The sequence below is a fragment of the Natator depressus genome, chromosome 6 (assembly GCF_965152275.1).
Source record: "Natator depressus isolate rNatDep1 chromosome 6, rNatDep2.hap1, whole genome shotgun sequence".
In the NCBI taxonomy this organism is placed as follows: domain Eukaryota; kingdom Metazoa; phylum Chordata; order Testudines; family Cheloniidae; genus Natator; species Natator depressus.
Genome location: NC_134239.1, coordinates 13,901,519 through 14,042,225, shown reverse-complemented (window position 1 = coordinate 14,042,225; position 140,707 = coordinate 13,901,519). Strand labels below are relative to the sequence as shown.

The 140,707-nt window shown below is 54.6% G+C and overlaps 3 protein-coding genes across 10 annotated transcripts; 1 reads left to right on the top strand and 2 right to left on the bottom strand.

The window, feature by feature from the left end:
- Window positions 1–34,016: 34,016 nt before the first annotated feature.
- Window positions 34,017–59,513, bottom strand: TNKS1BP1 (tankyrase 1 binding protein 1). 7 transcript variants are annotated; one of them, XM_074954536.1, is made up of 13 exons: window positions 58,908–58,997; window positions 55,425–55,585; window positions 51,923–52,073; window positions 50,602–51,379; window positions 49,358–49,430; window positions 46,089–47,645; window positions 42,899–44,928; window positions 38,339–38,642; window positions 37,513–37,660; window positions 36,961–37,097; window positions 35,794–35,960; window positions 35,484–35,593; window positions 34,017–34,491 (listed from the first exon to the last, which is right to left on the bottom strand). In XM_074954536.1, the coding sequence occupies exons 3-12, from the start codon at window positions 52,023–52,025 to the stop codon at window positions 35,497–35,499; spliced, it is 5,394 nt and encodes a 1,797-aa protein (XP_074810637.1). In that variant the 5' UTR covers window positions 52,026–52,073; window positions 55,425–55,585; window positions 58,908–58,997; the 3' UTR covers window positions 34,017–34,491; window positions 35,484–35,496. The 7 variants fall into 7 exon arrangements, with proteins under 7 accessions (XP_074810637.1, XP_074810636.1, XP_074810640.1 ...); XM_074954535.1 differs by lacking the exon at window positions 58,908–58,997 and adding an exon at window positions 55,960–56,275; XM_074954539.1 differs by lacking the exon at window positions 55,425–55,585 and having other exon boundaries at window positions 58,908–59,513.
- A 2,608-nt stretch (window positions 59,514–62,121) lies between these two features.
- SSRP1 (structure specific recognition protein 1) lies at window positions 62,122–76,397 on the bottom strand. Of its 2 annotated transcripts, none has more exons than XM_074954542.1 (17): window positions 76,308–76,397; window positions 75,205–75,434; window positions 73,443–73,628; window positions 71,190–71,295; window positions 70,134–70,324; window positions 69,750–69,980; window positions 69,361–69,464; window positions 68,743–68,871; window positions 67,998–68,219; window positions 67,629–67,701; window positions 66,956–67,094; window positions 66,672–66,717; window positions 64,326–64,443; window positions 63,603–63,773; window positions 63,149–63,240; window positions 62,767–62,929; window positions 62,122–62,673 (listed from the first exon to the last, which is right to left on the bottom strand). In XM_074954542.1, the coding sequence occupies exons 2-17, from the start codon at window positions 75,256–75,258 to the stop codon at window positions 62,605–62,607; spliced, it is 2,094 nt and encodes a 697-aa protein (XP_074810643.1). In that variant the 5' UTR covers window positions 75,259–75,434; window positions 76,308–76,397; the 3' UTR covers window positions 62,122–62,604. The 2 variants fall into 2 exon arrangements, with proteins under 2 accessions (XP_074810643.1, XP_074810644.1); XM_074954543.1 differs by lacking the exon at window positions 76,308–76,397 and adding an exon at window positions 76,234–76,251.
- Window positions 76,398–76,414: 17 nt separating this feature from the next.
- P2RX3 (purinergic receptor P2X 3) lies at window positions 76,415–101,599 on the top strand. Its single transcript, XM_074954545.1, has 14 exons — window positions 76,415–76,484; window positions 77,191–77,249; window positions 78,082–78,201; window positions 81,203–81,338; window positions 93,730–93,801; window positions 94,048–94,114; window positions 94,539–94,632; window positions 95,623–95,700; window positions 96,699–96,840; window positions 97,104–97,240; window positions 97,787–97,880; window positions 98,500–98,565; window positions 100,483–100,560; window positions 100,844–101,599. The coding sequence occupies exons 1-14, from the start codon at window positions 76,449–76,451 to the stop codon at window positions 100,955–100,957; spliced, it is 1,293 nt and encodes a 430-aa protein (XP_074810646.1). The 5' UTR covers window positions 76,415–76,448; the 3' UTR covers window positions 100,958–101,599.
- The last annotated feature ends 39,108 nt before the right edge of the window (window positions 101,600–140,707 follow it).

Sequence of the window (140,707 nt, the reverse complement as noted above, 5' to 3'; positions counted from 1 at the left end):
AAGAACGCCGTGCTTCCTGGTCAAGGTGGGGAAGGGGCCCCGGCGGCTATAGCTGGTATCGGAGGCGGTGGGCGGGAGAGACAACGTAGCGGCAGGTGGCGGGGGCTGCCGCCACCTGGCTGTATGCCCTGGGGGCTGGGGGAGGGGCACCCGCAGAGCTGGTGGAGGGAACAGCGGGGAGGGATGTGGGGGCAGCCCCTGCCCTGGAGGGCTTGGTCTTTTTAGTGGGGCCCTTACCCTTCTTTTTACCCTGGCCCTTCCCACTGGCTGGTGGGGCTTCCCCCAGAGTCAGAAGGGGCGAGGGACGTGGCAGCAGAGGAGGTCACCCCGTTGCCTGCCACTGCTGGCTCCCCAACGGTGGTGGTGGCAGGTGGTTTGGCTGCAGTGGCAGAGGTAGAGGCTCGGGGGGGCAACGGGGCTGTACGGGGAGTCTTTGGCAAACCGGTAAAGTGCCTGAAACCACTATGGCTTATTGCTAAAAGCAGCCAAGTCAGCAGGCTGTAAATTAGCCAAGTCAGCAGGCTTAGCTTAACCAAGGCAGGAGGGGAAGGGGGTTTTTGGGTGCCACAGAGAGGGCAGCTTGACCCCCGCATCCTTACTGATAAGAATTGTATTGAAGTTGCTGATACATGCATCTTAGAAGAGCAGGATGTGCCCTAGGAATGTCTATTGGGGCCTCAAGGCTGCAAACTCTGGAAAAACCCACACCTGGTTAATCGATAATCAGAAGGAGCCTCTTGCTTGCCCATTGGAACTGCTTGCTTAACAAGTTTTCTTTAAGGGACATGTCATTCTATTACTCATGTATAAAAAAGGGGGGAAAGTGTGAGGTAGGGGGACTCTTCAGGACTGGACTCTCTCTCTCTCTCTGGATGCATCTTGTATTTCCCAGCGGCAGATGGGCTGCCGCTGTGCCACTTGAGAGCCACACTCAGCTTTGGTAATTATCAAGGGTTGGGGGTGTTTTACTAACCTCTTGCGGACGTGTGTGTAAGTGCTTGAGACTAAGTAAAGTTTAGCTTTAAGTGAAAGCACTCTTGTGTTGTCCTGTTTGAGCCAGCCATCGATCGGTCGGATGGCCATGTCTCCCCTGATTTATTTCCTGACACCACCTCGCACAGAGTAAAAGTTACCAAGAGCTTTGGGTTGAAAGAACCCTGGGTAACAGGGCGACAGGGGGAGGAGGGGGGCTGGGTCTGCTGGAGGGGCCCTACCCGCCTTGTCCCCCAAAATAATGAGCAGGGAGGGAGGGGAAAAACACCAAAGAGAGGAGTGGAAAAGTGGAAGCAGGTCGACCACTCCTCCCCACTAGGCTGCAGGCAGGGGAGGAGGGCGCCAAAAGGGGTGGGCTGGATTCAGGGGCAAACAAGGGCTAGGGGTCAGTCACCGACACAGGATGGGATTCCAGCTCCTCTAGCTGCACTAGAGGAGGGGGAAATACAATAGCATTGGGGGGTGCAGTGAAAGGGGTTCAAATTAAAATGGGGAGGGGCACAAGCGCATGGGAGGGGGCATGGGCGCACAGAGCAAGGGGCTAAGCGGGCTGGAGGTAGGACAGGGAAACCAAGGAGCTAGCTTCAGAGCTGCAGAAGGAAGAGGGTGGGGCAGGCAAACAAACTGAAGCTAGTAAGGGGGGGGCTGGGGCAAAGGGGAGGGCAAAAGGCTGTAAGGGGCAAATGGGGCAGGTAGCAAGAGGCAAAGCTGTGAGGGGGGGAACGTGCGCCCACGTACGCTTGCAAAAGTCAGTTTGGCCTGGCTTCTGCTTCTGGCCCAAAAGGTGGAAACAGGGTATGGCAAGCCAGGGGAGCAGCTGAGTCCCAGAGGTGGGAACTGAAGCAGATGGTAAATGGCCAGTGGGGGTGGTGGGAGGACACAGACAGACTGGGGGGCAGGCTCCACGCCACACCCCCTGTGTCCCCTCAAACACAGTTAAACCCCCCACCACAAGAGCACAGTTTAAAAGTTACTCAGTCTGAAAGGCCCCCTCTGCGGTGGTCTGCAGCGTTTCTAGGTGCTCCCCCAATGGCAGATGGTCCTCTTTTTCTCCCTCCTCCTTGGGGCTTCAGCAGTTCCTCAGCAGCACACACAGTAGCAGCTCCAGGCGGCAGTCCGGAGGTCAGCAGGAAGGGCCCCTCTCAGGTCGTGGTGGTGGTGTCCACAGCAGCAACGGCTGGGGCTGGGGTCCCTCACTCCCCTTCTCTGGGGAGCGGGCCAGCAGGCCCCCCCCGCAAGGGGCTGTAGTTGGAGCAGTAGCTGCAACCAAGGGTGGCGGGTTCCAGAAGCCGGCCAGCAACCAGGTAGCAGGGAAGGAGCAGGTGGTGTCTGGCCCAGCCAGGGGAGCAGCAACAGCAGCAGCAGGGAGAGCCCAGGGCCTAGCAGGAGCAGCAGCCCTCTCCCTCCAGGCCAGGGGGCTATAGAAGAGGAGTCTTATTGGGATCCAGGAAGTGGGCGGGCAAAGCCTGCCCACTGCTAAAGGATTCCCCCCCCCCCAGCCTAAGAGCGGGGTCCACAGGACCTGGAAAACCAAATAATTACGGGGGACAACTAATGAACAACAGGGACAGGAGTGCGGTCAAAGGGTCAAATGAAGGGAACCGGACAGGGACACCGAGCAGAGAACCCCGGACAGCACCCACTGCTCCTCGAAGGCTGTCAAGGTTCCTTCCCCACTCTGAACTTTAGGTTACAGATGTGGGGACCTGCATGAAAACCCCCTAAGCTTATTTTTACCAGCTTAGGTTAAAACTTCCCCAAGGTACAAACTATTTTACCTTTTGCCCTTGGACTTATTTGCTGCCACCACCAAGCGTCTAACAGATATATAACCGGGAAAGAGCCCGCTTGGAAACATCTTTCCCCCCAAAATCCTCTCCAAACCCTACACCTCCTTTCCTGGGGAAGGCTTGATAAAAATCCTTACCAATTTGCATAGGTGAACACAGACCCAAACCCTTGGATCTTAAGAACAATGAAAAAGCAATCAGGTTCTTAAAAGAAGAATTTTAATTAAGAAAAGAAGTAAAAGAATCACCTCTGTAAAATCAGGATGGTAAATACCTTACAGGGTAATCAGATTCAAAACATAGAGAATCCCTCTAGGCAAAACCTTAAGTTACTAAAAGACACAAAAACAGGAATATACATTCCATTCAACACAGCTATTTTATCAGCCATTTAAAGAAAACAGAATCTAACGCATATCTAGCTAGATTACTTACTAAGTTCTAAGACTCCATTCCTGTTCTGTCCCCGGCAAAAGCATCACACAGAGAGAACCTTTGTTTCTCCCCCGCTCCAGCTTTGAAAATATCTTGTCTCCTCATTGGTCATTTTGGTCAGGTGCCAGCGAGGTTATCCTAGCTTCTTAACCCTTTACAGGTGAAAGGGTTTTTCCTGTGGCCAGGAAGGATTTTAAAGGTGTTTACCCTTCCCTTTATATTTATGACAGGAGGTGTACAGCACCTGGAGAAAACCCACAAACAGGGGTCCGAAGCCAAACACTCGCAGAGTGCTCAGGAGATACCCGTGGTCCACCCTGTCGAACGCCTTCTCCTGATCCAGGGACAGGAGGGCGAACAACAGACTGTCCCTACACCTGAGTTCCAAGAGGTCCTGGACCAGATACAGGTTGTTGAAAATGGTGCAGCCTGGGACGGTGTAGGTCTGGTCTGGGTGGATCACGTCCACAGCACGGACCCCAGCCGCAGCAAGATGGCTTTACCGCGATGACCTTGTAGTCCGTGCTGAGGAGCGAGACGGGACACCAATTTCCTAAATCGCAGATGTCCCCCTTCTTCAGCAATAAGGGGGACACGGCTTGCCTGCATGAAAGATGGAGGACCCCACTCTGCAAAGACTCGGCCCAGTCGGTGACTAGGTCTAAACACGCGGTAGAACTCCACGGTCAGTCCGTCCATGCCCAGAAATTTATTGGTGGGCATGTGGCGGAGGGCTTCCGGGTATTCGGCCAGAGTGAGAGGCAGCTCTAGCTGGTCTCGGTCGCCCGCGCTGACTGTTGGGAGTTCGTCCCAGAGCACTCTGCAAGCGTTCGGATCAGTCGGATCCGGGGAGAAGAGGCCTGTGTAGAAGGCCCTGGCCCTCCCGCACATCTCCGCTGGATCCGTGACGGGGGTGCCGTCCTCTGCTAGGAGGCATGTGACGTGCTTCTTGGCCCCTCTCTTTTTCTCCAGGGCATAGAAGAAGCGGGAGCCACCATCCATCTCCCAAAGGAGGAGGATGCGGGATCGAACAAAGGCACCCCAAGCCCGATGGTCCTCGAGGGCCTGGAGCTCCTCCCGCTTCTCCTGGCATGCCCCACAGAGGGATGGATCCTCAGGGCTGGTGGCCAGACGCCTCTCCAGCTCTAAGACCTCCCGTTCCAACTGCCCTATCGCCACATCCCTCCGTCGGCTGGCGCCCCGGGTGTGGTCACGGCAGAAGAGCCGGGCGTGCACCTTCCCCAGGTCCACCACTGCCGTGCCGAGGGAAAGGCACTCTGCTGCCCGCGCCAGGCCAGCCAGAACTCCCGGGAGGATGTGGGCTTCGTGGCATCCTTAACAAGCTGTTGTTAAAATGCCAATAGGCCAGCTCCGGCCTCTCTGCGCAGAGAGAGACCGTCAAGGTGGCTAAATGATGATCCGAGAAAGGGGCCAGCTGGATGCTGGAGGAGTGGGCCCGTGAAAGGTGGAAACGTGATAAGTAGATGCGGTCCAACCGGGAGCAGAGCGACCGATGGGCCTCCACCCGGACAAAGGAGAACGTCGAGACGTCGTCCGGGTGGTGGTCACGCCAGACGTCCACAACGGAGTGATGGTCGACTATCTCCCGGAGGACGTCCGCGGCGGCCGGGCACTGCTTGATCCCCAAGCAGTCCCTCTCCTCGAGGGTAGTATTAAACTCCCCACGCAGGACCAGGCACTCACGAGGATCTAAGGTGCCAAGGAAGGCGGACACCTGCTGAAAGAAATTCAGCAGCTCCGGGCCCAATGTCGGGGCATAGATGTTGACAAGATTGACCACGAGCCCCTCCATACAGACCCGGAGGTGCAGCAGGGGGCCCAGCACAGCCTCGGCGACCCCCAGCACCTCGGGCCATAGGTCGGGGGAGAACAGGGTCGCCACTCCAGCCATATGAACTGTGAGATGGCTAAAGTAGACCCTGTCCCCCCATTCCAGCCGCCAGCTATCTTCGGCGGCCGGATCCGTATGGGTCTCCTGCAGAAAAACCACAGAGTACCCCCCCCTCCTGAAGGAAGGAGAGCACCTGGCACCTGCAGAGACCCATTCCACAGCCCTGGGTGTTCAACGTTGCGATGGTGAGAGGTGCCATGAGGAGGGCTGGGGGGGATCCTTGCCGGCAGGGATGCTCGCGGTTCCCAATGGGCCGCGCAACAATCCGTGACCTACCCCATAGGTGAGCAAGGAGTCACAGAAGAGGCGGACCCGCTGGTAGGCCGCGGCGGCCTGCTTCCCGGTCCTTTTACCCTCCCCCATGAGGGCCCTCGTGGCCCGGAGGATTTAATGGAAGTCCCCCCATCGCTGGAGAGCAAGCTGCACCTTGTTACGGGAGCCCCGGACATCCTCAAGGAACTCCCGCAGCTCCTCTCGCAGCGTATGGGGGGCCGGGGTCACTAGCCCCCATCTTTCCTCCAGAGGGACCACTGACACAGCCCCGTGGCCCACCGAAACGGGCAGGCAAGGGGCGGACCCCTGACGTGGCGCCCAATGGGCTGGTGCCACGCAGCCCCCCTCAAACCCTGGCTCGACTGGGGGCAGTGGAGGGAAGATAGCAGCCCCTGGTGAGTCGGGACTGGGAAATACAGAGGCCGATCCCTGGGGGCTATCCTCTAGGAGCGAGGAGATGACGGCCCCAGGGGCGGCAATGATATCACGGGAGGTGGAGGAGACAGGGACGGGGTTGACATCAGGGGCAGGGCAGGGATCCAGAATAAGCAGGGCAGGGGTCGGGTGCAGAGCCAGGGAGAGGGGCAAAGGCAGGATCCTGGGCCCCAGTAGCCAGGCCACTGGGAAATGGCCCCTCTCAATAGAGCTCAGGGAGCTGGGGGCAGGGCAGGGGGCCCTCCATGACTCTGGGCTCCGGCACCACAGCCAGTATAGTAGCCACGGCATCTTCAGTGGGGTCCCTGCCCGGGAAGGAGGTCGGTCGCCCCACGCCCATGAGGGACAGCCTGTGGGGCTCGGGTGCCAGCCGCATGGCACCGGCGGTCGCCTCAGTGGCCGACAGCAGGGTGCCACCCACGGCTGGGCAGATGGAGGAGCCCAGGGAACCCTTAGAGGCGGGAGCAGAAGCAGCGATTAGGGGGAGGGAGCATGGAGAAGGCGGGGCCGGGGTGAGGTCGCTCAGATCGAGGCCCGCTGGCAGAGGGTCGTCCTCCCCCTGGGTGACCGGGGTCAGACCCAGGGCTTTGATCTCCTCGTAGATGGAGGGGAGCTCTCCTTCCGCCACCCCGGAGTTCTCCCCGCCAGTGCCCGAAGCGACGCTCGCCCCAGTGATCACAGGGGCTCCGGATGGTAATGGGGCAGGAGGGGCTCCATCGGGGGCGTTGGAGGGAAGGGACTCCAATGGAGGGACGGTACTGCCCTCCCGTGCTGCCACGTTTTCCCCAGCTGGTACCGGGGGATGGCACACGCCCGCGGGCAAGGCAGAGGGCTCGGCATCGGTGCCCCCCTTTCTGGTCTTCCGGGGGGCTTCTGCATCGGTGGAAAGCTGCAAAGGCAGGGCTCTCCCGCTCATCTGGGCGTGCTGGGGGGAGCACCCCTTGGGTCGAGTGGGAGCAGTGGTGGACTGAGTAGGAGGAGGGGCGGCTTTGGGCGCTGGGAAGCCGGGGCACCGGCGATGACGGGGCTGGCGCCCCACCGGGGCTCGGGGGTCCCGGATGCCTCTCCTTGCCGGGCCAAGGGGCAGTCCCTCTGGACGTGCCCCATCTCCCGGCAGAGGAAGCACCGGGTCTCCCCCGTGGAATAGTGCACCCGGTAAGGGCCCCCTGGTAGGGGATCAAAAATGACCCCTCAAGCCCCTCTCCGTCACACGCCGCCGGCGGCAGTTGAAGCTGCACTTGCCAGCGGAACGAGAGGACGTGACGGAGGGCGGGGTCCTTGCAGCCCAGGGAGAGAGGGCTCAGGACAGAAATAGGCTTCCCCAGGGTCGAAAGGGCGGGTAATAGGGCGTCATTGGGAAGTAAGGGAGGAACGGAGGTCAGGACCAGGCGGACACCCAGGTCGTCCAGCGGCTCCAGGGGGACGAACATGCCCCCCACTTCCAGGCCCTTCTCCACCACCTCCTGGGCGGTGGCCTCCGATGCCAGGAAGAAGACCACCTTCCCGTACATTTTGGAGGCCGCCACAATGGCCGTGGGCCCCATCACCCTCGCCAATGCCCGCACGTAGGTCTCCATGTGGGGTGAGGCGGGCACCAGGAGGCAACGGACGCCGTGCTTCCTGGTCGTGGTGGGAAAGGGGCCCCGGCCGCTATAGCTAGTAGTGGAGGTGGTGGGCAGGAGAGATGACGCAGCAGCAGGCGGGGGAGCTGCCGCCACCTGGGCGTACGCCCTGGGGGCCGGGGGAGGGACACCCGCAGAGCTGGTGGAGGGAACAGCGGGGAGGGATGCCGCGGCCGGTGGCAGGGCTGCGGCAGTGGGGGCAGTCCCTGCCATAGAGGGCCTGGTCTTTTTGGCGGGGCCCTTCCCCTTCTTCTTACCCTGGCCCTTCCCGCCAGCTGGGGGGGCTCCCCCAGAATCTGAGGGGGGGAGGGACGTGGCAGCAGCGGAGGTCACCCCGGTGCCCGCCACTGCTGGCGCCCCGGCAGGGGCAGTGGCAGGTGGTTTGGTAGCGGCAGTTGAGGTAGAGACTTGGGGGGCTGACGGAGGGGCAGGCAGGGGAGGGGTATCTGGGGCTGCTGGAGGGGCCCCACCCGTCATGTCCCTCGCCATAATGAGCAGGGAGGGAGGGGAAAACACCAGAGAGAGGAGGGGAAAGGGGAGGCAGGTCAACCGCTCCTCCCCGCTAGGCTGCAGGCAGGGGAGGAGGGCTCCAAAAGGGGTGGGCTGGACAGGAGGGCTATCAAGGGCTTGTGGGGGGACAGTCACTGACTCAGGATAGGAATCCGGCTCCTCTAGCTGCACTAGGGGAGGGGGGTCATAACAACGTTAAGGGAGTGCAGTGAGATAGGGGCAAACTCAAACAGGGGAAGGGCGCAAGCGCATGGGAGGGGGCATGGGTACACTGAGTAAGAGGCCAATTGGGGCAGGGGTACCACATGGGAAGGGGGGAGAACGAGGCTGGAGGTGGGACAGGGAACTAAGGAGCTAGCTTCAGAGGCCAGGCCGGGGCAAACAAACAAATGCTGCAGAGGGAAAAGGACGGGGCAGGCAAACCAACTGAAGATAGTGAGGTGCTGGGGTAAAAGGGAGGGCAAAAAGGCTGCAACGGGCAAATGGGGCAGGTAACAAGGGACAAAGCTGGGGGCTTGCCGAAGGGGGCCAGTCCGGGGAGGGAGGGAGACATGCGCCCACGTGCACTTGCAAAGAGAGTCAGTGCGGGCTGGCTGCTGCTTCAGGCCCAAAAGGTGGTGAAAGGGGGCGGCAGGCCAAGCAAGCAGCGGAGTCCCAGGGGCAGGAGCTTGAGGCAAATGGTAAGTGTCCACTGGGGGTGGTGGAGGGGGCAGCGACAACGGTGGTGGTGGGGGTTGGAGGGGGACACACAGATGGATTGGGGGGCAGGCTCCACACCACACCCCATGTCCCACAAACACAGTCAAAACCCCCACCACAAGAGCACAGTTCAAAAGTTACTCAGCCTCCAGGCCTCCTCCACAGTGGTCTGCAGAGTCCCTGTGCGCTCCCCCAGCAGCAGATGGCCTCATCCCCTCCTCCTTCGGGGTCCAGCAGCTCCCAGGCAGGAAAGGCAGCAGCAGCTCCAGGCAGCAGCCCGGTGGCCAGGCAGGCAGAAAGGACCCCTCACAGGTGGTGGTGGTGGTGTTCACAGCAGCAGTAGCAAAAGCTGGGTAGGGGTCCCTCGCTCCCCCGCTCTGGGGAGCAGGCCAGCAGGCCACCCCCCCCCCCGCAAGGGGCTGTAGTTGGAGCAGTAGCAGCACCCAAGGGTTGGGGGAGTCCAGCAGCCGGCCAGCAACCAGGTAGCAGAGAAGGGGGGTGGTTGGTGTCCGGCCCAGCCAGAGGAGTAGCTGGGGCGACGATAGCAGTGGCAGCAAGAGCCCAAGGCCCAGCAGCAGCAATCTCCCTCCTCCCTCCAGGCCAGCTGGGTTCCAGTTGGGTTCAGCAGAGCAGTCAAAAGCAGATCTACTGGCCATATTGGGATCCAGGAAGTGGGGGGGCAAAGCCCACCCACTGCTAAAGGATCCTCCCCCAGCCTAAGGGGGTGTCCACAGGACCTGGAAAGCCAAATAATAACGGGGGACAACTAATGAACAACAGGGACAGGAGTGCGGTCAAAGGGTCAAATGAAGGGAACCAGACGGGGACACCGAGCAGAGGACCCCGGACAGCGCCCACTGCTCCTCAAAGGTGTCAAGGGAGTCAGTGGACGCCGCCCAGAGGAACTCTGCCCGGAGGCGTGAATGGACGGAGGATCGGAAATAGGCCCCACAGTGACAGGAGACTCCATTGGCCAACCTCCTCACCCTGGTTTTATAGATGGCCACTTTAGCCAGGGCCAGGAGGAGGTTGAGCAGGAGGTCCCACGACTTAGTGGGGCCACAGTCAGGGAGTGCATAGATAAGGAGGTGAGGGGAAAAGTGCAACTAAAATCTTAACAAAATATTCGTGAGGAGCTGGAATAGGGGCTGCAGCCTGGCGCACTCCAGGTAGACATGCGCCAGGGTTTCCCTCACGCCGCAAAAGGCGCAGGTGTCCGGGATTGGGGTGAACCGTGCCAAGTACACGCCCGTGCTCATGGCCCCGTGAAGGAGCCGCCAACTGATAACCCCGGCGGGCCTCAGGACCAAGGTGGAATATAGGCCGGCCCACCAGGGCTCCTCACCATCTACAGGTGGCAGGAGGTCCCACCACTTTGTGTCAGGATGGGACGTGAGGGTGAGGACGTGAAGGGTGTGGAGCACGAGCGTGTATAGATGTTTCCTTGGCGTGGTCTGAAATCAGACCGGCTGCAGCTCATGTAGCCGGCTCACAGTGATGGGGCGGAGGGGTCGATTGGGTCCACGGGGCAGGGGCCCAATGAAAAGGTCCGGAGGGCCTGGGGTGGAGGGTGGGTGGGGCATGCCCTCCCTTAGGACCCAGTTGAGGTAGACCCGAGCAGCGGGTGGCAAAGCGGTCCTCACCTCCTGAAGTACGTGCAGGGGAGTACGAGGTCTGGAGAGCCCCATGCACTGAGTGAGCGTCAGGGGATCCAGCCAGTTTCCCCGGTCGTAGTCCAGGAGGTCTCCGACTCTGGTGACTTCTGCCAGGCCAACCTCTGGTGCACCGAGGGGGACTCCGCCACCTGCACATGGAGCTGGGGGTTGTGTAGCAGGGGCTCTGCCAGGAGATCTTCCCCACGGAGGCCGCCACGGACCTGGTTGCTGTGAACAGTTTCCAGGTCCGGAGGAGGTCCTGGTAGAAGACCGGCAGCCTAGAGAGGTCTCGCGGAAGACCTCTCGGATGGAGATAAAGGAGCTGCCGGTCATATCGGAGCCCTCGGAAGTGGCGCAGGAAGGCGTGCACCAGTGTGCTCCACATCAGACTACCTGCACCATAAAGGAGCCTCTGCAGGGCCTGGAGGCGGAAGACATGGACCTGAGTGCAGAGACACTTCAGGCCCTGCCCTGCCTCCTCCAGGGGTAGATGGAGAACCCCTGCAGAGACCAGTGCAGTCCTGACCAGAAGAACTCCAGAATCAACGTCCAGAGGTTGGCCAGGAAATCCGGGGCCGGGACCAGGGTGTTGAGCCAGTACCAGAGCATGGACAGGACTAGTTGATTAAGCACCAGTGCCCTCCCTCAAAGGGAGAGACACCGGAGTAGTCCTGTCCATCTCCAGAGCCGCTCTACCACCCTGCCCTCTAAACCATGCCAGTTCTCCGGCAGAGACGGATGCATGGCAGAAAGGTAAATACCAAGATAGAGCAGCGGACCTGCGCTCCACCGGATGGCCTGAAGCGCGGGTGGGAGGGAGCTCGCCTGCCGCCAGTCCCCTACCACCAAGCCAGAGCTCTTGACCCAGTTGACCCAGGCGGAGGAGGCTGCCGACTAAACGGCTTGGCAAGCCTCCACCCGCGCCAAGTCGCCCGGGTCCTGGACCACGAGGAGCACATCATCGGCGTATGCCAACAGGACCAGCCGCAGCTCCAGCTCCCACAGCGCCAACCCTGTCAACCTCCTGCGGAGGAGACAGAGGAAGGGCTCGATCGCCAGAGCATACAGCTGGCCCGAGAGGGGGCACCCCTGCCGTACTCCTCTCCCGAAGCTGACCGGTTTGGTCAGGGTCCCGTTGAGCCTGACCAGACACTCTGCGGAGGCACCTGGAGAAAACCCACAAACTGGGGTCCGAAGCCAAATGCTCGCAGAGTGCTCAGGAGATACCCATAGTCCATCCTGTCAAAGGCCTTCTCCTGATCCAGGGACAGGAGGGCGAATGACAGACCGTCTCTACACCCGAGTTCCAAGAGGTCCCGGACCAGATGTAGGTTATCAAAAATACTGCGGCCGGGACGGTGTAGGTCTGGTCTGGGTGGATCACGTCCGCCAGCACGGACCCAAGCCGCAGCGAGATGGCTTTCGCTACGACCTTATAGTCCGTGCTGAGGAAGGAGACGGGACGCCAATTTCGTAAATTGCAGAGGTTCCCCTTCTTTGGCAATAAGGCGAGCACGGCTCACCTGCACGAAAGAGGGAGGACCCCGCTCTGCAAAGACTCGGCCCAGACGGTGACTAGGTCTGGGCCGAGGACGTCCCAGAACACGTGGTAGTACTCCTCGGTCAGCCCGTCCATGTCCGGAGATTTATTGGTGGGCATGAGGCAGAGGGCTTCCGAAAACTCGGCCAGAGAGAGAGGCAGCTCTAGCCGGTCTCGGTCGCCCGCACTGACCGTCGGGAGTTCGTCCCAGAGCACTCTGCAAGCGCTAGGATCGGTCGGATCCGGGGAGAAGAGGCCTGCATGGAAGGCCCTGGCCCTCCCGCACATCTCCTCTGGATCCATGACGGGGGTGCCGTCCTCTGCGAGGAGGCAGGTGACGTGCTTCTTGGCCCCTCTCTTTTTCTCCAGGGCGTAGAAGAAGCGGGAGCCACGATCCATCTCCTGAAGGAGGCGGATGCGGGATCAAACAAAGGCACCCCGAGCCCGATGGCCCTCGAGGGCCCGGGGCTCCTCCCGCTTCTCCTGGCACGCCCCGCAGAGGGATGGATCCTCAGGGCTGGCGGCCAGACGCCTCTCCAGCTCTAAGACCTCCCGTTCCAACTGCCCTATCGCCACATCCTCCGTCGGCTGGCGCCCCGGGTGTGATCACGGCAGAAGAGCCGGGCGTGCACTTTCCCCAGGTCCCACCACTGCCGCGCCGAGGGAAAGGCACACCGCTGCCCACGCCAGGCCAGCCAGAACTCCCGGAAGGACGCCACGAAGCCCACTTCCTCCAACAAGCTGTTGTTAAAATGCCAATAGGCCGGCCCCAGCCTCTCTGCGCAGAGAGAGACCATCACGGTGGCTAAATGATGATCAGAGAACGGGGCCAGCCGGATGCTGGAGGAGTGGGCCTGTGAAAGGTGGAAACGTGATAAATAGATGCGGTCCAACCGGGAGTGGCGCGACCGATGGGCCTCCACCCGGACAAAGGTGAACGTCGAGACGTCGTCCGGGTGGTGGTCGCACCAGACGTCCACCAGGGAGTGATGGTCGACTATCTCCTGGAGGACGTCTGCGGTGGCCAGGCACTGCTCAGTCCCCGAGCGGTCCCGCTCCTCGAGGGTCATATTCAAGTCCCCACCCAGGACCAGGCACTCGTGAGGATCCAAGGTGTCAAGGAAGGCGGACGCCTGCTGAAAGAAACGCAGCCGCTCCGGGCCCGATGCCGGGGCATAGACGTTAACAAGATTGACCACAAGCCCCTCCATACGGACCCAGAGGTGCAGCAGGCTGCCCGGCACAGCCTCGGCGACCCCCGGCACCTCGGGCCGTAGGTCGGGGGAGAACAGGGTCGCCACTCCAGCCGTACGAACTGTGAGATGGCTAAAGTAGACCCTATCCCCCCATTCCAGCCACCAGCTATCTTCGGCGGCTGGATCCGTATGGGTGTCCTGCAGGAAAACCACAGAGTATCCGCCCTCCCGAAGGAAGGAGAGCACCTGGCACCTGCGGAGACCCATCCTACAGCCCCGGGTGTTCAATGTTGTGATGGTAAGAGGTGCCATGAGGAGGGCTGGGGGGGGATCCTCGCTGGCAGGGACGCTCGTGGTTCCCAACGGGCCGCGCAACAATCCATGACCTACCCTGTAGTTGAGTAGGGAGTCACGGAAGAGGCGGACCCGCTGGTAAGCCACGGCAGCCTGCTTCCCGGTCATTTTACCCTCCCCCATGAGGGCCCTCACGGCCCGGAGGATTTGATGGAAGTCCCCCCATCGCTGGAGAGCGAGCTGCACCCTGTTACAGGAGCCCTGGACGTCCTCAAGGAACTCCCGCAGCTCCTCTCACAGCGTATGGGGGGCTGGGGTCACTAGCCCCTGTCTTTCCTCCAGAGGGACCACTGACACAGCCCCGTGGCCCACCGAAAAGGGCAGGCAAGGCGCGGACCCCCGACTTGGTGCCCGATTGGCTGGCACCACGCAACCCCCTTCAAACCCCAGCTCGATTGGGGGCAGTGGAGGGAAGATAGCAGCCCCTGGTGAGTCGGGACTGGGAAATACAGAGGCCGCTCCCTGGGAGCTATCTTCAAGGAGTGAGGAGATGACGGCCCCAGGGGCAGCAATGATATCACGGGAGATGGAGGGGGCAGGGATGAGATTGACATCAGGGGCAGGGCAGGGATCCAGAGTAGGGACAAGGCAGGGGTCGGGTGCAGAGTCAGGGAGGGGGCAAAGCAGGATCCTGGGCCCCAGTAGTCAGGCCGTTGGGAAATGGCCCCTCTTGATCGGGCTCAGGGAGCTGGGGGCAGGGCAGGGGACCCTCCGTGACGCTGGGCTCCGGCACCACAGCCAGCGTAGTAGCCACGGCATCTTCAGTGGGGTCCCCGCCTGGGAAGGAGGTCGGTCGCCCCACGCCCATGAGGGACAGCCTGTGGGGCTCGGGTCCCAGCCGCACGGCACCGGCGGTTGCCTCGGTGGGCTCAGCGGCCAACAGCAGGGTGCCACCCGCGGCTGGGCAGACGGAGGAGCCCAGGGAACCCTCGGAGGCGGGAGCAGAAGCAGCGGTTAGGGGGAGGGAGCATGGAGAAGGCGGGGCCGGGGTGAGGTCGCTCAGATCGAGGCCTGCTGGCAGAGGGTCGTCCTCCCCCTGGGTGACCGGGGTCAGACCGAGGGCCTCGATCTCCTCGTAGATGGAGGGGAGCTCTCCTTCCACCACCCCAGAGATCACCGCAGCTCCTCTCGCAGCGTATGGTGTAGCAACTCTGACCAGTGAAAGGTTGGCTACCAACAGCTGCTACCACAAGGGTTCCTGGGCCGGAACCCAGAGTAGAAGGCGGACCCGGGTTTCCCCCAACCCGCCACTACAGAAACACCTCCTGGTAGGGGAAAACAGGCCCTTGTCAGACAGGAGGCTAAAATGTTTTAGTATGAGGTTGTAGGAGCAACAGAGACTGTGGGAATTCTCTCACCAATCTCCTTGCTGGCTTATGATGAAAAGGGCTCAGGAGACTGTATCCCTGGCTCTAGAGAGAGAAGGGCTACGTGAGGGTCACAGTGAGCCTCTGAAGCTAGCATAAACCCCCTGGAAGAGCGGGACCCATGGGGACAAGGTCGGAGCTCTGCCACAGTAGCTCACAGGGATGTGTGTACTAGGCAAAGCACCACATTTACTGGTAATACATGTATCAATCAACACTGTATCATATGCATATGATATATATTACACTCATGCACTCACATACACACACACACACAAGCTGCCATAAATATAAAGGGAAGGGTAACCACCTTTCTGTATACAGTGCTATAAAATCCCTCCTGGCCAGAGGCAACATCCTGTTACCTGTAAAGGGTTAAGAAGCTCAGCTAACCTGGCTGGCACCTGACCCAAAGGACCAATAAGGGAACAAGATACTTTCAAATCTTGGGGGTAAAGGCTTTTGTGTGTGCTCTTTTTTTACGTGTTTGTTCTCTCTTGGGATTGAGAAAGGCCAGACAGAAATCCATCTTCTCCAACCCATCCTAATCCAAGTCTCCAATATTGCAACCACTATGGGTAAGCCAGGAAAGGCGGATTAGTTTATCTTTTGTTTTATGTGAATTTTCCCTGTGTTAAGAGGGAGGTTTATTCCTGTTTTCTGTAACTTTAAGGTTTTGCCCAGAGGGGGATCCTCTGTGTTTTGAATCTGAATACCCTGTAAAGTATTTTCCATCCTGATTTTACAGAGATGATTCTTTTACCTTTTCTTTAATTAAAAATCTTCTTTTAAGAACCTGATTGATGTGTTCATTGTTCTTAAGATCCAAGGGTTTAGAGCTGTGCTCACCTGTACAAATTGGTGAGGATTATTATCAAGCCTTCCCCAGTAAAGGGGGTGTAGGCCCTGGGGGGATGTTTTGGGGGAAGATGTCTCTAAGTGGTCTCTTCCCCTGTTCTTTGTTTAAAACGCTTGGTGGTGGCAGCATACTGTTCAAGGCCAAGGCAAAGTTTGTACCTTGGGGAAGTTTTTTAACCTAAGCTTAGGATAAGCTTAGGGGGGTCTTTCATGCGGATCCCCACATCTGTACCCTAGAGTTCAGAGAGGGGAAGGAACCCTGACACAAGCACACACCATCTTCTTGTTTTTACCAACTATTTGCTCCCCTTAACTTCACTGGCCAGGTGAATTAGATGGGGGAGGGGTGGAGCCTGGCTTCTGCTGATCTACATCGATGCTCCGATGTTGACAAGATGAGACCCGGGGTCCTCTGCAAGACACCTCACATTTACAGCAGCTTTCCTCTCATGAAAATCTATCCCAGATACAAAATCTGTGTCTGTGTCTGTTGGTCTGTGTCCATTAGGCCTGCTGCTTCCCTCTGGGTGTTGTCCCAGTGCTGCAAAGAGGGTGTTCCTAAAAGAACGTGCTTGCTTCTAATCCCCAAGGCCATCAATATGTCTGCTCTTCTTTAGTGAGCCCACTTGGCAAGTTTTATTGTTCTTGGGTCTGGCTTCCATCCCCTCTCCAACTGTTGCAGCTGTCTGGAGGGGTATGCCTTACTCATTCACACCTTGTTCATTCAACAGGACAATTGCTTAAAAGAGTGGGGGGGGAGATCTTATTCTACTCCTAGCAAAAAGACATTTTTCTTCTACTTTAACTATCCTTAGGGGCTATAACGCTAGCTTAATAGCCCCAAGGCGTAATACAAAGTTTTCTATAAGTTTTCTATATAGGGATCTGATACAAAGCTCCTATATCAAAGGACTTGATACAAAGTTGTATTAAAATAGCTTAATACAAGGTTATATGGAGACACATAATACAAAGTCATACGAGAGTTATGTGAAGATACTTAATAGAGAGATTATCTACATAGAAGGTTGCCTCCTCTCATCCCATAATTTTCAGAATTGCACAAGTTCCTTGTTCATCCACTGGAATAATGGAAATGGGGTTGCAGAAATGGACTCCAAAACAAATAGAAACTTCCCAAAGAAAGGACCCTGATGTCAGAATAATGTGTGACTGAAAAATCAATTTGCAAATAGAGCCACCCTGGAATGTAGTGGACCCTCACTATACCATTGTAAAAGCTTTCTGATTTGGAGTTGACAGATGGAATATTGTATAGATGGGAGAAAGCAGCAGGTGATGTGTACAGGTATCATATTGTTGTACCAGATGCATGGAGAAAGGAGGAATTTACATTGGACAAGTAGAATTTCTATTGGGCAATGTAGTGGTCCATGGCTGTCCTTCCCCGTCAGGCTCGGAGGGAGGCCACTCTGCATCACTATATCAAACAGCCAAAACGTAGGGACTTGTGAGTCTTTGGCCTAGACTCCTGGCTAGGCAGACAACAATTAACTGTCTATAGCTCAGGCCCTTTGGGTGGGGCAGAGTCAGACACAGTCTTCAGTCTAGTTTCCTGGCTAGGGCAGACAGTCACCACAGTCTGGGGTTCTGCCCCTCAGGGTAGGGCCAAGTAATAAGTAGTCTTTAGCCCAGGCCTTCTGGCTGGGCTGATGACCTGAACAGTCTGGGGCTTGGATCTTCTGGGTGGGGCACAGCAGGGAACAGTCTTGTTACCAGATGTGCCCGTTACTTTGGGTACACTTATTTATTAGGGTTACTCTTCTGGGGGGAGGGGGTTCTGTAATTCTATCAGTGTACTGCTTTTGTCACTTGTGTGTTCATATGGAGTTCTACTTCTCCCTTCTGCAAGTCCCCTCCCAACGGAGCTAACCTGCAGGACCTACGTTCCCCAGGACTAAGTTCCTTCAGCCCCAGAAGCAGATAAACACACACACACACACACACACACACACACACAGAGCAAGTCTGAGTGGACCGGGTCAATCAGCACTCTCAGGCTGACCCCTTATATGTCCCTGGATTCCGTGGGCTGGGTCAAGCAGTATTTCCAAGCTGCCACCCTTATAGGCCCCTGGACTCAATAGGCTGGGTCAAGCAGCACTTCCAGGCTGCCACCCTGGTATGCCCCAGGTACTGCACCGGAATAGAGTGCACGTGAGCAGGCTAGGCCAAGCAGCACTTCCAGGCTGCTACCCTGGTATGCCCCTGGACTCAGCGGGCTGGGTCGAGCAGCACTTCCAAGCTGCCACCCTCGTATGTCCCAGGTTCAGCATGTCCCTATCCCCACTTTCACGTTACAATTGTTCTGGTAGCAACCCACTTGATGAGCAAACCCCACAGGATTTTTGAGAGCTACAGGGATCTTTAGCTTAGGTGAGAAGAGCATTGCTGCAGAGTAAATGGGGAAGCCAACAACAAAAAAGAGTAAGGGGGGAGGGGGAGAGAAAAGAGAGAGAGAGAACCAGCTTAACCATAAAAGTTATTTATTGAATAATAGTGATAACCACACAAGCAGAGCCTAAACAGACATAACAGTTACATTATTAAAGATTTCAAAAACTGATCAAACAAATCAGGGTTAAAAAGTTATACCTGAGGTAGAAAAGAAAACAGAGCAAGAGAGAGCGGGGGTCTCACCAATCCATGAAGCTTGAACTGGTCGGGGTTCCCAGGTGATGGTGGTAGCTCAGGGTTCTAAGTGCTGGAGACAGGCAGAGCCCCCAGCACGATCAGTCAGGAGAAGATGAAGTTCCAATGGAACTGATGCAGAGTTTGAATCCAGGCATCAGAACACTTACTTGAGCATGGGTAGGGGTCTTTGTAAGGAAACAACAATGCTTCAAGGGAGAACACTAGATTTGTTTATGGGTAAACTGATGATTCGGGGGTTTTCTTTAGGCTAGACAATAGGAACTAATCATTCCTGGCTATGGGTGGTGTTCCTTCAGGGGAGCTCACAATGAAATTAGGCAGCTTCAGTATTTTGGATACCAGTTAAGGAATCAATAGTAGAATTGGTCTGATAACTACTGAGCTGGTGTGTGGAGGTAAGCAGTCAGTAGCAGTGGAATTTCCTTAAAAGTGGGGGGACCACTGGTACCCAAACCATGGCTCCAACCCCTACAATGCCCCTTCCCCCTGCGGCCTGGCCCTCACGCCACCTCTTCCCCCCAAGGCCCCACCTCAGTGCCACTTCTTTTCCCCAAGACCCTGTCCCCCTCTCACTCATCTCCCTTCTCCCCCACACCCCTTGCTCACTCTTACAGCAACTAAAAAGTGATGGGGCCATAGCTCCCTGGTCCCCCCTGTTCTGGCCTCCCCTGTTAGCAGCCACTATCACCAGGACCTCTGAGAACACCCTTGAAGCTGAAGAGAGACCGAAGGGAAATATTCAGTATTGAAAATTATTCTGGTTTATAATAAAACATAGCTATTTCCTGTGTGATGGGTGTATCGCTACATGAAATTAGGTGTCTTGTAAGTCGAGAGCCAAAAACCAATCTCTTCCCTCTAGTGAAGGGATTATAGCTGCCAGAGTCACCACCTTGAACTTTTGAGATTTTACAAATTTATTTAGTAGTCTTAGATCCAAGATTGGTCTCCACCTTTCATCCATCTTTGGCACAAGGAAAAACTTTGAATATAATCCTTTTCCCTTGTGAGGAGGTCGGACCGGCTCTATGGCTCCTAACCGAAGGAGAGGGTTCACTTTTCTAATAAAAGCTCATGAGAGGAGTCCCTGAAAAGGGACAGGATAGGAAGTGGAAGGAAGGGAGGGACTTAAAGTGGCTGTTGTAGCCCTATGTTACCCACTGGTTCCACCACCCTTATTGTCATGCATGAGACTCTTTCCTGCAAGTGTCAAAGAACAGATTCCTATACAGCTGGATAGGAGAAGACTGACTAGAGGTCTCCTTCATTCTCCTCGATATCCTCCACCAGAGGGCACCAGAAGAAAAGGGTGGAGAGTTCTGCAGCATCAGAGAGTGATGGTAATCCAGAGATAGGAGTCCCAGTACTGAGAGACACTCAGTACTCATAAAAAGAAAAGGAGGACTTGTGGCACCTTAGAGAAGTGGGCTGTAGCTCATGAAAACTTATGCTCAAATAAATTTGTTAGTCTCTAAGGTGCCACAAGTCCTCCTTTTCTTTTTGAGGATACAGACTAACACGACTGCTACTCTTAAACCTGTCAGTACTCATTAGGCAGTGAAGACTCCGGTTCCTCCATCACTGACAAGTCCTTAGAATACCTGAATTCCTGTGGTACTGAGTAGGAGATACCCGGTACCTATGTGGTCATCAAAGTACTGTTGATTGGGAGCGTACCAATGCAGGGGCCGATAATGTTTGGCCTCTTGGTTTGCTCGGTACCAAGGGTGCCGACTGGGGAGGTATCGATGACAGAGCTGTGCCAGATAAGACCAGTCTGGAGTAGTGCTTATCCTTACCCTCCTTGTCCTTCATAAACAGTACTGGGGGTCTGTCAGAGCCACTTTTTTCTTTAGAGCTCCAGGACTTTCCAGCACTGTCGGTGCCAGGGGAGCCTTTGCCTGTACAATACCAAGCCAAGAAGTCGAGGCTTCTGACACTGTGGATTTCATGGGGCACCTGGGCCTTACTCCTAATGGTGAGAGTCTGAGCTCCTCTTCTTTGAAGCTTTCCCTCCACAGCGTTCTCTTTCATGGGGGAAACCTGCGCTAAGGTTGAAGAGGGCATTAACAACACGGGCATTGAGCAATGGAGGAGTGCAAGAGAGAGACGTGGGGGGGGGAAGGAGAGGGGAAGATTGGATGGAGAAAGGACATGAAGGAAAAACTGGAATTATACATAAAAATATTTGTCTTCCTGTGTATTATCAGCTCTGGGAGGGGAGTGGGATTTAGTGCAGCAGTTCCAAAACATTTAAAAAAATTATTTTAAAGAATTCCTCCCAGTATCCCAGACAGCATGGAGGGCACCATTTTGCAGAGCAATATGGTGTCCTCCGCACAGTGTGACCTCGTACATATGGTGCACTCATGGTCACGCTACGCAGAGGATGCTATTTTGAAGAGCAATATGGCATCCTTCATGCATCGTGACCTCGCACGTCACATACATGAGAGGTCACAATATGAGGAGCAAAGGCATCCTCCGCACACTAGGGATTGCCGCAATCCACCTGCTGATGGTGTGAGCCACAGTTTGGGACCTGCTGATTTAGTGGGGCTGGAGCTGGGCACTAGGGTGTCTCAATTTTAGCCCAGCTCTGGGCGGAGAGTGGCAGCTGCTACCTGTCCCTGTAAAACCTGAGCCTGTTCTTTTAATTCCTCATCCTCCTTTCTACATTCTGAGTGATCTGCCAAATGCCCCTTTTTGCTGCAATTCCCTGTTCCTGGGCTACCCAATAAATTATTTTAAGATTCACAACCTGTCCCACCTGCCTAACCTCAGTTCCCCGTACTGGCTGAACCTTGTCTGATAATCTCCCAGCCCTCCCTTCATTTCAAGCAGACTGTAAGCGAGAGGGGTATTCAAGTTACTTATGCCTTCTCCTTGCTGTTTTAATTCCTCCTTTGGATCTTGTTCTCCTTTTGACCCTACTTTGAGTTCCTTAATTTCTTTCCTTATTTGTGAAGCTTGTACTTCATAGAACGTGTCCCGCGGGCCACTTTTGTGTCATGTGGGCCTCCTGAGTGAACAAGCCCCCATTTAGTTAGTGTCTTACAAAAGATTCACAAGCTCCCTTATTATTGTTGGCCCGTTGTTACTGTTAAATCTTGTGCTTGGGCATTTTGCTATGTAAGCAGAGTCTGAATGAGCTCTCCCCTGACATCTAGTGATGAGCTGGGGAACATAATTTCAGGAGCTGACCTTGTTTACATGGGCACACCCACCCTGCCTAGGTGCAAAGCATAATGGGGCTGCTTTGCCCAAATGATCACTATTGGCTGGTCATGGATCACAAGTCTCAGTTATTGGGGCAGGGGCACCAAGGGTTGTTATCCTTGTGTGAATCAAGGGCAGCAGAACTGTGCTTGGCATACCCTGATTGAGGCTGCCCCACTAACAGCTCAAATCACTGAAAGCTGTGTTAAGTGGTGGGACCTGAAAACATCCCAGCAAAGAGAAGTAGCTGACCAGAGGTACAGTGGAGCAGCAGGTGGCTGGTGGAGAGGAGCCTCCTTGTCCCCCTTACCAGCACAGTAAGAGGTGAACTCTGTAGATGCACCTCTGAACTCTGGGTCTGCACTGACCAAGGACAGCAGCTGTGATTGGGGTGTGGAAAAGGAAGGGACACATTAAAGGAACTTTTGGTTCCTGGACTTAAGAACCTGAGGGGAAAGGACACTGCCTAACATACTGTGGGGTGGGGCTTTTGCTCATGGTTTATGTTTATGAATCCTGCTTCTGGCATTTTCCCAAATTGATGCCTGGTTACTTCCCTCCTTTTATTAAAAGTTTATTTTCTACACTCAGACTCTGTGCTTGCGATAGGGGAAGTATTGCCCACTAAAGGTGCCCAGGGTGTGGTGAGTAATTGTCCCAGGTCACTGGGTGGGAGCTCGAGCTGGTTATTTGTTGCATTGTTGACAAGGAACTCCTAGATATTGAACCCAGCCCTTGTTGCTGCCAACTCCAACTGGCAGAAGGGTTACAGCTGTTTTAGCCATTTGCTCTAAATAATCTCTGTGTCCTTACAATCTGGCATTTTCCCCAGAAAAGCATTTCCTTTTATTAGCTTCTGTTAACTGCTTATTTAAGGCATTTTGCCAAAGTCTGGACACAGAGAAAAGTTGCCATGACACGGATTCAAACTGAGATGGCTGCAGTTTGTGTGGCAGAGTATGAAACGCTACACAATCATCAGAACCTTCACCAGCAGCCCTTTCCACAGGCCCATGTCTTGCCATGCACAGAGCTCCTGAGTGTAGGTCCTTGCAGGAAATGGAGAAATTGGGCTCTTGTTTGTATTGTCTTTGGTGAGCAACAAGCATTGTCAGAAACAAGCCCCCAGAATTTGGCACCGCAGCTAAGCTGCCTTGTAAACAGGAGCTCCTGCATTTGACTCCCAGTGGTGCCGTGGGGAGCTAACCTTGTCTCTTTTTCATCTATCTTTCAAGGAAGCGGAAAAGGCCTCCCTTTCCAAGCCTGGCAAGTGCTTGTGAAAGAGAGTGCACCATTTTCCACAGAAGGGCTGGAAAGGGGAAAGCATGCTGTCCATATTTGGTAAAATGTTGCAGTGACTCAGAGCCTAACTGAGGTTGCTGTCACTCCCCTTCCCCCCACCCCACCCGAGCACTAAATACAATCTGCCTCTCTGCCTCATTTAACATCTGGGACATCCGCCTTCAACAGCCCGCTGCCCTCTCCTGCATCTCAATTCCAATGGTTAAATTAACACTGGGCCTTTTAATATCTGGTAGGCCCATGCCACAGCCTTCTCTGAAATTGCTGATCAGGCACTTGTGGCAGAGCGTCTATCTCCACTCACAGACCGCAGGCCCAGCAGTGGCTTTGACTTCAGCGTCCGTAACGCTGCCTGGAGGGTACCAAGACATTGCCGAGTGTTTGCCTGGCCCGGAGGGTTGGCCTGCTGAATCCCCCACTGAGCTTCCCCACTCAGGGAGTGTGGGGTTACACCTTGATTTTGTCAACCCCAGCCTTGGGAGAGCTTAAGCACAGCCACTACCTTCGCGCAGAGCTGCAGGGAGGGGAGAACCAAGCGCTGGGCTTGCGAACCCAGCCTGCATTTCATGAGCAGTAGGAAGACCGGTTCCCTGGGGGTGGCTTCTCATGTCGCTGCCTTCTGCTGGGTGTCTGGCTCCTGCTGCTGGAGCACTGCCAGGGGCGCAGGGCAAGATGGGAGCCAGTGTCTCATGCAGCACAGCAAACCGCCACAGGATGACGCCAAAAGCCGAGAGATGGGACCAGGCACAAGGGCTGTGATTTAGTGACACTAGGTGGCTTGGAGAATTGTCCCTTGCAGCCCGTAACGCTTTGCTCAATCTAGGGGGCCTGTTTCCATCACTCTGAGCTGCTCGTTTAGGAAAGCTGAATTCAAACTGGAACAGGTGCAAAGAAGGGCAACTTGGAAGGACATCAGAGGAAGACACCCTGCCTTAGGAGAGGAAACACAAGGAGCTTGGCTTGATCTGCCTAACTAAACAAAGGCTGAGGGGAGATGTGATTGCTCTCTCTAAATACATCAGAGGGATACAGGGAGGGAGAGGATTTATTTAAGTTAAGCGCCAATGTTGACACAATAACAAATGGCTATAAACTGGCCATCAGCTAGTTTAAGCTTGAAATTAGAGGAAGGTTTTTTTAGCCATCAGAAGAGTGAAGTTCTGGAACAGCCTTCCAAGGGGAGCAGTGGGGGCAAAAAAACCTAACTGGCTTCATGACTGAGCTTGATATGTCTATGGAGGGGGTGGTAGGATGAGACTGCCTACAATGGCATATAGCTGATCTGCAACTCCTAGCAGCAAATATCCCCAATGGCCAATGATGGGACACTAGGTGGAGAGGGCTCTGAGTTACTACAGAGAATTCTGTTCCAGATGTCTGGCTGGTGGGTCTTGCCCACATGCTCAGGGTCTAACTGATTGCTATATTTGGGGTCAGGAACAAATTTTCCTCTGGGTCAGTGTGGCAGAGACCCTGAGGGTTTTTGCCTTCCTCTGCAGCATGGGGCACGGGTCACTTGCTGATTTGAACTAGAGCAGTGGTCCCCAAACTGTGGGGTGTGTCCCCCTAAGGGGGTACAGAGGCACATTCGGGAGAGAAGCTCAGCAGAGCTCAGGCCAGCCCCCACGGGGGGTAGGGAGGGAGTGCCACATAGCCTTACTCTGCCCCCAGAGCACCTCCACCCTGTGACACTCAGTATCTCAGAGGAACACTCTGCACCCCCATGTTCAGCCTTATAATATGATTGTGTGGTATCCAATGCAAAATTTGTCATGTTGGGTGTCTTCAGAAGATTCATGATGCACTGAGCATTGTTGTTATAGTGATGTTATAGGTTGTAATTTCATGTATATAGTTATGAGGCTGAAAATGTGTCCTCATGGCTTAAAACAAGCTCAAGCAAAAACTCTCCAAGAGCACAGGCCCAGGCAAAACTCTCCACGAGCAGAGGGGCAGTTCACACCTCCTCAGGGCATGGATGGGACAAACCCAGCCCAGCCTCACAGGAACAAAGGACATTGGCCTAGGCAGCAACAAAGGATCTGTTGGATTCTCGAGTGAGTCACCCCCCTTCCTTTGGTTGGTTTGGGACTACAATGAGGTAATGCTCACCTGACTCTGAAGGGGGGGGGGCAAAGCCAAGAGGGAAGAAAACCATTCCTGCCCATCCCAATAGCCATTGATGGACCTATTTTCCATGAATCTATCTAGCTCCCTTTTGAACCCCGTTATAGTATTGGCCTTCACAACACCCTCTGGCAAGGAGTTCCAGAGGTTGACAGTGCATTGCGTGAAAAAATACTTTCTTGTGTTTGTTTTTAACCAGGCTACCTATTAATTTCATTTGGTGGCCCCTTGTTCTTGTATTATGAGAAGGAGTAAATAACACTTCCTTATTTACTTTCTCTATACCACTCATGATTTTATAGATCTCTTTCATATCCCTGCTTCGTCGCCTCTTTTCCAAGCTGAAAAGTCCCAGTCTTATTAATCTCTCCTCATACGGAAGCAGTTCCATACCCCTAATCATTTTTGTTGCCCTTTTCTGAACCTTTTCCAATTCCAATATATCTTTTTTGAGATGGGACGACCACATCTGCACACAGTATTCAAGGTGTGGGCGAACCATGGATTTATACAGCGGCAACATGATATTTTCTGTCTTATTCTCTATCCCTTTCTTGATTCCCAACATTCTGTTCGCTTTTTTGACTGCCGCTGCACATTGAGTGGATGTTTTCAGAGAACTAACTCCAAGATCTCTTTCTTGAGTGGTAACAGCTAATTTAGACCTCATCATTGTATATGTATAGTTGGGATTATGCTTTCCAATGTGCATTACTTTGCATTTATCAACATTAAATGTCATCTGCCATTTTGTTACCCAGTCACCCAGTTTTGTGAGATCCTTTTGTAGCTCTTCCCAGTCTGCCTGTGACTTAACTATCTTGAGTAGTTTTGTATTATCTGCAAATTTTGCCAGCTCACTGTTTACCCCTTTTTACAGATCGTTTATGAATGTTAAATAGGACTGGGCCCAGTACAGATCCCTGGGGGACAGCACTATTTACCTCTCTCCATTCTGAAAACTGACTATTTATTCCTACCCTTTGTTTCCTAACTTTTAACCAGTTACCAATCCATGAGAGAACCTTTCCTCTTATCCCATGACTGCTTCTTTTGCTTAAGAGCCTTTGGTGAGGGACCTTGTCAAAGGCTGAAAATCTAAATACACCATATCCACTGGATCTCCTTTGTCCGCATTCTTGTTGACCCCCTAAAAGTATTCTAGTAGATTGGTGAGGCATGATTCCCCTTTACAAAAACCATGTTGACTATTTCCCAACAAATTATGTTCATCTATGTGTCTGACAATTTTGTTCTTTATGATAGTTTCAACCAGTTTGCCTGGTACTGAAGTCAGGCTTACTGGCCTATAGTTGCCAGGGTCACCTCTGGAGCCCTTTTTAAAAATTGGTGTCACATTAACTGTCCTCCAGTCATTTGGTAGAGAAGCTGATTTAAATGATAGGTTACAGATGACAGTTAGTAGTCCTGCAATTTCACATTTGATTTCCTTCAAAACTCTTCGGTGAATGCCATCACCTGGCGTCCTGGAGATTTATTACTGTTTAGGTTACCAATTTGTTCCAAAACCTCCTCTAATGACACCTCAATTTGGGACAGTTCTTCAGATCTGTCACCCAAAAAGAATGGCTCAGGTTTGGGAATCTCCCTCACATCCTCAACAGTGAAGACTGATGCAAAGAATTCATTTAGTTTCTCCACAATGGCCTATCATATTTGAGTGCTCCTTTAGCATCTTGATCATCCAGTGGCCCCCACTGGTTCTTTAGCAGGCTTTCTGCTTCTGATGTATTTTAAAAAATTTTTGCTATTTCTTTTAGCGTCTTTGGCTAGCTGTTCTTCAGATTCTTTTTTGGTCTTTCTAATTATATTTTTACACTTCATTTGCCAGAGTTTATGCTGTTCTCTATTTTCCTCATTAGGATTTAACTTCCACTTTTTAAAGGATGACTTTTTGCCTCTCACTGCTTCTTTTACTTTGTTGTTTAACCACAGTGGCTCTTTTTTGGTTCTCTATGTTTTTTAAATTGGGGGTATACATTTAAGTTGAGCCTCTATTATGGTGTCTTTTAAAAGTTTCCACGCAGCTTGCAGGGATTTTACTTTTGGTACTGTACCTTTTAAAACCACACATCTCCCATAAGACTGGCCAGACTAGGTCAGACCAATGGTGCATCTAGTCCCATGTCCTGTTGTTTGACAGTGTCAGCTGCTTCAGAGGGAATGAACAGAACAGGGCAATTAGATGACAAGGTGGATCACTCACTGGTCCCAGCTTCCAGCAGTCAGAGGTTTAGGGACACCCAGAACATGGGGTTGTATCTCTGCCCATCTTGGCTAATAGCCATTGATGGACCAATGCTCTATGAACTTAACTAGTTCTTTTTTTAACCCAGTCACACTTCTGGCCTTTACACCATCCCCTGGCAAGGAGTTCCCCAGGTTGATTGTCCAATGAGTGAAGAAGTGCTTCCTTTTTGTTTGTTTTAAACCTGCTGCCTATTAATTTCATTGAGTGACCCTGGTTCTTGTGTTATGCGAAGGGGTCTAGCTCACCCTGTCCAGATGTCAGAGCACACACCTGCCTCTTGGGGAGCCATCTCCCCGCATCCCCTGTGCTGGGGATTTCAAAAGGGCCAGGGGGCTCAGGCTCAAATGGGTTCAGGAGGGCTGGCTGGAGCTGGCATTGATAGCAGAGGGAAGGCCAGTTTAGAGGCCCAGCCCAGAGGCTGGGTGCATTGCTTGGCCTCCAGTCTGGCCCCTACCATTGAGGTATGGCACCATACAGAGCAGGAGCCTGGAGCTGAGCCTTCTTTAACAGCCTACTGCTGAGGCGGCAGCTGCAGGAGGCCCAGCCGTTGGGTTTAGTCGGGGGTGCTGGGTGGCGTTGGGGGCCTGTGATATACAGGTGATCAGGTTAGATGAGCCAGAGGCCCCTTCTGGCCTTAAACTGTATGACGCTGTGTGACGAAGTGGGGATGTTCCTTTGTTATGCTGTACATGAGCCTATGTGAGTCTTACTACTTTGCATGAATACTGTGTGTGCCTCAGTTTCCCTGTGTGCTGCACCAATATCTCGGTGGTGTGTGACTTTGGCTGAGACCCTCTGGGGCAGGTGAGGCTGCTGCACATATGCTATGACTGGTGCCCTTTGTAACCTGAGACCCAGGAGGAGGATGCAACCAGGTGACAACCAGGTGACTCTGCCAGGGAAGTAAGACAAAGACAAGGAGGAGCAACAGCACTGGTGTGGGAGGTGAGATCGCTGATAGCAGTCTGCATGGGGAACTGGAAGAGGGGGAGTCCAGGGTGTCCGGCTCGGGACTCCCCAAGATGGACTTGGCTGCAAGACACTGATTTCTGTGCTAACAAGCCCTGTTCTACGCTGTGTTCCTTTTAATATGGAGATATAACTATCTCATAGAGCTGGAAGGGACCTTGAAAGGTCATCGAGCCCAGTCCCCTTCCTTCACAACAGGACCATCCCTTATTTTTGCCCCAGATCCCTAAATGGCCCCCTCAAGGACTGAACTCACAACCCTGGGTTTAGCAGGCCAATGCTCAAACCACTGAGCTATCGCTCCCTCCGCGCCCCCGCCCCGGCTGCTTCTTGTCAACTAATAAACCCTTCTGTTCTATACGCTGGCAAAGAGTCATGGGCGGACTTGCTGCGGGAAGTGCATGGTGGGGAAGGGGATGCTGAATGCTCTGAGGTCAGACCCAGGAAGGTTGAAGCTGTGTAAGCTTCTTGCCCTGGGAACAGTACGCTCAGGGAGAGGAGGCATGCTCTCCCAGAGTCCTGGCTGGCTTCATACAGAATAGTTCCAGAGCATCACCCTAGTGACTCTGTGACACCCTGACCCAGAGCCGGAAACTCCAGGGGCAGGAGAACTTCCCTGTGGTTCTGTCCTGGCTCAACAGATCTGGAATGGCAGCACAGGAGCAAAGAGGCTGGAGTCTCCCTGGATCCTTCCACAAGCAGAACTTAAGCCCCGCACTCTAGCTCCTCTGCAGGGGCAGAGTTCTAACTTCCCCACAGAGGTGTCATGGTCTCGGGCAGCATTCAGTCCCATCAGCCTCCGCCATTCCCATCCAGCCTCCACAGAAAACCCCGGGTTCTTCTTTGAGCCCTTGTCATTTGCTTTGTTCCCTTGCTGGGGTCACCTGCTCCAACTTCTCTCTGCAGCCACTAGGGCTAGAAACTTCTAGTTTAAAGAAAAAAAAGAAAAAAAAAAAAAAGGAAGTTGAGATTTTCTCCAAATGGCCCGATCCCAGGACTCAGGCTTTAAGAAGCGAGGCCTCAGAGGGTTTCTGGCACTTTCTGATCTGAAGGGCTTTGGAACCTGCCTGACTCTCCCTAGGGAAGGCAAGTGACCACTTTCTAAGTTCAGACCGACACATGCACAGTTGATTGTTTTGAGGACATGCTTCTTCATAATGCTTTTGTTCTGAGTAAATAGTACTTTGCTGGGGGAAGGCTGGATGGTCACAGATTAACCCTCTCTTTGCCACCTGAGAGCAGGACTGTGGGTGCTGGACTAATGCTCAGCAGGCCTAATATGGTGATCACAATGAATGGCAGAGGAATTGCAGTTTGAGCCCCCCAGATGGAGGAAGTTGATCGCAGGACTCTGCCCTGAGAAAGGTGAGTGCTGGAGGACTGAGACCTGAGCAGGGGGCCCCTCAAAGAGGCAGGGAAGGGATCAGAGGTGCCATTACCTCAGGACTTGTGGCCTATATGAAAGCAGATTTGCAAAGGTTAAGGCCAGAGAGGACCAGCATGCCCATCTGACCTGTCACACACAAGCCATAAGATCTCGCCCAGGGATTCCTGGCTCCAGCCCAGAAGTCTGAGCTGAGCAGGAACGGTGTGACTGGACAGAAAGAAAATGGAAGTGAAGGCCATTGCACCCACCTCCCCAGCCCATGTTGTTAAAGACCTACACATCTTCATTTATACATCTCCTGCAGTCCTCTAGGCATCTGCTCCCTCCTGCACAATTTATTCAACGCTGTTAACTCATTGTAATCGGATCCTTCCCCCTCCTACCTTACACATAATGAGGAGCATTAGCAAAGTTAACCACACTTTAGAAAATCTAGATAGTGGCATCCTCAGAGCAATCTGCTCCGGCTCTCTGCAGACTCCAGCAGCATTGTCGCTGCAGTCACACTTCAGCCATCTCACCTTCTCTGAGCCATTGGCTCAGGCTATCTGCAAACTCTGGCAGAGGTTGCTGCAGCAGTCACACTCAGATCATCAGAACAGTAAGAAGGAGTTTTTGTTCTATAGGAAGTGGAGGTTCCAGAGAACAATTGAGAGGCTCCTGGTGGCCCCACCAACTCTTTCCTGACTTCGCCCCGGGGGCATTTTTCAGACTTCAGAAGACACAGGTCTAAGAACTTGACCTCAGGGCTGGAAGCTATGGGTTGCCGTGCTCCAATCCCAGTCCTGCCGCTGAGTCACTTGTGTGACCTTGCGCACAGCCAACACATCCCCACTTCCCCATTTGTAAAATGGGGTTACCTACCCTTCTCGCAGGAGTCCAAGCTCAATAAATATTCAGAGCTAGTGAAAGGAGAAGTAACTGGGGATGGTTGAAACTTTTCCACCAACTTTTCTGTTTTTTGACAGAAAATTAAGCTGTTGACTAACCAAAAATTTTCCACAAATAGTGCCCATTTCCCATGGAAAAAACTGAGTTTTTGTTTGAAAAAAAAAAAGAAAAAAAAACAACACCCCAAAATGGAAACATTTTGATTCCAAAGCAGTGCCTTTTTCTCTCCTTCTCCTCTTTGGGCTGGGCTCCCTAGCTGAACTATATTTCCCATGAAGCCTCAAGCCCAAATCCCTCGATGTACCGCCTCCTTCACCATGAAGGGACATCATGGTCCATCATAGGAGATATAGTCCCCTGACAGCACTCCACCCTGAGAGAATGGCAGAATGAGCCATTTGAACTGCAACTCCGATAAGGCAGCGTGGCAGCATTTCAGAATCAAAACATTTCAGCATTTGATGGTTTTTGCTGTAAACTCAACATTTTAGTGGAAAATTTCAAATCCCCCCACCCATCAAACAGAAAAAATAAAAATTCTGAGCCGCTCTCCCAGTAATATAAGTAGGTAAACAGGCTGAAGAGACCTGAATGGCACTGGATTCGACACACAAAACAGTGAAAATCAAATACTCAACATGGCTGGAATCTCCCATATTCAGACACCTCTCTGAGAGACGCCCTTCAAAGCCGCTCCTCCTGCTTAATGCACATGTGCGGATCCTAGATTCCAAGCTGTGATCAGCTACGCTGACCTCATGTGTAACACAGGTCAGAGAACTGCCCCCAAATCATTCCTAGAGCAGAGCTTGTAGGAAAACATCCAATTTTGATTTTAAAATGGCCAGTGATGAAGAATCCACCATGCCCCTTGTTAAGTTGTTCCAGTGGTTAATTGCCCTCAAGGTTAAAAAGTTATGCTTTGCGTGTGGTTATCTCCTCAGTTCATCATACAGCAACTGCTTTGGCATTCCAGTGTCATCCATCCTCAACGCATGACCAGCCCAGAGCAACTGACATGACACACGTGGCTTCTGTCCCTGCAGGGCGGCTGCATTCAAGAACCTCGTTATCGAGAACTTTATCCTTCCAGTTGATGCAAAGCATGCTACACAGATGTTGTAAAGGTACTTACACACTGTGATCAAGACACCCCTTAACCTTCTCTGTTAAGCTAAACATTCTGAGCCCCTTGCATCCTGTTTGAAGCAGCAAAGCCAACAGGGCATCTCCAGAGAAGTAATTTTGGTGCCTGTTTCTGCTAGTCAAAGATATAGCACAGATTTCCTTTCTGCTGTAGATTGCAACTTCCTTAACACCCACAACAGCCATAGCTCCTGCACTAGTTGATCTCTCCAAGTCCCTTTCACTGTACATTTCTATGATTCTGTGATGATTATTAAATTCCAATAAAGCAGGGATTGCAGAGACTGAAATCAGGGCCCCACTGTCTAGCCACTCCCTGCCCCCAGGAGTTTAGAGTCAAGTAGAGATAGTGGGAAATTTTTCAAGGATTTTTTAAAAATTATTTTTGGCCAAAAACTGTCAGTTCATTGACACCAAAACTGTTTGCAAAACAGTGTCAGTACTGACTCGTTTCCCAACTCAAAAAACCGTCAAGAAAAAAGTTTTGAAGTTGTCTAATCATCCCCCGGTCATTTTCAAAATTAAAAGTTTCAGGTTCACCTTTGGAAACATCCTTCATGTTTTAAAATTTAATGTAATTTGTGCTAAAAAAGAAAAAAAAGCTTAAAGAAAAAGAATCAAAATTGAACAAAACATTTCAAAATGGAGAAAAAAATATTTCAATTGACCCAAACAGATTCTCCCCCCCCCCCCCCCCATTTTCCTTTGCAAAAAGTTGACAGACATTTTGGCTCCATTTGGGATGAAAAACCAAATTAAAATGTTGGAAAGTCTCCCAGGCTGGGAAGACCATTTCCTGGCTGGCCCTACAGCTACAAAACCAAGACAAAGGCAGGGACGGGCAGAACACATGGTTACGCTCCAGTTCTAACTCTAGCTAAGGAATGGTTTGAGGACAGGTCTCTGCCCTGTGTTACACAGATCAGAAAAGATGGTCACAATTCCCTACTGGCCTTGGAATCTGAGTCACCTCAGTGTCATTGATGGGGAACAGCAACCCAGCCCCCCAAAGGATTCCTGAAATCAATGGAATTTAGGCACCTAAGTACCTTTAGGGATCTGGGCCTAAATAATTTGGGGAGAGAAAGTGTGCGGCACAATTGAAGCCAGAGCTGCTGAATCTCAGTCCAATGTCTTTGCCATGAGGCCTCCCCTTGTTCCATGCATGGCTTTATCTCCATGGGCAAAATGCAGGACCATCATTCTCCACAGATGGTGAGATCAGTTAAGGAGAGGACAGACCATCCCACTCATCATTTGGGCCAGGGCTTCTGGAGATAAGGGCCTATCAATAGGCTATGCCCGTAAAAACCAGAGTAGGAAAGCACCCGTCCCTCAAATGACAGCACTGATCTGCACCAAACCGAGTGCACCCACTGGGACTTGACTTGTGCTAGCGCCCGGTGCCAGTTCCAGGTGAGACAACTACGTTTAAGAAGTTGTTAGACGTTCCATCTGGCTCTGTGAACTGGCCCACATCACACAACACGTACCAGGGGAGGTCCATGGGTGTGGGCTGTGAACCCATGGTAGTTGTCATGCCTGGGGCAATGCTCAATGGAGAGGTGTTACAGACATGCCAGTAAGAGCACCTGAGCCACACCTGCACTAAGGCTTCAACTCACAACCTATCCAAAAGCTGCTCTGGGGGTGAATTACATGGCCGAGTTTTCCCTTAGCGTAGGCCACACCTGTCCCTGAGTGCAGAGCAGCAACAGGGTGGATATTCCTGACCACAGTCAGCTCACCTAGCCTTAGAGAGAAACTGTATTTCCAGGGCCAGGGCCCAGCTGGGGTCAATGGGCCATGGCTACACCGGGGTCAATGAAGCTGATTTACTGCAGCTGAGTCTCTAGCCTGTGATGGATTCAGACCCTTTCCCAAGGAAGAAGGGGAGTGGGGACCGGGGGAGAAGGCAGAAGAGGAAAGGAAAAGTTCTGGGCCCTGAGGCAGGGGACAGGATCTGGGGCAGGCAAGGGGTCACTGCCAGATTGCCTCAGCCACTCAGCATTACAGAGCCAGAGCTCCCGAGCTAAGCAGCCACCCGACAGGGCTCAGATTCTGCAGCCCAGCTCCACCGCCAGGGCTGGACTCCACCAGCAGCTTGGCCCAGAGCCAGAGCCCACAAGAATGGCCTGCACCCCCCAACCCAACAGCCCCCAGCAGCCCAGCGGAGATGAATTCCGTGAGGCTTGGGGGAACAAGCAATCCAAGGAGCTCAGGGTGTCAGGGCTGGGTTCCCCTTGTGCCAGTCCTCCAGAAGGCACTCTGCAGGGCGCTATCCTCTGCCCCCTGCTGGCCGAGCATGGCCTAGTGAGCAAGGTCCAGGAGGTCAAAGGGATACGACGTAACAGGGACACGCCCAAGACCGCAGCTGCCCCCACCGTTACCCAAAATCATTTATTGTTTCGTCAAGTGGCATAGAAAAAGTAATCTGTTGCTCTTGGCTGGGAAAGTGTAGGATAGCAGCAGAGAGTGAGCCAACTCCTTAGCCCCAGGACTCCCCCTGCCCCCGACATAGTGGGGAAGGGTCAGGGCTGGGCCCTGTCACCAATTACAAAATAATAGAAGCTTTAGACCAGGTACATGGTATAAAGGGCAGAGCGGAGGAAGCAGCCAGCTTGCAGAGACGGGGACAGAGGGACCCGGCAGCTCGGGGAGAGAGCGAGTGTGATACAAAGTGCATAGATGTGCCTCCTCTGCCCCCACTTCCACCCCCAAACTGTGCTCCCAGGGGGCCAGCTGTGCACGGTGGGCGGGCGGGCGGGGGGGAGTCTCCCATCACTGCGCCGTCCCCTCTTCCACCCCGACGAGCCTCTTTGGAGAGTCAGCTGTCCCAGCCCCAGCAGCAGGAGAGAAAGGCCTGGAAGAGAGAGGAGAGACTGGCTCCCTGCAGCGTCACTGCCCCTCTGGAGGGAGCCTGGATAGCTGCAGCTTGTGTCATGTGCTCCACACTGTCAAGGGAGATTCTCCCTAGCCCAAGCAGTCCACGCCTGTTTCTGCAGCAGGATCTAAGTTTGAGTGGCATAAAGGCAACTGTATAGTGCCAAACAGGGCTCCCAGCCCTTCGTCACCAGGACGATGTTTTCCTGGGTAGACCCATTCGTGGATATTTGCGGAGGGGGAGGAATTCCCTGGCCAGATCCATCCCCCTGTCGGGAAACGATAGGGCTCCTGGCCCTTCTGGCAGGGGGGACAATTCCCAGTTGGATCTGCCCCGTCAGGAAGTGTTCCCCTGCTGTTCAGTGTGAATTTCCCCTTTCAACCGGCTTGGTTCCTGCCCTCCCCAGACAGGCTCAGAGCCATGCCCCAGAGGAAGGACTAGGTGCCAAGCACCACATTGTCCACCAGGTGGTGCAAGGAACCCTAAGAGCCGCTGGCCACACCAGTTTGCTGCACTCCAGCCTGAGTCACACATGGCTTATGGCTGGAATTCAGGAAGCAAGGGGTGAAGGATACCACCAGCCCGACCTGCCTGGAGTCAGCACAGCCCCCACCTGCTCTGCCCAGGGACGGGAAAGGGAAATCTCCCATAGGAGCACCCAGGGGGCCAGGGGCCAAGACCTTCCCCAAAAACCACGCCCTGCACCCATGTGTCTGAGATCTGAGGTACCAGAGCCCAGTCTGGGCTCCGGCTGCCCGATTTCCTGACAGCCCACTTGTACACGCGTTACACCCCTGGGTTTGGACCAAGTGTCCCTTGGCGGCATCACACCCATTTGCAAGAGGGATCGTGCATCACACCAGCCGGACGTGACTTTGCACAGAGCTCTGCTGGGTGTGCAGCATGTCGTGTGCAAACTGCCACAGTGGAAGTGCGACGCAGCTTTCGGTGCAGGCACACGGGGCCCTCACCTCAATGGGGCCGTCAGGATTTCTTCTTTTTCAGCTTCAGCGCTTGCAGCCAGTGGGGCGAGGTGGCATCTGACCTGGGGGGCGAGGAGGAGGCAGCGGCCATGGCAGAGCTGACAGGAAAAGGATAGAACTTCCTCACCCACCAGGGTCTACGCCCCCCGACAGCATCACATCTACACAGCCCCAACCCCCCAGGGTCTATGCACCCCCCCAATACCTGCAGACTCCCATTAACACCCCTAGGTGCATAGACACTTGCTGAAACCCACAAACCCAACCTCCCACCAGAGACACCCCCCCACACACTCACCCTGAGAATTTCTCTGGCTTGGGGGGCAGCACCAGGGGTTTCCCCCCCAAGCCGGGAATCTTGCAGGACTTGGAGCGCTGGACGTGGGGCTCCTTGGGAGGGGTTGGCTTGGCCTCCCCCAGCTGGGCCCCCTCTTCTGCAGAGCGGTTCCGGCCCCGCAGCTTGGCCTGTGGGGAGAGGAGGCGGGGAAGGTGTCTCAGACAGACACACAGATGCCCTGTCTCTGTCTGTACATCACCCCTCCACCCCCACCCCACAAACAGCACATCCCCCTGACTGTCCCCAATAGGGTTGCCAACTGTTTAATTACACAAACCCAAACACTCTTGCCCTGCCCTCTGCCCTGCCCCTTCTCTGAGGCCTTGCCCCCACCCCGAGACCCAGCCCTGCTCACTCCATCCCCCTTCCCTCCGTCGCTCGCTCTCCCCCACACTCACTCACTTTCACTGGGCTGAGGCGGAGGGGTTCAGAGTATGGGAGGGGGCTCTGGTCTGAGCCTGGGGCAGGGGGTTAGGGTGCAAGAGGGGGGACGGGCTGCAAGCTCTGGGAGGGAGCTTAGGTGCTGGAGGGGGCTCAGGGCTGGGGCAGGGAGTTGGGGTGCAGGAGGCGGGGAGAGGTACGGGCTCCGGCCAGATTGTACTTACCTCGGGCGGCTCCTGGTAAGCAGAGCAGCAGGGCTAAGGCTGGCTCCCTGCCTGCCCTGCCCCTGCGCCACTCCCAGAAGTGGCCAGTACGTCCCTGCAGCCCCTGGGAGGGGGACCAGGGGTCTCCGTGCACTGCCCCTGCCTGCCGGTGCTGCCTGCGCAGCTCCCATTGGCCGCAGTTTCTGGCTAATTGGACCTGTGGAGTAGGCGCTTGGGGCAGGGGCAGTGCGCAGAGTCCCCTGCCTCCTCCCCAGGAGCCGAGGGGACATGCTGGCCCAACCTATTCCCCCCACACTTCCCATCCTGCACCTCACCACCCAAAACCTCCTCCAGCACCCACCTCACCCCCCAGCCCCACTTCTCCTCTCAAGACCCCTCCTCCTCCCCCATGACCATTTCCAACACCCCCTTCCCACTCCCTCTCCTACTCAGCCAACATCCCACGGGCACTGGCTGCATCCCTGGTGGGCACCCCGGGTCATTCCCACCCCTCCTCCGGCCCGGGAGCCCTGGCAGGCACTACCTTGAGAGCTGAGGGGTTCAGGCCTGGGAAGAGTGGCACCTTCAACCCCTTGGCTGCCAGCGAGGGCCGTGTCCGCCGGCTCTGGGGCTCCTCTGCCGCCTCCTCATCTGAGGACACCCAGCGCGTCGCTCTGGGCTCTGAGGGGAGACACAGGTTCAGTGTCAGGCCACTCGGGGCCACACGTCAGCACCGCCACTGCATGGGGACACACGCCAATGCCACTGCAGCACATGTGCATTGGCGCCAGTGCCATGTGGGCTCACATGCCAACACACACGCTCCACCCGGGAGTGGGGCACCAACACCATGCCCCATAATACACCCCCCACCCACAATGATGTGCCACCCAGAAACACACGTAACCATCATGCCACATGGCAACATCCACCACGGCCACGCCAACACCCCTCCGACACAGGAACACACGCTAACAGCACGCCAAGAGCATGCAAGACAAACACCATGCCAACATCACGGCACACCACTGAACAGAAAGCCAGATCAACGCCAGGCTGGCCAGCGAGCCACAGCATGCCCCACGCCAGGTCCCACCTGTAGAGTCCCGGAACATCCAGTCGGCCACCTCCACCTCAGACAGTGCCAGGGTGCCTGCAGTGCGCGTGGCCGGCGCCCGGTGACCTCGCTTACGGCCCAGGTTGGCTCTGCTCCGGTAGATGGTGCTGTCAAGAACTTCCATGTCCTGTACATGTCCCATACATGCCCCGGGGGGGAGATTCTGATCAGTGCCCAGATGCGAGGGGAGAGCCCACAGGAGCACCATGCTGCCCACCAACCCCACAGCTGCTACGGCTACCGATCCAGGAGAGCCGCGGACCCATGCCGAGCCATAAGGGGAAAGCCCACGGGGGTGCCAGGCTGCCCCATCTGCCTTGGGACTCCAGCAGGGGCAATCCCAGTCAACCCCTCAGAGGGACCCAATCCCAGAGGCAACCCACAGGGAAGTGGGTATGGATGGATGTGCTCCCTCGGGGGCCCTGGTACATGATCAAGAGCCTATGTGACTCACTAAAGCCAATGAAGGGTTAGTCATCCAGCCCTGGACATTTCCAGTCAGGATCCCCCGCAGCATGGCGGTGGGGGATTCTCAACCCAGACATGGGGTCCCCCAGCTGGAGGGTCACCAGGGAGGGCATGGGGAGAGTTCCCTTCTGAAGGCAGCCCACCCTGCCCCCATGCCAGTCACCACCTGGTGTCCCCATCGGGCAGGGAAAAGTGGGGGATTGAGGTCACCTGCCCCCTACAGCCCCGGCTCCCAATGTGGACATGAGTGGTGGGGGAGGGAGGCCCATGTACCCAACCACAACCAGCACCAGGCCCAGGAGGGAGCAGAGGCTGCTGGGAAATCCCCCAGGGTCACCTCCAGGAAGGCGAAGTCCTCGCCTGGCGGGGAGGGCTGGCTCCCACAGCGCCCTGGCTGGCTCAGCCTCCTCGCGTCTATCGGCAGCCAGCCCCTGTCCGTGGTGTCCGATGGGCTGGGTGCGCCATCCCCTTCGGGCCGGGGCCCGCCATCCTCCTCTTGTGGCAAGGGAGGGGGGTGGGCGTCAGGACCAGGAGGCAGCCCCCTCTCCTCTCTGGGGCTCTTGCGCTGGGCGACTGCCTTGGCCAACATCTCTTCCAGAAGGGGGCTCGGGCCGGAGAGCTGGGGGCTGCTGGGGCCACTGCTGGGGGAGAGAACAGTGAGACCCTGCTCTCCCTGGTCCATGGAGCCTCCCACGCCCGAGTCCTCTGCTCCAGACCCCTCCCCCACACCCCTCCAAGCTTCCTCTGCTCCCCCCTCGCTGCGTGCGAAGTCCACATCTACAGTCCCCTCACCTGGCCTTATGGGGCATACAACAGATGGGGCTCCTCGCAGCTTGGCCTGGGCACCTGCCCAGGAGCTAGCCCAGGAAATGAGCGCAGCTCACCCCAATGTAGCACTAACTCTAGGGCCCAAACACTCCCTCCAAGAAGATCAAAATCATTATCCCCATGAGGAAACTGAGGCAAGGGACAGGGAGGCGACTTGCCCGGGGGTTCAATGGCAGAGCTGGGGATAGAACCCAGACACATTCTGATTCCTTTAACCTAGGTAGGGTAGGGCGGGAAGGTGTCCTGCCTGGGAGCAGCTGGCGGAGGCCTTCAGAGAGCCACAGGAGGGGTGCACAGCCTAGAGCAACAGGTGGGACAACAGAGCCAGGCCCCAGCACACGGCAGATCCTTGGCATCAGGGAAGGAACATGCCAGCCAGAGAGGAGGAGCCCAGTGCTGCCACTCTCACTCAGCAGGGTCTGGGGCTTGGGAAGAAGAGAATGGGAACCTGACAGGCTATCAGAGGCCAGTCAGCGGATGCAGAGTCTGGGGCTGATCAGCCCACTCCAGAGGTTGGGCAGAGGCAGTTTTTAAACACTGGATACTCCCAGCATCTGGCCCCGAATGCTGGGGAGCTCAACTGGGGCTTTGAGGGCAGTGGCTCTCTTTGTGTTTTGGAAGATCTTCCTCCAGGTCCTCTCCCTGTTCCAAGGAGGACAAATGGAGCATGTTAGTAGGGCGCTTGGACAGCACACTGATGGGCAGCCTGAGAGGAGGGCCGGCAGAGTGACGGATGCACAGACACAGGATAAAGGACACACGTGGTGCATCTCCAGCCTCAGCTACCCCAAAGGTGGGGGGCAGAAACACACTGCTCTTGGCGGTGCCTAGATGCCATGGCTCGGCTGTTAGTTCTGCAGGGCCCTGATCCTGGGCAGCGCCCCGCCACAACCCTGGAAGCGGTGCAAAGCCAGCTTAGCCAGCAGCCAGGACATTGAGTTCCAAGCCCCATGCAACAACTGACTGCTGGCTGGTTCCCATGATCTCCGACAACTGGACAGCTACTCCAGAACCAATTACATCATCCACCACCAACTGCAGCCTGAGTTCTTACGTGTCAGAGCCTTCCTGCAGAGCATGCAGACCAGAACACTGCTGAGAGTTCGGGGGGGAGGGTACCCTTCTGTGGATGCATCCCCTGTATCAGAAGCTAATGGGGAACCAGGACTGCTCCAGGGACTCCGGAGGGGGAAAGCCATGTGCCAGAAGCCCATAGGCTCCCAGGCCATGAAGGGGGTACTTAGCTGTTGTGGGACGCCAGCACATTTCCATCCAGCATGGACAGCCACCTGGAAACCCCAACCAGTGTTCCCTCTAATTTTTCCCATCCGTGTGCAGAATGTATTTTGTTATCTGCACTGATATGGAGGTGATGTGTGACACATCACCTTCATATTGGTGCACATAACAAAATTCATGTGGTGGGGGTGGGGCTGAGGGGTTCAGAGTTTGGGAGGAGGCTCAGGGCTGGGGCAGAGGGTCGGGGTTCAGGGGTGTGAGGACTCCGGCTGGGGATGCGGGCTCTGGGGTGGGGAAGGAGGCTCCGGGTGGGGATGAGGGATTTGGGGTGCAGGAGGGTGCTCCAGGGCTATGGCGGGGAGACAGGACTCGCCCCAGCTCTCTCTCTCCCCCCCCACCATGGCAGCTCCAGGGCTGGGGGAGAGAGGCGTCTCTCCCCACCATGGCAGCTCCAGGGCTGGGACGCAGGATAGGTACCCCTCCACAGGTCTGGGCCGGGGTTGGGTTCAGGGAGGGGCACCCCAGCTATGACAGGTCCAGGTCGGGTTGGGGGCTGGACTAGGTTGGGGCCAGGGGAGGGCTGCCTCTCCCCCAGACTGCAGAAGGTCCCTGGGCAGGTCCCTTGAGCGCCTGCGTGGTGCTAAATTGGCTGTTGTGCAGCTGTGCAGCATACAGGGAATGTGGATCCCAACCCCGGGATACTCCATACGGGCCAAGTGAAGCTGTCGGACCCCGTGGAGAAACATGATAGGGACACATTGCCTGAGAGCTGGGAAGGAATCTGAAGAACTAAGCCAGTGAACTAAAGGAGGCCGGTTGGGAACAGCTACTACACGGGAGGGGAGGGGGTGCTGATGAGGCTTTAAGGGGAGCGCCACGGCACATGAGATGTCTCCAAAGCAGCACAGCTCCCATACAGCGAGAGCTCCCCACTCTGCTCCAACGCCTTGGCTAAGCTCTCCTCCCTCTACCTGCTGGTGTTCTCCTCTGGGACTAGAGGCTGCTGCTGGCGATCAGCCCTCAGACAGCACCCAGTGGGGAAAAGCACAAAGTACACACAACAGCTGTCGGGGGAAGGGTTCTTGGCAAGGGACCCTCCCCCACAATTCTGGAACTTTCCCGTTCCATAGGCGTTAAGGCCAGAAGAGACCAATCAATCATCTAGCCCGACCTTCTGCATAACACAGCCAGTTACCCTTATCCTGAGCTCAGTAATTTGTGTTTGGCTCAATGTGTCTTCCAGGAGGGCAGCCAGGCTTCATCTGAAGACACCAAGGGATGGAAAAATCCACTACCTCCCTTGGCCATCTGTTCAAAATGTGGCCCTCCCTCCTAATCTGAATGTGTCATTTGATGAGGCTCAGGTGACTAGGATCCGGGAGATGACACAGGCCAGAGAACTGCCCCAACCACAGTGGCTTCCAATTTCCACAGTGGTTAATTATTTTGGGGGGGGCTCCTTTTTTTGGGGGGGGGAGCAATCAGACAGCTGAAAAGGGGCTCAAGTTCTCAGAAAGCACTGAGCACCTGGGAAGAAGGTCCCTTGAAGGCACTTCCAGTTGGGCTAGTGAGTTTGCTCAGTGGCTCTAATGGCTTAGACAAAAGACCCTGCACTGGAGGCTACTAAGAGTATGGGAGCAGAGGCAGGAGGGGAAGCGCTATCTCGGATTCGAAAACAGGAAGCGCTGCAAGAATGGACGGCCTGTTCTCCTAGCACAACGAAGCTAGTGGCAGAAAGTCCCGTGGGCCTGATGCACCATAGACTACACGCTGGACAAGGGAGGAGAAAATAGATGGGTAGCAACATTCACCAATGAGACGAAGCTACTGGATGGCCAAGGCCACCCACCGAGGCCAGGAAACCCAGCGACAGATGGAATTCAACAGACACAATCTAAGGTGTGTTGTAAGGAACAGCCTGCCCGCCTGGGCCAGGGGGCCTGCGTCTGGCCACCCCTGGTCGACTCTCAGGGCGAGCTAGAAAGGGGTTTTCTAGACCGGGCTGGGGGAGCTCAGCGGGAAGGGAGCTGGGCTTTGATTTAGGGGGCTGAACAGAGGTGGGCATACTCCTTTCAGCACAGAGATGGGAGGGAAATGTCTGGGCGCTGGAGCCCAGAGCAGGCAGAGGAGTGGTTCTCTGGGCAGACATCCTGCCTACGCTGAAGCATAAAACTGCCCTGAGACATAAGGATGGGCTAGCGCCTCCTGCCTGGGCAGCTGCCTCCAGGCCTGAATTAAACAGGCTGTGGGTGAACAGAGCTCCTGGCAGGGCCACGGGCAGCTCAAAGCCAAAGCCAGCTGAGCCAGCGAGAAAGGGGACGAAGATGCAAACGGGAATGTTCAAGTGGTCACAGCTGCTCTTTGACTCAAAGCCAAGGCGCCGAAGCAAGGAGGGTTACAGGAGAGGAAGGAGGAGGTCCACAGGTGGTGGGCGGAAAGCAACCCAGCTGCCCTGATCAAGCCAGCACGAGGAGGCGCATGACCACGCTGGGTGGCAGTCCACGGGAGGCGTCCCCAAGGAGAGGAGGTGTTAAGCAGTGGAACTCACTGCTGCAGAATGTTTGAGAGCAATGAGCTCAGCAGCAGGCATTGGCCATTTAGGCAAGCGCAGCAGTGCTGATCTCCACAATGGGAGTACTCTGTCTAAACAGCCCCACACTGGGATTGGGACGAGATCTCCCCCCTTCCCCTCTGCCCCACTGAAAACAGTGGCTTTTTGAGACCGGAACCCAGCCTAGGTGGGGCACCACCTGCTCTGATGAGCAGTGAAGGCCGGGATGGATCACCCTACACTTCAGCCCAACCTTCATGCACTCAGTGCAGCCCTCACCTGTCTCCATGCAGCTCCAAGCCAGTCATGGCTGTGGCATTGGTTTGTTTCCCACGTCCAATCCTGACCTCGCTGGCCCAGTCCATCTGCCCTGCTCCAGCCTCCCCGGTCTCAGCGGACCCCTCGTCCCCAGAGCCGAACTCATGGCTCCAATCAGTCTGTCTCGCACTGGCCTCTGCTGGGCCCACGCTCTCGAAGCCACGGGCTGTGGCTGGGCCTCCCGTGCCGAGGTCGCTGGCCCCATCTGGCTGCCCCACGCCAGGCTCTCTGGGTGTAACGAAGCCCTCCACCCCCAGACTGCTGGACGGATCCATGCTGCTCACGCTCAGTTCATTTGTCCAGTCCATCCATCCCCTGCTGGGCTCCTCAGGACTGATTGCCCCCAGGCCAACTGAGGGACCTGTGCCATGGAGTCCTAGATCTTGGGCCCAGTCAGAGTGTCCCACACCAGCCTCTCTGGGCTCATCCAGGTCCACAGTCCTGGTATGGCTAGCCCAGTCAGTCCGGCTCTCTCCAAGCTCTGCTGGGCCCAGGGTCCCGATGGCGCCAGATGGATCCAAAGCACTCAAGCCAAAGCCACCTGCCCGCTCAGTCCCAATGACACCGTACTGGCTTTCATGCTCAGCTGCTCCGATCCTGAAATCACTGACACAATCCCTCCTAGCAAAGAGAAACTTGCTCTCCTGCCAGTCGGTGCCGCTCCACCCTGGCTTCCTGGCACCAGGCTCTTGGGCTGAGCTGTCGGGGTCTCCAACACTAGAACCAAAGGCACTCTCCAGATCTGTATGGTGAATGCCATATTCACCAAGCCAAGCTGGCTTGTCAGGGCTGAACGCTCTGTCCTGCTGGGCATCATCACCAAACTTGCTTGTCCAATCTGGCTTGTCCTCCGGGGCAGTACTGCCAACATCGTATTCACAGGTCCACTCTCTACCCTGCCCACTGGTCTTGACACTGCACTCATGGGTCCAGTCTGGCTTCCCAGCACCAAACTCCTTATCCTGATGGTCCGTATCACTGAGACTGTATTCACGGGTCCAGTCTAGCTTGCTGGTACCAAACTCTCTATCCTGTTGGTCTGTATCTCCGACATCGTGCTCGTGGGTCCAGTCTGGCTTGCTGGTACCCAACTCTCTATCCGGCTGGTCAGTATCCGGGCCGTATATGTTGATCCAGTCTGGCTTGCTGGTACCAAACTCTCTATCCGGCTGGTTTGTATCACCACCACGATTGTAGGTCCAGTCTGGCTTGCTGGTGCCAAACCCTCTATCCTGCTGAGCTGTATCACCGACACCGTGCTCACGGGTCCAGTCTGACTTGCTGGTACCGTACTCTCTAGCCTGCTGGTCTGTATCACCGACACCGTGCTCATGGGTCCAGTCTGGCTTGCTGGTACCGTACTCTCTAGCCTGCTGGGCTGCATCACCGACACCGTGCTCACGGGTCCAATCTGGCTTGAGAATACCAAACTCTCTATCCTGTTGGTCAATATCACCGACACCAGGCTCATGGGTAGAGTCTGGCCTGCTGGTACCAAACTCTCTATCCTGCCGGGCTGTATCACCCACACTGTACTCAGGAGTCCAGTCTGGTTTGCTGGTACTGAACCTCTTGTCCTGCTGGGTGTTGTCCCCAATGCCGTAGGTGCTGGTCCAGTCCAGTTTCCTGGTACTGAACTCCCCATCCGAGCTGTCAGCACCACCAATGTTGTATTGGCTGCTCCAGTCTGGCTTGCCGGGGCTGAACTCCCCTTCCTGCCGGCAGCTGTCCCCGATGCCGTAGGCGTCAGGCCAGTTTCGGTGTCCCACGTTGGAATCACACAGCAGCTCTGTCTCTTTGTACACGCCACTCCAGTCCCGTGTGCCGGTGCCAAACTCCCGATCCTGCTCTGTCTCACCAGCTCTGTAACTGCCGGGCCATTCTGTCTTCCCTGTGCCAGTCTCGCTAGCCCAGCCAAACTCACCGGCCCGGTGGGCCCCTCTGATGCCAAACTCGCTGCACAGATCCTTCCGCGACCAACCAAGGAGATCCTGGGGGGGGGGGGGGAGGAGAATAGGGTTAAAAGAGGAAAGAGTCTGGGGGGAGGGGGATATGAGAGGATCAGCCTCTCCCTCCCAAACTGGCCAGGCTGTATGCGAGGCAGGCAGGATTCCAGGGGATCTGTCTCTTGGGGGCACATCCCCCACAGCTGCAGCACTGGGGTCCTGGGTTACCCTCCACTCCTGAGCATCACCCCTCCGCCCAGCAAGACAGGCAGGAGATTCATTCACCCTTCCTGAGGTCTCCGGTTCACTAGCCCCTCTGATCCTGCCCCAATGCCCTTTGCTGTCAGGGACCGCCCTTCTGCCACAGCACTTGGGAGGAGCGAGATCTCAATGGGCAGCCCCAGCCAATCTGAACTCCCCACCCAACCCAGCCCAGCGGAGCGGAGCGGCCACAGGAACAAGGTCTCCTGGGTCCCCCCACCCAGATGCTGCCAGAAGCACCATCTGTACTCACAGCCGGACAGGGGGTGCTCCATTCACTCACGTGCCGAGCACGCCCAGCCTCATCCCGCAGCTCCAAGTTAGCCAAGAGTCGCTCCAGGACAGACATCCAGCCAGCCTCCCTAGCCATGGCTGTGGCAGGCCACCCCATGCACCCCAAGAGGGATAGCCCAGGAGAGGCCAGCTCTATGGCTGCCTTCAACGGCTCTCCCTGTCCCAGCTCGCCCCAGCATGCTTCGCTCTGCCTCTGCCCAACCTGTCCGACTGCTCTGCACACTCCGCCAGCGGCCAATGCCCAGCCCTGCAGAACTGAGCCCAGTTTGCTCAGCGTAGAACACCCACCCCTCACCCCAGCAGGGATGGGCTGAGAAGGGGGCTTTCACCTCCCCCACATTTACCTGGGGAGAGCGCCCCCTGCTGGGCCTGGGGAGATGGCCCCCCCACCCACATACCCTCGGGAGATGCCCCCCCATATTCCCCAGATCCAGCAGGAGGTGCTCTACCCACAGTGAGACACCCCCCCACACTCACCCTGGGGAGATACCCCTCCCCCACACTCACCCTGGGGAGAGCACCTCCAGCTGGGCCTGGGGAGAGAGAGACACACACTGAGGAGACGAAGTCCTCCTCCCACCCCCCATCCCACCCCCACTGGTGCCAAGAGATCCCCCCTTCCCTCCCGCAGACGGTCACCCCTCCTTTACCTCTGGCCCTGCAGGGTCCCTGGGCTCAGGCGTGCCCTTTCTCTTGGTCTCATCTGCGCTGGGCGGGGGCGATGCCAGCAGCTCATCCAGCCAGCGTGCATTGGGATGTGGCTCAGAACCCGCCTTGCCTGGCCTCAGGCCCTCCTGGCAGCTCCCCACTGACGCCAAGTCGTCCTCCTGGCATCGGTCAGCACCAACTGGCCGGGGAGTGTCAGACAACAGGACTGGGGCGGCTTGCTCCTGGTCTGGCTCCGGCTCGGTCAGCCGCAGGGGGGCGCCTAGCAGTGGCCTGCCTTGCTCCTCCCAGATAGTGCCCAACTCATCCACCACTGCAGGGCCCTTCAGCTCGGCCACGGCTGCCTCCGTTTGTGTGACGGGGCCCCCAGGACATGTGGCCTCCAGGCCCCCCACCTCAGTCGCTCCCTGATCACATGGGGCCCCCATGGCACCATCCAGGCGGGCAGAACTCCCTGCAGCCTCGGCGTCCTGCCAATCCAGGGCAGCGCTGAGCTGCCTTGCCCTCTGCCCCTCAGAGCTGCTGCTTTCCTCAGACCCTTTGGGGCTGGGGGCCAGGCCCTCCCCATCCGAGTCCCCCTGCTCAGAGAGGCCGGAGTCATCTGCCTCTCTAACGGGGGACCTGGGGGGCTCCCACTCCACGGCCCGGGATGGGAACGCCCACTCAAATGACTGTGACAGGGTCCAGTTGGACTTACCCTCCAGGGGTGGCCCAGGGTGGGGGGGCCCTCCCCTGGGCAGGGCAGCCAGGGAGCCCCCCAGCACTCCCATTCCTAGCCCCTTGTCTGGCAGCTGCACCACCCCATCTGAGGAGTGCTGTAGCCCCAGCTGTGGGCACTGGAAGTCCTTGTCTGCTGGCGCAGGCCCTGTGAATGGCTCCGCATCATTGGAGAGTGAAGGGGAGCCCCGCTCAGGAGATGGGGGGCTGTATGGGGACATTGGGGACTCAGTGGGTCCATCGGGGGACCCCGGAGACCAAGAGACTCTGGTGGGGAGCTTCGGACACAGATTGGGGGTGTCTGGGGATGAAACAGGAGCTTTGGGGGCCCCTGGGGAGTGAGTGATTCTGCGGGGCAGCTCAGCAGGGACGCCTGGGGCCAGGGCCCGCCCTGCAGGGGGGCTACGGGGGAGCTCTGCGGGGGCATCCGGAGTGCCTGGTGCCATGCCTGCAGGGAGGCCGGAGGGGGGTTGGGACCCCTCACCAGGAGCCTCCAGAGACGCCAGGGAGCAGGAGATTCTGTGGCAGGGCTCAGCTGGAGCATCAGGGGCCGGGACTAGACCTATGGGGAACTTAGCCAGAGACTCAGGGGTGCCTGGGAAGCCGGGCCCAACACTGGTTGGGAGTTCAGTGTGGGCAGGGGGCGAGCCCAGGGCGGGGAGCTCGGCGGGCACAGCAGGGGACCCCAGGGCTGAGGCAGGATGCTCGGCAGGGAGGTAGGGGGCCCCTGGGGCCAGGGCAAGGCCAGCAGAGTTGCCAGGGGCCACCCTGAGCGGGAGCTCAGCAGGAGCCACGGGGATGGGACAGGTCCGGGCCGAGGAGAACTGTGAGAAGAACGGGAGATCATTATCCATGCACCCCCCCAGATCGATGGGGCTCCCCCCAAGATGGCTCCCAACTACCACTGCCCAGAGCTTCCATCACCAGCGCCTGGAGCTTCCCCCCTCATCTGCCAGATGGCCCCTGACCCCCAGTACTTCCCCCCACCCCAGCGCCCGGGGCTCCCCCACATCCCCTGGATGGTCCATGACTCCCATCACCAAGAGCTTCCCCCCACCAGTGCCCAGGGCTGTGCCCCATCCCCTAGACAGCTCCCAACCTCCAGCTCCCAGGGCTTCCTCCCCCCCTGGCCCCCAGCATCTGGGGCTCCCCCTGCCGGATGGCCCCCCAACCCCCAGGACTACCCCCCCCACACACACACACACACACATTGCTTTCCCCCCAACCCACACCGCCTGAGGCTTCCCCCTATCCCTCAGACAGCCCCTGACCTCCACCACCCAGGAATCACCCTTGGATGCCCCCTGACTTCCGCTGCCCGGGTCCCCACCAGAGTGTCCCTTCCCCATGGGGAGTGTCTCACTGGAGGTATTAAGATGTTTCCCATGTGACTCAGCCCAGCTGGATCCCAATCTCCTTTGGGGGTGCTGCTGCCTAGCTCTGTCCCACCCTTCGGGCTCAGGCGACCCCTCCAGCCTGGCTCCTGTCCCACACCCAGCTCCCTAGCTTAGCCTCAGCTGCAGCTTCCCATGATCTAGGGTGCCCGCCCCTTCCCCACTGCGAGGAGCCCCATGGCAGGGAGATGAAGGCAGAGAGGAGGAGGAGGAGAAAGAAGGAAGCAGGAGGAATCAAGCCATATGGCTGCAGAGTGGCATTCAGGGCTTTGGAGACCCCCAGCCCCAGGGCAGGAGGGTCAGATGCCCCCTCCCCCACCAGGGAGAAGGGAAGGGGGCCCCAGTGTCAGTTCCCCACTCCGCCCCCACCAGGAAAAGGGAGTTAATGGTTATCCTCTTCCTGGCTATCTCCCAGGAATCCTGAGAGGAGTGGCGGGGGGGGGGGGGCCCTCTCCACCCTCCCTGCCTAGGAGTTTGGCCAAGGGCCCAGTGGGGCTGGGAACCGCCCGCCTGCCGCATACCTGCCAGGTCAGCGAGCCCAACACGGTGAGTCAGGGCTGCTCCCTCCTGGGCGCAGGCATCCAGGCTGAGAGTGAGCGCCGGGTTCCCAGTCCCCTGGGCCAACCACCCAGGGCTGCTGCCACGGGGGGAAGCACCCCCCTCAGGAGATCCTGATTATATTGGCTGGCCTGGTCTCGTGTGTCCACCCCGCTCCCCAGGGCTGGGCGAGATAAAACAGCATTGGCCTAGGAGCCTATGGGTGGAGGACCCATGGTGCCATGCAGTACACCTGGGTTCTTGATCACTCCCTTTCCATGCCTGGGTGAGGTTCAATAGGCCCAGGGACCCATGGTGCCATGCAGGATGCCTGGGTTCTTGATCACTCCCTTCCCATGCATGGGGGAGGTTCCATGTGCCAAGGACTCAACAAGTGGGGGACCCATGGTGCCATGCAGGACACTTGAGTTCCTATGGCCTCACCTCCCGGGAGAGCTGCAGGAGCTGGTGCCCTAGGGCTGGCAGAGGAGGGAGAGGAGACACGCACCCCAGAGAGAGGGAGCCCAGGAGGAGACAGGAGAGCCCGGAAGGAGAGCACTGAGCAGAGCAGCCGCCACGCTGGAGGGGGCGAGCCGAGAACTCACACCAGGGGGGAACGGCGGCTTTCTGCGTCCGGACTGGTCCCCGTTGCAGCTGGCGCTGGCCGGGGAGGAGCCACTGAGAGAGAGAAAACATGGAGAAATGGGGGGTTAGTCTCCAGAACAAGGAATATTTTAGTCAGCAGGATGGAGGCAGCATGGCTTAGCAGGTAGGGCACTGGACTCGGGAGGTCTATTTGCAGTTCTGCTGCTGAGTGCCTTGGATATCCCTTCCCTGTGCCTCAGTTTTCCCATGTGTAAAATGGGGATAATGATACTGACCTCCTTGGGAAAGTGCTTTGAGATCTATGGATTTAAAGCTCTCCAGAAGAGCTCGATACTATTATCTTCACCAGGATCCACCCTGTCCTCTCTAACTCCACAGTTGCATCCTATTCAACTCCCACCTCCATTGATGGCCCCTTCTCCTCTCTACTAAGAGCCCCTCACCCTCACATCCGAGGCCAGTCAGAACCTCACCACCTGCCCACAGCTGATCTTCTCCCATCCTCTCCCACACCAGCCACCCAGTGTCCCCTGCACCAGGATCATGCTCCAGGTCCACTCTCCTCTTCCAAACATTTCTCCAGGGTTCCTTCCTACCCGGCACTCTCGCCACATACCTCCATGTTGTGTGTCTCAGACTGCCAGCTTTCAGGGAATGGGAACATCTCCCAGGCCTCATCTACTGTCAACTCACCTTGGTTTAATTAAACCAAGCGCACAGTCCTGACATGTGGACCCTTACTGAGCAGCTTATTTCAGTTTAGCTTAACCGCATTCCTAACCAACTCAAAATAAACCAAGGCCTCGTGGACATGTTACAATTATCTAATATCCACTCCCTCTGGGAATCGTGCCAAGTTTGTGACCTCAGCCACATCCTGTGGCAAGGAGTTCCACAGGCTAACTCTGTATTAAGTGTTAAGTTCTTGTCCATATGCAGAGCTGCACTCATCTAACTACAGGGTTGATTTTATACAGGTGTCAAAGAGCTGTTTGGATGCCTCTAGGATTCTCCTCTACATCCAGGAAGCATCATGTAACAATCCCCTTTCTGGCTTCCTCTCCGCTTCCCTGGGGGGAAGATCTGGCACCAGATCCTAGCGCCTTTGCCAGATTCTTACCCATAATGTAGTGCAGCACACCTTGCCCACTCCTCCTCCACACACACCCCTCCCAGCACAGAACAGACAAGGCTTTTAACCACAATGTCCTGCATGCCCCACCTCTGCACATCAGCCCCTCACCTTTCCCTGGAGGCTGAGCCAGGGTGTCTCTCTGCTTCTCCGTCTGAGGGCTCTGGCGGGCGTTCTCCAATGGGACTCGGGCTTCCTTCCCTCTTCATCCTGCCAGCGACCGGCTTGTCCCCACAGGACGCTCTGCTCTCCTGTGCTTCGGGGGGCCCAGATACCCAGGAGGCCTCAAAGCGGGGGGCGATGGCATCACCTTCCCCTCCCTCAGCACTAGGCTGTCTCCGAAAGGCGGCATAGCCTTTGGGCCCGAAGCGGGAGCTGCCATCAGGGCTGAAGATTGAGCGCGGGCCCCAGGCCGGGTCAGGACTGCCCGATCCCTCTTTGCAGGGGCGCTCCATCTTGGCCAAGATCTCTTCCACTGTGGTGCCGGGGAAGCGCTCCCGCTTGGCCGCCACTGGCACCGGCTTCACTTTGAACGGGGCAGTGCCCTTGAGGACTCCTAGGGGCCCCTCATCAGGGAGTGTCACAGGAGCAAGCGATCTCTCTCCCGTGGGACAGAGTGGGGCTCTCGCTGCAGGTGGCGGTGCCCCCTTCCCATTGGAGGTCTCCCCCGGGGGGCTCTTGAGGCCGAAAGACAGGCGTTTAAGGGTGGTGCTGCTGCCACCGTATGGCTTGGGACCCGCCAGCAGGTTGATCTTCTCGGCAGAGGGGAACTCGAGGCGGGGAGGCCGCGACCCAGGGGACGGTGGCGGGGTGCAGGGCTTGGCAGGTACAGCCGGTTTGGGCAGCATGCGGGGTTTGGGCCCAACTGGCGGCTTCAGGCGAGTGTCACCTGGGGCAGGGGGAGAGAAAGAGCTTCTCTCAGAGCCCAGCCACAGAGCAGTCACTGCCCTGGCCAGCCCCTCAGCAGGGGCAACCCAGACAGCCCAAGCAACCCCACCCCCGCAGACTAGCCATTCCGGGGTGGACATGGCTCTCCAGGGTCTGCGCTGACAGATGCTCAGTGCTGGGGGGTTGTGGTGGTTGCAACAGTCTGAGAACTCAAATTTGTCTCACAGATGGACCCCTGAAAAGCATGGCCCTGTGTCCCACCTCCCACCCCCAGAGTCAGCCTGGGGCAGGATCGGAGCAGATGTCCCCAGAGGGGAAAGGTTCCGTGTCCCACCTCCCATCCTCAGAGTCAGCCTGGGGCAGGATCGGAGCTGATGGCCCCAGAGGGAAAAGGTTCTGTGTCCCACTCCACACCCCCAGGCATTTTCTGAACTCCGTGATGCTCCTCATTCCCCTGTGCCCATCACTCAAATGAGCTGCTCCCCAGCTCTGTTATTCTCCATCCCAGCCCCCCTCTACTCTTCCCTTACCCACCAGCACGTACCTGTCTCAGGGCTGCCTGCCGGCTGCCCACCTCTGGCCCCCATGCTGCCATTGGAGGTAGGGCAGGGAGGTGGGGGACGCAGGGGGTGTGTCTGGGAGGCCATGGTGGCACCTGGGCTGAGGCTCGATGAACTCGGTGCACGCGTCAGCCCCTAGGCGAGAGATGGTAGATCAGGGCTGTCTGGGAAAGGAGCAGTCAGATTCGGTCCTCCCCACCCCCACCCCCACCCCAGCTCCCAGCCATGGCCTGATTTTCCAGCATGCCCCTCAGCTCCAGCTGCAGCCCCCTCCTTGCTGCTCCTGTGAAAGCCCCACATGGCCCCCATCAGCCCCCGCCTCCCTCTGGTCACATCATGCTGTCACTTCCCGAGGATGCCCCCTAGCCACGCAGGGCATTGTACCACCCCTCCACCACAGGTCCCACATCTCACTGCACAGCCCCAGCTGCACCTCAACCTCCACTGCTCTGCACCCCATGTACAGCTGGCAAACAAAGTCCCCTACCCCAACTTCCACCCTGCCCCCCCCACAGTGCCGACCCCTGCACTCCTCCCACAGTGCCAGACCCTTGCCTCCCCTCAGTGCCCCCATGCACAGTATCAACTCCCCACCCCACCCCCACACATGGTGCCAAACACCCACCCCGCCTTATTCAATGCCAACCCCCACCCCCACACACAGTGACAGACCCCTGCCTCCCCTCAGCCCCCTATGCACATCACCAACTTCCCACTCCTACCCCCCACACAGTGCCAACCCCCTGCTCCTCCCTACGCAGTTCCAACCTCCCATGTCCTTACAGTGCCAGATCCCTGCCTCCCCTCAGCACCCCCATACACAGCACCAACTCCCCACCCCTACCACCACATATGGAGCCAACACCCTCCACAGTGCCAGTCCCCCGGCCCACACCCCCAGCCCTCCCCACACATGCCAAGCCCCTGTACATAGTGCCAGTCCCCCTGCCCCACCCAGCCCTCTGCACACAGTTCCAACCCCTCACTCCCCCACAAACGCCCCAAGCCCTGTCCCATTCACAGCGCTGACTCCCCACCCACACAGTGCCAACTCCCGGTGCCAACCTGGCCCCCAACTCTCTGCCCGCCCCCGCACGCACGGTGCCCACACCCCTCTGGGTCAAGCGTGGTTCAGCACCAGCTGGACTCTCCTGGGCCGGCCGCCGGGAGCCTGGCTCACCTTCCCGGCAGCTGCCTCATCGTAGGCCGGGCTGGGGTGCACAAGCTCCCGTGACTCAGGCTGCAGGGACGAGAAAAACCAGCTCGCTCCGAGGGCCTGACTCCGAGCCCGCCCCTTCCAGCCCCAGCCCCAGCCCCGCCTCCCTCCCCTTCACCCCTCCTCCTGCCCCACTCCCCCTCTCCTCACCCTCCCCAGCCCCGCCTCCCTTCCCCCAGCCCCTCCCCTTCACCCCTCCTCCTGACTCATTCCGCATCTCCTCTCCCCCCAGCCCTACCCCACTTCCCCCAGCCCTTCACCACTCCCCCTGCCTCACTCCCCCTCTTCTCTCCCCCAGCCCCACCCCCTAACCCGTCCCACTCCCCCCAGCCCCGCCTCCCTTACCCCGCCCACTCCTGCTCCGCTCCACTCCCCTTCTCTTCTGCCTCCCTTCCCCCTCCCCTCCACCACTCCTGCTGCCCTATCCCCCCTCTTCTCCAGCACCACCCGCTTCCCCCATTCCGTCTCCTAACCCGCCCCTCACCCCCAGTCACAGTCTCCCCATCCCGGCGCAGTGGGAACCGATCTCCGCCCCTCCCCGGGGAGCTGGCGTCACAGCTGCCCCAGCCAAGTCGGGCGGGGCGGGCACATCTGGAAGCCATCGGGTTTCTCTCCCCACTTCCCCCCCACCCAATTTCCCAGCCTCCTGGCGCGGCGCTGGGATCCGAGGCGGCCCAGCTACGCCGCGGCGGCCGGCTCCTGCCTGAATCTGCGCAGCGAGCCAGAGCCGGAGCAGGGAGAGGAAGGGGTGGCGGTCCCATGCCGACCCCACACGGGCTTCTAAGAGACAGGGCGGCGCACGAATCGCGGGGTGCTGGGAGGGCGGGGCAGGAGGGAATTGGCGGGGGCTGCGGGGCAGAACAAGCATCAGGGAAGACTAGGCATGCGGAAGTTGCTTTCCCTCCTGCCAATACCCCCCATCACACCATGCCCCCTCCCGAAACCCTGCCTTCTCCTACTGTGCCAACCCACTCCACATAGCATCCACCCTCTGCCTCCTCCCTATGCCAATACTCCCCACATCCTACCTCCCCCTGGGCCAATACCCCTTATAGCCCATCCACACCACACCCCCTCCCCACACCCTGCCTTCCCTCCACTGTGCCAGTACCCCCACACACACATTTCCTCACTGCCTCCCCCACACTCTGCCTCCCCATGCTAATACCCCCCCCATGTCCCATCCACACATAGCCCCCTTCTCCACACCCTGCCTCCCCCCATATCAATACCCCCTTCCCACTCCTCCCTCTTCCTCATGCCCACTCCTCTTGTGCCCCCTGACCCTCTCCTGCTTCTTCCCAACACTGCTGCAGCCTCCTGCCCATGCCCCTTGCCTTCCTCCCGCACCAGGCCCTGGCATCAGCAGACCTTCCAGCTGAGTGAGGATTCCTAGCGCTATCACCATTTGCCAGCAGTCAGCGCCCCTCCCTTACCTCCTGAGCTCTGCTCTGAGACCCTGCACAGTGCTCTCCCTTCAGTGGATAACAGATCCCAGCTTGTGCCAATCCCTGGGCAAGCCAGACTGCACAGAGGCAGGATCTGAATATCTCTGGCTCTCCTGCCTGCTGCAGGGCGAGTGGTTCAGTGGGCAGGGGCTGGGGGAGGCAAGGATGGTCATGGAGGGACACTCCTCTGGTGATCTGTGCCCCCAACCTGCCTCTCCCACTCCTGGGGAATCCTCCTGCACCCCAAAAGTGACATACCCCCAACACCATTGCAGACAACCACACAGCTCAGGCCAGGCCCCCATGGGCTCTGCAGATAACTGAACCATTTACACAGCAATTCAATTACAGCACGGGTGGTCCACAGGCGAGGAATCAAGTGGAAGAGGATTTAAAAGTGGTTCAGGCCCCAGGGAGAATTAAGCTGCTTACAGATGAGTCCTGGGAGGAAGGCAAGTCTCAGGGGCCACCACAGGAGAAGGCTCATGGAGGAGGTCAAGTAGGGATACAAGAGCCGGCTATAGGGTTCATGGGATAGAGTCATAGAACTTAGAAGGGTCTACAGTGATCATCTGTATGTAACACGGGCCATAGGACTTCCCTGACCAACTAGAGCAGAGCTTTTAGGAAAACATCCCCTCTTGTTTGAAATCTTGCCAGTACTAGAGAATCCATCACAAGGCTTGGTAAGTTGGTCCAATGGTTAATTCCCCTTACTGTTAAAAATGTCCACCTTATTTCCAGTCTGAATTTGTCTAGCTTCAGCCTTGGCTCATTAGACCTTTTTCTGCTAGACTGAAGAGCCAGTCATCAAATACTTACTAAAAGACCAGGTTGCTCCACAGAGGGGGTTGAGAACAGGACCAACCACGTAGACCGTGTCTACAGCCAATCATGGACCCAAAGAAGATGTCCAAGGACACGGGAGTCGTGGTTTGGGTTCTGCATAGGTGCAAGAAGGTGGATGGCAGCTTCTGGCTACACTGGGACATGGAGAAGGGAAACAAATCATCAAGGTGAGAGGAGATCCCTGCGGGACGAGCCTCAATAAAGATAGAGTCCACGGGCAGAGTAGCAAGCAAAGGAGACTTCGGCCATGTCTACACTATGGGCATTACAGCAGACCAGCTAAGGTGCTATAGCTATGCTGCTGTAATGCTGTAGCGTAGACACACGCTACAGCGGCGGACAGAGGTTTTCCATCCATGTATCAACACCACCTCCCTGAGTGACAGTAGCTAGGCTGATAGAAGCATTCGTCTATCCACCTAGCCGCAACTACACATGGATTATTCACTCCTTGGAGTGCAGAAAATGTGTCAGCCTAAAGCTAGATCTACATACACTACACACTTACTTCGGTATAACTATGTCACTCAGGGGTGTGGAAAATCTAACCCTCAGTTTAGGGAGCGCTGTGTTGGCGGGAAATCTTCTCTTGCCAACGTAGCTACTGACCTCTCTCCCGTCAGCTTAGAGCATCTTCACTGCAAGCACTACAGCGGTGCTGATGCAAGTTTCTAGTGTAGATTTTAAGTGGAGACCAGGCCTGGGGACAGAGGACAGTTCAGACAGAAGGAGGCCAAGGTTACTGACAGAGGGTAAGCTGAAGCAGGGGAGGGAATACCCAAGAGTGCCAGGCCTCTGACGTGGGTCTTCCCATGGGACACCTCCATGTTCATATTGGAAACGTTCAAACCAGGCCAGGAACTATCTTAGGACAGGCAGAGGGAGTGAGCAGGAAGGAGTCCAAAGCTACATGCAGCTAGTCATGGTCACAGCTAACAGTGGTGCACAGGAGACCAAGGGTTTGTCTGCACTACAAAATTAGGTCAACTTCAGTTAGGTTGACCTACAGCCAACACAGCAATTAAATTAGCTGTTGGTGTCCACACTGCTCTCCTTCTGCCAGTGGTGCACATTCTCATCAGGAGCGCTTGCACCAACTGAAGTGGTTCATTGTGGGGCAATGACAGCCACACAGGGCTCACAAAATGTGAAATAATAGCAGCTGTGAAACTGACAAAAATGTCAGTTTCACTGCTGGTTGGCTCCCTGCTGTGAAATTGAGCCCCAGGTCAGGGGGCAGTTCCAGCTGTGTGCCCTATGCCCGACTGACAGCTCAGGCTGTCAGCACTGGGAAGAGGGGGAGGGAGACTCCAGCTGTCAGCTGACATCTGGGGCTGATAGCCAACGGGCAACCTAAGTAACGCAGCATCTATACAGACACTGCATCACCCTAAGCACTCCTCCTCCACCACAGGTGGATTTATTAAGTCAGTGTAGTGGGGAACTTACATCGGCAGGAGCCCCACTGTAGTGTAGACACTGACAGAGTTAGGTTGACCTAACTGTGGTACAGACCAGGCCCACGCCTGGGGAGGCAAAGTGAAAAGAGCAAGAGGGCCAAGCCCTGTGTGGCTCCAGGGATCAGCACAGTGCAATGGACAGGACCAAGCCCTTGCTCGCAGGGACTCTGGCACCTGCAGAGCTAGGGGCCAGCCCAGCTGACCAGGCACTCGGATCCAGGAGGGTGAAAGGCAAAACTGAGCCTTCACCTTCCCCCTCCAGCAGGAAGGAGAAGCCTATTAGCTACTTTGCGGAGAGTGGCTGTGAGCTGTTGTAGCCAGAGGGAAACCAGCCCAGGCTGCTGCAGGAGGGAGAGGAAGGGTGGCAGGGAGCCGTGCAGATGGAGAGCGCTGGTGAGGAGAAGGTGTTCAGCAGCTGGGGTGGGGAGGCTGGGATCAAGATGTTGGACAAATACGGCCAGGCAGGGGTGGAGGCAGCAGGGCGTGTCCAGCTGTAGGCAGGCAGGAGGTGGATGCAGGGAGGGGTGGTCAGGAAAGAATGCGTTGCTGATGAGAGCACAGGTTGGACTTCAAATGGGAGGGTTGGGGGGGGGGGGTGCACTCCTGACAGAAACCTGGGGCCAAGTGGCTGAGGGTGGCACTGTGAGCCCTGTCTGACCAGACTGGGTCCTCCCAGAGACACAGACACACAACCCTTTGCAGGCAACTCTATGAGCTGGTCCAGGGCCTGGCTCTGGCAAGGGCCCAGAGGGCATGGCCAACCGATGGGAAGAGCTGTGGAGGAGATACAGGTTGAATCCTCCAGGGCAGGCCGAGGCCAGAGAGTGGGCGCTGGGAACAGCCCCAGGGTGTGGCTGAGGCCAGGGCCAGCTCTAGGCACCAGCAAAACAAGCAGGTGCTTGGGGTGGCACATTTCTAGGGGTGGCATTCTGGCGCTGGCTATGCCACCCCAGGAATGTGCCCCTGCCGCCCCAGCTCGCCTCCGCTCCACCTCCGCCTGCTCCCCTGAGCGCGCTGCTGCCGCTCCGCTTCTCCCCGTCCCTCCCCGGCTTGCCGCACGCGAAACAGCTGTTTGGCGCAGCAAGCCTGGGCGAGAGGGTGGAGAAGCTGAGTGGCGGCGTGCTTGGGGGAGGCGGCGGTGGTGGAGCGGAGGTGAGCTGGGGCAGGGAGAAGGTCCTCTACCCCCCCGTTACTTCCTGCACTTCCGCATTTCCCCCCGCACCCTCGCTCACCTCCGCTCCGCCTGCTCCCCTGAACGCGCTGCCTCTCCCTCGCCTGAGAGGGAGGGGGAAGCGGAGCGGCAGCGTGTTCAGGGGAGCAGGCGGGCGGAGCGGAGGTGAGCTAGGGCGGGGGGGGGGAGCTGCAGGAGGCAATGGCGGCGGGGGGGGGGGGAAATGCGGCACGCTCAGGAGAGGAGGCGGGGCCGGGGATTTGGGGAAAGGGTTGGGAAGGGGCGGAGTTGGGGCAGAGCCTGGGACAGGGAGGGGGGCATAAAAAAAAGCAGGGGCGGCCAAAAAATTTTTTGCTTGGGGCAGCAAAAATCCTAGAGCCGGCCCTGGCTGAGGACCAGTGATGCTAGCGAGAGGCACCCTGGGACACTGTACTGAGACCCCCAGTGACACATGGGGCTGAGTGACACACTGTGTCTGGCCACCCTGGCATCCATAGCCTGCCCTTCCCCTCCATCACCCCGTCTCTGCTGCCATGCCCCCCACCGCCCAAGTTGTTATACTCGGGAAAGTTTGTGACTTTCCTGCTCCTACCCATGTCCCTGGGGCCTTGTCCCTTCCAAAGCCTCAAAACCCCATACCCCCTTTCCCACCACCTGCAGCCAACAAACACCCACCCCTCAACCTGGGACCCCAATCACCCATACACACCCCACTCCTGTTCTCACCCTCAACCCCACGCACACCCCATCCTGGGGACCCCCAGTCACACCACACACTCCTCCTTCCAGATACTCTCAACACAGACACCGGCGTCCCCTACCTACCCGGATCCCGGCAGCTCCTCACCGGCCTCCGCGCCGCACTCGGAGTCAGCACCGCCCCGACCCCTCTGCGGCATATTCATGAGAAGCAAAACAAGGGCAGGGCGGCTCCGCCCTCTGTTGCATATTCATGAGCTATGCAAATAACTCCACCCTGGGTACGTCTCTCTCACGTGTGATCTTGCTGAAGGCATCATCCAACAGGCAGGGTGAGCCATAGAGGGCGGAGCTAGAGGGGCCCCTCTCCTGCCCCACAGGTGGGCTGCATCCTCCCCAGCTGTTACTGGAGTACCTGTCTCTCCACTCCTAGCTATCATTAGGGCATGACCCCTTCATCCCTACCACCACAGCCTGGAATGTCCCTGGGGCCTCTGCCAGCTGGAGAGCCAGGACCCCACTGGCACTAATCCCTAGGTGGGGGAGGGATCTCTTCCCCAGCTCGTGTGTGTGTATTCACCCTAGCTGGTATCTAGGGTGATCACAACAGGGAACTCCATGCCTGCCAGCTGCAGAGGGCTGCCTACTAGCCCCCACCATTCTCAGCCTGAGCCCCCATAGGTTGGTACCAGATGTCCTGCACCCAGAGAGCCAGTGCCCCCTAATAAATAGAATCACTGCAGTCCTTGATGCCCAGCTCCAGAGACATCTTAACTATTCACCCATCCTTGTCCCCTAGCTCCCCTAAAGCCTGCTCCTCTGTCCTCCCCCCTAATAAAGGCTCCTTGGTGTAAGAGTGACATGAACTTTAATGCTGGAGGGGCAAGGCCAGAGTCCCCTCTCCGGATACACTCATGCCCACCTTGCTCAGTTTGTGAAAGCCTGTTCGTTAATTAGCATCTCTTGGGAAACCACCAGCAAGGAGGACAGGTCGGGGCGATAGCTCAGGGAGAGGACATTTGTCTGCATTGTGCTAGACTTAAAACCCTCAATTTGTTTCACCCCCATTCAGACATGTCAAGTGTCGCTCACTGGGTGTGAGACTCACGCTTTAGCATGCTGTCTCACTCTCACATTCCTAAGCTTCTCTCATTTTGAGTAAATAGACAAAGATTTAAAATATTTTTACTTGGGCCCAGCAAGAGACAATACATCCAGGGCTTAGGGCTTGGAAAGCCGCTTTCTAAGCTTGTGTACTGTGGTGACCATGGAGACTACAGGCTCGATCTGTAGGAGAGGCTGGGGGGGGGGGGGGGGGGAAATACCTGATGGTCAAGAAATTATGGGTTTGCCAAAAAACAAGCAGGACTTGATTGAAAGTTTGCAGGTTCTGCAAAATAACAGTTCAAAATTTAAACCACACTGGCCAAATTCATGTCCTCCAGGCTCTCCAACCATCTAGGGTTTTATTTCAACCAGCTAATAATTATTAAAATCCACTGCTTTACATTGCATAGAGACTTCTGAAGTGCCCTAGACTTTAGTATGAATTAGGACATTTAAGTGTTTCATATGCAATATTAATCAGGGTACACTTTAAAACAAACTATTAAGTGCTGGTTACATTAAAATCCTGGACTGTTGGGTGGCACCAAGGACCAAAGGTGAGAGCCCCTGTCTTAAGCAATGACCTAACACATCACCTGGAAAATCTCTTTGGGCCTATAAATCTCACTCTTAAGAACAGCCAACCCTTGGAATCTCTGCACCACATTGCCCCTGCCAGGCAGCCACCCCTCATAAGACCAACCAGTCTCATCATGGCAGCTGCTTACATTGCCCAGCACCCAGGGAAAAACAGGCCCCTAATTACAGCTGTGGTAGGATTGCAGGATGAGCACAGGAAGGGCAGAGGCTCTTGTACCCACTCCATGCTATAGCCTTGTGTGATGGGAGAGATGAAAAGGGGAAGCCCCCGGGGAACAGAGAGAGGCTCCACAGTCCTGTGGGCTGTAAGGCTTTGGTCTGATTTTGGTTGTTGGGTTTAGGGTGCAGGTGTTGGGTGGCTGTAACATCCAGGTGGGCAGATGTGCCTGCTGGTTTTAAACTCCACACCATTGCTGGACCCGTGCTCTAGCATAGTACATGGCGCTTGAAGAGAGGAGTTGCCATGGCTGCCTGCAGCCCTTCCTTCCCATTTACTCCTGGCAGCTGCGGAGTTCTGGTAAATAACCCACAGAAATTAGGCCAAAGGAAATGGGACCCTGGAGAATTTCCCATGGGAACCAGCTTCCATCTGCACAATTAACCTGCTGCAGCCTTGGTTATAAAAGCCACTGCCTCTGGGGCACATTCCTCTCCCTCCCACAGCACACACAGCTCTCTTCCCTCTCTGAGAGCTGCAGCCTGGCAGAAGTGCTGATTCAATTAGAGTGAGGCAGAGTGTGCCCTCTGACACACAGGTGATTGGAAGTGGAGCCAAAGACACTTTAATGGGGCACTGAGGTCCGATAATAGGCTCTAATCAGATCAGGCATCCTTCCTCCAGCTCAGATTAGTTGTCCTGGCAGCAAGGCACACCGAAGAAAGGCTTGTGATGGCTGTAATGGAGATGGATGCTGCATCCACCTGCTGGTCAGCGCCTCACACTCCTCTTCACCCACTCTCGGAGCTGGTCAGAGCTCCAGGCCCAGAAGGGATAGCGATGAGGCTCTCAGCCCTCCATGCAGCCCTAAGGGCGGCCGCTAGCAGAACCAGGTGGAGGGGAAGTTTTGGATGCCAACCAAGTGCCCACAGCTCCAGGACACTGCATCCCTCAGCAACATGCAGCTGGGAGGTACTGGGTATGTCAAGGAGGGAAGGGCTCCCCCAGCCTGGGTCACAGCAGCCCCTGCTGGCCTAGAGTTCCCTACATTAAGCCATCTTGGGAACCCTCCCAGCTTTGCTGAGGCTGGTGATGGCCCCAGCAGCCAGAGAGGGGAGGGAAGGGAGCCCCTAACACTTGGTTAAACCTCATTGCTATCGACTGCCTCCTTCATTAGGTGGCTCCCGAAGGCGCCTCATGGCCTTTAATACAATCAGGGCCACAGCTTACTGGAACGCAGTGAGATAAGGCTCTGGCCCATATTCAGCCCCATGCTGCAGGCAGAGCCGCTCCTGCTGCAATGTACGGGAAATGCGGCCGTCAGGAGGGGAGACCACAGCTGCAGAGTGGCCTCTTTCCCCCTCTGGCAAGAGGGGGCTTTGCCTGCTCTAGAGGGGAAGCTCTGTTGGCACTGGGAGATCCGTCCATCTGTCCCCTGGCCATGCTCCAACAGACAGGAGCGCCGTCCAAAGTCGCTTGGTTTTTATTCCGTCCAATTGCCGTGTGAACAGACCAGAAATACAAAAATAAACAGAACATAAAAAACACAGATGGAGCCTGACTACAGGCCAGGGGATGGACCCCTCCCAGCCAGCCAGCTCCCCCCTGCAGGGCCTGTGGGTCATGCCCCCCACTGTTTGCTGGGAGGGACTCCTGATAGGACACAGGGGGGCTCCCACAGCATGGAGAGAAAGGAGGGATGAGCCCTCTCCCCTGCTCTCTAGCACCCTCTGCTTTTATCCAGAGTTTAGCAAAGGTCCTGCAGTTCCATGGGGGAGGAGGGTCAGGGAAGGTCTGGAAGTAGGGCTGGTTCGAGCCAATGGAGGAGCCACGTCACCCCTCCAGCCCATGCCCCTGGCAGAAGGGATGAGGGAGCACTGGAAAGAGAGGGTATGTCTAGGCCTCAACTCAGTGACCTGTGCAGTCAGGAAAGGGGCAGGGCTAAAGGGAGGGGTTGCTCTAATCCGAGCCAGATGCTGAGTCCTCCATGCTGGGGGGCGTGCTAGCGATTTCCTCCTCCTCCGAGTCCTGTGGGGGGAGGGGAAGTGTGTTAACAGGAGACCACATACAGCCACAGCTGCCAATTGGGGCGGAAGCCCCTCCTGCCCCACCCGCACCTACCTCCTTCTTGTTGTCACCAGAGCTCTCCTCACTGGAGACGAACTCCTTGCTCTTGAAGCTCTCACCCAGCTGCTTGGCGGGGGACTTGGCTGGGGCCTTGGATGGTGCTGCCTTCCTCTCTGCTTTCCCCTTCCCCTGCTGCTGCTTCTTCTTGGATTTCTCTCTGTGCAGGGTGGGAGACAGCAAGCAATCAGCAGTCACCCCGAGCCCCTACTGCACTGGTGGAGGTGCCATGGGGCTGGGAGGAAATAGACAGTCCTCCACTCCTTGCGCTCCACATGGGCCACACCTTTCCCCGTCATCTCACGCCTACCCTCCAGTGAGATGGGGCCAAGGTCCTTCGTCACACACCCCAGTGTTTCCAGCAGCTCAGCCAACTCACTTCTTGGAGTTCTCAGATTTGCCCCCCTCGCTGTACTCCTTCATGGCCTTCTCATAGTCCCTCTTGGCATCTTCCGCCTTGCGATCCCACTCCTGCTACCAGAGCACAGAGTTGGTAATGACCTTCCTTGCTCACCTGCCCACAGTTTAACTTCTGATCCCCATCAGATACAAAGCTACCCCAAGCCTGCTTTGCCAGCCCCCCAAAACCAGAAGCCCATCCCCATCCCCTCCCTAAACAAGACACAGCCTCTGCCCCATGTTGGGGTGGCCTCCAAGACTCTTCCATTTGGCTCCCCAAGAATTCCCAAGCCAGGCCTACACCCAATACTACCCCTACCATCCCCAGACACAGCCCTGCCAGCCCACCCCCACACAGCCCCCTTCCTCCTCCCACAAACAACCACACCACCAAAAGAGAGTTAGAACATGCCCCGACCCCCAACCAAGGCCACCTCTTTCTTCTCCTTGGACATGCCCTTCCAGAGCTCCCCAGCCTTCTTGGACAGGTCAGTGATGCTGATGCCAGGGTGGTCTGATTTGATCTTCTCACGGCTGGCATTCAGCCACAGCATGTAGGCAGACATGGGCCTCTTTGGGGCGTTGGGGTCTTTCCCTTTCTTACTCTGGCAAGAGGAGGTGGAGGTACAGAGATAGAACAAGAAAGGGATCCATCAAGAAGTGGCTCTAGAGTTCCTTGGACCAGAAGCTCTGGCCCCCATGGCAAGGGCCCCTTGTGCCCCCCATTAACACTGGGGCAGGGCATTCGACATCCCAGCCCTTCCCCCCAGCAGCCAGACACACTCATGGGGCCCAGGCAGCACAAGACTAAGACAAGGCAGTGAAGGCCAAGGAGCCTGACGGAGCCAGCAGGGGCAGGCTGTCAGGTGAGGCTGGGGAAGCGGCACAGGGCTGAAGAGCTCCGTGGCATGGCGGGGACGGAGTCACTCACCCGCAGCTGGAGGCTGTTCAGTGTCCTAAGCTGGGGAGTAGCAGGACCTTCAGGACAGCTCCCCATCAGAGGACACTCACTCGTGGCCTCATCAGCCTCTAAGCAGTGCTCCCAAAGGCTCCATCTCCCCACAGGGTTGGCCTGTGTGCTGGAGGTAGAGGATCCCACCCCTCAGAGCCAGCGGTCGGGACCCACGCAGCCACCTCCGCCAGGGCGGAGCTCTCACCTCTGATGGCTTCTTGCGGGGCTTGCGCTCCTTCACAATCTTGGCTTTCTTGGCTGGCTTCCTCTTTTCCTCACGGTCGCTGCCACCGTCGCTACTGGCAGAGACTTCGCTGTCGAACCTGCAAGAGGGAATGGTAGCCTGGCATCAGCCCCACCCCCAAACGCCCCTGGTCCCAGGGCCGGCAGCCCCCAGCTCAGCGAGGTCAGTAGAGATCAGGCCTAGCATGGGCAGACTGCTCCAGGGGTGCTGACTGGAGGAGATAGGGCATCCCCAGTATGGCTTGGGCATGGCAACAGCTACTTCACCTGTCCCTGGAAACAGGGTGGCAAGGGGCTCTGCCAAGCACTCTGGACAGGGTACAAGGGGCACAACCAGCTCTTCCCCACACCAACTGTTCCCATCCCTGGGTGTCATCCCAGACCTGCTGGCAGCAGAACCCGAGTGGCAATGCCAAGAACATACATCCCCGCTGGAGAGACGTGGGCCCCTTTGAGCAGAGCATGGGGCACAGCACAGGCCTGCTCCCTCCAGGCCACTTCCCAGCCTCCCAGGCGACGGGTTCCCTGTTCCTGACACGGGACCCGACCTGGGACTGAGAGGGAATGTTCTGTAACATTGTTATGAACCTCATTTCATGCCTCAGTTTCCCTCTATACTTTGCACTGCTATGCAGGGGTGCAAAAAGGTTGAATCTGCTCTAAGAGCAAGAGCCACAAAGTGTGTGTGTCCCGTGGCTGGCTGGGGTGGTGAAAAGGGTTGGTGAAAACCAATCCACATCAATGGAGAATCTAGCAAGAGAGCGGGAACCCCAATGACCGGGCTGTTCACCCCTAGCAGCCATCAGCCAGGAGGAGGGAGATATTCCCCTGGCCCTCAGCTGGGAAGCAGCGCAAAGGCCCCAGCGGGAGAACAAAGGGGAAAGGAGGCTGGTGGCCAGGCCTCGGGGCTGACAAGGAGACAGAGGCCATAACAGCTTAGCTGGCTAATTGCACCAGCGCTGGCCAGGCTGGACTATGGCTCAACCTTTGACTCTCTGTGCTAACCCAAGGCCTTTCTGATCCCATGGACCAGGCGGCTAATACGCTGTTCCCCCGTGCCTGGGAAGACTGCTGATGTCGCTGCAGATATCACTGACAGCACGGCGCCCCGAAGGGGGACGGTACAAACCTCCCGCAGGGGTCTGGCTTGGCTGGATTTGCTGCAGGGAGCCACAGAGAGAGACAGGGATCGCTGGGGCCCCAAGGCCCAGTTTGGGAGTCCTGGAGGCCATGGCCTGCCCCTGTGCGGGTCCTTGGGGCCTAGCACACTGAAGGGGTCACTCCCAAGGAACTGGTTATAGGCTGGGCATGGACTGGACACTGTATCTGTGACACCATCCCACAGCCCAGTGGATCTCGGTGGTGGGAAATCTTCGCCAGAGTTCTCCCTGTTGCCATTTGCTCCCATCATGCCCTGAGTAGCACCCACAGATTCCTGGTCCTCCAAGGTCGAGGATTCACAGCTGTACAACGTCTACCCACAGTTATTGCTGTTCCATGCTATAGAGGCATCTTCCCCATTAGGCAGTCCCCTCAGCCCCGATTGTTTCTGTGACTGCCAGCAGTGTTCCCTCTGGCAGGCGTGCCAACTGCACTGCTCCAGCTCATTCCAGAGCACAGATCTCTGCAAGCAGCAGAGGCCAAAACCTAGTGCATATCCTCTGCTCTGAAACCACCCTGCCTCATTCAGGGAGCCTATTATTTGTATTGTGGTCGCACCAGTCAGAGATCAGGGCCCCACTGTGCAAGACGCTGTACAGGCACATAGCAAGAAGACAGTCCCTGCCCCAGACAATCTAAGCAGCCCATTGATTTCAGACAGTTGTACAACCCAACACTGAGATGCAGCCACCTCAGAGGAGAAAGGCAGAAACTGTTTAACAGCTCAGGACAGGAAGAGAAGAACCCCACGTTCAACTGGGGCTACAGGGCAATTTAGGCCAACAGAAGGGTTGATGGCTGGCCACTGAGCCTAATGGCCTTAACCCTGTGAAAAGGGCCAGGGAGACAAAAACCTCAGACAGCACCACCAGGCCACCTAGCACACTGGAGCACTGGCAGAGGTGACAGTGCCTCCTGCTGAGCCATCTGCTCTGGAGACCCCACGAAGGCAGAGCGCCCTGTACTGAGCCACTCACTGCGCATGGCACCCCATAGCACCAGAGGGAGGCCAGCACTGATGGCACTACATGTACAAAGTCCTGCCCCTGTGGCCCCCGTGCGGAGAGTTCCCATCTGAGAATGGGCCAATCAAAGGGCGAGGTCACAGCCCGAAAGCCCCATGCCAGGCAGCCCGTCCCCTACTCACTCTTCTGCTACATCCTCGTCCTCCTCCCCCGGGTTAAATGACTCATCTGGAAGGAAAAGGAATGCACTGGTCATTCTCCCCCTCTGGGTGGGGGGCGGGGCAGGAGAGGGGGATGGGGATGGCAACAGCCATGGGGAAAGGGCTGAGTAAAGAGCATGGGAATGTTTCTCTAACCCCAGCTGGGGGCAGATCTCTCAGCCATGGGGAGGAGCCCCAAACACTGGACAGACAGGGCAGATCTCACAGCCAGGGGGAGGAGCCCCAGGCACAGGGGCACGTCTCACCAGTCTCCTCCCCAGACTCATCACTGCTGTCATCAGCATTCTCCTCCCGGATCTTTCCCTCCTCCTTCATCCTCTCCAGGTAGGCATCATGCTGGTCCTCATCAGAGTCAGCGTATTCATCATAGCTCTGTGGCATTGACTGCAAGGGGAGGTCATGTGAGTGCCACTCTCCACCCCTCCCACCTCAGCAGAGGGGAAGGGCAGACACCACCCCCCACCCCAAGTGTGCAGAAAACTGAGAACTACAACTCCCAACATGCTCCTGGGTACACCCCCCACTCCAGGAAAGGATCCCCAGCACTTCCAGCACAGGCTGCATGCAGGGACCAGAGGAGTGGTGTTAACCGGGTTAGGTGGGGCCCACTTGGCAAGGAGATCGGGGGGGAAGGCATGGCCCCCCTCTTCCCTCCCATGGCTCATGCGGGGTTACTGTGATTAGTAGAGAGCACCACAGCCATGCAGAGGAGACCTGCACCAGGAGGAGGGGAAATCGCACGGACCTTTTTCTTCTACAAGGGCAAGGAGAGAAGAGAAAGTGAGGAGGCAGAATCTGCAGGGAAAGAGAGAGAGAAAGAACCCCTGCCTTCACCCAGCCCCCCCCAGAGGCTATGGGGCTCCTGGTTGGGATGGGACAGGGGACTCAGCAAGTGCCCCCCCCCCCCACTGCAGGTACCTCCTTGTGGCCTCGGTTCTTGATGTTCAGCTTCTTGGCGTTGACAAAGTCAAACAGCTTCCCGTACTCCTCCCTGCAGGTGGGCAACAGAAGGGAGACGGGGTCACGGAGAGGCGAAGTCTAACGCTCCCCCAACCATGAGCGAGCGAGAGGGCAGTGCACGGTGATGGCGTGGAGAATGGCAGCCCCCTGCACCGCCAGGCTGTGGTGCCAAAGGCTTCCCCGGGCTGAGTGAGGAGCAGGATACCAGTGCAGGCTGTGAGAGGGTGGCGGCGGCCCAGGAGAACAGACGGGGCAATAGGCAGTACAGCCATGGGTACAGAGGGCAGAGAGCAGACAGCAGCTGCTTGGGCGGGGGTTCATCCTCACCTCTCTATGCTGCTGAAGGTGTACTGCGTGCCCTGCTTGGTCTCGATCTCGAAGTCGAAGGAGCGGGTGGTGGTGGTGCCACGGGCAAAGTTGACGAAGGAGATCTCATCAAAGCGAATGTGCACCGGGGGCTTGTGCACATAGATGAAGCCACGCTCCAGTGGGTAGAGCAGCCCCGAGCTGGCCTTGTAGGAGCAGGTGATGCATTGGGCTCCCGAGTGCCTTGGGGGAGGGGGGGAGGAGGGAGACAAAGTGGGGGTTACACCAGCAAGGCTTCCTTGCACAGACGCTCCCCCAGGGGACAGCAGCCAATGGGGGGCGGAATAAAGGGATGAGTATCTGTCACACTCTGAAGCACAACTCTTCTCCCACCCACCACTGGGAACTCCCAGCCACAGGATGGGGAAAAAGCCCACCAGAGCCAGGTGTGTAGGGACGGGACCTCAGATCAGAGCCATTTCTAAACATTTAATTAGCAACAGACTCTGTATCCCATTCCCTGCCACCCGAGCTAGCCAGACCAGAATCGCAGCTGGTGCCCCCTAGAGATGAAAGGGCCCATATTCGATTCCCCACCCAAGACAATCTCCCACCTGGGACCAGATTGGAGCCAGAGCCTGTTAGAAGGAAAAGTCCCCGTGTCCCATTCACCACCCCCTGAGTTAGACATTACCCATGCCCTGGAACAGGAGACCCCTAGAGGGGAAGGACCCACGTCCCACTCCCCTGCGCGCTGTGTGCTCACCCCTGGAAGTTGCCGGGCACAGTGATCTTGCGGTTCACCAGCGCTTTCATGACCCGACTGACCATCTCATAGAGTGAGCCGGACATGTTCTTGGTGAGTCGGCCCTCAAAGCGCTTCTCTACCTCATCCCTACAGCATGGGGAGAATGGCAGCATGAGGACAGAAGGCAGGAGAGAGCCCAACACCAGCAGGAACAACACGCAGGAGCTCCCATGCCAACTGAGAGAGACAGCATGCCCTCAGGACCCAGAAATGAGAGGGCCACCAAGGAGGACAATGCATAATCCTCGGGCAACCTCTTCTCCTAGGAGTAGATGCTAACCCCCGCCCAAGGCTTGGAAGTGAGTCAGTCCGGATGGGGATGGCCAGACACTCATGCCAGGCAATGGCTGGGAGTCCACATGAGATTGGAGGGATCCTGCCAGGAGCATGGCAAGGCTAGTAGAAGATGGGGGGTCTTACCAGGGGGCAGAGCCAGGATGGCAGGAGTGGGAAGAAGAGAGGGGGTCAGGCCAGGGCACAGGGCAGGGCCAGGCTGGCAGGAGCAGAGGGATCCTGTGAGCGTATGGGGCTGGGGGCAGGGCCAGACTGGCGGAGGAGGAAAGAAAGGCCACTCACTCATTCATGTTAAGCGTCAGGGAGATGTCCTCGTCTTTGGAGAAGAGCAGGATCAGGAAGTGGTAGCGTGTCTGGCCCTGCTTGATCGGAGGGTCTAGGCTGATCTGGAAAGGAAGCCAAGGATATGGACAGGTGAGGGATCCCAGAACCTCCAAGGGCTCTCCTCCATTCCAGCCTGCTCCCACCTTCATGCAACATCCCTCCCAAGTACTGAAGGGCAGTCCCTGTCCCCCCCCCGAGTTCTCAGCCCCCAACACAAGTAGCTGGTCTGGGCCTTCTGATCCGCTGGCTATCCCACCCCCCCAGGCACACTGGAATGGGATCTATCAGTCCCCCCATTCCCCTCAAATGCAGTGGGGGATCTGCCAGCTCCCTGCCCCCCTCCTCACCACAAAGAACATCTGGCGCTGGTCCTTATGGGGCAGCAAGAAGAGACGCAGCACGGTGGTGTAGGGGATCTTGTAGTCAAAAGTCTTGCCGTGCAGGTGCAAGAAGGTGGGGTAGATGCGAATATCATAGCGGCCGCGTGGTGTCAGGCACTGCAGCTCCCGGAAGATGCAGATGGCATCCCCAGTTGCCTGGATCACGTCCGCCTTGGACAGCACATTCTGGGCAAAGGCCTAAGGGTGGGGGAGGATGGGGGGCTTTATTCCGGACAGCTGTATGCAGCCCCCCATAACCCCCCAAGCACCTTCACACAGGCCACAACCCCATCCCCCATGAACTCCCACCTCCACGTCGGCCACACCACCCCTACCCCGGCCCACACGCACCTCCACAGGATCCAAGCCATCCTCCTGAGTGGGCGGCACGTAGAAGCGGACCTCCATGAGCGACACCTCGGCGTCGTCATTCTGGTGGAACTCCAGCGTCACCTCATTCTTGCCCGTGGTGCACTGGGACACATTGCTGAGCGGGATCTCGAACACGGGCTGCTCCCCGATGTCAAACGACAGGAGCTGGCCTGCGGGGAGGGGGACCCGGTGAGTCAGCAGGAGGCAATGGAGCACCTCCCACAGCCAGCTGCTCCTCCCTTCAGACAGCCTCCGCACTCAGCAGCCCAGATGGCAAGGACAGGGCTGAGCACCTTAGAGCTGCTCATAGCTGGTACTGAGCAGACAGGAGCAACTCAGAGCTCCCCACAACACAGCGCCCCCTGCAGGAGAAGGTGGAGCTACAAACTACTCCCTCTCTGCAGCACACTGAGCCATCCACTCCCAACACTAGTCCCCAAATCCGAGTCACTGCAGGAGCTGTGCTCCTCTCCCTGTTATACACCCCTCTTCTCCCAGAGCTGGTCTTCACCGGAGGCTTAACTCCAGCTCAGTCACAGGTTCTTCCCCAAAGTGCTTTGTGTTCACACAGCCACATGCCGCAGGCGGCTGTCAACACGTACTGCTGCCCCGAGGTAGATGCAGTCAAGAAACAAAGCCACAGGCGCTCACACCCACTGAGACATGAGATCCTCCAATCCCTTCCCATCAGCCCCCTGACCGGAAATGGACTGTCTGCTTCTGCTCAGCTCTCCGTTTGCAGCCTCTCCACTTGCCTCCATCTGGTAGAGGAGGAGGCCAGCTAACCTGCCCAGGGATGAGCATCCAGGGCAGGCAGACAAGTCGTCCCCAATGCCCCGTGAATACGAGCAGAGTGACACAAGGAGTTGTGGTGCTATGAACCTGGAGCTAGCTCTATTGCTTGCCAGGACCAGATACAGTGCCAGCACAGGTGTGGAGTGTGAAAGCAGGGTAAATGCACTGTCATGGGTTAGGCTACCACAGGTAAACATGTCCCAAGCTTCACAAGCAGCGAAGACATAGCCCCAGAGTCACCTCCAAACTTCACAGTCCCCCAGTTCCAGCCCTTCACACACAGATCCTTCTCCGCCAGCTCCAGATGATAATGGGACTTGAAGAATTCTGACAGCTTGTCAAACTCCTGAGTGGGAAGTAGAGAACAGCCATCAGAAGCCACCATAACCTAGCAGCCTGAGACGTGATTCCTGGGCTCCTTCCCTCCCAGAGAGGCCCGGCCACTGCTACTACCCCACAGCTCCCCCTTGGTAACAAACAGCACCAGCGGGGAGCTCCAGCGCTCTCCCATCTAGGATGGCTCGCTGCAACACACAGCATGTGCCAGGAAGCAAGTGAGCTGGGGAAAGAATCAGTCACTAGGAGAACTACGACCACAGAGCTAAGGGAGAGCAAACAGGAGTTACCAGCCCTGCATCTTTGCTGGATGCTCACGTGGAGCTGAAACCTCTCGGAGGGATACACCCACTACATGACTGGCACCTGCAGAGGAGTCAGCCAGAGTCTCCAGCTGATCAGAGCAGCTGCAGCCAAAGCAGGGACACTTACATGTTCAAAGAACTCCCTGCAGTTTGACTGGACTTTTTCTACCTGGTGCTGATGGGCTGTTTGTTCCAGCCCTCCCACTCGCCCAAGTTCCCTTTAAGCTGTGTGACCGTGCAGCAGCCTATTAAGTGCTGCGCAGGCACTCAGGGCTGTGGTGGGGAGAGATTCCTCTCCCACAGCCCCGGACGCAACCCAGCCCGGCTACAGACCTGCCACGGTCAGGGAAGAAGTGCCCCTCCCCCAGCCAAAATCCAGCCCCAGCCTGGACCTGCCACAGCCATGAGAGGCACCCCTCCCCCCCAGCCCAGGTGCTGCTGAGGGGAGAGAGAGCTGGGGGGAGTCCTTTCTCCCCGCCATAGCCTCAGGACAGCCTGCACCCCAAGCCCCTCATCCCCAGCGCCGTCCCTTTAGTATGGTGAACCGGGACAACTGTTCCAGGCCCCACACTTCAGTGTGTGTGGGTCGTGCGGGGGGCGATAGGCTGGCCCAGGAGGGGTGGGGTTAGAGGGCCCAGGCCACCCCAGGAGGTTAGCAGGGGGGCCTGGCGCCGGCAGCGGGGGTCGGGCCCGCACTCGCCAGCAGGAAGCGCGCGTTGTATTTCTTTTTCTTGCTCGCCTGCTGCCACCATCCTAGTGCTGCCGGAACAAGCCAGGGCCAGGCTGACCCCATCCATTGCCCTTCTACCCCGGACCCCTCCCTTTTGCAGGATCCCCTAGCACAGGTGCCACCCTGTGACTCTGCATCATCCCTCGCCCCGCAGCACTGGTGTCCCCTCCCCACACCAGATTTCACCTTATAAAAAATGTTAAGGGGGGGCCCATACAGGCTGATTTGTCCCAGGCCCCACACCCCACTAGGGATGGCCCTGCCAGAGACCACACCCACAGCTGGAACCCTCACCTCCCCCCACAACCCTCTGCCCCAGCCCTGAGCCCCACCCCAGAGACCGCACCCTAACCCTTTGCCCCAGCCCTGAGCCCCCTCCCATACTCCAAACTCCTTGGCCCCACCCCACCACATGAATTTTGTTTGTGCCACACATCACCTCCATATTGGTGCACATAACAAAATTCATTCCACACATAAGTGGGAAAAATTAGAGGGAACACTGCCCCTCGCTCACAGTCTCTTCACTGAAATTTCCCTCAATACCTGTTCCATTCTCTCCCCCCATTCCCTTCGGCTGATCCCCTCCTAACTACACCCACCAGGAAAGAACACCAGGGCACTAACAAGACACTTGCTGCCATCACACAGTTCACTGGGCTTGTGCGTTCCACTCCCACTCCCGACCCAGTGTCTGTCTGGTCTATTTAGACTAAATTCTTCAGGGCGGAGACTATCTACTACTCTGTACAGAGCCTAGGGCAATGGGACCCATTTTCAGCTGACCCTTAGGCACTACCATAATAAACACAATTAATTGAAAAAGACTCCTAGGAGAGAGCCTGGAAGCTAAAACTCATGGCAAACGGTTTGGGCCAAGAACAGGATCCTTACGGCAGGACGAGAGAGGTGTTTACACAGAGCCACATGGGATCCAGGGCTCGTGAGCATGTGGGCTGCACTGAGGCACTAATGCCACGGGCAAATCCGGGAGGTTGCCAAGCAATTGTCACCTTGTAGCTGGTTGGGGATGCCCACCCACATAAATTCCCCCTGGGAGTCCTGACACGCAGTGGGGTGGGAGCTTCTAGGAGGGGGAGTCAGCCAGGCCAAAGGTCTCACCGATTCCCTGAAGCCGTCATACTTGTAGACGTGTCCATTCTTGGTGAGCAGCTTGAGGCCGTGGCCTAGTGCCACACGGCGCCAGATGCCCTCTGCTAGCTCTGAGGCCTGGATGTTGTCCACCTTGCCTGTCTTGCTGTTCTTGAAGATGACACCCTGGCGGCTCAGCCGCAGCCGCCCATCATTCTGACAGAGAGAGATGGGTTGGTAGGGGGCACAGGGACAACACGCTGGCAAGAACAACAGTGGTGACACTCTGGAATGGTGTCAAAGAATACACCCGGAACCCCACATCAGCCAGTCACACCCTTCCTCTTCCAGGGAAAAGGCTACTTAACACCCACCCCCATGCACTTAAAACAGAGACCCCACCATCTCTCCTCTCCCACACGGGGTGCACTCACCCCATATCCAACTAACACCACCCCAAACACACTCCCTCACCCGCATGCAAGCTTCACTCCAAGATTCCCCCCTCCAACTACCCCCATATGCATCACAGGGCCATAGCACCAGCTCTGCAGTTTAAGTCAGCCAGAGTGGCACAATAAAGCCTGTATTCGCTTTAGCTTGAGGACTGACTGGCCACTTAGGAACAATAGCCCAATCAAGGGCATTTCTCATATGTAGGGACAACATTCCCCAGTGTAACCATCACTACCAACAGCCAAAGATTTGGATTTCTTGGCATGGAAACCGACTCATTTATGAAGCTCAGGGCACCATGCACCTTCACTGTAAATTGGCAATGATTAGGGGTTTGGAACGGGTCCCATATGAGGAGAGATTAAAGAGGCTAGGACTTTTCAGCTTGAAAAAGGGGGGATATGATAGAGCTATATAAAATCAAGAGTGGTGTGGAGAAAGTGAATAAGGAAAAATTATTTACTTGTTCCCATAATATAAGAACTAGGGGCCATCAAATGAAATTAATGGGTAGCAGGTTTAAAACAAATAAAAGGAAGTTCTTCACACAGTGCACAGCCAACCTGTGGAACTCCTTGCCTGAGGAGGTTGTGAAGGCTAGGAATATAACAGGGTTTAAAAGAGAACTGGATAAATTCATGGAGGTTAGGTCCATTAATGGCTATTAGCCAGGATGGGTAAGGAATGGTGTCCCTAGCCTCTGTTTGTCAGAGGGTGGAGATGGATGGCAGGAGAGAGATCACTTGAACACTCATGTCTGGGAATAAACAGGATCTTGCATTGCATTTTCTGAAAGGCTCCCAAGTTTCAGCCATTCAGGCTAGGCCACACATCAGTTCCCACAGCACTTGGTGACATCGTGCAAGAGTTTAGAACGAAATGCAAGGAGTCTGCTCCCTGAAGTCCAAAGGGCTGTGAACTTCAGTCAGCTGAGTGTTACCTACCAGAGCAGGAATGCAGCCAGGACACTGGTGCTAACTCCCCAACACCCAGGAAAGTGTCACTGGATCTTTAATACCTACAGGGATCTGGCCATGTTTTGTCTCATCCCAGCTCCCCTAGCATGCTGCTTGATCTGTGGGCTCTGTAATGACTCAGGGGAAAAGCACACACCCCTCCCCCAAGTCACTTACAGCTTCTAGGTTTTACTTTGGGGTGGCACTCCAGCCGTGACACCACTTAGCTTGAGAGCTGTAATGAAATCAGAACCATGGTTCAGCACCTTCTCTCAGCCCTAGACACACCACTCAACCAGCCACAATAACGACACCTTCCCAGACTCTGTGCTTCCCACCCCCAGGAAGGCATGGCTTTCCAGGCTTCTTGCGTCTCTCACCATGGACCCCTTCACCTCCTGGTATATTTCGTTGAACTCCAGCGTGTCCGCCATGATGGCCCCTCCCCACCTCGCCCACTCTGGTGGGGTCCGTCTCCCAGCAACCGGTTTGGGAGAGCTTTGGAGACTAGGTTCAGTCAGGGAGCTCTCCAGAGATGATGAAGTTCTTCAGTCCCCTCCCAAGTCCCACATGCCCAGAGTAGCACAGGGGGGAAGAAGCCGCGAAGCACCTGGGGAGAAAGGAGAGAGATGACTCCACCAGCAGATGAGGCCCAGCAGGGACCCAGCTCAGGAACCCCCAGAGACTGAACCCATGGGGTAGCCATAGAGTAGATACAGGGGCTGGCTCCCATCCAACCAGCGAGCCTCACCCAGCCGGGCCTGGGCAGTTGGAGAGCATTACAGAGGTCTCCAGGGGCTGGAGGCTGAGCCCCAGCAGAAGGATCACACAGAACCCTCCCCATCCCTGGCTTCACCCCGCCACCAGACCCTCCTAGAGACCAATCCCCTCCCTGTCCCCCCCAACCCCAACACACACCCCACCCTGCGCCAACCCCACCCCCAGACACCGACCCTCCCCACTTCCCCTCCCTGCCCTGGAACCCCCTGCCCCCCCCGACCCCAACACCACACCCCACCCCCAGACACCGACCCTCCCCACATCCCCTCCTTGTCCCAGAACCCCCTGCCCCCCCCGACCCCAGCACCAACACACACCCCATCCTGCGCCAACCCCACCCCCAGACACCGACCCTCCCCACATCCCCTCCCTGCCCTGGAACCCCCTGCCCCCCCCCGACCCCAACCCCACACCCCACCCTGCGCCAACCCCACCCCCAGACACCGACCCTCCCCACATCCCCTCCCTGCCCCGGAACCCCCTGCCCCGGAACCCCCTGCCCCCCACTTCCCCTCCCTGCCCCGGAACCCCAACACACACCCCACCCTGCGCCAACCCCATCCCCAGACACCGACCCTCCCCACTTCCCCTCCCTGCCCCGGAACCCCCTGCCCCGGGCACTGACCCACCTCTGCCCCAGGTACCCGTACCCGTACCCGTACCCCCACCCCCCGGAGCGAGTTCCCGCCTGCGCAGCACGAACCTCATGCAGAGCTTCCCTCCTCACCGGAAACCTCCCTCCCTCCACCTTCCGGCCCGCGCTACCATAGAGACGCCGGCCATGAAGGGCGCCTCGCGCGTGCGCACTGCTCCTACCATAGAGTCCGAGTGCGGCTTCGGCTCGATGGGGCAGTCTTGTCTGGCAGCGCCGGGATGGGAGGTGGAGCTGGGGCCGCGCGCACACGGAGCCTCCCCCCAGCCCCCTCCCTCCGCCATCCCCCTAGACACCGCCCGCAAACCCCCCCTCCCCGGCCTGTATCGCCAGACCACACCCCTAGGCCCCTCTCCCATCTCCACCTTGACCCTGCGGACTCTCAGCCGCCCCTTCGCCCGGCTTTGACCTCGCTGGATGGTCCCGCACAGCCGGGGTGACCCCCAGCTCGTAGCCCCCGTCAGCTGCGAACCGCCCCACTGGGACACTGTAATGGAGGCTGCGATCCCTGTGTAGTGTGACCGAGGAGGCCGCCGTGACTAACAAACTGGGGGCCTGGCAAGCTGCTACAGCTTGACTGAAAGAACCACGGGGCTGCTCCCCCTCTGCATAGGCCTGGCTCGCTCTGCTGCCGTGCTCTTTCCAAGGGAAACTGCCTGGCAAGGGGAGATTACACCAGACACCTGCCCCCATTGCAGTATACTTGTGCAGCCTAGCCATCGCTTACATTGCAGCTCCTGCTCACACAGCACCCTGTGCCTTGGAGGAGCAAACCTTACTGGATAGTCCATGGGAGGCTTGCGGCCTGGGCGAGCTGCTGCTCGGAGGGGGCCTGGTGGGATTTGCATGTCTCCGCAACACCCTTCCCCAACTGACCTGGAAAATCCACCCCTAGGGCTGTGGGAAACGACTGGGGGTCATTTCTTTTCTCTAGCAGAATGGGGGTGTCAAACACTGCAGAAGCCACCAGTCCCACTGGCGCGAGTTACTCAGGTGACTCCCTCTTGGCAGCCTAAGCAGAGGGGTCAGGGCCACAGATAGCCTGGGCCCTGGGGGATGGGGATCTGTCTCACCCCTGGGGATGGACCCCCAGGGGAAGCCAAGCAAGAGCCCTGCATCAGCTCATACTGTGCATGCTCTGAGGATAATTACAGAACCTCAGGCTCAGGGACTGCCACTGCCCAGCATATTCCACCAGCTGCTAATTTGTCTCCAGAGAAAAATCAGTGTGGTATTTGTTTAGCTGGCTCTCCTTTCTGGCTATTCTTCCACAGCTGCCTGTGTGTTGGGCCAGGGATGGGATAGCCAGGGGCTGCAGGTTGAGATTGAGGGACACCAGCAGAGCTGGGGTGCGGTGGGGTGGGGGGAGCCCATGGCTGGGACAGGGGTTCGGGTTGGAAGTGAGGGGCACCAGCAGAGCTGTTGCAGGAAGGATGAGAGCTGAGATGAAATGTGCAGAGAGCAGATTCCTTTCTGGACTCATGGAATGCATTAAAGACCTTCCCACCCCCCCACACACACCCCAGAGACTCCAACTGGTAATGGATGGGCTAGGAAGCCCCACCTTTCCCTGATGGCATCACCACGGGGGGCGGGGGGGAGTATATTAAAGGGGTCCCTTGGCTCCAGGCAGCCCAGAGTAGCCGCAGGGCACAGGAAGACTCCACTTCTGTTCCCTATCTTAAAGGGACAGCCCTCCCAATTAGCCCTGGGCATCCATCACCCCCCTGGGGTACCCCTTGCCTCCTAGTCTCTGGTCCAGGCATCCCGTCTGCCCTGGGCTGGTGGGCCACGCCCTGCTCCTGATGCCCATGCTCTCCTCCAGTATGAACTGCGTAGCTGAGTTCTTCACCTATGAGACCACCAAGTCGGTGGTGGTGAAGAGCTGGACTGTTGGCGTGATCAACCGGATTGTGCAGCTGCTCGTCATCTCATACTTCATTGGGTGAGTGCCCCCCAGGCCAGGGGAGTCTCCCTGGCACTCGGGCTTCATGGCCAAACCCCTTTCCCCTTGGGCCTCGTCCCAGAGGACCAGGAGAATTATTCTCCAGGGTGGGTACCATCATACACTGATCTCCAAAGAGCCCCGCTCCCGGAGGAAGGAGGCTGGGGGATGAGTCAACCCCACCTTGGCACAGAATCACTCCCCAGGCTAAAGAGTCCCGCTTGCCCACCGACCCAGCCCTGCATGTGGGTTGCACAGGGGTCGGGGTGGGAAGGAGATGCTCTCTGGGAGGAATGTAATCAACTCGTCCAACAGCAAGGGTCTCTCTCCTCCCCGCTCCTTGCTGCTGATGGGCGTTGCCAGGTGGGGCTGCGTTGGGGGACACAAGAGGTCTGAGCCCTGCTGGCCCTAACCACTGGGGCCAGACAGCATCACCTAGAGAGGCAGCTATCCCCTTTTTGCCACCAATGTGCTGAATCGAAGGGTGGGAGGCTGGTTTTGGAGAAGTCCTTGGTGCATGGTTGTACACACTGTCCCGCCTGACAGTGCCCATCCCCGCCCATCAGCTTCCCCGCAGGAGAGTGTAAAGACAGTCTTTGGGTTGGGTGTCCGAGCAGGGCTGGTGTGTATGTGTGACTCTGTGTGAACAGGAGAGGTAGGGCTCTGTGTGGATCTGAGAAGTGAGGGTGGGGAAGGTTGTGTGAGCTGAGGGTGAGCTGGGGGGCTGTGTGAGCTGGGGGTGGGGCTGGGAGGAAGGGGTGCAGCAGAGGTTGTGTGAGCGGGGAGGAGGGGCTGGGAGGACAGAGCAGGGGGTTGATGGGCGGGGATGGGGATGCATCGGGGGGGGGCTGGGTGGGTGGGGCACTTTCTTCACCATCAGTGAAGGCCAAGGGAATTAAACTCCAGTCCTTCCCCAAAAGGGATGCTGTACCACAGACAGCGTGGGGCTGCTGAGCCCCCTCTAGCCCCCACCACAACCCTCGTGGCTCTCATGCACCCCTTCCCCCGCAGCCCAGTGATCCTTGCATGGTCCCCCAGCCCAGTGACATTCACACAGCCCCCTCTCCTTCACCCCCTGCCCCGGTGACCCCCTTAGCACTTTTGAAAATGGGACTTGTGCTCCTAAATCACTTAGATGCTTTGGATTATTTCATCCTAAATCCCTGTGATTTCCAATGAGGTTCAGGGCCAGATTTTCAAAAACCTTTCACTCCCTTTCATGCCCCAAAACAAAAGCCCAGATTTCCAAAATATCTTCGCGATTGGCCCTGAGTTCTTGTAAACAATTACAGGTTTCAGAGTAACAGCCGTGTTAGTCTGTATTCGTAAAAAGAAAAAAGAAAAGGAGTACTTGTGGCACCTTAGAGACTAACCAGTTTATTTGAGCATGAGCTTTCGTGAGCTACAGCTCACTTCAGCAGGAGAGTGAGTTTGTGTGTGTGGTTTTTGGAGGGGGGGGTGTGTGTGGGGGGGGGTGGTGGTGGTGAGAAAACCTGGGTTAGTGCTGGAAATGACCCACCTTGATTATCATGCGCATTATAAAGAGAGGTTTCAAAGAGGGATGGGCTATTACCAGCAGGAGAGTGAGTTTGTATGTGTGTCTGTGGGGGGGGGGGGGGGGGGAAGGGTGAGAAAACCTGGATTTGTGCTGGAAATGGCCCTCCTTGATGATCACTTTAGATAAGCTGTTACGAGCAGGACAGTGGGGTGGGAGGAAGTTTTGTTTCATGGTCTCTGTGTGTATATAATGTCTTCTGCAGTTTCCACAATATGCTATGCATCCGATGAAGTGAGCTGTAGCTCACGAAAGCTCATGCTCAAATAAACTGGTTAGTCTCTAAGGTGCCACAAGTACTCCTTTTCTTTTTTCTTTTTTGTAAACAATTAGGCTGCACCAGGAGCCATCATGTGCTTGGTGAATTTGGCCCCCATCGTGTGCCAGGTGACTGCAAAAAAAAATCTGACTTTGTGCTCTTTTGAAAATCTCTTTTTCGGGCTCCTAAGTCCTGGGACGTTAGATCCTCCATTACCTGGGCACTTTTGGAAAATCTACCACGGAGCAACAAGAAAAAGCAGTGAAGGTGGTGGGGATATAACTGCAGAGAAGAATCTGCAGGGGGCCACTAGGTGGCACGAGATGTGTAGGAAGAAGAGCTCTGTGTGTCTTTTACAGCCAGGCTGGCTCTGAGCCCGCTCCGCTCACTTGTTATTTTAAAGGGACATTTTAACATTTGCTGCCGCTTTTTAGAAGGAAGTGTCATTTCAGTAACTGGGGTTACTGAATCAACCCGCCCCCAAAATCAGGCAACAATCGTATAAAATTCCTTTGCCTTCTGGTTCCTGAGCTGGTAGGCGACATGGGGGTCCTGTTATCATGTTCTTCTTGGTAATCAGCAGGGCTAGACACTTGCATTTGGCTTCTGTTGATGAAAGCAAAGTGTGTGACCTCAGCTCGCCAAGGGGCGCTGCTGGCTGTGTGACAGCATTTAAACAGGGAGGTGATCCGACAGCAAGGAACGCAGGTAAACGGACGAGCTGCTCCAGGTGGGCAGCAGTGTAGTGTTTGATGGCAGCAGGAGGGAGGTCAGGAGCAAAATTATCGTTTTGAAAGGGAATTCCAGGAACTCAGTCTGAAAGAGTTCACCCGCTTCCAAAACGGATTGATGAATGCGGCACAAGACACTGGTTCGGTTGAAAACAGGACAACTGTGTGGACCCAATGCAGTTTAGGCTGAAGAAAACTAAAATTAACCCGAAAACAAAACCATTTGCATTTAGACAAGACCTAAGGTTGTCACTAAATCCCATGACTCCAGGAGGTGGGGCTTTAGCAAGGCCAGCAAAGACTCCCAATAAAATCCCAAGAGTTGGGGACAATGAAAAGGGATCTTCACAGCTCTCTACCGAGCCTGTCCCAGGTTGGCGAATTGTGGGGGAGTTTCCCCAGCCTGCCCCTCCGGTGAGAGGCTAATGTGGGTCTCTGTCCCTCTCCCCCCCCCAGCTGGGTGTTTCTCCATGAGAAGGCGTACCAGGTGCGGGACACCTCCATTGAGTCCTCTGTGGTGACTAAGGTGAAGGGCTTCGGCAAATACACCAACAGGGTCATGGACACGGCAGACTACGTTACACCCCCACAGGTAATCCTCATGCTGGAGGGCCAGTACCAGAGGAGTGGTTAAAAATAGTCAGGACTGGGGTATTGTGCGATGGGAGCTAAGGATGCCCAAAAGGTCTGGAGGGACTTGATTATTACTGCTATTATTCATGTTATGGTAGTGTCTAGAGGCTCCAGCTGAGATCAGGGTCTGGTCATGCTGGGCTCTGCTCAGCCCGGACACACACACGGAAACAGGCCCTGCCCCAGCTGAGATCCAGCTCTTGTGGGGCCGGGCGCTACACAGACACATGACGAGAGACAGGCCCTGCCCTGACTGAGAAAATGAGGAAGTTAATAATACTTTGTCTAATCTTATCTAGCTAGCTCTTTGGGGCAGGGACTCTCTCTTACTAATGTGTGCAGTACCTGGCACAGTGGGGACCCCGATCTTGGCTGATACTACATTGATACAATGAATATTGGTCCCTACTGTCTGCTGCTTCAGCCTCTAAGCTTGAATTCAAAGAACTATATCCCTGATACGTGCCTTATTCAATTAAACAACCAGCTGTCGGCCTGTGTATTCCTGAGTTCAGGAAATGCCCCCTGCGTGCCCCCTCACAGAACCGTGGCACCCCGGCAATCCCTTCTCTGAGAGGATGAGGACCCTAGATCAGAACAGGGAGAGATCTCTGGGCGTCATGGCAGAGGAGAGGGTTGAAAGAGGAGAAGGCAGCAGCTTTATGAAGATGGAGGGGGAGACACCCATACACACACCTGTGTGGGATCTGTGAAGGGACCCATGAGCTAGGGGAATTTTGTTCCTTTACTTTGGCCTCATCAGAATCATAAAGCAAAATATCTGATCCCTCCTAAGAACAGCGTAGGACATAGGAGGTTAAATATAGCATTTTCCTGAGCCATCAGCAGCTTTCCTGTGTCCCCTTTACAAGCTGTGTGCACAAGCACACAGTGTTCAGGATAAACAGACGGGCCTTGACATTGAATTGTAGCTACTGCTCCTTCCCCTAGCTCAAACAGGGATGTACAAACACAGTGCTCTCCTGCTTGGAAATTCCCAGAGCAGGTGCAGAGTAAATTAGGAAGATGGAGGATACAGAACTAGAACGGAGCAAAAATTGTAGTTGAACTGGGAGGGAGAGGGGAGCAAAAATTGCTCTAACCCCTAGGTCATGCTCTTCCTGGAGAAACCACAAGAACTCAATATGGGGCGCTTTCTCCCTCTAGTGGCTGCATCATGTAAAGCCTGCTGCTGGCTGTGAGCTGACAGCTGAATGAGATAATATCTTTTAATGGACCAGCTTCTGCTGGTGGAAGAGCCAAGCTTTCAAGCCACACAGAGCTTCTATTCAGGTCTGTTAGCTGAGATAGGAGGGGCTCATGCTTTTTAGTCTACAGATCCTGGGTGAGTCAAATGAAATTCTGTTTACATTGTTCATTTCTAATCACCTGTTTTTTGGGTGGATTTCTCCTTTTTTGCATGTTTTGAAAAAAATGGGGCAAATTTGAATTCAAAAAAGCAAAGTGAAAAATGACACAAACATCTTGAAAAGAAATGTTTTGACTTTTCAGGGGGGAATGCTGAAAAATGCATTTTTCGATGAAGGATCTGTTTGTCAATACAAATAAATAATTCTCCCAGCTCTGTACACAGGGATCAAATCAAGGTGCTTGATCTAAGAGACTTGCTGGTTGAAAAATTTCCATTAAGACTGTTTTTTAGTGGAAATGGGGTTTTCAGCTAAACACATTTTTTGAGAGAGGTGCCCGCTTTCCTCAGAAAATTTGGATTTTTTTCATTAAAAAGACCAAACACCCCAAACTCAAAAAAAATATTTCAATCAGGAATTACTGCGTTCATTCCTCATGGGAGTTGTAGTTCATTTGCTCTTTGTTTCTGTTCTTCTGTGTAGGTTGGGCTCCTGGGCCAGACTACATTTCCCATGAATGGTCAGGGGCTTTCATGACACACCCACTCCCTTCACCATGAGGGGAGACTGCAGTGCATCATGGGAGGTGTAGTCTGGCCAAGAAACCTGGCCTAGAGAGGAGAACCAGGGGATGCATGAGGCACCAGAACTACAGCTCCCATGAGGCACCACAGTGATGTTTCCAAATGGAAATATTTTGATTTCTGGTTGTTTTTGCCAACAATTCAAAATTTCCTGTGGAAATAAAAGGCATTTTCAGACCCACTGTTTCTGGGAGAAGGAGCCACTAGTGCTGGGGCTGCAGATCTGGCCCATTGACTTCAATGGAGCCATGGCCCATTGACATGAGCTGGGGATCTGGCCCAGTGTCCAATACACACGCACACTGAAAAGCTGTAGCTGCAGCTATGCTGAGGCTGACCTTATCCTGAGGCTTGGCTGCTCAGCTGCAATAAGCAATTTGCTCATTTCCCACCAGCCACATGATCTGCTCTGGTCATTAAAGGGACCAGGATCATTAACCCTTCCCAAAAGGACTTGGGGGTGTGTCCTGACAGGCTGGTGAGGCTGCCTGTCACAGAGAAGGTCAGTGCCATTCAGTCATCTTCACTCATGCGAGCCCCAGGGAGTGCTAGTCATGGGGCTGCTTGCCTCATGCTGAGAGGCAGGGGGCAGAGTGGGCTGGCCAAGCCCTCCTCAATGGCCCCTGTGTCTCAGCCTCGCCTATTGTCCTGAGGTCGCTGCTGCAGCTCCCTATGGAGGGCAGGCCAAGGGAGTGCTCAGTGGGCATGTGAGACACGCTTGGTTTTCTGGACTTCACATCTGAACGTGATGGGTGACCCCTGCTCAATGCATAGTGAGACAGGCTTGGGATGGCTGGCTGCTGGGCTTATTCTGAAGGCTAACTGTCCTCCGCATGTCACTGCCCCACTCTGTGCCTCAGTTTCCCCTCCCACCCTTTGTCTTTCAGATTGTAGCACTTTAAGGCAGGGACACAACAGGGCTCCGATCTGAGCTGGGACAGGGCCCGTCTCTCGCTGTGTGCCTGTGCAGCGCCCCGCCCCACGGGGCCCTGATCTCAGCTGGGGCAGGGCCTGTCTCTCACTGTGTGTCTGTGCAGCACCTGGCACAACAGGGCCCCAGTCTCAGTTACTAATCTCATACTGCTACTAAAAATTTCACATCCTGGCTTGTACATCAGAGGGAAGTTCTCACACACACACTCTCTGGTACAGCCACTGACACAGTTGTCACTCACGTTGTCTGGGATCGCTTTGCTTCTCTGATATCACAGGATGGATGAGCCCTAGCTTCAATCTGGCGAAGACTAAACCCTTGGGTTTGCGAAAGCTGTCTGCATCTAGCCTCAATTTCCAGCGTGCTGAGAGTAATCCTTGTGCTATTGACCCAGCAGTCTGGGGAACAAATTGGGGTTCCCTTTTGGATCATCTTTGCACAATCAAAACATATGAGGGCTTACAGCTCCCCTGGCAGGGACCCCCTTGTAATGTGCGCTGGGCTCTGTGGTTGAGAATGCTGTAGAACAGCAGTTGTTATTGCTTATGTGCCCTCTGGCTCGGACTGGATCCCTGTCCACAGGTTGTGCTATAGAGACCACAGTGAACGTTTAGCCAGCTGGGGTTGGTAGGAAAACCTACATGGAAACTCCAGCTCATACAGCACCCAGCTGCCCACTGGCCTGGTAAGTAGAGACCGCAACAAACCCAGGGTGTGAGCTCCACCAGCTTGCTGGATCGAATGCAAAGCCCTGCTCAGAATCTACAAGGTTTAGGATTTGAGCTCACCACCCACACACGGTGCCTCATACATATCCCAGAGTTCTTGGGGTGAGGGGCGAGGCTTTAGGTAGGGGGATGCCAGCTATGCAAGACATGATCAGGGCTGATCAGATGCAACACGTGCATGGTCAGGAGCAAGCTGTGAGGCCTGTCTCCAGGGAGGAACACACCCTCCCACGCAAGTTACCTTCAGGAACCAACAACATTTGGGGTTCATTGGCAAATAGGAAAAGTAGGGGCTGGGAGAGAAATTGTTTCAGGTCCACCCAAAAATGAAGTGTTTTGAAATTTTCAGTGAATTGGGGGAAAAAATCGTTTTGGGTAGAATAAAACAGTTTGTTTTGATTGCGAGTGGATTTTAAATAATTTTTAGAAAATAAAATTGATGGAAGTTTTGAAAGGAAAATCTGCTCTGCACTAAAAAGGTGGAAAGGTTTCACTGAGCAAATGTCTAAACAAAATGTTCTGACTTTGTAAAAATACACCCCCTGATATGAACAACTCGGCAAAACCACCCTGAATTTACAAAATGTTTTGGAGGCACGGCATCTGCATTTTTCACCCAAAAAAAGTTTTGGGTGATTTTTCCCCAGTGCTGATCTTCAGTGCAGAGTTAGCTCCAATGTTGCCTCAACTGGAGCCCTGTCCACGCACACATAGAATCATAGAATATCAGGGTTGGAAGGGACCTCAGGAGGTCATCTAGTCCAACCCCCTGCTCAAAGCAGGACCAATCCCCAACTAAATCATCCCAGCCAGGGCTTTGTCAAGCCTGATCTTAAAAACCTCAAAGGAAGGAGATTCCACCACCTCCCTAGGTAACGCATTCCAGTGCTTCACCACCCTCCTAGTGAAAAAGTTTTTCCTAATATCCAACCTAAACCTCCCCCACTGCAACTTGAGACCACTACTCCTTGTTCTGTCATCTGGTACCACTGAGAACAGTCTAGATCCATCCTCTTTGGAACCCCCTTTCAGGTAGTTGAAAGCAGCTATCAAATCCCCCCTCATTCTTCTGTTCTGCAGACTAAACAATCCCAGTTCCCTCAGCGTCTCCTTATAAGTCATGTGTTCTAGTCCCCTAATCATTTTTGTTGCCCTCCACTGGATGCTTTCCAATTTTTCCACATCCTCCTTGTAGTGTGGGACCCAAAACTGGACACAGTACTCCAGATGAGGCCTCACCAATGTCGAATAGAGGGGAACAATCACGTCCCTCGATCTGCTGGCAATGCCCCTACATATACATCCCAAAATGCCATTGGCCTTCTTGGCAACAAGGGCACACTGTTGACTCATATCCAGCTTCTCATCCACTGTAACCCCTTGGTCCTTTTCTGCAGAACTGCTGCCGAGCCATTCAGTCCCTAGTCTGTAGTGGTGTATGGGATTCTTCCGTCCTAAGTGCAGAACTCTGCACTTGTCCTTGTTGAACCTCATCAGATTTCTTTTGGCCCAATCCTCTAATGTGTCTAGGTCCCTCTGTATCCTATCCCTACCCTCCAGCGTATCTACCTCTCCTCCCAGTTTAGTGTCATCTGCAAACTTGCTGAGGGTGCAATCCACACCATCCTCACAGATCCTTTCCTCGGTCGCGGTGGTGCTTCTAAGCTGAGCTAGCCAGCCGAAGAAGGGGAGAGGCCAAGGACACCGGAATCTTTGTAGAAGTGGGGGGCCAAGGCCAAAGTGCCACTTCCCCCTCTGCAGCTATCTGCTCCGGTGGTGAGCCAGCTGCCTTCTCTTCTGGCGCCACAGCAGCCCCTGGTGGGCGAAAGGTGTAATTGCAGTGCTTCTCTGGCAGAATCTATTATTCTACGTGGAAAAAAGAAATCTGCAGGGGACATGAATTCTACACTTGTGCAGTGGCGCAGAATTCCCCCAGGAGTACACAGTGTGTCTTGGCCTTTAGCAGTACAATTGTTTTTCCCATAACGCATATGTTTCTTTTGTTAAAAAGTGGGGAGGGGAATGGCCCCCTATACCTTCGCCCCTGGTTCCAGTGCTGGTGGGAGAGGCGACAGCTCAAGTGAGCTCACGTTTGCAGGCCAGTGTCATTTTGCAGTGTGGAGCTCTCACTGGAGCTGAGCTGACTCAAGAGGAGCTAACACCAGCATCACTCAAGTTATCTCTGCAGTGAGAGCAGACCTTTAGGAAAGAACCAGACGCTGTATTGCTGATTTACCCTCATCTGGGAAACTGATCTGCAAGACCCTGGATGTCTGCCACTGCTCAGCAGAGGGGGGACACAGGAGTCCGAATGAAAGGGAATGCGCTCTTGAGATCCCTCATTCAATCCCCACTCATGTCTAACATGCCATCAATTACATCGATCCTGTTGTGTTCATGGCATACAGGCTGAGCAGTTAGATAAAAATTAGGGCTGTCAATTAATCACAGTTATCTCACGGGATTAACTCAAAAAAATTAATCGTGATTAAAAAATTAATCACAATTAATCGCAGTTTTAATCGCACTGTAATACAATAGAATACCAATTGAAATGTATTAAATATTTTGGATGTTTTTCTACACTTTCACAAATATTGTATTCTGTGTTGTAATTGAAATCGAAGTGTGTATTATTTTTATTACAAATATTTGCACTGTAAAAATAATAAAGAAATAGTATTTTTCATTTCACCTCATGCAAGTACTGTAGTGCAATCTCTTTGTCGTGAAAGTGCAGTTTACAAATGTAGATTTTTTTTATTACATAACTGCACTCAAAAACAAAACCATGTAAATCCGCTCAGTCCTACTTCTTGTTCAGCCAATTGCTAAGACAAACAAGTTTGTTTACATTTACAGGAGATAATGCTGCCCTCTTCTTATTTACAATGTCACCAGAAAGTGAGAACAGGCATTTGCATGGCACTTTTGTAGCTGGCATTGCAAGGTATTTATGTGCCAGATATGCCAAACATTCGTATGCCCCTTCATGCTTCAGCCACGATTCCAGAGGACATGCTTCCATGCTGATAACGCGTGTTAAAAAAATAACGCGTTAATTCAATTTGTGAATGAACTCTTTGGGGGAGAATTGTATGTCCCCTGCTCTGTTTTACTCACATTCTGCCATATATTTGATGTTATAGCAGTCTCGGATGAGGACCCAGCACATGTGGTTCATTTTAAGAACACTTTCACTGCAGATTTCACAAAGCGCAAAGAAGGTACCTGTGATGGGTTCGGTCACAGAAACCCCCTTGGGACTGTCACCTGATGTGCTGAAACTACCTCTGAGCCCACTTTCTTTGATGGCTTGTGTCATAAATATAAAGGGAAGGGTAAACCCCTTTAAAATCCCTCCTGGCCAGAGGAAAAATCCTCTCACCTGTAAAGGGTTAAGAAGCTAAAGGTAACCTCGCTGGCACCTGACCAAAATGACCAATGAGGAGACAAGATACTTTCAAAAGCTGGGAGGAGGGAGAAAAACAAAGGGTCTGTGTCTGTCTGTGTGATGCTTTGGCTGGGGTCAGAACAGGAATGGAGTCTTAGAACTTAGTAAGTAATCTAGCTAGGTATGTGTTAGATTATGATTTATTTAAATGGCTGAGAAAAGAGCTGTGCTGAATAGAATGACTATTCCTGTCTGTGTGTCTTTTTTGTAACTTAAGGTTTTGCCTTGAGGGATTCTCTATGTTTTGAATCTAATTACCCTGTAAGGTATCTACCATCCTGATTTTACAGAGGGGATTCCTTTACTTCTATTAAAAGTCTTCTTGTAAGAAAACTGAATGCTTTTTCATTGTTCTAAGATCCAAGGGTTTGGGTCAGTGGTCACCTATGCAAGTTGGTGAGGATTTTTACCAAACCTTCCCCAGGAAGTGGGGTGCAAGGGTTGGGAGGATTTTGGGGGGAAAGACGTGTCCAAACCACGTTTCCCAGTAAACCCAGATAAAGTTTGGTGGTGGCAGTGGAAATCCAAGGGTAAAAAAATTTTGTACCTTGGGGAAGTTTTAACCTAAGCTGGTAAAAGTAAGCTTAGGAGGTTTTCATGCAGGTCCCCACATCTGTACCCTAGAGTTCAGAGTGGGGAAGGAACCTTGACAGCTTGGGACTCCAGAACTCTGTCTTGTTGAGCCAGACACGCAAGCCTGGTGCAACACAGACCCAGGGTCTGAACCACGCCCCCAAAGCTGCAGACTTAACAGAAAACAGCTCAGAAAGTGTTCCTGTCTTCAGCACCCAGACACCCAGCTCCCAATGGGTTCCAAACCCCAAATAAATCCTTTTTACTCTGTATAAAGCTTATACAGGGTAAATTCATAAATTGTCCGGCCTCTATAACACTGATAGAGAGATATGCACAGCTGTGTACTCCCCCAGGTATCACTTACTCTGGGTTTAATAATAAACAAAAGTGATTTTATTAAGTATAAAAAGTAGGATTTAAGTGGTTCCAAGTAATAACAGACAGAACAAAGTAAATCACCAAGTAAAATAAAGCAAAAACACGCAAGTCTAAGCCTAATACATTGAGAATCTGCATACAGGTAAATCTCACCCTCAGAGATGTTCCAATAAGCTTCTTTCACAGACTAGACTCCTTCTTAGTCTGGGCCCAATCCTTTCCCCTGGTACAGTTCTTGTTAGTTCCAGCTCAGGTGGTAACTAGGAGATTTCTCATGACTGCAGCCCACTTTGTTCTGTTCCACCCCCTTTAATAGCTTTAGCACAAGGCGGGAATCTTTGTCTCTCTCTGGGTCCCCACCTCTCCTTCTAAATGGAAAAGCACCAGGTTAAAGATGTATTCCAGTTCAGGTGACATGATCACATGTCCTGTGAGGCTTCATTACTCACGTGCTGGCACACATGTTTACAGGAAGTCTTACAAGTAAACAGAGCCATTTACAACCAATTGTCCTGGTTGATGGGAGCCATCAAGATTCCAAACTACCATTAATGGCCCACACTGCATAATTACAATAGGACCTCAGAGTTATATTTAATATTCCTAGTTTCAGATACAAGAATGATACATTCATACAAAAAGGATGACCACAGTCAGTAGATTATAAGCTTTGTAATGATACCTTACAAGATACCTCTTTCATAAAGCATATTCCAGTTACATCATATCCACACTTATAAACATATTTTTATAAAAATATGGAGTGCAACGTCACAGTACCAATGTGAGATTTCTAAAGATAGCTACAGCACTCGACCCAAGGTTTAAGAATCTGACGTGCCTTCCAAAATCTGAGAGGGATGAAGTGTGGAGCATGCTTTCAGAAGCCTTAAAAGAACAACACTCCAATGCAGAAACTACAGAACCTGAATCACCACCAAAAAAAAAAAAAAATCAACCTTCTGCTGGTGGCATCTGACTCAGATAATGAAAATGAACATGCATCAGTCTGCACTGCTTTGGATTGTTATCAAACAGAACCCATCAGCATGTCCTCTGGAATGGTGGTTGAAGCATGACGGGACATATGAATCTTTAGTGCATCTGGCACATAAATATCTTGTGATGCCAGCTAGATTCCATGCTCTCAAGTTGCAGTGAGGGACATTTAGGTTGGATATTAGGAAAAACTTTTTCACTAGGAGAGTGGTGAAGCACTGGAATAGGTTACCTAGGGAGGTTGTGGAATCTCCTTCCTTAGAGGCTTTTAAGGTCAGGTTTGACAAAGTCCTGGCTGGGATGATTTAGTTGGGGATTAGGTCCTGCTTTGAGCAGGGTGTTGGACTAGATGACCTCCTGAGGTCTCTTCCAACCCTGATATTCTTTGATTCTATGATTCTAACAGTGCCATGCGAACGCCTTCTCACTTTCAGGTGACATTGTAAACAAGAAGCGGGCAGCATTATCTTCTGCAAATGTAAACAAACTTGTTTGTCTGATGGTATGTCTACACTATGAAATTAGGTCAATATTATAGAAGTCGATTTTTAGAAATCGATTTTATACAGTCAATTGCGTATGTCCACACTGAACGCATTAAGTTGATGGAGTGCGTCCTCACTACCATGGCTAGCATCGGCTTACGGAGCGGTGCACTGTGGGTAGCTATCCCACAGTTCCCGCAGTCTTCGCCACCCATTGGAATTCTGGGTTAAGCTCCCAATGTCTGATGGGGCAAAAACATTGTCGAGGGTGGTTTTGAGTACATGTCAGTCGCCCCTCGTCTGTGAAAGCAACGGCAGACAATCGTTTCACGCCTTTTTTCCGTGCGGACGCCATACTGCTTTCAGCAGACGGTGCAGTAGGACTGCTAACCGTTGTCATCCACCGCTTCCGCTGCAACTCTGCTCTGCTGCTATTGTCTCAATAGCGAATTTCTCCATGTTGTCTGTCATGGGCTCCTGGGTATGTGTGTTCTTCCTCGGGAAATGTGCGCGGTGCTAACCGTCGTAATCCACCGCTTCCGCTGCAACTCTGCTCTCCTGCAGACGCCATACCATGGCAAGCATGGAGCCCGCTCAGATCACCGCAGCAGTTATGAGCATTGTAAACACCTCATGCATTATCCTGCAGTATGTGCAGAACCAGAACCTGCAAAAGCAGGCGAGGAGGCGATGGCAGTGCAGTGACAAGAGTGATGAGGACATGGACGCAGACTTCTCTCAAAGTACGGGCCCCGGCAATTTGGACATCCTGGTGGCAATGGGGCAGGCTCATGCCATGGAACGCCAATTCTGGACCCAGGAAACAAGCACAGACTGGGTGGGACCGCATAGTGTTGCAGGTCTGGGATGATTCCCAGTGGCTGCGAAACTTTTGCGTCCGTAAGGGCACTTTCATGGAACTTTGTGACTAGTGACTAGTATCAGGGAAGATCGCTCCCAGCCAAACGCAGACAGCTCAGCATTAACCCCCCCTACCCCCACCACCATATGGCTAAAAGCAGGGATGATTTCTTTTCGGCCACAGGCAAACAGCCCAGCAGGAACGGCCACCTCTGAATGTCCCCTTAATAATGTCCCTGGAGGATTTCTGCTCCATCCCCAGACACGTTAACAGACTTTTGCACTAGTTGTACTGGCTGCGAATGTATCCCAAGTCTTCAGGGCAAATTAATCATTAAACACGCTTGCTTTTAAACCATGTATTATATTTACAAAGGTACACTCACCAGAGGTGCCTTCTCCGGCTTCGTGGTCCGGGAGCCCACCTTGGGAGGGTATTGTCTCCAGGGTGATAAACAGTTCCTGGCTGTTGGGGAGAACAGTTTCTCCACTTGCCTGTTGGGTGCTATCCTCCTCCTCCTCCTCATTTTCCTTGTCCCCAAAATCCTCATCCCTGTTGCTTGAGACTCCCCCCTTGCAGGTGTCCACGGACAGGGGTGGGGTAGTGATAGGGGCACCCCTTAAAATTGCATGCAGCTCATCATAGAAGCGGCATGTCTGGGGCTCTGACCCGGAGTGGCTGTTTGCCTCTTTGGTTTTTTGGTAGGCTTGCCTGAGCGCCTTAATTTTCACGCGGCACTGCTGCAGGTCCCAGTTATAGCCTCTGTCCATCATGCCCTTGGAGATTTTTTCAAATATATTGGCATTTCGTCTTTTGGAGCAGAGTTCTGATAGCATGGATTTGTCTCCCCATACAGCGATCAGATCCAGTACCTCCCGTTCGGTCCATGCTGGAGCTCTTTTGCAATTTTGGGACTGCATAGTTACCTCTGCTGATGAGCTTGCCACGCTGGCCAAACAGGAAATGAAATTCAAAAGTTCCCAGTGCTTTTCCTGTGTACCTGGCTAGTGCATCTGAGTTGAAAGTGCAGTCGAGAGTGGTCACAATGGAGCTCCTGGAGGCCAATACCATCGAATTGCGTCCACACTACCCCAAATTCGACCCGGCGATGTCGAGTTCAGTGCTAATGCCCTCGTCAGGGAGGAGTACAGAAATCGATTTTAAGAGCCCTTTAAGTCGACAAAAATGGCTTTGTCATGTGGACGGGTGCAGGGTTAAATCGATCTAACACTGCTAAATTCGACGTAAACTCATAGTGTAGACCGGGGCTGAGTGATTGGCAGAACAAGAAGTAGGACTGAGTGGACTTGCAGGCTCTAAAATTTTACATTGTTTTATTTTTGAATGCAGGTTTTTTGTACGTAATTCTACATTTGTAAATTCAACTTTCACGATAAAGAGATTGCACTACAGTATTTGTATTAAGTGAATTGAAAAATACTATTTCTTTTGTTTTTTTACAGTGTAAATACTTGTAATCAAAAATAAATATAATGTGAGCACTGTACACTTTGTATTCTATGTTGTAATTGAAATTAAGGTATTTGAAAATGTAGAAAACATCCGAAAATATTTAAATGGTATTCTGTTATTGTTTAACAGTGTGATTAATCATGATTAATTTTTTTAATCGCTTGACAGCCCTAATAAAATTATCAAATGCTCTTGCTGGAAGGCTGCCACATAACAGGGTTTTATTTCTTAGAACTCAGAACCTTAACATACTAAAACCAAAAGCAGAGCGAAACAAAGCAGGCTGTTCTCTAGCACAACTCACCCCCCCACCTTACTCTAGGCTGGCTCTCTGCAGATTGATGCTGATTGCATGCAGGCCTGGAAAAATCCCAGAGAATTTAGAGTGATCACTCACGATTTTAACACAGTTTTCAACACGCCCTAGCTCCTGGCTGTTTCACTTGCTCTGTTTCTTCTCTGCGCCCTTCCCTATCCTGTCTCTCTGACCCCATCCCATCTCTGCAGGGGACGTCTGTCTTCGTGATCATCACTAAGCAGATTGTCACGGAGAACCAGGTGCAAGGCTTCTGCCCTGAGGTAAGCAGGTGAGGAGTGAGGGAGAATGGTGGGAGGGCTTGGGAAGGGGAAGGACGGTTGATCTTCCCCAGCTGAAAGTGAAGCTATTCTCTGGAGAGGTTGCCTTGAGGTACCCGCTGTTGGGGCATTTAGGGTCCCCACCACCATCAGAGCGGTGGCAGGAAGGGGGGGGCAATCTATATGCCTGCCTGTCTGTCCCTGGGGCTCATTCCCTCTGCCTGCCTCCCCCTTGCTCTCCTTTTCCAGAGCGAAGTGAAGTACAGCTGTGTGTCTGACAGCGACTGCCAGAGGCCTGTCCCTACAACGGGAGGCGGTAAGAACCCAGAACCACACAGCAGCTCCAACAGGAGGCTGGGGCCTAGCATGTGGGAATGGTGGGCGGATGCCCTAGTATGGGGCGATGGCCAGGAGGGAGCAGCATCAGCCTGTGGGGTGAGGGAGAGGGATCGGTGAGGGAGGAGAGAGTGAAGAATAGATGAGTGGAAGAAGAAGGGGTGGATGGGTGGATTGATGTGTGGCAGTGTCTGAACCTGCTGCATCTGGATGTAAAATCAGGAGTTGCCATGGCGTGATCGAAAGGCCAGGCTGGCCAGCTGGGAAGTGGTAGCCAACTCAAACCTCTCTGCAGGATCTGGGCTCTGTGGGGGTGGCAGCAGGGACCAGTGTGGGCACAGGAGGCAGGGTGGAGGGGCTGGGAGTGGGGTTTGTGGTCTAATAAATAGGGGGCGGTTCCACAGGGATCCTGACTGGCCGGTGTGTGAACTACAACAGGAGCCTGTGGACCTGTGAGATCCAGGGCTGGTGCCCGGCTGAGGTGGACACCATCCAGGCGTAAGCTGGGCCCTTCGGGGCAGTCCCCCTTTCCCCGCTTCAGCACCCTGTTCTGTCAGCGAAGGGGTCCCCATTCTAAGAGCCCTCCTGGAAGTCACCGGCACCTAGAGGAGTCTGGGGCGCCGTACCAGGGCCACCTTCTGGTGGCAGTTGTGCTTGGCTGTGTCACCTGTTCCGCATGGCCAGGTGCAGAGAGCCTCCCACATCCTCAGCTCTCAACATGAAGGGGGGACCCCACTGTGCGCTGTGCTGTGGCTATTCTCTGCCCCATAGGGCCCATAGGGGGTGAAGCAGGGATGTGGTATATCAGGTGGCACTGCACTGTGGTTATTCTCTGCTGTCCAGGGCCAAGAGAGGACAGATCGGGGTCATGGCCAGGGTGCACTGTGCTCTGTCTGTGCTCTGCCCCCCAGGGCCTATAGGGGCCATGGCCTGGTGGCACTGTGCTGTGACTATGCTGTACCCCACAGGGTCCATAGGGGGTGGATTGGGGCCGTGGTCGGGTGGCACTGTGCTGTGGCTATTCTCTGCCTCACAGGGCCTATAGGGGGTGGATTGGGGCCATGGCCGGGTGTCACTGTGCTGTGTCTATGCTCTGCCCCACAGCGTCCATAGAGGGTGGATTGGGGCCATGGCCTGGTGGCACAGTGCTGTGACTATGCTCTGCCCCACAGGGCCCAAAGGAATCTTTACTGTTTAGTCACCTTGAGCTCAAGCTACTGCCATCCACACTGTACCTGGCCTCAGAGCCCATCCAGCCCGACAGGATTATTCTCAATCACATCAGCGCCCCTCAGCCCAGGCCATGTACAGCTTTCCCTGATTGTGCAAGGAGCTGCACAGACTCCACAGACACAAAGAGCCCTAAGCTGCGATGGGTAAATAGCAGGAGCAGGGGGGCAGATGGGAATGGGACATTGCCACCCAGGCAGGCCATGGCCCCCTGCCTATATCCCATGTGGGTGATTTCTCGGGGCACTCTCCCTGCAGGCCCATCATGCTGGAGGCAGAGAATTTCACCCTCTTCATTAAGAACAGCATCCGCTTCCCGCTCTTTGACTTCGAGAAGTGAGTATTCGGGGCGGTTGCATGGGGTGTGTACAGGACCCATCCGCCTCAGCTCACCTTGGGGTCAGGGCCTGACACTCAGGGACATGGAACTTGCTTTGCCCTGCATTGGCAGTGTAGAGGGGCCTTGAGGTGGGTGGAAATGACCCCTGAGGACCCATGGTGGAGGAGTCTCCCCAGCTGGAATGGGACTGGGGCAAGGGCCCTGCATGCACCCTGCTCCCAGACACTAGATCAGAAATATGGCCCAGGTGGCACTGCATTGTGGTTATTCTGTGCTCCCCAGGGCCCATAGGGGGTGGATTGGGGGCTTGGCCAGATGGAACTGCATTGTGGCTATTCTCTGCCCCCCAGGGCCCATAGTGGGTGGAACGGGGGCATGGCCAGGTGTCTCTGCGCTGTGGCTATTCTCTGCCCCCCCATCTCCCCCGAGTCTATAGGGGATGGAGCAGGGTTGTGACTGGGGGTGATGGCACTGTGGCTGTTATCTGCCCCCCATGGGCCATGGAAAGTAAGGTCTAAGTCCATGCAGCCCTGAGGCTGCTCTAATTGATACTGAGGACCAGGCAGGCCCCCAGAGTATGGCGAGTGCAAAGCAGGTCTGAAGCCCCTTTACCTCCCCATCTGAGCCTGCCCCAAGCACAGGATCTGGCAAGCTGAGGATCGGACCTTCTGCATCACAGAGAGCCATGCCCCCAGGCTGTGTGTGTCTGATCGGCTGCATTGCAGATAAACAGGACTTCCCAGCTCCTGGAGCCACCCTCCTCCTGGTGATGGTCAAGATTTCCCTCCAGCTGGGAATAACAGCAGGGGAGCCTGTGGCCGAGCCAGCCGGGGGTTGGGGTTGGGGTTATGGCTGGGGTTAGGGTTAGAGACTATGGAAGGGGGTTAGGATTGGGAGTAGGCTTTGGGTTTATGGATGGGGTGTGGTTAGGGATGGGCTTTCCCCATGGGACCCTGTTCTCACAGTCCCCTCTCTGTGTTTCCCTCCCTCCAAGGGGTAATCTGCTGCCTAACCTCACGGCCCAGGACATCCGGACGTGCCGCTTCCATCCCGTCACCCAGCCCTTCTGCCCCATCCTGCGCCTGGGCGACATCGTCCGCTTTGCCGGCCAGGATTTTGCCAAGCTGGCCTCCACGGTGAGATTCGCGGCTCCCCCCATGGGCTGTGGCCTGACAGCCACATGCCAGGAGAGAGCACATGTGTGATGGCGCATGTGAGCTAGGACCATCTCCAGGGAGTGTCCTTCAACACGCAGCGGAAGCGGGGAGCTGCAGGGGACTCTGGGGCCTTGGTCAGTCCCTTAGCATGGGGGAAGGGGTCCGTCCAGTGACCCGGCGTAGTGGCCCCTCTATGATGCTGCCTGGGGTAGTTTGGCCTAACACCCCTTCTCTGTGCACAGGGAGGAATTCTGGGGATCAAGATCGGGTGGGTGTGTGACTTGGATCGCTCGTGGGAGCACTGCGTGCCCAGCTACACCTTCACCCGCCTTGATAGTGTCTCCGAGAAGAACAACGTCTCTCCCGGCTACAACTTCAGGCAAGCACAGAGGGTGTACATGCACACATGCAAACACAAGGGAAAAGCTGTGTGAGACCCTGGGGTTAACTCACTCGCTTGGACACGCTCTGGGCACATGTACCTCTTCTCACACGGGCATACTGTACCTTCCAGCTACACACAGACACAGCACATACCCCTGACTATGTACACTGCCCTCTACGTACACACTGACACACCAGATACACCCAAGTACACACACCGCTTTCCAGATACACACTAACACACCAGATACACCCAACTACACACACAACGCACACTGCCCTCCACATACACACAGTAGATACACCAGACTCACTATTACACACACTCTCCTAGTTACACACCCACACCTACATACTGACTCACCCAGTTACATACACCCTCCCTGCTACACACACGCAACCACTGCCTTCATACCAGACCCTTTCTTCCACACACTGTGTGTCACACCCCCCCTCATACACAGCCGCCCGTCGGTGTGCACACCTTGGTGCAGCGGGGACCAGGGGATGGCAAGTCACAGCCCCTCTCCCTGTCCCCCAGGTATGCCAAGTACTACAGGCGAGAGAATGGCACCGAGTACCGGACCCTGATGAAGGCTTTCGGCATCCGTTTCGATGTGCTGGTCTACGGGAACGTATGTACGGCCAGGCAGCCAGCAGGGTCACTGCGAGGAGCCAGCACTGAAGCCCTAGGACAGGGGAAGGGAGCTGATGGGGAATCACCAATGTGTCTGAGGGGTCTATACAAGGCGTGTAGAGACCACCCTGTGAGCATGTGTAGCTCTTGGCCAATCAGAACATTGGAGCGCCTCCTCCCCTCCATGTGGTCCAGGCTTGGGACTGCCCCCATGTGCCTGACTCTCCATGCCACCCCACCTCCTGTTGGTGAGGAGGGTTCCAGCTTGGCCCCTCACTATCCCTCCTCCCCATGCAATGAGAATGGAGGACTCCCCCGCATGGACTCAAGCCCCTGCCGAAGCGCCATGGGGTGTAGGAGGAGTTGGCTGGGTGTGGTCATGCATCTGGAGATGCGGTGCCACCTGGTGGCCATGTTTAATGAAGGAGGACAAGAGCCCTAAGACTCACGTGCCCAACAGAAGCCACAAGGCGGGAGGGGACACAGATCCTGAGGCTGGCTGTGAAGAGGGGGTTACACCACCCTGTACAGGAGAAGGAGGGGGCCCCCCCTCATGTGGCGTCCTAGGGGCAAACCTTCCCTCCCCTAACCACTAACTCTACTCTCTGTCCTCTCAGGCTGGGAAATTCAACATCATCCCAACCCTGATAAACACCGTGGCAGCCTTCACCTCTGTCGGGGTGGTGAGTGCAACAGTCTCTCTGCCTCCTTCTTCTTCCCCTCCGCCTGCTCCACAGGAGCCAGGGTGAGCAAGCCCAGGGCTGCAGGGAAAAGGGAGGCCCTGGGCCGAGCAAAGAGCTGCCCATCTGGGCAGGCCTCCTCGCTGCTTAGTGAAGCCCTGAGTCAAAGGTCAAATCCAGGCTTGCCAGGGACAGCAAAACCACAGAGAGAATCCAAGATGGGACTACGGTGATGCCACGGGAGGTGCTCTGGCGCTGTGGTGTTGGCACAGGGGAATCCAAGTTGGCGCTGTGGTGATGGCACGGGGGCATCCAAGATGGTGCCATAGAAACAGGGTGGGACGAATCCAAGACAGTGCTGTGGAACGGTGGAGGGGGAATCCAAGATGGCACCATGGCGGCCCAGGGGAATCCAAAATGGCATTATGGCGATGCCACGGGAGGTGCTCTAACCTCCACTCAGCAGTTTGTCACCCACCCCACGCAGTGTAGGGCTCTGTCCCTGCTAATGGTGGCCGGACCCCAGAGAGAGGTTACTGATGCTCCAGCAGTGTGGGCTCTGAACACACGAGTCCGGGCACCTGCGCTCAGCCCAGCTCTGAAGGGGAAGGGCTAGGCCAGCTCATCAGCCTCTCTTGGCTAAGGATCCATGTCCAGCCTCCTGCTCCCAGAGTCCCCCTGGCCTGTGGGTCCTGCCCTGCTGCCTTTGGGCCCCTGTCATCCCCAGGTGACTGGGGACGGCCCCACACCCAGAAAGGAAGGCCCCGCTGTAACGAGGCTGGTTCTGGCGGGACCCAACTGAGAGTGCCAATTCAGGACAAATTGCTTAAAGCAGGGCAGTTTCAGCCCAAGGCTGGGGTTTCTGTGCACACCAAGGCAAACCAAACCAGCCAAACAGAGAAGCCTTTGGTTTTACCCCACTGGCTAACCACAAGTCACACAAGCAATTCCCTTAGACATTCCACTCTCCCAGTATCACCACCAGTGCCACTCGTCATGGGGACAAATGGTTATGAAAACCAGTACCCCCGTAAAAGAAAAAAGGTTCTCTCGATCCCAAAGGACCAAGGCCCAGACCCAGGTCAATATACAAATCAGATCTTACCCACAAATCACGCTGCTGCCAATCCTTTAAAATCTAAAATCTAAAGGTTTCTTCATAAAATGAAAAAGATATAGATGAGAGCTAGAAGTGGTGAAATGGAATCAATTACATACAGTGATGGCAAAGTTCTTGGTTCAGGCTTGCAGCTGTGATAGAATAAACTGCAGGTTCAAATCAAGTCTCTGGAGCACATCCACAGCTGGGATGGGTCATTCAGTCTTTCTTTCAAAGCTTCAGCATAGTAAGGTTCCTCCAGAGGTAAGAAGCAGGATTGAAGACCAGATGGAGGAGCTGCAGCAGCTTTCTATAGTCTCTTGCCATGTGGTCTCTCTTTCTTTGTTCCAAAGACAAGCTGTCCATCACATGGCCTGGAAACACCTCAGAGTTCTGTCCATAGGCAGGTCCCTGCATACCTTGCTGAGTCACAAGGCGTATCTGCCTTCTCTCAGTGGGTCAGTTGTATAGCTGATGGTCCTTAACGGGCCATCAAGCAGGCTAGGCAGAGCTGACACCAACTTGTCTGGGGTGTTCCCCAGAAGCATAGCACAAGTTTGTAAATACAGACAGTATAGAGCCAATATCATAACTTTAACTACAAAATGATACACACATATAGACAGCATAATCCTAACCAGCAAACCATAACCTTGTCTTAGACACCTCATTTGACCCTCTTTATACTCAAGATTTGGTGCCACTACAGGACCTTGGTTGCAACAATGATCTATATGGTCCCAGATTATGTCAATAACTCACACACGCCCTCTGCTGAGCCTGGCTGGGCCCCTCTTCAGCTTGTCTCCCCTCCCCTGCAGGGCACTGTGCTGTGCGACATCATCCTCCTCAACTTCCTGAAGGGCGCAGAGCAGTACAAGGCAAAGAAGTTCGAAGAGGTGAGTCCAAGGGAGGCGGAGCCTGGCATACCCAGCAGAGAGCGAAGTGCAGGCCCTTGGGGGTGCTCCTGGCTACTCCAGTCCTGGTGTCTCCCAGCAGGGGGTGCTACAGGGAGCAGGGTGGGAGCGCTGGCTGTGAGGGGAGCTTCCGGCTGCTCCAGTCCTAGCCTCTCCGAGCAGGGGGCACTGGGGGGAGTGGGATTGGGAGCGCTGGCTGTCGGGCAAGGGGAGGTCACTCCATGCCCTTGTGGTGGGCACTGACCCGGCTCTGTGCCCCCTGCAGGTGATGGATGTGACCCTGTGCCACAGCCCCATGTACAGGAGCAGCCAGATGCTGGGAGGCCGGAACGATGAGAAGCAATCCACCGACTCGGGGGCCTACTCCATCGGCCTCTAGTGCCCCTGCCCCTGGCAACTAGACAGTTTCCTGCCCGCCCTCTGTTGCCGCAGGCACCTTGCCCCTGCTCATTGGCAAGGGCATCTTTTGTACACTCCCCTCCTCTGATCCTCTGCTTCTTCCATCTTCCTCATCACCGGCCAGAGTCTTCCTCATAGGTTCCTTCGCCAAGGGGGTGGAAATCTCTCCTCCGGAATGTCCTCAAGAAAGCACTGCCATCTCCCTCAGGAAGCATGTACCATTCCCTCCCCATCGAACCTGGACAGTGCCAAGGAGCAGGCATGGCAGGCAGAGGCCAATGTGGTGGCTGCTGGTACTGGCACCACTCAGTTACCAGCATGCCTGGCACTGTACAAGAAATGGGCAGCACTCCTCACCCTGGGGAGCACGTGCTCCTCAGCAGGGCACGCTCTCTCCGGGTTTGGCTGGGTGCTGAGAGCTCAGGAGAGCACCCTTTCAACGGAGGGGTGGATGGGATTGGTTCCCTTGTCCCAGCAGGGGGCTGTCCTTCCAGCTCAGGCACTCTCTCCAGCACTGAGAGGGGCACCCCAAGGGTGGGAGTGTGGGGTCTCCTTTCGCCAGCGGGGGGTTCTCTCCCCATCTTCACCCCATTTCCATCCTGGCAGATTTCCAGATTCCAGAGGGGGGAGGAGGAGGAAACAGGCCTTGGCAGGACAGGGCATCCGGACCCAGGGACATGCTATTACCCCCCTCCAGTGCTGACTCCATTCTCCCACGCCAGGGCTTTTTAATCAATAAAACTCACTTTCTTGTCAGTGTCCCTCTGGGCTGTGCTGGGGCAGGCGTGTAGGTTGCGGCTCTCTCCAGGGCTTGCTGGGGGACATGGAGGTGGCAGGCACATGTAACAGGAGCTTTCTGCTCTGTGTGGCCGGTGTTACCATCACCACTGATCAGCGCTGAATTGGCCAGAGCCAGGGCTCGTCTGTTCAAGCCCAACTAGGGAGATTGCTGAGATTTCAGCACCATGACCCCACTGCTTGGGGAAGCGGTCGTACTGCTGCTTACCAGAAACATCTTAGCCTGTTTCAGGCTGGGGCTCTCCTTGGGGCGTAGCCTCAGCTTCTGAGCCCTCAGCTACAGCAGAAGTTTTACCAGTCCTGGCACGACCCCCACCAGTGTGGACCTGGTTAGTGTCACTAGTTGGGGCGACTGCACCTGTATTTCCCCTCCTTAGTCCAGCCAGGCCACCACCCGAAGGCTTCTAGCTCCAGGGCGGTTCCTACCCATACACAAAGTATGCAGCTGCGTAGGGCACCAGGAAATTTGGTGCTCCAAATTTCCTGGTGCCCTGCGCAGCTGTGTGCTGTCCAGCCCCTGCCCCGCTCCTTCCCCATGGCCCCCGCCCCTTCCCCATGGCCCCTGCCCCTGCTCTGCCCTAGCCCTGCCTCTTCCCACCTCTGCTCCACTGCAGCCCTGCCCCCACTCAACCCCTTCCCCAAAGCCCCTGCCCCACCCCTTCCCACCCCCACTCTGCCCCAGTCCCACCCCCACTCCCCTGAGGACTGAAGCAGGGCTGGGCCTGCACTCACCAGCAGTGGGAAGTGCAGCAACCCGGCCCCAGCTGTGCTGCCAGTGAGTGCTGGGGGGTGGTTCCCCCCTGCCCCGCAAGCCAAGCCCCACCCACCCTGTAGAGGCCTGCCCCCCTTGCCGGGGGGCTGCATAGGGCCCCAGAATGGCTAGGGACGACCTTGTCTAGCTCCCCAGCCACTGCCTTTCACAGGGAGAGACCCATTTTTGTCTTTCTCTTGCCAGGCAGCACAGTGTTATTCCCTCACAGTGCACAGAGAGGGGAGTCGTCCCCCAGCAGGGAGCACTTTCCCCACCTTTCCCCTTCACATGTGTCCTGGCCCATCCTTTCAGGATCAGACTGCCTATGTAGGCCTGCTTGCTTTCTCGCCATCGGCTAACAACAGCGTAACTGCCCATAGTTAGAAGGTACCACTCAGCTCTTCTAAGCAAGCGCATTTTATTCTTATGGTAAAGGCACTACAGAGAAAACATTCAAACCGTAAAAGAACCTACATGCCTGCTACTCAGCTCATCCGAGCTCAACCCCTCCAGCATGGGGCTGGCAGGAGCCACCCCGGCATTACACATTTGTCATACTTTGCTCAGAAAGAGAAAAACCTGTGACTCTGACTCAAGCACTGTCAATGCATCAGCAGCTAGGGTTTGTAGGCACTAGCCCCCCATGGGTGCCAAGAGGCATAAGCTGTGACAGTCCACAATGAGCAATAGAGGTTCTTGTTTCGGGACAGGCAGGGCTCTTCAGGGCTGGTGCCTACAGTACCCTCACCACTCCAGTCTCCAGTCAAGCAAACGAGCTTGCAGGTTTCCCTGCCAGGCTCAGTTGGCATCTCTCACTGGGGCCCCTCTTCTGCTGCCGCGCACAGACCTGCACTCGGCTGTGCTGTCTGGCACTCGCAGCCAGTTCCGCACGCGGCCCTGGGTACAGTTCCTGGGTGTGCCTCTCTGCATCCAGCTTCTCTGCAGCTCCCTGCTGCCAGGCAGTCACTGCTTCACAGGGTTGTGATCTGCAGGATTGTCCTGGAGTCTCCAGGAATTAAAGATTAATCTTTAATTAAAGATCATGTCGTGTGAGGAAACCTCCAGGAATACGGCCAACCAAAACTGGCCACCCAACTTCCCAACAGAACACGCCCATTTCCTGCGGCAGGATCTTTTCATGGATTTTTTGCCCTCTCCTACCTGGCCAGTGGAGAGGGGGTTGATGGGAATCATAGGTGCCTGCTTGGCATGTTCATCCCAGAGATACCTCAGTACAAGCTGCGCATTGAGCAGGCCTCAGTCCATGAGGCTATTTCACTCTTTGTTTAATATCTTGGCCCTGACCCACCCCAAGGGAAAAAATATGTGCTCCCGGTGGCACAGTCAGTCAACCAGTGATATTTCTACAACAATATGTGGGCTGAGCAATACCAAGTTTATTTCAAAGGCTGGAAACAGACGCTGGACAAATTCAGACTGGAAATAAGATGTACATTTTTGACAGTAAGGGTAGTTAGCAATTGGAACAATTGACCAAGCGTCCTGGTGGCTTCTTTATCACTGGCAATTTTTCAGTCAAGATGGGCTAGTTTTCTAAAATTCTGCTCTGGGAATGATTTCAGGGCAGGCCTCTGGCTTGTGTTATAAAGGAGGTCGGATTAGATGATCACAGTGATCCCTTCTGGCATTCAAATCTATGCAATAGTGTCACCCCCAAGCATTCAAAAATGGTCTCAGCTCCCCCAAAATTCCTAAGATTGGTTTAACGATCATGAGCTTTTTAAGGTTGGAGTCTCGGTTCTCCTCTACATTTGGAGTCTTTGCAGTCACGTTTGCAAGCCTTTCTGGGCAGCCACGAGGGTGAGACTTCTCTTCCCTGTTAAATGGATGCCGGGAGCCCCACAGAATCACCTGACTCCAGGAACTGGGGCTGTAACAGAAACCCCACATATGGAAAGATGCATCCCAGCCACTCAGAGACCCACTTTAGAGAAACCCAGGATATAAGGCTGGGCTAGCAGGGGCTGTGGGTCAGGAGAGAGGGGCACCGGCAGAGCTGAGGAGGAGGGGAGCCAGGGCTGTGCAAGCAGGGGCTGTGGGTCGGGATTGAGGAGCGCTGCTGCCAGGCCTCCACCCCACCCCCATCACTGCCCTGCTCTCAGGCCTCACTGGCTTGGGGCGTCCCTGCAGATAAGCATCTCCCCGCCATGCTGGGCAGGTTTCACAAGGGCATTTCACAGAGTAACAGCCACGCTGGGACCCTGTGTCTGGGCCGTCCTGATAACCCCGGGGCCGTTTCACCGCAGGCCACAGCGCTGGGTGCCCGGGAACAGGGCAGCAGCCAACGGATTGGTGCCATCTACTCCCTGAGTGCCAGCATAGGGGTTCCCTCTTCTCCCCCACCGGCACTCCCTGGGGGGTGGCCCCTCGGAGCTAGGGATCCCCCACACTGCCATGGGACCGTGCCCAGTGGGGCTGGGACTGGAGTGAGGTGATCACCCAGAGCCTGGCACATGGCCCTTCCTTGCCTGCGGTGAACAGAGGCTCGGGGACCCCTGAGCCTGGGGGGGATTGGTCAGTGCTGAACCCTGGGGCACAAATGGGCTCCCTCACTTCCCATAGTGCCCCCCACACACACAGTTGGCACTGATGCCCCTGGAGAATGTGGGGGTCTAGGGGCCCCGAGTGCGGGCTGAGTGGGGCCTCTGCTGTGGAGCTGCTGTTAGTCCAAGCAGAGCCTCCTAGGCCTTGTCCACACTACGAAATTAGGTCAAATTTATAGAAGTTGGTTTTGTAGAAAGTGTTTTTGTACAGTTGATTGTGTGTGTCCCCACACAAATGCTCTAAGTGCATGTAGTCGGCGGAGTGCGTCCACAGTACCGAGACAACCGTCGACTTCCGGAGCATTGCACTGTGGGTAGCTATCCCACAGTTCCCGCAGTCTCCGCCACCCATTTGAATTCTGGGTAGCAATCCCAATGCCTCATGGGGCTAAAACATTGTCGCGGGTGGTTCTGGGTACATATCGTCAGGCCCCCCTTCCCTCCCTCCCTCCGTGAAAGCAAGGGCAGACAATCATTTCACGCCTTTTTTCTTGAGTTACCTGTGCAGATGCCATACCACGGCAAGCATGGAGCCGGTTCAGCTAACCGTCACCATATGTCTCCTGGGTGCTGGCAGACGTGGTACTGCATTGCTACACAGCAGCAGTTTATTGCCCTTTGGCAGCAGACAGTACAGTATGATTGGTAGCCATCATCGACATAGTCCTGGGTGCTCTTTTAACCGACCAGCCTGGACAAACATGGGAGTGACTCAGCCAGGTCATTTCCTTTTTAAGTTTTGTCTCCTGGTGATTGAGTCCTACCGGCAGTGCACTGTCTTTTAATCAGCAGCCAGCAGAAGATGATGGCCAGCAGTCATACTGCACCGTCTTCTGCCGAGCACCCAGGAGATGACGATGGCTAGCAGTCGTATGGCACAGTCTGCTGCCAGCAAGATGTATAAAGAGAGATGAAGTGGATCAAAACAAGAAATAGACCAGATTTGTTTTGTATTCATTTTTTCCTCCTTCCCTCCGTGAAATCAACAGCCTGCTAAATGCAGTTTTGAGTTCTATCCTTGAGGTTTTGAGTTCTATATTTAGGGGGGCCATTCTATTTCTCACAAAGCCACCCCCTTCATTGATTTTAATTCCCTGTAAGCCATGTTGTCAGTCGCCCCTCCCTCCATCAGAGCAACAGCAAACAATCATTTTGCACCCTTTTCCCTGAATTGCCCAAGCAGGAGCAGACGCCATAGCACAGCAAGCATGGAGCCCGTTCAGCTCACTGCAGCAGTTATAACCATTGTAAACACCTCGCGCATTATCATGCAGTGTATGCAGAACCAGCACCTGAAAAACCAGACGAGGAGGCGATGGCAGCGTGGTGATGAGGACATGAACACACTTTTCTCTAAAACCGCATTCCCTGGCAATTTGGAGATAATGGTGTTAATGGGGCAGGCTTATGCCATGGAACGCCGATTCTGGGCCCGGGAAACAAGCACAGAGTGGTGGGACCACATAGTGTTGCAGGTCTGGGATGATTCCCAGTGGCTCCAAAACTTTCGCATGCATAAGGGCACTTTCATGGAACTTTGTGACTTGCTTTCCCCTGCCCTGAAGCGCAAGAATACCAAGATGAGAGCAGCCCTCACAGTTCACAAGCGAGTGGCAATAGCCCTGTGGAAGTTTGCAATGCCAGACATCTACCAGTCAGTCAGTAATCAATTTGGAGTGGGCAAATCTACTGTGGGGGTTGCTGTGATGCAAGTAGCCTACGCAATCATTGAGCTGCTGCTATCAAAGGTAGTGACTCTGGGAAACGTGCAGGTCATAGTGGATGGCTTTGCTGCAATGGGATTCCCTAACTGTGGTGGGGCTATAGACGGAACCCATATCCCTATCTTGGCACCGGAGCACCAAGCCGGCGAGTACATAAACCCCAAGGGGTACTTTTCAATGGTGCTGCAAGCACTGGTGGATCACAAGGGATGTTTCACCAACATCAACGTGGGATGGCCGGGAAAGGTTCATGACGCTCATGTCTTCAGGAACTCTGGTCTGTTTAAACGGCTGCAGGAAGGGATTTACTTCCCAGACCAGAAAATAACCATTGGGGATGTTGAAATGCCAATAGTTATCCTTGGGGACCCAGCCTACCCCTTAATGCCCTGGCTCATGAAGCCGTACACAGGCACCCTGGACAGTAGTCAGGAGCTGTTCAACTATAGGCTGAGCAAGTGCAGAATGGTGGTAGAGTGTGCATTTGGACGTTTAAAGGCGCGCTGGTGCAGTTTACTGACTCACTCAGACCTCCGCGAAACCAATATTCCCATTGTTATTGCTGCTGCTGTGTGCTCCACAATCACTGTGAGAGTAAGGGGGATGTTTATGGTGGGGTGGGAGGTTGATGCAAATCGCCTGGCTGCTGAATACAAGCAGCCAGACACCAGGGCGGTTAGAAGAGCACAGCAGGAAGCACTGCGCATCAGAGAAGCTTTGAAAACCAGTTTCATGACTGGCCAGGGTACTGTGTGACACTTCTGTTTGTTTCTCCTTGATGAAAACCCGCCCCCTTTGTTGCCTCTAAATTCCCTGTAAGCCATCCGCCCTCCCCCTTTCGATCACAGCTTGCTTGTGTAACCCTTCTGCCCGTCAGAGTTGGCAGCAACAAGGGCCGGGTTCAATATCTAGGGGATCCATTCCAATAACACAATGCAAACCGGCTTGAGCCCCCACCCAGTGACCTGGGACAAATATATACCACCCCCGCTCGGCGCCTCCAAGAGGCAATACTTCCCCTCTCGCAAGCACATAGTCTGAGTGTAGCAAAAAGCCTTTTAATAACAGAGAGAAACAATGTGGCATTATGTTGGGGAAACACGACCAACAGGATTCATAACACAACCCATGAGCAAAAAAAAAACCCACCCCAAGCAAATTGGGGCATGCCCCTTTCCCTTTGGTTCTTGAGTCCAGCAACCCCAAATCACCCAAAGTCCCAAAAGTCCAATGACCCAAAAGTCTCTGTCCCTGGTCAGGGCAGCCCCAGAGTTCGAAAGTTTATCTGCGGAGCTTTACCTCCCTCCCTGGGTGGAGATGGGACGGGGGTAAGAGGCACCTTACATGATCTGAAACTGACCGCCCCACAGCTCCATAGGCCTTCGCTCCACTCCGCCAGCCACCCAACGAACTCCTTCGCTCAGCTCCGTGGCCCACAAGCAGCTCCCGCTGTCCCACGAACTGCTCCACCAGCCGGTCCACAAACTGCTCCACGTCCCACCAACAGCTCCTGCCGTCCTACAAACTGCTCTGCCAGCCTGTCCACAAGGCACTCCAGCCGTCCCGCAAACTGCTCCACGATATATCTTCAGGCTCCCCCACTACTTAACACAATGCTCAGTGATTTCAGCTCTTAGTCAGTTTGGCTCTTTGGTGAATTCTGCTTGTAGTAGGGGAGCCTCAGGGCTGGTGCACTATTAGCCCAAAGTGAGCTCAGCAGCCTGTAACTAGACTCCTAATAGAATCAAAATTAGCTCTGATATTCCACAGTGGAGAGAGGAGGAAGTGCAATTAGCATGTAAGGCCCTTACCAAGGAGCCCATGCCACTAAGTATTAACCACCCACTCCACTCCACTCCACTCCACTCCACTCCACTCCACTCCACTCCACTCCACTCCACTCCACTCCACTCCACTCCACTCCACTCCACTCCACTCCACTCCACTCCACTCCACTCCACTCCACTCCACTCAATTCACAGAGTTTTGGAACCCATGACCCTTGCCTAGCGAGTGCTACTTAGTTGATGGTGAGTCCCTCCATCATAACAAAAGGCCAAGTACAGTTCCAAGCACAGTTCCCATAATCAGGGTAATAACAATTTATTCTTCCTGCCCCAATAACAGAGACACTGGGGATCCCACAGCAGCCAAAGTGACCATTTGGGCAGCTATGGCCTCAGTCTAGGTGGGGTGGGTGTGTCTATGCAAATGAGATCAGCCCCTGAAGTTTTTTTCCACAACTTGCCACACCTCACCACCAGATGTCAGGGTGGAGCTCATCCTGACACTGCTTACACTTGCAAAGGAAATAAAGTCACTATCATTTAAAAAACATGTGTTCTTTATTAATTGATTATAAAAATAGGGAGATAACTCACAAGGTAGCCCAGGTGGGGTGTGGTAGGAGGGAAGGAAAAGGCCACTTTAAAACTTGTTGAATGCCAGCCTTTTGTTGCTTGGGCTGTCCACTGGGGTGGAGTGGTTGGGTGCCCGGAGCCTCCCCCACCCCATGTTCTTGGGCATCTGGGTGAGGAGGTTATGGAACTTGAGGAGGATGGAGGGTGGTTAAGCAGGGGCTGCAGCGGCAGTCTGTGATTCTGCTGCCGTTCATGAACCTCCACCAGACGCTGGAGCATGTCCATTTGATCCCACAGTAGCCCCAGCGTTGCCTCATGCCTCCTCTGATCTTCCTGCCACCACCTCTCCTCACGTTCATCGGCCGCTTTCCTGTACTCTGCTATTGTGTCCCTCCACACAGCTCTGTCAGAGCCGGATGACTGCATGAACTCAGAGAACATGTCATCGCGCGTGCATTTTTTTTGCCACCTTATCTGAGATAGCCTTTGGGATGGAGGAGGGAGGCTTGAAACATTTGCAGCTGCTGGAGGAAAAAAAGGGAGTGAAGTATTTAAAAAGATACATTTTACAGAACAATGGCTATACTCTTTCACGGTGAACAACGCTATTCACATTACATAGCACATGTGATTTTGGTACAAGGTCACATTTTGCATCTTATACTGAGTGCCTGCAGCTTTGGTGTTAGAGATCACACACCAGCGCCGGGCAACAGAATTTGGGTTGCAGGCGGCCATGGTAAGCCATAGTCTTTTGGCTTCTGCAACCTTCATAACAGCAGCCCCCTCCTTTCCCATACCAAGCAAAGCCTGTTGAGTTGGCCATTTAGTGCTGCAGTTTTCCTGTTAACGTGCAGCAGCAGAAACCAAACTAACCCCCTCCCCACATCCAATTCTCTGGGATGATCGCTTTTCCCCTCCCCCCACCGCCTGGCTGGTATCAGGGAAGATCCCTGCTAGCCAAACGCGAACAGCTCAGTGCCAATGGCCTCCCCGTCCCACCGAGTGGCTAACTGCGGGGAGGATTTCTTTTCAGCCACAGGCAAACAGCCCAGTAGGAACAGGCACCTCTGAATGTCCCCTTAATGAAATTCCCCTATTTCAACCATGAACGATATCACCCTCCTGAGGATAACACAGAGAGATAAAGAACGGATGTTGCTTGAACGCCAGCAAACACCGGGACCATACGCTGCCAGGCTTTGTCATGCAATGATACCAGATTACTTGCTACTAGCATGGCGTGGTAAAGTGTCCTATCATGGAGGACGGAATAAGGCTGCTCTCCCCAGAAACCTTCTGCAAAGGCTTTTAGAGTACCTCCAGGAGAGCTTCAGGGAGATGTCCTTGGAGGATTTCCGCTCCATCCCCAGACATGTTAATAGACTTTTCCAGTAGCAGTACTGGCCATGAATGCATCCCAAGTCCTCAGGGCTACTTAATCATTAAAAATTGCTTGTTTTTATAACATGTATTATATTTTAAAAGGTACACTCACCAGAGGTCCCTTCTCCAGCTTGGTTGGGTTGGGAGGGTATTTCAGTCAGGGTGATAAAAAGATCCTGGCTGTCGGGGAGAACGGTGTGCAGTGTGCTCTCCCCATGCTCGTCCTCCTCCTCCTCATCTTCTACATCTGCAAAATCCTCAGCCATGGTAGAGAGTACCCCATCATCAGAGTCCATGGACAGGGGTGGGGTAGTGGTGGCGGCCCCCCCCAGAATAGCATGCAGCTCGGCGTAGAAGCAACATGTCTGGGGTTCTGTCCCGGAGTGTCTGTTTGATTCTTTGGTTTTCTGGTACGCTTGTCTGAGCTCCTTAAGTTTCACGCAGCACTGTGTTGCGTCCCTGCTGTAGCCTCTGTCCCTCATGGCCTCGGAGATTTTTTGAAATGTTTTGGCATTTCGTCTTTTGGAACGTAGTTCTGATAGCACGGATTCCTCTCCCCACACAGCGATCAGATCCCGTACCTCCCGTTCGGTCCATGCTGGAGCTCTTTTTCAACTCTGGGACTGCATGGTCACCGGTGCTGATGAGCTCGCCTGGCCAAACAGGAAATGAGATTCAAAAGTTCCTGGGGCTTTTCCTGTACACCTGGCCAGTGCATCTGAGTTCAGAGTGCTGTCCAGAGTGGTCACAATGGTGCACTGTGGGATAGCTCCCGGAGGTCAATACCTTCGAATTGCATCCACACTAACCCTAATTCGAAATGGCGATGTCGATTTCAGTGCTAATCCCCTCATTGGGAAGGAGTACAGAAATTGGTTTTAAGAGCCCTTTATGTCAAAAAAATGGCTTTTTTGTGTGGACAGGTGCAGGGTTAATTCGGATTTAATGCTGCTAAATCTGACATAAACTCATAGCCCTGGTCTACACTAGGACTTTAGGTCGAATTTAGCAGCATTAAATCGATGTAAACCTGCACCCGTCCACACGATGAAGCCCTTTATTTCAACTTAAAGGGCTCTTAAAATCGATTTCCTTACTCCACCCCTGACAAGTGGATTAGCGCTTAAATCGGCCTTGCCAGGTCGAATTTGGGGTACTGTGGACACAATTCGACGGTATTGGCCTCCGGGAGCTATCCCAGAGTGCTCCATTTTGACCGCTCTGGACAGCACTCTCAACTCAGATGCACTGGCCAGGTAGACAGGAAAAGAACCGCGAACTTTTGAATCTCATTTCCTGTTTGGCCAGCGTGGCAAGCTGCAGGTGACCATGCAGAGCTCATCAGCAGAGGTGACCATGATGGAGTCTCAGAATCGCAAAAGAGCTCCAGCATGGACCGAACGGGAGGTACGGGATCTGATCACTGTATGGGGAGAGGAATCTGTGCTATCAGAACTCCGTTCCAGTTTTCGAAATGCCAAAACCTTTGTCAAAATCTCCCAGGGCATGAAGGACAGAGGCCATAACAGGGACCCGAAGCAGTGCCGCGTGAAACTGAAGGAGCTGAGGCAAGCCTACCAGAAAACCAGAGAGGCGAACGGCCGCTCCGGGTCAGAGCCCCAAACATGCCGCTTCTATGATGAGCTGCATGCCATTTTAGGGGGTTCAGCCACCACTACCCCAGCCGTGTTGTTTGACTCCTTCAATGGAGATGGAGGCAATACGGAAGCAGGTTTTGGGGACGAAGAAGATGATGATGATGACGAGGTTGTAGATAGCTCACAGCAAGCAAGCGGAGAAACCGGTTTTCCCGACAGCCAGGAACTGTTTCTCACCCTGGACCTGGAGCCAGTACCCCCTGAACCCACCCAAGGCTGCCTCCTGGACCCAGCAGGCAGAGAAGGGACCTCTGGTGAGTGTACCTTTTAAAATACTATACATGGTTTAAAAGCAAGCATGTGCAAGGATTACTTTGCCCTGGATATACTCCCAAAGCCTTTGCAAAAGGTTTCTGGGGAGGGCAGACTTATTGCGTCCTTCATGGTAGGACACTTTACCACTCCAGGCCAGTAACACGTACTCGGGAATCATTGTACAACAAAGCATTGCAGTGTATGTTTGCTGGCGTTCAAGCAACATCCGTTCTTTATCTTTCTGTGTTATCCTCAGGAGAGTGAGATATAATCCATGGTCACCTGGTTGAAATAGGGTGCTTTTCTTCAGGGGACACTCAGAGGAGCCCATTCCTGCTGGGCTGTTTGCCTGCGGCTGAACAGAAATGTTCCCCGCTGTTAGCCACAGGGAGGGGGGAGGGTTGAGGGGGTAGCCACGCGGTGGGGGGAGGCAAAATGCGACCTTGTAACGAAAGCACATGTGCTATGTATGTAATGTTAACAGCAAGGTTTACCCTGAAAGAGTGTAGCCAGTGTTTTATAAAATGTGTCTTTTTAAATACCGCTGTCCCTTTTTTTTTCTCCACCAGCTGCATGTGTTTCAATGATCACAGGATCTTCTCCTTCCCAGAGGCTAGTGAAGATTAGAAAGAAAAAAAAATGCACTCGAGATGAAATGTTCTCCGAGCTCATGCTGTCCTCCCACACTGACAGAGCACAGACGAATGCGTGGAGGCAAATAATGTCAGACTGCAGGAAAGCACAAAATGACCAGGAGGAGAGGTGGCGGGCTGAAGAGAGTAAGTGGCGGGCTGAAGAGAGGGCTGAAGCTCGAATGTGGCGGCAGCGTGATGAGAGGAGGCAGGATTCAATGCTGAGGCTGCTGGAGGACCAAACCAGTATGCTCCAGTGTATGGTTGAGCTGCAGCAAAGGCAGCTGGAGCACAGACTGCCACTACCGCCCCTGTGTAACCAACCGCCCTCCTCCCCAAGTTCCATAGCCTCCACACCCAGACGCCCAAGAACGCGGTGGGGGGGCCTCCGGCCAACCAGCCACTCCACCACAGAGGATTGCCCCCAAAAAAGAAGGTTGTCATTCAATAAATTTTAAAGTTGTAAACTTTTAAAGTGCTGTGTGGCATTTTCCTTCCCTCCTCCACCACCCCTCCTGGGCTACCTTGGTAGTCATCCCCCTATTTGTGTGATGAATGAATAAAGAATGCATGAATGTGAAGCAACAATGACTTTATTGCCTCTGCAAGCGGTGATCGAAGGGAGGAGGAGAGGGTGGTTAGCTTACAGGGAAGTAGAGTGAACCAAGGGGCGGGGGGTTTCATCAAGGAGAAACAAACAGAACTTTCACACCGTAGCCTGGCCAGTCATGAAACTGGTTTTCAAAGCCTCTCTGATGCGTACCGCGCCCTCCTGTGCTCTTCTAACCACCCTGGTGTCTGGCTGCGCGTAACCAGCAGCCAGGCGATTTGCCTCAACCTTCCACACCGCCATAAACGTCTCCCCCTTACTCTCACAGATATTGTGGAGCACACAGCAAGCAGTAATAACAGTGGGAATATTGGTTTCGCTGAGGTCTAAGTGAGTCAGTAAACTGCGCCAGCGCGCCTTTAAACGTCCAAATGCACATTCTACCACCATTCTGCACTTGCTCAGCCTGTAGTTGAACAGCTCCTGACTACTGTCCAGGCTGCCTGTGTACGGCTTCATGAGCCATGGCATTAAGGGGTAGGCTGGGTCCCCAAGGAGAACTATAGGCATTTCAACATCCCCAATGGTTATTTTCTGGTCTGGGAATAAAGTCCCTTCTTGAAGCTTTTGAAACAGACCAGAGTTCCTGAAGATGCGAGCGTCATGAACCTTTCCCGGCCATCCCACGTAGATGTTGGTGAAACGTCCCTTGTGATCCACCAGAGCTTGCAGCACTATTGAAAAGTACCCCTTGCGGTTTATGTACTCGCCGGCTTGGTGCTCCGGTGCCAAGATAGGGATATGGGTTCCGTCTATGGCCCCACCACAGTTAGGGAATCCCATTGCAGCAAAGCCATCCACTATGACCTGCACATTTCCCAGGGTCACTACCCTTGATATCAGCAGATCTTTGATTGTGTGGGCTACTTGCATCACAGCAGCCCCCACAGTAGATTTGCCCACTCCAAATTGATTCCCAACTGACCGGTAGCTGTCTGGCGTTGCAAGCTTCCACAGGGCTATCGCCACTCGCTTCTCAACTGTGAGGGCTGCTCTCATCTTGGTATTCATGCGCTTCAGGGCAGGGGAAAGCAAGTCACAAAGTTCCATGAAAGTGCCCTTACGCATGCGAAAGTTTCGCAGCCACTGGGAATCGTCCCAGACCTGCAACACTATGCGGTCCCACCAGTCTGTGCTTGTTTCCCAAGCCCAGAATCGGCATTCCACAGCATGAACCTGCCCCATTAGCACCATGATGCATGCATTGGCAGGGCCCATGCTTTCAGAGAAATCTGTGTCCATGTCCTGATCACTCACGTGACCGCTCTGACGTCGCCTCCTCGCCCGGTAGCGCTTTGCCAGGTTCTGGTGCTGCATATACTGCTGGATAATGCGTGTGGTGTTTAATGTGCTCCTAATTGCCAAAGTGAGCTGAGCGGACTCCATGCTTGCCTTGGTATGGCGTCCGCACAGAAAAAAGGCGCGGAATGATTGTCTGCCGTTGCTCTGATGGAGGGAGGGATGACTGACGACACGGCTTACAGGGTTGGCTTCAGGGGGCTAAAATCCACAAAGGGGGTGGCTTTACATCAAGGAGTAGTTCAGGCAGGACTTCACGGAGGGTTCCAATAAGAAATGTTGCACCTAAGTTATTGTTCTTATTGGAACAAGGAGGTTAGCCTGGCCTCTGATTGATACATGGCTAGGTTTACCTCGCTGTACCTTCTCTGTGAGTGACTGCAGTGTGACCTAGAGGAATGAGTCCCCTAGACAGGGGAGGAGGCAAATGAGTACAAAACAAATCTGGTCTATTTCTTGTTTTGATCCACTCCATCTATCTTTTACATCTTTGGCTGGCAGCAGACAGTGCAGAAGGACTGCAAGCCATCCACATCTCATGGCTGCTCGGCAGAAGATGGTACAGTACGACTGCTAGCCATCCTCATCTCTTGCCTGCCTGGCAGAAGATGGTGCAATATGACTGCTAGCCATCGTCATCTCTTGCCTGCCCGGCAGAAGATGGTACAATACGACTGCTAGCAATCCGTATTGCCTGCCTGATCACCATTAGATGGTTCAATAGGACTGACTGCAGGACTAAAGAGAATGACCTGGTCAAGTCACCAAAAATTTAGTCCCTGCGCCCATGTCTGCCCAGGCGCTCCCAGCCGACGTGGCCAGGAGCACCTCGGACATGACGAGGACGGCTATCAGTCATACTGCACCGTCTGCTGCCAGAAGGCAATGGGTTGCTGCTACTGTGTAGCAATGCCGTACCGCGTCTGCCAGCACCCAGGAGACATACGGTGACGGTTACCTGAGCGGGCTCCATGCTTGCGGTGGTATGGCGTCCACACAGGTAACTCAGGAAAAAAGGCGCGAAACGATTGTCTGCCCTTGCCTTCACGGAGGGAGGGAGGGAGGGAGGGAAGGGGGGACTGACGATATGTACCCAGAACCACCCGCGACAATGTTTCAGCCCCATCAGGCATTGGGATCTCAACCCAGAATTCCAATGGGCAGCGGAGACTGCAGGAACTGTGGGATAGCTACCCACAGTGCAACGCTCCGGAAGTCGACTCTAGCCTCGGTACTGTGGAAGCACTCCGCCGAGTTAATGCACTTAATGCACTTCTGTGGGGACGCACACACTCGAATATATAAAACCGATTTCTAAAAAAACGACTTCTATAAATTCGACCTTATTCCGTAGTGTAGACATACCCATAGTGTAGACCAGGCCCTAGACTCCAAGAGCAGGCAGCCCATTGTGCCATCTGTCTGCGCTCCAGCGTCACACCAGGGGCTCCTGCCTCCCGCCTCAATGCAGCCAGAGCACAGCCTTTGGAGAGAGACCCCAGTCTGGACTGTAAGACTCTGAGTGACAGAGCATCTGCAGCCCTCACCCCACCCCCTTCCCCAGGTGTGTTGGCCCCAGGGCTGTGAGCGCTGAGTTTACCCCTGCACCTCCCAGCACCTGCCCACTGAGTAGCCTGGTCAGGCCAGGCCTGGGCCTGGTACATCCTGGGAGAATCGTCAAGTCGGGAGGTTAAGATGGGTTTAGCTGGCTCAGTGAGCAGGACAGCAAGTGGGAGTCAGGACACCTGGGTTCTTCGCCTGGCTTTGCACCACCTGTGATGTGACTATGTTTCTCCTGCCCACCATTCTCCTTTCAGACTGTGAACTCTTTCAGGTAGCGGCTGTTTCTTGCTTGTTGTATATGCAGCACCCAGCACAATGGGGGCCCTGATCTCGGTCAGGGTCTGGGCAGTACCCAGCACGTGGCAGTTACAACTCTCCATGGGGTCCTGTGTCCAGGCTTCTGGCAGTGCCCCTATTCCTTGCCATGCTCCAGGCCTAGCTTTTCCCCAGGGCAAGTCCTGCAGCTCTCTGACTCTGGGACGGCACCTTCAGGCTGCAGCACCCCCACCTCCCCAATTCGCTCTGTGGCTCAACAGCGAGTGAAAATGCTGCCACTGTTTAGAGCCTCCTGCCCCTTCAGGGCGCGCCGCAAGCCGGACGGCTCTGCAGTGACGCACGCCAGCCTACTCAGGACAAGCTGGCATTGCGCAGCCACTGGTCCGTGGCCTCTGAGGGGCTGTAGGTCGGCTGGGAAAGCCAGGCTGAAGGCAGAGGGAATTCGCTGACAATCAATGCCCAGTGGCAGCTGCCTGGTGAGAGCTTGGGCCTGTCCGGAACTTAAATATTAGAAAATCAGGAGCCACAGCATGAAGATAAATGCCCATGTAACCTTAACTCTGCCCCCTGGAGCTGGCTCGAGTTACTGGCAAATCTCTGCACGCACTCTGGCTGCAGTCACTGGGCTAGGTGTTACTGTACTGAATGGAGGAGAGTTTGGCTGCAACTGCTTGGCAGAGCTGTGATGGTGACATGAGGTGCCCTTAGGGGTGATGCCCCTCTAGGGTTATATGTGAGCCCCTCTCCCTGTTCCGTGCCTCTGCCCCCCCCATGATCCACCAACAGCCATCACATGGTGTGGGCTTGGAGTTCCAAGCCTGGCTGGATTTGAACCTTCAGTCGAGAGGCCAAAAGTCTTCTATGCCCATTAGTAACCATGGACTCTTTGCTCCACATGCCCAGCTTGGTTTGAAGGCTGTCTTGTTCACCAATGAGGCCTGGTCTACACCTTAAACTTAGGTTGACTGAAATCACATCACTCAGAGGTGTGAAAAATTCACATGCATGAGACACATATTAAGCCAGCCTAACCCCCGGCGTAGATTACAGCTAGGCTGGTGGAAGAATTCTTCCATCGATCTAGCTACCACCTCTCAGAGAGGTGGATTAACTACAGCAACAGAAAAACCATTCCACCACTGTAGCGAGTGGCTACACTACAACGCTACAGCAGACCAGCATCTGGAGCTGGTAAACATAGTCTCAGACTGTACCAGCCCAATCAGACTCTCCTCTGTCACCTGGGTAGGGGCAATACTGTGACAGTGTTCAAGGCGGTCAGGAGTAATGAAGGACGTGGGCTTGATTAGCTAAGCTCAGAGGTCGTTGTTCCTACATTGCCTGTTACTAAAACCCTTCTCAGAAGCATTATACAATCCCAGGGACATACCCACACCCCTGCCCCACTCACCTTTAGCAGCAGTTTTCTGAACCAATAGCTAACAGTGCTGAGAGGCAGGCCCCCCCCACCACCACCCCGCTGTCTGACAAGAGGAGGGGAAAAGGATACAATTGTACCGGAGCCCTGTGCTCAGGCAGCCCCCCCAAAACATCTGTCATTGGGGTGAAATGGGAGGGGAGGCCCCAGCAGTCGTGATGTTCTGGAGCCCTGACTTTGTCTCTCCGGGTCTGCCTCAAGGGTCTTTAAGTCCCAGCGAAACAGACCCAGAAACACCCTGCAGTGCACAGGGCATCTGATTTAAGAATGTGTCTCAGATCAGTCACTCCAGCAGCTGCTGAAAAAGAGCAAGGAGCCCAGATCTTCGGGAAGGGGCGTGTGGTGGGGAAACACCCATGTTAACACCCTCAACAGTGTCACAGGACCAAGCCTATGGTCATCCAGGCAGGAGCAGCCTTGAGGGCCCTGGTTCCTGTGGGTGGTGTCAAAGTCAGATTCAGGACTCACATAATTTGTCAGACCACTCTGTTTATTAGCAAAGCGCTTTGCCAATGCACCCTGATCTGTGAGCCCCTCTCTGAGGCTCAAGCTAACTTATTTATACAGCTAAGCCAAAGCCAATTTAACATAAGAGACAAAAGGAAGCAGAAACTGACAAATATACATACATATCTTATTTGCATACTAACGTTTACCAGTCTCCTAGCTCACTAGGAGCTCTAAGTTAATTAGTTTGAGGACCCATTGTCTCACACTCCTTAATGTTTCTCTTCCTGACAACTATATTTCAACAAACTCTTCAAGTAGCATTTCTTTAATGAATTATAATTTCAATATAATAATTCATTCTACTTTCACAATCCCTCCTTTTGGTCAAGCTACGCAATGACCAACAATGACTGGGTTCCACATATCAATCATTCTTCATCTCTTTGTTCATCAGTGATATTTAAAATCATCAAATTAGCACTCTGGTTTGGGGCAGCTATCTGTGTAGCATGCCTGACACAATTTTGGATACAACAGGAAAGTAACTGAAAACATACAAAAATTATTAGGATTAAAAACAGGAGAGTTAGGGCTCCCTGAAATAACCAGTTTCCTATGCCAGAGAAATTGAAAAGGTTACTTAGCCACTTCCATAAAGAACTTGGCTCTTTGTGGGGAAGATATGCGATTTGTTCTAAGTGGCTAGCACGATCTATTACCTCATTGGTGTTGTCTGGTATATACACACAGCAGTCTTTTCCAATGAGAGCACAAGTCCCTCCTTTTGCCACCAGCACTATGTCCAATGCCTGGCGGTTTTGGAGGGCCATCTGTCGGATTGCCCCTCTTTCTTTGGCCAGGGCTCTTAAACTTTCTCCGGTTTCATTTGCCATTATTTCAACTACTGCTTGTAACCTTAGGAGCCTTTTTGCATTGTGTATTACTCCCCTTAATGGTATTAAGGAACCGCCAATGTCCTCTTCCCAGGTTAAGGGGCTTATGTTATTTACATACCATTGGGCATCTGTTAAGTCCCTTCTTTTTCGCCTGAAATTGCGGAGGCGTTCTCGAGGGAAGGTTCCTAGCACTCGGAATTGTGGCAAGAATCGGGTGGGATAACAGATTCCTGACCAATTAGCTGGTAGTGCGGTATAAGCTCTGGTCCCACACACCCAGTGATGGCCTATTAAGGCCGGGAAGGGTTGGTTGCACCCATTTGTCATATAGGTGTTTGCAAAGGAGGAGTAGTATCCCCCAAAGGGTACAGGGTAATTCTCCTTAAGAGGAGTGGTGTTATTTGCATGACATTGAAAGATTGCATTGTTTTCACTAAGGTTGCTGTAGGGGGAACATGAGATTGATTTCTCTGTTTGATCCCAGGTTGAGAAAAAATTCATATCTCCATACCCGGCCCGCCACTTTTTAGTTTTGTTTGCATAATCCCATACACCATTGGCCACAATATGCTGAAGGCAACGGCTTTTCCCCAGATCCAGCCCTGTCCCATTACACACCCAACACCAGTGACCTTTTCCCTCCACCACACTTATCCATTTAGATGCATTTATTCCCACTGCTTCCCAAGTGTCATTGCTGTTCCATATTTTGTTAAATGGACGAGGCCCTCCAGTGAGGTCTGGGGACTTGAGTGGGATAGCCAGGACAGGAACACCAGTTTGAGAGTGGGCTGGGATGTGGCTGCAGACCCAGCAATTAGAAATATTAAGGGTCTGACCTATCCACACCTGCTGCTGGATAAAAGAATTGTCATCGTGGTCTCCCCAGACCGTAAGATACCAACAGCCGAGGAACAGCATCTGCTTCTGGCAACCCTTACGAGAGCCTAGATTGTAAGGTATTGCAGACTGTTCCTCTATGTCTTCTTCTGGAGTCAAAATTGACTCTGCGCTGTCCTGAGGTGATGATTGGTTCTCTGGGGATGGTGCCTTCTTACACTGTGAAGCATGTATCCACGCTGCGATGCCAGATAGTTTAACAGCCACCTGTGTAGTAAGCAGTACCTGATGAGGACCCTTCCACCGGGGCTCCAAGGCGTGCTTTCGATGATGGCGCTGTACGTAGACCCAATCACCTGGCTCGAGGTTGTGGCAAGCGTCGGAGGTGGGTTCCGTGGGCCAGGCGGCTCGAACCTGTGAATGGAAGTGACTTACAGCTTGCATTAGTCCCTTGCAATACTGAAGGAGCGCACTGTGAGTCAAGTTCCAATCTGGAATGGGAGTAATGGTAGTCATAGCTCGCATAGGGCGACGCATAACAATTTCAAAGGGACTTAATTTATGCCTTTGGGATGGAGTGGATCTCATGTCCATAAGGGCTAATGGTAAGGCTACTGGCCAGCTTAATCCTGTAGAGTCACAAATTTTAGCAAGCTTATTCTTAAGTACACCATTTCGTCTTTCAACTGCACCTGCACTCTGTGGGTGGTAGGGACAGTGCAACAGGTGTTTGATATGCATTATACGGTCCAGGTGTTGAACGAGTTGTCCAGTAAAATGTGTACCCCGATCACTGGACAGAGTAGCAGGAATTCCCTTGGCAGGCATAATATGATTTAACAAACATTTGGCAACAGACAGTGAGTCAGCCTTGTGACAAGGAAAGGCTTCAATCCAACCAGAGAATAAACATACCATAACAATATAAATTCATATTGTTGACACTTAGGCATTTGTACAAAATCAACTTGCCAATGCAAGAACGGTGCTTGAGGCAGACCCCAGAACCCCTGGGCCACTTTTACAGGTTTACCAATATTATGGCTTTGGCAAATGGTACAGGCTGCACAGTGGCGGGCTGTAAAAGAGCTAAAATGGGGGGCCCACCATCCTGTCTTAGTTACAGCAGAGACCATCCCCTCCTTTCCGACATGTGAAACACCATGTAGCAGGGCGGCCAGAGACGGGTAGAGTGAAAAGGGGGCTACAAAGGCGCCAGTAGGAGAGCGCCAAAAAGAATTGGGATGTAGAGCACAACCTTGGGCAACCCAGGATTCTCTCTCGGTTTCTGGGGCAGAGTCTTGGAGCAGGGTGAGGTCAGTGAGGGACCCGGAGGGTAAGAGGAGAGCGGAGAACAAGGGAATCAGACATTTCGACTAGGCGCACTGCAGCAGCCACAGCACGCAGGCAGGGGGGTAAGCCTTGGGCAACAGGGTCTAAAGTGGCAGAGAAATAAGCCACTGGGTGGTTCTTTTCTCCGTGCATCTGAGTGAGAACTCCAAGTGCACACCCAGATTGTTCGTGGCAGAAAAGGGTAAAAGGCTTAGAATAGTCAGACAGCCCTAAGGCAGGGGCAGAAGCCAAATCCTGTTCAAGGGAAACAAAGGCAGAATTGGCCTCAGGGGGCCACGGCATGGGGTCCGGCACAGAGAATTGAGTGAGTTCCTGGAGAGGTTTTGCAAGGGAGGCATATTGGGGAATCCATTGTCTGCAAAATCCAGCCATGCCTAAAAACTTCCGGACCTGGCGTGGGGAGCGGGGTTGGGGAAAGCTAAGGATAGCTTGGACGCGGGTGGGAGAAAGTGCACGGGAACCCTGGGAGAGGAGAAAGCCAAGGTATGTGACAGAAGCTTGACAGAGTTGTAGTTTAGAGCGACAAGCTTTGTGACCCTTATTTGCTAGGGCGGTAAGGAGCACTAAAGAGTCAGTTTCAAAGGCAGACAATGAAGGGGAACAGAGGAGTAGATCATCTACATATTGGACTAGTGTGGACCTGGACGGGAAAACAAGGTCAGCAAGGTCTGGGGCTAATGCTTGGGAAAAATGTGACGGGCTTTCAGTATACCCCTGGGGCAGTGTGGTCCATGTGTACTGTTGCCCCTTGTAAGAAAAGGCAAACAGGAACTGGGAGTCAAGGTGAACCGGGACAGAAAAGAAAGCAGAGCACAAATCAACAACAGTAAAATGAGTTGCATCTGGTGGGATAGAAGCCAGAATCTTTGAGAGAGGCAAGTTTTGATTCTGTCCACCTATGATTTGCCTCTTCCCACCACTGCATGAAACAATCAACCTCTTCTTTTGCCAATTTAGTTTTAGGTTGGCCGAGTTTGTCTTTTAAGACGTCTACTCGGTCTTTGTCCCAAGATCCTAACAGTGGCCACTGAATTTGGGGATTCTCCTGAGTTAGCCTAGACCATTTTCCCAGAAATTTACAGGAGTCCGGACCCTTCCTAAAATATATAAATTGAGCCGGCGTTCCTTTAGGGAACTGTCCCAACTTAGACGTCTGGTTACCCATACAGGAGGACTTTACACACCAATCACACAAGAAGGAAAGTCGGGTTTGTCAGAGCGGTGCCCGGTGCAACACACAAAAGGAGCCCATAGGCTACTGCCTCAATCGCCCTTTGGTCAGCTGATCCCCGGACGGAGACGGCACCCATACTCAAACACACCATAGGAGGACGGATAGACACAGAGACAAGACAGTCCTCAGTCTGGACAAAACACAGAAATAATTACATGACCAGATTCCTGATGTCAGATCCCAGGATCCCTAACAGAACAGAGTGGGAACCAACAGGTTCGATGGCGTAGACTTCACTGTGGTCATGCACCCTTCCGTTCTGGTGGAGGACCGCTCGGGCCAAATGCCCGGGTGCCGGCTTGCCACGGCCGTCCTAAGAATCATAGAATCATAGAATCATAGAATATCAGGGTTGGAAGGACCTCAGGAGGTCATCTAGTCCAACCCCCTGCTCAAAGCAGGACCAATCCCCAACTAAATCATCCCAGCCAGGGCTTTGTCAAGCCTGACCTTAAAAACTTCTAGGGAAGGAGATTCCACCACCTCCCTAGGTAACGCATTCCAGTGTTTCACCACCCTCCTAGTGAAAAAGTTTTTCCTAATATCCAACCTAAATCTCCCCCACTGCAACTTGAGACCATTACTCCTTGTTCTGTCATCTGCTCCACTGAGAACAGTCTAGAGCCATCCTCTTTGGAACCCCCTTTCAGGTAGTTGAAAGCAGCTATCCAATCCCCCCTCATTCTTCTCTTCTGAAGACTAAACATCCCCAGTTCCCTCAGCCTCTCCTCATAAGTCATGTGTTCCAGTCCCCTAATCATTTTTGTTGCCCTCCGCTGGACTCTTTCCAATTTTTCCACATCCTTCTTGTAGTGTGGGGCCCAAAACTGGACACAGTACTCCAGATGAGGCCTCACCAATGTCGAATAGAGGGGAACGATCACGTCCCTCAATCTGCTGGCAATGCCCCTACTTATACATCCCAAAATGCCATTGGCCTTCTTGGCAACAAGGGCACACTGTTGACTCATATCCAACTTCTCATCCACTGTAACCCCTAGGTCCTTTTCTGCAGAACTGCTGCCGAGCCATTTGGTCCCTAGTCTGTAGCGGTGCATTGGATTCTTCCGTCCTAAGTGCAGGACTCTGCATTTGTCCTTGTTGAACCTCATCAGATTTCTTTTGGCCCAATCCTCCAATTTGTCTAGGGCCCTCTGTATCCTATCCCTACCCTCCAGCGTATCTACCACTCCTCCCAGTTTAGTGTCATCTGCAAACTTGCTGAGGGTGCAATCCACACCATCCTCCAGACCATTTATGAAGATATTGAACAAAACCGGCCCCAGGACTGACCCCTGGGGCACTCCACTTGATACCGGCTGCCAACTAGACATGGAGCCATTGATCACTACCTGTTGAGCCCGACAATCTAGCCAGCTTTCTATCCACCTTATAGTCCATTCATCCAGCCCATACTTCTTTAACTTGCTGGCAAGAATACTGTGGGAGACCGTGTCAAAAGCTTTGCTAAAGTCAAGGAATAACACGTCCACTGCTTTCCCTTCATCCACAGAGCCAGTTATCTCGCCATAGAAGGCAATTAGATTAGTCAAGCATGACTTGCCCTTGGTGAATCCATGCTGACTGTTCCTTATCACTTTCCTCTCCTCTAAGTACTTCAGAATTGATTCCTTGAGGACCTGCTCCATGATTTTTCCAGGGACTGAGGTGAGGCTGACTGGCCTGTAGTTCCCAGGATCCTCCTTCTTCCCTTTTTTAAAGATGGGCACTACATTAGCCTTTTTCCAGTCATCTGGGACCTCCCCCGATCGCCATGAATTTCGAAAGATAATGGCCAATGGCTCTGCAATCACATCCGCCAACTCCTTTAGCACTCTCGGATGCAACGCATCCGGCCCCATGGACTTGTGCTCGTCCAGCTTTTCTAAATAGTTCCGAACCAATTCTTTCTCCACAGAGGGCTGGTCACCTCCTCCCCATGCTGTGCTGCCCAGTGCAGTAGTCTGGGAGCTGACCTTGTTCGTAAAGACGGAGGCAAAAAAAGCATTGAGTACATTAGCTTTTTCCACCTCCTCTGTCATGAGGTTGCCTCCCTCATTCAGTAAGGGGCCCACACTTTCCTTGACTTTCTTCTTGTTGTTAACATACCTGAAGAAACCCTTCTTGTTACTCTTAACATCTCTTGCTAGCTGCAACTCCAGGTGTGAACGGTCAGGAGTCACACGGCCCCAGTGAAGACGGTTGCCATCTCAGTGGGACCTCCAAATTGTCAAAGTCAGATTCAGGACTCACATAATTTGTCAGACCACTCTGTTTATTAGCAAAGCACTTTGCCATTGCACCCAGATATGTGAGCCCCTCTCTGAGGCTCAAGCTAACTTATTTATACAGCTAAGCCAAAGCCAATTTAACATAAGAGACAAAAGGAAGCAGAAACTGACAAATATACATACATATCTTATTTGCATACTAACGTTTACCAATCTCCTAGCTCACTAGGAGCTCTAAGTTAATTAATTTGAGGACCCATTGTCTCACACTCCTTAATGTTTCTCTTCCTGACAACTATATTTCAACAAACCCTTCAAGTAGCATTTCTTTAATGAATTATAATTTCAATATAATTCATTCTGCTTTCACAGTGGGGAGGGTAGGTCAGAGACAGACATCTCCGCAGCCTCCCCTATAAGCCCCCCAGCCCAGCCCTTGCTGCATTGCACTCCACGAGACACACTGCCCAAACACACCCAATCATCTCTATGCTCTCAGGCTCCAGTCCCGACCTGACCTGGGGAGGGGAAACACTCTCTTCACACACGCACATAGTCTCTATGGTCCGAGCTAAGTGACTGACAAACTATAGAGACTAGGTGCGTGTGGATTGGCGCCTCACTCCCACTGCCTGTTGGGTCTCCCTGTTTCCCTGGGACACTCAAGCTCTGTGAGAAGTCAGCAGGAATCTTCCAGGGAAAAAGATCCCCTCGGTCTCCCCATCCTATGCCTCACTGCCTGTGGCCGGTGGCCAGAGATTCTCCCTAAACACATCACAAACACCCCCCCACACCACTCACCACCACCATTGGTGGCCAGTTAAGAACAGATCGTCTGGGGACTCCAGCTCCTGCACAATTATGATTGGCAGGGTGTTGGGTCTGGCAGCTCTGATCCTGGGTTGTACCTGGAGTTAGCTTTCAAAGAACTTCCCTTTGGACCCCAGTTTATACAGTGAGTGAAACTTGAGTCCTGCTTAGCTGAATCTTACCCAATCATTTAAAATGAAAGTCCTACAAAACGGTATTTTTCACCAATTCTAGCCCATTACGAAACAATTCTTTACCCTATCAGACCCAACCACCTTAGTTGATATAGGTCTTGCAAAGTTAGTTATGCAACAGACAGAAACCATCAAAGAACCAGACAGAGACCCTACAGATAAACAGGAGAGAAGTGGGGACCACAAAGGCAAAGCAATAGACTTATAGATCTCACAACCACAACTGCTGATAAGTGGTTTCTTGCTGGACAGAACGCTGTCGAACAAAGTTTTCTTTAAAGATCTGAAGGTCTCTTTCTTTAGCTGGTGATGGTGGGTGCTGTTAGGACAGGAGCCTTCTTAACAGCCTGATCTTACACAATTAGATGAAAGGGGATGATGTGACTTTCTGCTTCTTAGCTCATGGCTGCTGCTGCTGCTTACTAAAGAAAAAGGCCGCAGACCTTACAACACATCCAACACCCCACCACCTAGTGTAATCCCCCATCATCTGCAGCCCCCCGCATTCCCTAAAGTCTCTAACCTCCAAACACCCAACACCCCCCACACCCAGTGTACTCCCCCATCATCTACAGCCCCCTGCACTCCCTAAAGCCTCCATCCTCCAAACACCCAACACCCCCCACACCCAATGTACTCCCCCATCATCTACAGCCCCCTGAACTCCCTAAAGCAGAGGTTCTCAAACTGTGGGTCGGGACCCCGTTTTAAGGGGGTCGCCAGGGCTGGTGTTAGACTTGCTGGGCTGAAGCCAAAGCCAGAGGGCTTCAGCCCTGGGTGGCAGGGTTCAGATTACAGGCCCCGCACCTAGGGCTGAAGCCTTTGGGTTTTGGCCCTTCCGCCCGGGGCAGTGGGGCTCAGGCTTTGGCTTTGGCCCCCAGCCTAGGGTGACACGGCTTAGGCAGGCTCAGGCTTCGGTCCCCCCCTGGGGTCATGAAGTAATTTTGTTGTCAGAAAGGGGTCACAGTGCAATGAAGTTTGAGAACCCCTGACCTCAAGCCTCCAATCTCCAACCACCCAACACACACACACACACCCCTGCATTGCCCCTGGCTCTCATCTCTCAGATAGATGTTCCCACCTTGGGGTGAAGCTGCTAGAGCCAGGGCAGATGCTGACAGGCAGCCCTTCAGGACCCAGCCCTCTCTCCCGAGCCTGGCCACCTCCTTCCCCCCTTCCCTCTGGTTCAGCCCCATGGAGCATACAGGGCCCTCAGTGTCTCAAAACAGGAAGGAGCGGCACCCGGGGGAGATGAGTGAAGCACTGTTTTATTGCGGGGAGTCACAGAAATGACTGAGAGCAGGGACGGAAGCTGCCCCTCCTGGGTAGCTGGGGCAAGCCTGAGAGCAGAGCCAAGTCCAGGGAGAGGGGCGCCTCCAGCAGGGTTGAGCGGATAGTCCCAGGCCTGCAGAGCGGTGAGGACAGCGGGACCCCGTGTGGGGAGCAGCCACCTCAGTGCTCACAGATAAAGGGCAGGAGAGTCTGGCAGTCGGTGCTTCTCCAACGACCATCTGGCAGAGAGAGAGGTGTTAGTGCCCTCCTGGCCGGCAGCTGGCACCAAGCAAACCCCAGCTCCCCCCCAAGCCCCAGCCCCAGGGGCCCCTCCTAGGCCCGGCTCCCCCTGGCCCCAGACCCCAGGGCCCCACCTAGACCCGGCTCTCCCCGGCCCGGTGCTCCGCCTAGCCCCCAGCTTCACCCAGCCTGGGGCCCAACCTAGCCCCCGCTCCACACATACCCCCCACCCCAGCATCCAGGGCCACACCTAACCCAGGCTCCCCCTGCAACCCCAACCCTCAAGCCCCACCTAGCCCCAGTGGTCCCTGACCTGTGGTGCGCAGGGCGACACAGGTTTCCCTAGAGCGGCTGGGGCTCCCGCTGGCCCAGTTGGAGTAGTTCCAGGGGGTGCAGTCTATCCAGCGGGATAATGTGCGTCCGCCCTGCAAGGAGAGCAGCTGGGGTAGGATCAGTGTTGCCCCATTCGCCGGGCACCCCAGGGACCTCCCCAAGGGGCCGGGGCCACCTCTGAGCCGGCAGAGTCCATGGGCTATAGCCAGGGGCTGCGGGCTCACTGGGTGGGGGGCAGGACACACCCAGCACACACTGGCACCAGTCTGTGCCCTGGCACCAGCCCCAGGCTCCTCATGGGCAGCCAAGGTCAACGGACCTCAAGGAGACTCCCGGCCATGGAGGGGGCTGGGACAAAGCCCCAAACTGCCAGAGTCCCCCAGGGCCGACTCACAGGGGGCGGTCGGGCTTGGGCTGGGGCTGCCCAGAGTGGGGTCCCAGATGGAGACACAGAGCTGCAGTGGGGGATGGGTCATCCCCCAATAGTAGGGAGTTTGGGTGTCCTGGGCCGGGCCCAGGCAGGGGTGGATGGAGCAGCAGGGCCAGACGATCTCCTTACCGAGGAGGAGGTGATGCCCCCGACCCACACCTGGCTCCAGTGGGTGATTATGCTCGCTGCGCTGCGCAGTTGCTCGTTGGCCGAGTTGCTGTGGATGGAGGCCAGGTGGCCGCGGAACATCTGTCTGCACTCAGTCTGTGTGGAGAGAGGGGGTGGGGCGTAGACAGAGACCAGCTCACAGCCACTGCCACATGCTCCATCGAGTGCCCCCCATCTTCCAGCCCCACCCATCATCCACTGCCCCCCATCCTCCAGCCCCGCGCACCATCCAGCACCCCCCATGCCCTATCCTCCAGCCCCACGCACCATCCACTACTCCCACGCACCATGAGCCAGCCCCACGCATCATCCACTGCCCCCGCACACCATCCTCCATCCCCACGCATCATCCACTGCCCCCGCACACCATCCTCCAGCCCCACGCATCATCCACCACCCCAACACCCCATGAGCCAGCCCCACGCACCATCCAGCACCCCCCACGCCCTGTTCTCCAGACCCTCCAGCCCACGGCCACTGCCACATGCACCATCAAGTGACCCCCGTTCTCCAGCCCCATGCATCATCCACTGCCCCCCATCCTCCAGCCCCATGCACCATCCAGCACCCCCCACGCCCTGTCCTTCAGCCCGACGCATCATCCGATGCCCCACACACCCCATCCTCCCATGCATCATCCACTGCTCCCGTCAGCCATGCCACACACCCTCCATTGTCCACATGCACCGTAAGCCAGATCCATGTATCATCTGGTGCCCCCCACACCCCGTCCTCCAGCCCCATGCACCATTCACCACCCCCACGCACCATGAACCAGCCCCTCGCACCATGAGCCAACCCCATGGCACATTCACTGCCCTGTGCATCCCATCCACCAGCCCCACATCCTATCCACCACTGCCATGCATCATCTGAGAGCCCCATAGACCATCCGCTGCCCCCATGCACCACCTTTCCCTTCCCGCTTCCCCCTATACTCACCATGGCCCCATGAAAGGTCTTGTCCTGTTTCACCACTTTGTAACGAAGCCTCTGGCCCACTGCACCTCTCCCCGTGAAACTCTTGCCCTCCCCCGGGCACGGTGGCTCCAGCTCCCCGAGCTCCTCCTCCAAAACGGACCTGCCCTGCTCGGCTACTTCCTCCTGCCCCAGGGTGCCCTCAGCTGGCGGGTGAGAGAGACCAATAGGTCCTTCCAGCCCCATTGTGCACCCCAGACCGCAAACTACCGGGGAGAGGGTCTGCATGGCTGCATGGACCAGGGGGTACAACGGCAGGGGCTGGGGGCACATACATGGGGTCTGGGTCTGAGACAAATCATGGCTGGGGGTCAGTGGGGGATGGGGAACCCAGGTGCCAGGACAGAACAAGGGTGGGGGTCGGAGAACCCCAGTGTCCAGAATGCAGTGGGGCTGGGGATCACAAAGCCCTGTACTGTCCGTGCTGGAGTCTCACCCAAAACCGAGGGGCCCATGCAGTAGCCCTCTGTAAGGGGTCCCCATTGGAGGCAGTGGCCTTGGGTCAGGCTCCCCCCAGGGCTGAGGGAGGAGGGTCCATCCAGGGGGCACCAGGACTTACAGAGACGGCGACTAGAGACGGCTCCCAGCAGGGCGAGAGCCAGGAACAGCTTCATCTCATGCAGACCTGGGGGGAGACACCATGAGACAGAGATAGATTGACTCCCCCCACCCACATACAGCTCCTCACTGCCTAGAGCCACCCCCCATGGAGCCCACAGTGACCCCCAGCCTGGAGCCCGCCGCCATCCTCACCGAGCCCAGACTGACGCCCTGCACTTAGAGCCGCTCCCCCCTCACCTCTCATCTCTGACTTCCTCCTCCAGCCAGCCAAGCCCCTTATATTGAGCTGGAGGACGAAGCTGGGGATGGGCCTCTTGTGCTCCCCCACACTGTACCCCACAGCTTGCGACATCTCCACACCCAGCCTCGGCTGTGACCCACAAGCTGCTCCATGTCTCTCCCTAGGTGCCATCGGGGGGTGGGTCTTCAAACGAGCTGTCTATAAAGTGCCCCCAACTCCCCATAGACCTTATGAGGTCCTGGGTTCACCCCCTGTGACATTACTGACATAAACTGTGACCGTATAGATCATTGTTGCAACCATTGTTATATATTTGCAGCGAATATTATACAAAGGTTATCGTGTAAGGTGTCTATGGAAAGGTTATGATTTGCTGGTTATGATTACATTATCTGTATGGGTGTATCATTTTTGTAGTTGAAGTTATGAATATTGGCTATGTACTTGTATCTCAATGTGTTTTGATTCTAAGTAGCCTCAGTGAAGCATTTGGTCAGCTTCTTGAGAAGGGGCTATTCTCAGTAAGTGCCCAATTAAGAAACACTTAACTGACAATGGACTTTGGGAGACGCCAATCCACATCTGAGCTTTCCTGGGAACGTTCAAACTCACATGTAAACAATGGGGTCAGCCTGTAAAGAACTGAGTCATGCATGGACATGTGACTTGCCCATGTGACTCCAGACTTCATCTTGCTGCTGTGAATTCCACAGTAAGAATGGAGGGGTGTCCTTCCACATGACAGAGGATATAAAAGGCCCTGAAAACCCCTCCATTTTGTCTTCAATCCTGCTTCTGACTTCTGGAGGAACCTTGATACAAACTGAAGCTCTGAACAAAGGACTGAGTGACCCATCCCAGCTGTGGATGTACTCCAGAGACTTGATTTGAACCTGCATCTTATTCCATCACTGCTACAAGTCTGAATCAAGCACTTTGCCATTACTGTATGTAATTGATTCCGTTTAACCAATTTTAGCTCTCATCTATATCTTTTTGCTTTTATGACTAAACCTTTAGATTTTAGATTCTAAAGGATTGGCAACAGTGTGATTTGTGGGTAAGATCTGATTTGTATATTGACCTGGGTCTGAGGCTTGGTCCTTTGGGATCAGGAGAACATTTTTTCTTTTACAGGGGTATTGGTTTTCATAACAATTTGTCCCCGTAACAAGTGGCACTGGTTGTGGTACTGGGAAACTGGAGTGTCTAAGGAAATTGCTTGTGTGACTTATGGTTAACCAGTGGGGTAAAATCAAAGTCATCTCTGTTTGGTTGGGACTGCCCTGCTCTAAGCAATTTGTCCTGTATTGATACTCTCGGAAGTGTCCCACCAAAGACAGCATCGTTACACCCCCCTTCTAATGGTAGCAGAGAGCTGGGCTCCCAGCCACTCGTGGACCCAATTAGGGAGGCTTAGGCTGTACGGCTGGGCTAGCAGGGGGCTGTGGGTCAGGAAACAGGGGCACCAGCAGAGCTGGTGGTGGGGGGAGCCCATGGCTGGGCTAGCAGGGGGCTGCAGGTTGGGATTGTAGGGGAATCACCTGGGCTGTCCGCAGTTCACCGCTGGTGGTAGAGCGTGCATCCAAGAGGGATGGGATGGGCTGGCTCTGAGATATGGTGCTGAGCTGTTGGGGGGCTGGGACAGCAGTGGGGGTGGGAAGGGATTGAGGGGCATTGTGAGAGCTATGTGGGACCCTGGCCCTGGGATCTCACTCCAGACCTGGTGTCCCCAGCGTTCTGGGCAGGGAGCAGCAGTGGCTGGGGGCCTCAACGCTCTCCTCCTCCCCCACCTTCCCTGGGAAACTCCCCCAGCAGGGAGAGTGCCACATTGGTCAGTGGGGCAGGACACTTCCTGGTACTGGGCATCATGACACAGCAGGCAGTGGGCTGGAAGGACCCAGCTCATTGACTTCTGGCAGTTTCTCAGCACCCAATGCTGCAGGGTGCTGCGTGTCAGAGGCACGTTGGCAGGGCTGGGGGGTGGGGGAGGTCAGGGCTGGGCTAGTAGGGGCTGAGGGTCAGGACTGAGAATCGCTGATGTCAGTCGCATTCCCCTGCTCTCCCCTCCGCACACACATCCCCCCCCCCCCTTACTCCCAGGACCAGCTGCGCACTGGCTCGGGGTGTACCTGCAGATAAGCGTCTCCCCGCCAAGCTGGGCAGGTTTCACAAGGGCATTTCACACCGTAACGGCCGTGCTGGGACCCCGCGTCTGGGCCGTCCTGATAATCCCGGGGACGTTTCACTGCAGGCCACAGGGAATGGGGCAGCCACCAATGGGCTGGTGCCAACGACTCCCTGAGTGCCAGGGTCGGGGTCCCCTCCTCTCCCCCACCAGCTCCCAGCCCCTTCTACTTCCCTCCCCTGCACCCCACAGCTTGCTACACCCCCACACCCAGCCTGGGCTCTGACCTACAAGCTGCCCCATGTCACCACCTAGGGGTCATTGGCAGAGTTTATAAACGAGTTGCCCCCAACTCCCCATAGACCACAGGGGGTCTTGGGTTCACCCCCCCTCCTGATGGTAGCAGAGAACTGGGCTCCCAGCCACTCGGGGACCCACTTTAGAGAGGCCCAGACTGTAAGGCTGGGCTAGCAGGGGCTGTGGGTCAGGAGAGAGGGGCACCGGCAGAGCTGAGGAGGAGGGGAGCCAGGGCTGTGCAAGCAGGGGCTGTGGGTCGGGATTGAGGAGCGCTGCTGCCAGGCCTCCACCCCACCCCCATCACTGCCCTGCTCTCAGGCCTCACTGTCTCAGCACGTCACTGCAGATAAGTATCTCCCTGCCATGCTGGGCAGGTTTCACAAGGGCATTTCACACCGTAACAGCCACGCTGGGACCCTGCATCTGGGCTGTCCCGAGAACCCCGGGGCCGTTTCACCGCAGGCCACAGGGAACGGGGCAGTAGCCAATGGGCTGGTGCCATCTACTCCCTGAGTGCCAGCATCAGGGTTCCCTCCCCTCCCCTGCCAGCACTCCCTTGGGGGTGGCCAGGAATCCCCCGCACTGCCATGGGACCATGCCCAGTGGGCTCCCCTCACTTCCCATTGTACCCCCCCACACACACACAGCTGGCACTGATGCCCCTTGCAGAGTTCATCTGGCCCTTTGAGCCCCACTTTCAACCCCCTGGAGAACGTGTGGGCCTGGGGGCCCCGAGGAGGGGCTGAGTGGGGCCTCTGCCATGGAGCTGCTGTTAGTCCAAGTGTAAGCTGGGGAATAGTCCCGCTATTGTGGGGAACTTTCCTGGCTTCTGCACCACCCCGGTGAAGTGGCTAGCGAAAGGATCTGAGTCCTTGCTCCCACTTCCTTTACCCAGTGGCCTCCCTGCCCTTGAGGACTCCCCTTCCACACTCCTGTCTGGCAGAGTCCTCGTAACCCCAACAAGGCTGGGCCCAGGATTCCTGCGGGGCTCGACCCCCAACCCTGCTGTGGTCACCTAGGACAGGGGCTAGGGTGTCCCCACTCCGGGGTACTCTCTCTGCACTAGGCACTTCTCTGACCCACTGACCACTACACACGATTTAAAGCAAATGCAAGTTATTTAATCAACAATTAATCTTAAAAAGAATAAGGAAAAATGGGAAAGGTTAAAGGAAACACATCAACCTGCTTTGTGGCAGGGAACATCACAAACAGTGTCTTGGGAATGTCAGGGCAGTTCAGTCTGTTCCTTGTAAGTCCCAGGCCTTCTCTGGGCTGCAGGGATGCTGTGGGTTGGACACTTGCTCTGGTGGTGGCCTCATGCTCTCGGGCTCCAAGTGGTAGGACCCTTCTTCCCAGTCTCGCTCCCGCCCTGTCGGGGTTATGATCCAAGCCTGGCCTGCAGAGCCTCTTGGCTGAGGCATCTCCCTGTGCTGGGCCTGATGCCCAGGGTCCCTCTCAGTCTCCCCAGCTGCTCACCGCACCCAGCTCCGGACTGCTCCAGGCCCAGCTGCACCACTCTGTCTCTGCACTGCTGCTGCTGCTCTGCCTCCAGCTCCCTGGGCTGCTTCTTTGGCCCCTCTGCCTCTGGTTGCTGCAGCTCTGCTCCCAGGACAGGTCTGCTCCCAGGACAGGTCTGCTCTGCAGGCTGCTTCTGTGACTCTGCTCCCAGCACTGACCTGCTTCCTGGGCTGCTTTTCTGGCCTCTCCGGTTCTGGTTGCTGCAGCTCTCCTCCCAGAGCAAGTCTGCTCTCTCTGGGCTGTGCCTCTGGCTTTGGGGCTGTAGCTCTGCTCCCAGGACAGGGTCTGCTCTCTCTGGATCTGGCACAGCTCTGCTCCCCAGCTCAGCTTGCGCCCCTGCTGTCTCCTTAGCTCGGCCCCACTCTGTCTGACCCAGGCAATTCCAGCTCACATGGAGGACAGGACCTCCCTGGCCTCCTGACTCCCTGATTAGCCTGCCCGCCCTGTCATTCAGGGTGCATTGGCCTCTCCCCATTGTTCGTGGGGACTATCAGTCTCAGGATCCTGATTTCCCTTAGACCCTTCCCCTTTTAGTACTGGGAGCTAGCACCTAAAACACCCCCACTGAATGTTAGTAAGGGGGCAACAGTCCCCTTACACAAGCAGAGCTTCGTAGACTCCAAGAGTAGGCAGCAAATTGTGCCGTCTGTCTGCGCTCTAGTGTCACAATGGGTCCCAGCCTTGACCAAGGGCTCCTGCCTCTCGCCCCAACTGAGCCAGAGCGCAGCTTCTGGAAAGAGACCCCAGTCTGGACTGAAAGACTCTGAATGATAGAGCATCTGCCCCCGCCAGGCGAGTTGTCCCCAGGGCTGTGAGCACTGGGGTTACCCCTGCACCTACCCACTGAGTAGCCTGGTCAGGCCAGGACTTGGTCTGGGGCATCCTGGGAGAATCGTTAAGTGGGGAGATTAAGATGGGTTTAGCTGGCTCAGTGGGCAGGACAGCAAGTGGGAGTCAGGAGATCTGGGTTCTTTGCCTGGCTTTGCACCTATCTGTGATGTGACCATGGGTCAGTCACATCCCAGCCCTGTGTCTCAGTTTCCCCTGCCCACCGTTCTCTTTTCAGACTGAACTTTTTTGGGTAGCGGCTGTTTCTTGCTTGTTGTATATGCAGAACCCAGCACAATGTGGGCCCTGATCTCGGTTGGTATCTGGGCAGTGCCTGTCACAATGGGGCCCTGATCTTGGTCTGAGTCTGGGCAGTACCCAGCACATGGCAGTTACAGCTCCCCATGGGGTCCTGTGTCCAGGCTTCTGGCAGTGCCCCTATTCCTTGCCATGCTCCAGGCCTAGCTTTTCCCCAGGGCAAGTCCTGCAGCTCTCCGACTCTGGGACGGCACCTTCAGGCTGCAGCACCCCCACCTCCCCGATTCGCCCTGTGGCTCGACAGCGAGTGAAAATGCTGCCACTGTTTAGAGCCTCCTGCCCCTTCAGGGCGCGCCGCAAGCCGGACGGCTCTGCAGTGACGCACGCCAGCCTACTCAGGACAAGCTGACATTGCGCAGCCACTGGTCCGTGGCCTCTGAGGGGCCGTAGGTTGGCTGGGAAAGCCAGGCTGAAGGCGGAGGGAATTCGCTGACAATCAATGCCCAGTGGCAGCTGCCTGGTGCGAGCTTGGGCCCCTCCAGAATGGCAAGTTCAGCCAAACTTAAATATTAGAAAATCAGGAGCTACAGCATGAAGATAAATGCCCATGTAACCTTAACTCTGCCCACCAGAGATCGCTCGAGTCACTGGCAAGTCTCTTCACGCAGTCTGGCTGCAGTCACTGGGCTAGCTGTCACTGTACTGAATGGAGGAGAGCTTGGCTGCAGTTGCTTGGCAGAGCTATGATGGTGACAGCTGTGATGAGGTGCCCTGGGGGGCTGTGCCCCTCTGGGGGTGTATGTGAGCCCCCTCCCATGTTTCTGATAACAGGAGAGGTGCACATATACCTGGGGAGATCTGATCTGCCTCATTTCAGTGCTGAGTTGTGTACGTCGTGTCACTAGCAGAGCACAGGGGCTTCTTGCTGTGGGGATTGTCAGCAGTGAGGTAGGAGCTGAGGGTGGGCAGTGGGGTTAATGAAGTTGTGACACTGCACCCCATATTCTTCCTCGTTATATTATTATGATGTAATTATGACATAATTATGATGCATTTTGTACAAGATATTTCTTGTTAGGTGAAAAGAAAAGGAGTACTTGTGGCACCTTAGAGACCAACAAATTTCCACTGCATGCATCTGATGAAGTGAGCTGTAGCTCACGAAAGCTTATGCTCAAATAAATGTGTTCGTCTCTAAGGTGCCACAAGTACTCCTTTTCTTTTTGTGGATACAGACTAACACGGCTGCTACTCTGAAACCTCCTTGTTAAGTGTCATTGAAAAAGTTATGATTTGCTGAATATGATTATCGTAGTTGTATACATGTATCATTTTTGTATCTGAAGTTATGAATATTGACTAAGTATCTGTATTTCAAATGTGCTTAATCTGGAAACACCCACAGCTAACCTTTCAGGTACAGCAATGAAGAAGGTAAACAGCACTGATGACCCTTCAGCAAAGACAATGGGCCATGGAAGAGCTTAGCTTTCCTGAGAGAGCTCCAGCCAGCCTGTAAGTAATGGCTTCTATGACTCAGCGGGGCATGCAAGGGCATGTGACAAGTCCATTGGACACTGAATTCCATTTTGGTACCTGTATTTTTCCACAAGCTGGTCTGGGAACTGACTTTCAAACAAAGGGTTCCCGCTGTATGGTAAAGCTATATAAGGCAGGGTGTGACCTCATCTAGTGACCTCACTCCCCACACACGGACACACCTGGAAACCACCAGAGGAACAAAGACTGAACTGGGGGAAGTGCTGGTCCCAGGTTAAAAGGATTTCTAGCATGTGTATGGAAACCTGGTGGACTACTTGTATCATGAGTCAGGGTGAGAAATTGCTAATTCATATCCAATCTTTCTAGTATGTTATGCTTAGTTTGCATTTTTGTTTATTTACTTGGTTATCTTTGATCTGTTTTCTATTTCTTACAATCACTTAAAATCTATCCTTCTGTAGTTAATAAACTTCTTTTTGCTTTATCTAGACCAGTGTGCCTTTGAGTGAAGTGTCTGAGGAAAAATCTCAGCTTGGTTAACACAGGCTTGTTGCATATCTTTCCCACATCGAGGGGAAGGCAAACTTTATTAATGAGCTTACATTGTACAGATCCCTGTGCAGCACAAGACAGTACAATTTTGGGTTTATACTAGGGCTGTCAAGCCATTTAAAAAAAATCATGATTAATTGCGCTATTAAAAGATTGTGATTAATCGTACAATTAATCACACTGTTAAACAATATTTGAATACCTTTTGGATGTTTTCTACATTTTCAAATATATTGATTTCAATTACAACACAGAATACAAAATGCACAGTGCTCACTTTATATTTATTTTTGATTAGAAGTATTTGCACTGTAAAAAAACCAATTGTATTTTTCAGTTTACTTAATACAAGTACTGTAGTGCAATCTCTTTATCATGAAAGTTGAACTTACAAATGTAGAATTATGTACAAAACCTGCATTCAAAAATAAAACAATTTAAAATTTGAGCCTCCAAGTCCACTGAGTCCTACTTCTTGTTCAGCCAATCACTCAGACAAACAAGTTTGTTCATATTTGCAGAAGATAATGCTGCCTGCTTCTTGTTTTACAATGTCACCTGAAAGGGAGAATAGGCATTTTCATGGCACTGTTGTAACCGGCATCGCAAGATATTTATGTGCCAGATGCGGTAAAGATTCATATGTCCTGTCATGCTTCAACCACCATTCCAGAGGACATGCATACATGGTGATGATGGGTTCTGCTCGATAACAATCCAAAGCAGTGCAGACTAATACATGTTCATTTTCATTATCTGAGTCATATGCCACCAGCAGAAGGTTGATTTTTATTTATTTATTTAGGTGGTTCAGGTTCTGTCGTTTCTGCGTTGGAGTGTTGTTCTTTTAAGACTTCTGAAAGCATGCTCCACACTTTGTCCCTCTCAGATTTTGGAAGGCAGTTCAGATTCTTAAACCTTGGGTCAAGTGCTGTAGCTATCTTAAGAAATCTCACATTGGTACCTTCTTTGTGTTTTGTGAAATCTGCAGTGAAAAGAAAAGGAGGACTTGTGGCACCTTAGAGACTAACAAATTTATTTGAGCACAAGCTTTCATGAGCTATAGCTCAGTGTTCTTAAAATGAACCACATGTGCTGGGTCATCATCCGAGACTGCTATAACATGAAATATATTATGTTCCCTGCTCTGGGTAAAAAAGAGGAGGGGACATACAATTCTCCCTCAAAGAGTTCAGTCACAAACTGAATTAACGCATTATTTTTTTAATGAGTGTCATCAGCATGGAAGCATGTCCTCTGAAATGGTGGCCGAAGCATGAAGGCTCATATGAATGTCTCCTGTAAACGAAAACAAACTTGTTTGTCTTAGCCCTGGTCTACACGAGGGGTTGAGGTTGAATTTAGCAGCATTAAATTGATTTAACCCTGCACCCGTCCACACGACGAAGCCCTTTTTTTCGACTTAAAGGGCTCTTAAAATCGATTTCCTTACTCCACCCCCGACAAGGGGATTAGCGCTGAAATCGGCCTTGCTGTGTTGAATTTGGGGTACTGTGGATGCAATTAGACGGTATTGGCCTCTGGGAGCTATCCCACAGTGCTCCATTGTGACCGCTCTGGACAGGACTCTCAACTCAGATGCACTGGCCAAGTAGACAGGAAAAGGCCCACGAACTTTTGAATTTCAATTTCCTGTTTGGCCAGCATGGCAAGCTGCAGGTGACCATGCAGAGCTCATCAGCAGAGGTGACCATGATGGAGTCCCAGAATCGCAAAAGAGCTCCAGCATGGACCGAACGGGAGATACGGGATCTGATCGCTGTATGGGGAGAGGAATCCGTGCTATCAGAATTCCGTTTCAGTTTTCGAAATGCCAAAACAATTTGTCAAAATCTCCCAGGGCATGAAGGACAGAGGCCATAACAGGGACCCAAAGCAGTGCCGCGTGAAACTTAAGGAGCTGAGGCAAGCCTACCAGAAAACCAGAGAGGCGAACGGCCGCTCCGGGTCAAAGCCCCAAACATGCCGCTTCTATGATGAGCTGCATGCCATTTTAGGGGGTTCAGCCACCACTACCCCAGCCGTGTTGTTTGACTCCTTCAATGGAGATGGAGGCAACATGGAAGCAGGTTTTGGGGATGAGGAAGATAGCTCACAGCAAACAAGTGGAGAAACCATTTTTCCCGACAGCCAGAACTGTTTCTCACCCTGGACCTGGAGGCAGTACCCCCTGAACCCACCCAGGCTGCCTCCCGGACCTGCTAGGTGGAGAAGGGACCTCTGGTGAGTATACCTTTTAAAATAAATATGGCAGGCGACCAGCTTGGCTTAACAGTGAAATCCTTGCTGATCTTAAACACAAAAAAGAAGCTTACAAGAAGTGGAAGATTGGACAAATGACCAGAGAAGAGTATAAAAATATTGCTCGTGCATGCAGGAGTGAAATCAGGAAGGCCAAATCACACCTGGAGTTGCAGCTAGCAAGAGATGTTAAGAGTAACAAGAAGGGTTTCTTCAGGTATGTTAGCAACAAGAAGAAAGTCAAGGAAAGTGTGGGCCCCTTACTGAATGAGGGAGGCAACCTAGTGAGAGAGGATGTGGAAAAAGCTAATGTACTCAATGCTTTTTTTGCCTCTGTCTTCACGAACAAGGTCAGCTCCCAGACTACTGCACTGGGCAGCACAGCATGGGGAGGAGGTGACCTGCCCTCTGTGGAGAAAGAAGTGGTTTGGGACTATTTAGAAAAGCTGGACGAGCACAAGTCCATGGGGCCAGATTACACTGCATCCAAGAGTGCTAAAGGAGTTGGCAGATGTGATTGCAGAGCCATTGGCCATTATCTTTGAAAACTCATGGCGATCGGGGGAAGTCCCGGATGACTGGAAAAAGGCTAATGTAGTGCCCATCTTTAAAAAAAGGGAAGGAGGAGGATCCTGGGAACTACAGGCCAGTCAGCCTCACCTCAGTCCCTGGAAAAATCATGGAGCAGGTCCTCAAGGAATCAATTCTGAAGCACTTAAAGGAGAGGAAAGTGATCAGGAACAGTCAGCATGGATTCACCAAGGGCAAGTCATGCCTGACTAATCTAATTGCCTTCTATGGCGAGATAACTGGCTCTGTGGATGAGGGGAAAGCGG

Excerpts from the sequence above, each read along its gene's own strand:
- TNKS1BP1 (XM_074954539.1), bottom strand. The coding sequence starts at position 52,025 with ATGGCCTCCCAGACACACCCCCTGCGTCCCCCACCTCCCTGCCCTACC. Across the intron at positions 49,431-50,601 it reads GGCTCAGCCTCCAGGGAAAG|TGGCTCCTCCCCGGCCAGCG; the intron begins GTGAGGGGCTGA and ends TCTCTCTCTCAG. Across the intron at positions 44,929-46,088 it reads GGGACCCTGCAGGGCCAGAG|GATCTCCTTGGTTGGTCGCG; the intron begins GTAAAGGAGGGG and ends CCCCCCCCCCAG.
- P2RX3 (XM_074954545.1), top strand. The coding sequence starts at position 76,449 with ATGGGGCAGTCTTGTCTGGCAGCGCCGGGATGGGAG. Across the intron at positions 81,339-93,729 it reads ACTACGTTACACCCCCACAG|GGGACGTCTGTCTTCGTGAT; the intron begins GTAATCCTCATG and ends CCATCTCTGCAG. Across the intron at positions 96,841-97,103 it reads TTGCCAAGCTGGCCTCCACG|GGAGGAATTCTGGGGATCAA; the intron begins GTGAGATTCGCG and ends CTCTGTGCACAG.
- SSRP1 (XM_074954542.1), bottom strand. The coding sequence starts at position 75,258 with ATGGCGGACACGCTGGAGTTCAACGAAATATACCAGGAGGTGAAGGGG. Across the intron at positions 73,629-75,204 it reads AGGAGGTGAAGGGGTCCATG|AATGATGGGCGGCTGCGGCT; the intron begins GTGAGAGACGCA and ends TCTCTCTGTCAG. Across the intron at positions 63,241-63,602 it reads TGTCCAAGGAGAAGAAAGAG|GAGTGGGATCGCAAGGCGGA; the intron begins GTGGCCTTGGTT and ends CTCTGGTAGCAG.